The following is a 143386-nucleotide window of genomic DNA, read 5'->3' as shown; positions in this document are numbered from 1 at the left end:
AATGCTCCACGGGGAGCCACTGCTGGAAACCGCGTCCATAAGGGACCTTGGAGCTGGTGAAGGCGGTTATGTGGCCGACGCATTAGAGAGAACTATGCTGCTTCCCAATGACGTGGATGAGTTGAAGAAAATGAGGATGCAGGAGGTTTTCCTCAGTACGAAGAGGTACTTGGAAATGGTAAGGCTCTTGAAACCTAAAATTTTATTAACTCTTGCTCTCGGTTTGTCATTCACAATGTATTTACCTCACTTGACAGACTCTCCAGGCCACGTATAGAATGGAGGAGGAAGTTAACAGGCAGAGTAAGGCCGCTGAGAATGAACGCTCCAAACGCCTAGACGCCTCGCGGACTCTCAAAACTTCCGAGGATGACCTCACAAAGGCTAAGGAGGCCTTAAAGGAGGCTATTCGAGAAAGGGATAATGCCTCGGCGGGTTTAGATGGTGCTCAAAAACAGGCTGAGGAACAGACAAAACGTCTACTCAAAGCCGAGGGTCAGTTGCGAATAGCCAAGGAGCAAATTAGTGATTTAAAGAAAAGACTGATCTTGGCAGAGAATGCTAAAGGCGTGGCAGAATATGCCCGGGACGAAGCCATGAGGGCCAAGCAGAAGGCTGAGTTTGCTAGAAACGAGGCTGAGGCTGCCAGGGAAACGGCCGAGGATGAGGGTTACAACGCAGGGGTAGCTGAAACCCAAGCCTCCCTTAAAGCCCAAATTCCCGGAGTGTGCAGGCTATACTGCTCCTAGGTTTGGGAAGAGGCCTTAAAGCGAGCTGGGGTGGATGCTTCGTCTGATTTGTGGAAAGCAGAGAGCATATTTTACTCTACAGCCATCCGTGAGGCCGCCTCTGCCAGCTTCGAGGCTGTGAGCGATCAATATGAGGGAGGGGTCACTCAGTCAGAAGCTGCACAGGTCAGCGTCCCTCCTGGCAAGTTACTTAAAGGGGGAGAGCTCAATGATGTGATAGAAGCACCCGAAAGTATGGATCCCGAGGTGCCCAAAGAAGATGCCGAGCCTACGGTCAGCGCTCAGGTCCCTGATGCCGAAGAGCCAGCCATCCTTGCCCAACCCCTGCAGGCAATTCCCCTTACTGAGGTCCCCAAGAGTATCGACACCGATCCCGCTCAGCCTTCCCCAGAAGCGACTATCCTCCAGGGCGTCGAAGCTAGTCCTGTTTTCCCTTCCCAGGATGTGGCCGACACAGAACTGAAGAAATAGAAACTCCGGCCAGCCTTCGTATTTATTTTAAGTTCAATGATTAACTATTTTTTCTTTTATTTTGAAAACTTTGTAGTTTGCTTGTAGTTGAACCTGTTGAACACGCATATGAAATTCTTTTCTTCCTCTTTCCGTTTGATTACATGTTAGTTGCCCTCGTCGATGCTTACTATCGCTGATGATTTTTGAGCTAATTATCTTAACATGTATGAATGGTTGTACATATGACATGTTTAGGATCATGTTTTGGAATGCTAGCTCACCCGCACCCATAGGGTATTGAACTCATGTCTGAACCTATTTCAGTGGGGATATAAGCATCACCTGAAATGTCATATGTGTCGTTAGGACCAACTTGGTGTCCAAATTTCCTTTAAGTAGTTGGTTTCCCCATAGGTTTGAGTCCGAGGACCATGCAATACCTTGGTTTTGTCAAAAACTTGATTTTTTAAGTATTTGGTTTCCCCATAGGTTTGAGTCCGAGGACCATGCAATACCTTGGTTCTGTCCAAAACTTGATTTTTAAGTAGTTGGTTTCCCCATAGGTTTAAGTCCGAGGACCATGCAATACCTTGGTTCTGTCCAAAACTTGATTTTTAAGTAGTTGGTTTCCCCATAGGTTTGAGTCCGAGGACCATGCAATACATTGGTTCTGTCAAAAACTTGATTTTTAAGTAGTTGGTTTCCCCATAGGTTTGAGTCTGAGGACCATGCAATACCTTGGTTCTGTCCAAAACTTGATTTTTAAGTAGTTGGAGGAATTAACCCCTCGGCTATGGCGTGGGACCTTGGTTTAGGGGGATTAGCTCCTCGGCCAAGCCCCTAGAACCATCCGCGCTACTGACGCTACAAAGCGTAACCCCTATTGAAGAAACGTAGCCCCTAGTAGGACTTTATGCTAGGACGCTACAACTGGCTGTTGGAAATGATGGGGGGATTGTCTCAACCTACCGCCTGTGCCAAGATACAAGTCTTTCCCACAGACGGCGCCAATTGTAGGGACTCAATTCGTGACGACCCCAAGATGATATTGGGCTCGTACGTAAAAAGGGCCTAAATAATATCATTTGTAGAGCGTGGGTTTGGAGGGCTAGGCCTTGGTCACTGGTCGGTAGGTAACCATGTTGTTCATACAAAAGTAAGTCATGTTCGTTTCATGGAGTCTTTCTCCTCGAAACGGTTTGGGAGGCTCTGGTTCTTGGCCTTTTTTCCCAGCCCCCCCTTTTAGGCGCATCAACCTTCACATTATATAGCCCTTCTTGGTTGATCCTAGCCCTCCACTTGTTGATCAGGCAGGTGCCTACTTAAGTACCCGTCCCATCGGCTGCCTCCCCTTGCTTTTTGTTAGTTGCGATAACCGAAGCCACCCTGTTCAGGCGTCTTTTCTCATTAATATGGTTAGGACGTTTGCGGGCGCATTTAATGCGGAGGGGACGTATTTACCTTGAACTAACTCCACACCGTACCCCCGCGTGGGTCCCATTCTACTCGCCTCTTCTTCAGGGGGTTTTTTGGGGGCAGCCTTCATCGAGATGTTGCTCTTCCCTTTGAAATCTTGGAATGCCGAGGACAGGGTCATCCTTGGCTGTGCCCCCAGGCTATTCGGCCTTTCCTTATTCGTCCTCGGCAAATATCCTCCTCGGCACGGGCCCTGGGCCCTAGTAGAGCGTGAGCCGGATCATAAGTTCTCTGGCCCCACAGTATCTATTGTCAAAATTTTAGTATGAAAACTAAATTCATTCTTGGTTTTTTTATTTATAATGATTACATTAGTTGGTTTACATAATACACATGTTTTAAATTATACAAGAAATATTTTTAAAAAATTGCATATCAAACACCAGAAAACATTCTCAAACTCATTTTCAAGGTTGTTACCAAACACTGGTGTACGTGCCCAATTTGTTACGATCCTAAGACAGTATTGGGCTCGTACGAAAGGAGGCCCTCACAATATCATTTGTAGAGAGTGGGCTTCAAAGGTATGGCCTTGGGCATAGATAATCTGCTTGGTAGTAGTTCCTATGGGAAATACTGCATGGGCGGGTTTGATTTCCCTAGTTAAACCCCTTCCCTTTTTTTTAGCCCCCCCCCCTCCTCTAGAGCTTTATTTTCTTTTCCTTTTATACTGGTGCTCCATCCCCCTTTTTTGTATCCACGTGTTGATTTTACTTTTGGGGTGCAGGCCTGTCCAGTCGACCCATACCTAGAGTGGTTGGGAGTTGCTGGAAAGGCGCATGGGCATGGGTATGGGCCTGTCAGACGCCGAATTCCGTATTACTGTGTTGGCTGCTTTTTCCCTGGCCCTGCCCTTACACTCATTTTGTTCCTCTCTTTGGGCATTTAGTGAAGTGCCGAGGAGGAGGTCGTCCTCGGCAATGGCTCTCCTCGGCTTGGGCCGTGGACCTTAAGATAAACTGGGCCTGGGCTGGGGCTACACTTTCTTTGACCCCACAGAAGTGTTTGTTTTTAGACCCCTTAAAATACAACCAGATTAACCTAGTTTTTTAGCCAAGTAATTACTTAGTCAAATTATCAGATCTAGGTTAACACAAATATATCATATCAATGTAAAGTGTGGAAAATAAAAAACATAAAGATATGATGACCTAGGAAATCAAACCGATAAATAACTAGAGAGGATTTAACCTAGCTATCCTCAAGGTAAACCTGAATCCACTATGAAAGAATTGAAATTTACATAATAACGTTTTAAACCACTAATATCCTATTGCTACCTCGAGTAGGGAACTTACTACCACGACCACGTGACAACTCTGAGTCCACGAACTACTTCTTTCTTGGATTCCCAGCAAGTACAAGCACACCGGCTTGTGTATCTTTAAGCTTTTTTAATGCAGCAACTGAATGATCACCAAGTTCTTGACATAATCTTGAATCTTGGAAACCCTAAGTATGTGTGAAGGCAAACACCTTTAGATCTCACAAAAGATTCACACACACAGCATAAGGAGCAACCGAAAAAACGTGGCTAAGGTTTCCCTTTTATACCTAGGGTAAAACATAAAACCCTACACGTCATATGGGTTTAAGGCTAAGTTGGAAATTCTGCAGAAAAAACAATCTGCACGACTTTTGATCGATCGAGTCTAATTCTTGATCGATCGAGCCAGAAAAAATTGCACACTCAATTCTATAGTAACTCGATTCCAACTTTACATAAGAGGCCTATACTTTGAACCAATCTAAAACAAGACTAAACCTGTTTTGATCATGGTTTGCCAACATACAAAATGAAATTCTAATACATTAGTTCCTAATTACTTAGAACTTAACAAACTCCTCATTTGGCAATCTGTGACAAAACACAAACACAATGCTCAAAGTTACAAGGAAAACAGCCCTTTACAAACAATAAAGCCCATTACAAAAAATCCAACCTAACTACTATCCATCAGTTGCAAGTGTAGACAGCAACATGACTGAATCAACCTATATATTTCTTGAAACACTCAACAAACGCATAAACGCATGTGTGGAAAATACAAGTAAACAAAAAATAAATTCTTGATTTCACATAACACAAAATAAAGACATATATCATGAATAACTCATAAATATAAATCAATAAGCAATGTGAAACAAAGAAACATATACAAAATAATGTATCTCCCCCTATCATGAATAATTCAAACAAAAATACATTAAGAGCCAAAAAAGGTAAATACACAATGAAGCACCTAGATACAATCTATAGCTCCAACATACAAAAATCTCCCCCTAACTACAAAAACCCTCTACAAATGTCCAAATGTACTCCCCATTTTTGTGATGAAATGCCAAAGGGCAATCAGAATCCATCATTAAAAGGAGGTGATCATCTAAAATGCTCCAGATCTGCTCGCAAAGCACGAATCTCGTCAAGCAAGTCCACCAAAAGCTGACCATGAGCCATTTGAATGATCATGACAGTCTCTAACGTACGACGAATGTCAAAAACATCCGAAGTAGATGGTGGAGGAACAGCAATAGTAGCAAGATCAACAGACACCTTCGCCGAAGTATCACCTGTAGAAGTGGGAGGAGGGGGTAAAATATCAAAAGGCTCATCCCTAAGATGGTTAGACCCAGCTCTCATATGAGCAGCCCTCTGCCTAAGAAAGGTGGCACCTATGGGAGCTACTATGTGTACGGGCTCAAAAGCGATAAAGTCATCTAAACCTAAAAACAGCAAAATCCGATGAATGAAAACCGGATGGAAAAGAGCATGAGTGGTAGAAGAACTCCTATAAACCTCATTCATAGAACAAAGAAACAGATGAGGAAAACTGATAGGAGTATTAGTAACAAGAGCATGCAAAAATGCACAACGCTCCAAAGGAATAGTGTGTAGATGAGAGATAGGCCATAAAGAATGACAAGCTATCCTAAAAAAAAGATAGTGAATCTTAGTGAGCTAAGCAATAGTGATCCGAGGATCAAAACCCCACTGGATAGAAGACCCAGTGATATACGACATAATGTCGTCAAGGGTGGAGACTCTAAATAGGGATAGATAGGGTGTTGGACCAACGGTACCCCAAAAGCATCAGCTGCTACCCTAGGAGCAATGGTGTACTCTTCACCTCGTATCCAACACTTAACTTGAGTGTTGGAATCATAGACGTGGATAGAGTGGTTCTAGTAGAACTCTCTAATCAGGACAGCTGGGGGTGGATGATCAATATCCAACAGTGGCAACCAGCTCTTATGCTCAAAATTAGCCCTAATGGCTGGATCAAGCTCATCTAACAAAACCTTTCTCTCAGCCCAAATTTTTCTCTAAATGTTCAACATCTCATACAACTCTTGGTTTTTCACACTCTGAAACTTATCACTCTCAAAAGAAGGCTTAGACGAAGTGGAGGCTTTCCTATTGGCTCTAGTCTTCCTAGTCATGGTGCTAGGGTAAGGACAAAGACCCAAGAAAAAGAACCAAAAAGAAACAAAAAGAAAAACCAAGGGCAGACTGTAAGTTAGCACAAGAAAAATATATAGAAATAACAATCTATACGATGCATGAACAGTATAATGTTATGATGCATACTCTAATGTAGTGAGAATAAGTTCAATTTGAGTTTAGAATCACAAAATTGGCTTGAGCATAGAGTTTATAACAAAAATCCCAAAATTTTGAAAAAACCACTTCTTCAATTTGTAATAAATTGACCAATTGATCATTACACAAGTTAGAAAACAGTTTAGAATGATCGACTCAATCAACCCAACAAGCCAATTTCATCAATTAAGCTTAATTTGAAAAAAATCCCCAATTCAGGTATATTCAAGCCCTGGAATTTTCAATTTCTCACAAATCGCCAAATAGATCAAATTAAACCATCAAGAACAGTTATATAGCATCTTAGAACAAAAACCCATTGATCAATTTGAAGAAAACAATCTTAAATCATCAAAAAAAAAAACCCAAAAATTTCTAGGTTTGAAATTTCCCCAAAAAATGCATGAAACTTGAAAATAAATGCAAAAGGAAGGGTAAAAGAGTCTTGCTGGCCTTAGAGGAGAAAAGCCTTGCAAAAGAATTGGAGGAAAACGACAAAAAATTTGATTTGAGCCTTGACCGATCGAATAGAGAAAGAGTGTTTGAAAACTTTTTGAAAAGTAAGTTGAACACGTGAGAATCAGGTTTTAAAAAAAAACTCTCTATACAATTTTCGATTGATCGAAAATTAGGTTCGATCGATTGAAAATGCTTCGATTGATCCAGTATCAATCGAGCATCAATCGAAACAAACAGAGGCTAACCAAAGATTTTAATCGCAATTTCGATCGCTCGAAAAACAAGTTCGATCAATCGAAATTTTGGAAAACACAAATTTTTGAAAGACAATGCAACTTTATGCAGAAACTTCTCAAAACATTGAATTTTATGAATAAAATGCGTGAGTATAAGATGAAATATTTTTCAAAAACACAAGTTTTGAATCCATTAAGATTTTCAATCCATTCTCCTTAAATTCTCAAGCATCAAATATGTTTTGCATAATACTCAAGGAATTTTCAAACTTGGTTGGTCAAACCAAAGACACACAATAATATGTACAAAGTTTAGCAAAGAGTAATTTGTGTAGTGTGTGCAACTAGTAAAAGCTTGAGATACATGTGAGGTGATATGTGAATAGAAATCAAACACAAAGTCTACAAAATTCATCACATAGAATTTGAAAGAAACTATCACCTAAAGAGTTACATTATATAACTGCCACATCTCCTAAATCATAAGCTTGCAATCATGTAAGTTTCTTGATTTGCCTCATATTGTACACATCAATTTTAATTGAGCAAAAACTTATTAAAATAGTCGGGATAATGTATACGTCAATTTTATTTGATTGAATTAACTTTAAGTCCAATAATGTACATACCAATTTTAAGTATTTAAACCGAGGCTACACCTTATGTTCTTTTTGTGCATGTGCTACACTTTCTCGAGCACAAAATCTTACGATATGCACTAAGGTGTTTATGATTAACTAGTGAATATTGGTGAGATGGTTATTTATGCATTTCTCAAAAAGTTCAAGTCCGACAGTCAAAGACATGTGACTTCAAAATCAAAATAAAGTGATCAAAGAATATAAACATCTTCCCACACAACATGCATTTCAAAGTTTCAACTAGTAAAGTGTAATAAATAAGCTCATCAAAGCTAAACAAGGTACAAAGACATGTTATGTGAAAATAAATTGATCAACCTTGTTTTCAAAAACCAAGAAGATAATACAAAAACATAATTTGCTTTCTTTTTCCCTTTTTTTTTTTCCTTTTTTTTATTTTTTTTTTGCGAAAATACACTTTTGGCCCCTACATTTTGGACCTATTGTCAATTTGGTCCCTAAATTAATTTAGCTCCTAGGCCAATCCCTGATTTTTAAAAATCATTTTTAAAATAGTCCCTGCCGTCAACCCAGTGACAAAAAATGCTAAGGTGGCAAACGGAATGGACTGTTTGCTGACGTGACTAATAAAATAATAATAATAAAATATATTTAACATTTTTTAAATGACATGTCATCATTTTCTGAATTAAAAAAAGCCATGTTAGATTTTAAATTAAAAAAAACAAACTTTTAAATCTAATTTTATTATTATTATTATTATTATTGATTTCATTATTTTTCAGGAGGTAAGAACACAAGAACATGTTCTTCATGTTCTTCCCGAATCCAAGAACAACCCAGAACAAGAGCACAATCAAACCCAGAACAATACAAAATTTCGTACAAAATCCCTATCCTCCACCGAAACCTCCAGAACATGAAAAATCATCAAACCCACACCCACATGAGAAAACCAACCCAGAAAAATCATCAACCTTCAACCCAGAAAAATGTCAAACCCAGAAACCTCCAACCCAGAACATGAACTTCAATCTTCATGTTCTTCTCCAAATCAAGACAAACCCAATTGACTAACCCACTCAAAATCAATCTCAGCACAAAAAAATTCCAAAACAATCAACATTGAAACCTCTAGGAAATCAAACCCATAAATCTAGAAAAATATAAAAATCGTCATTAAAAAAAAAAAAAAAAAAAAACCAGAACAGTTTATTTCCTCGTCGATCCGGTTATCGACAAGGTTTTCGCCAGGCTCCTCCTCCATCCTATTCACGCTCAACAGAACTTCGTCGACTGTCCATCGGAGCCTTCTAGGAGCCAAAACGACGTCGCCGCTGCAAGTGAGGACAAAGTCTTGTCCTTCGCGAAGATTCTCATGCCGTCTGATGCCAACAACGACAGCGATTCACCGTACCGAGGTTCTGTGCCGACTCAATCAAATCAACGGCAGCAGACTCACAGGCAGATCACGCCGTCCGATGCCAACAACGGCAGCAGTCACCGACGTTCACGGCGTGATCTGCTTGTGAGATTGTGAGCTTCGGCGCCTGGTGGAGAAGCAGGCTGAGCTTGTGAGCTCAGTGGGGATAAAGAATGTAGGGAGAAGAGAGAGAGAGAGGGAGTTTGAGATTAGGTAGAGAGTGTAGAAGATTTTTTTTTTTTTTTTAAATTGATGAGGTTAACCAAAAACAAAAACAAAAAGAATTATGAATTTTTATTTTTTAAGAAATGATTTTAGTTTAAATTAGATTTAAGGTTTTTTTTTTTAAATTTAATTTACATTTTTTTTAAAAATTTCTTAGAGTTGGCTTTTTTTTATTAATTTAAATGCTGACATGGCATTTAAAAAATGTTAAATATATTTTTTATTATTATTTTATTAGTCATGTCAGCAAACAGTGCATTCCGTTTGTCACCTCAGGATTTTCTGTCACTGGGTTGACGGCAGGACTATTTTAAAAACAATTTTTAAAAATCAGGGATTCACCTAGGAACTAAATCAATTTAGGGACCAAATTGACAATAGGCCCAAATGTAGGGACCAAAAGTGCATTTTCGCCTTTTTTTTTTTATAAAAAAAAAAAAAAACAAAAACAACCTAGAATGAAATGCATGAATGTTATGTAATGTAAATCTTAGAAACAAAGAAAACAAAACCAAAAAAATAATGGTCACAGATAGTAGAGCAATGAAGTACAAGGACCATGTCAGAAAGACTCAATTTGATTGAGCCTTTTATATCCAAAACTTTTTAGATGCACCTCAAGCATTGGAGTTCTTATTCACATGAAAATGATTACCAACTCCAGGATTGGAATAAAGGTTTAGAGCCTTTACCAATTTACCAATAAGTACCATAGGATTTTGTGCTTGAGGCACAAGTACTTTTGGTTTGTTTGCTCGCTAAGCAGCTTGCAACTTGTAACAGTTTGGACGAATATGCCCAGACTTTCTACAAAAATGACAAACCCATGCAGGCTTATCATGCAACTTGCCCTTAGAAGGGTTAGGAGTCTTAGGTTTAGACTCTTGAAGATCAACCCTAATCTTCCTAAGAAGTGTAACTTCTATAGATTTAGCCTTACTCATAGAGGGTTTGAAACCTCACTCACAGGAGGTTCGGAAGAAGAAGGAAAAAAGTTTGTGGAATGGGGTGTAGGCACAAAGATGCTTTCTACAAAATCTAAGCCAGTTTTGTCAAATGGAGACTTTTGAACACTTAGGATGTGATCAAGTTTAGAGATTACAGACCTATCAGTTTATTCTCTAGTAACAGATAATTCGAGTTCTAAATTCTTAACTTTATCAAGTAAAAGCATGTTCTCAGTCTTCACATTATTCAACAATTCATTAGCATCAAACAGTTTCACAAGCAAATTTTTCTTTTCAAGTTCAAGAGATGCAATTTTCTTTAAGCCTAAACCAACACTCATAGCATCATTTGCAGCAACTTTGCAAAGTTTATTGTAGGTTTCTTGTAAATTTGCATCCTTAAAGAGTTCCCCATCAAAAAGGTTCTTCTCAACAGCAACACTTTCATCAACTACAGCAGTAGCAGTGAAAGCAATAAAGTTTCTATCATCATCACTACCAGACTCATTGTCAGAAATTTCATCATCACTAAGGGTTACAGCCATAGTCTTACCCTTAGACCTCAAGAATGTAGGACATTCAGATTTCACATGACCATACCCTTGACACCCAAAACATTATTGACCCGTAGTATTATTAGAAGGTTGACCTATAGTATTATTAGAAGGTTGACCTACTTTTCCTTTAGGTTTTTCAATGTTATTAACCTTAGTGAGATTATTCCTCCTAAAATTTCTAGGTTCAGCAATGTTCTTACCTCTTGCCCTTCTATTATTGTTCCTAAGAAAGTTTTTAAAGTTCTTGACAAGGTAAGCAATCTCTGTAGCAGAGAGCTCATCATCAAATCCACTCACATCAATATCATCAACAAACTTAAGAACCATTGATTTAGATTTGCTAGTCTTAGGTAGGTCCAACTAATAGGACTGAAGAGATCCTACAAGTTTATCAACAGGGATGGAGTCCACATCCTTACTTTTAGTGATGACAGTCACTTTGGGTCTAAAATTCTCAGTTAAAAATCTAAAAATTTTCCTAACAATTTTAGGTTGATCATAGATTTCACTGAGATTATATGAAAATTAACCATATCATTAAGCTTAGCATAGAATTCATCAAAAGATTCATCATCAGATATCCTAATGCTTTCAAATTTAATTATTAATTGCTACAACTTATTAATTTTAACTGCCTTTGTGCTTTCATGCACAGTTTGGAGGATATTCCAAGCAATATGAGCAACCTCAACATTAGAGATTCTCTTAAATTCCTCCATAAAAGCAGCATTAAAGATAGCATTCATAGTTTTGCTATTGAATGTGGCTGCTTCTTTTTGAGAAGTTTGCCACTCACTAATAAGAGTAATGGGCTTCTCCCATCCGTATTCAATGGAGTTTCAGACTCTCTCATCAATAGACTTCAGGAATGCTTTCATCCTTACTTTCCAATAAGCATAGTTATTCCTATCAAAGTGAGGTGGAATAACAAGAGAGTGTCCGTGTTTCATGACAACCGGGGTCAAGGATCAATTTAGAGATCAAAGGATCTGCAACAAGAGAGCAACCCGCTCTTATACCACTTATTTGTTTTTAGACCCCTTAAATACAACCAGATTAATCTAGTTATTTAGCCAAGTGATTACTTAGTCAAATTATCAGATCTAGGTTAACACAAATATATCATATCAATGTAAAGTGCAGAAAATAAAGAATACAAAGATATGATGACCTAGGAAATCAAACCGGTAAAAACCTGGAGAGGATTTAATCTAGCTATCCTCAAGGTAAACCTGAATCCACTATGAAAGAATTGAAATTTACATAATAGTGACTAAAACCACTAACATCCTATTGCTACATCGAGTAGGAAACTTACTACCACGACCACGTGACAACTCCGAGTCCACGAACTACTTCTTTTTTGGATTTTCAGCAAGTACAAGCACACCAACTTGTGTATCTTTAAGCTTCTTGAATGCAGCAACTGAATGATTACCAAGTTCTTGACATAATCTTGAATCTTGGAAACCCTAAGTATGTGTGAAGGCAAACACCTCTAGATCTCATAAAAGATTCACACACACAGTATAAGGAGCAACCTCAAAAACGTGGTTAGGGTTTCCCTTTTATACTTAGGGCAAAACATAAAACCCTACACTTCATATGGGCTTAGGGCTGAGTTGGAAATTCTGCAAAAAAAAACAATCTGCACGACTTTCGATCGATCGAGTCTAATTCTCGATCAATCGAGTCAAACAAAATTGCACACTCAATTTTGCAATAACTCGATTCCAACTTTATATAAAAGGCCTATACTTTGAGACAGTCTAAAACAAGACTAAACTTGTTTTGATCATAGTTTACCAACATACAAAATGAAGTTCTAATACATTAGTTCCTAATTACTTAGAACTTAACGGGAAGAATGAAGAATATGTAGGGAATTAACCCGAAATTTCCAACCTGTGAGAAGCAAAAAATAGAGAAAACCTCGCCAAAGAAAAACAATCACATGCACAAGACAATATTTACGTGTTCGGCAATTTGCCTATGTCCATGGAGTTGCAGAGATTTCACTATTATGAGGGAAAAAATACAAAGTGCGGCAGTAAAGTTTTTCTCTCTCTCAAAAAACTACATCAACGAACCCTAATCACCAAAACTGCATTTTCTACATCCTGTGCACAAGATTTACAATGGGTTACAAAACGAGCCAAAAAATTTTCCCGGGAGTACGGCTTAGGCTTGTCGGCCCAAGCCTTCGCTCTATGGACTAAACCTCAGAAAATCTCCCATTAAAAACCATGCAACATTATTTGGTCGGGTCAGGTCGTCAACCGGATTAAATATAACTAGGCTCCATAAAGCCCAACAAAATATATTTAAAGTAAAATAAAGTTGAGTTTAAGAATCTCACTAGAGGGAGGTTAAGATTTACTCTAGCAATAGACATGCGAACTTTCGATCAAAATTTTAATTCGATATTAAAGAGTTAACTCTAGTGAGATACATATAGAAAGTCTATTTTCTACCCAAAAAAAAAAACAAACATAAACAAACAAGAAACCAACAACGAAGTGACTTAAATTTGTTAATGTGTCCACAGCGAATAACAATCATATCAACAATCTAGAGTTTTTATTCCACCATAAGTGACCTTTCAAATGTATATTTTATTTGGAAAATCTTCATTGTGAGTCAATGCAAGAATAAAAGAAAAAGAAATCAATAGATCATAGAAATTTTATGTGTTTGAATATTTAATTAGTTCAGTTTCTAGTCATTCATTGAATATCTCCCCTCATGATCTTTGGTCAAGTATTTGGAACAATTGCTTTGTGCAAATATATAAGGTGCCAAGAGCGCATGATCATATGCATCAAAGCCAAGAACTCCTTTTTCTATCGTGCGGTTTGAAAAAAATAATTTACCACCTTGAAAATTTGAGCCAGAGCAAGATTATGGTGTATTATTATTTTATTTCACATGAGTATCGAATAATTTATGAAGCTTAATGCTCTCTCTTTATTAAATTATAGTTGGGTTTTCACTTCCTCATGACGTAGCTCTTCGTACGAATTGGTAGGGTAGTTGGTTTATGTGATTTAACACAAGTACATTATTAAGTCCCATCAAGCCTATTTGGTTTGGAGAATGGTTCCAACTTTTAACTCTCAATTGATTAAAGTCTTAGTAATATATGTGTTTAATTGTGAAGCTCATATTAAGCTTATTAACAATCTCATAAATAAGTTTAGACTCAATTTGTTTTATATCAAACCCTAATGTTCATAAGCCTATTATGATTTATGAATCTTTTTTTTTTTTTTTCTTGGGCTTAGCTTGTTTATTAAACAAGCCTAAAAAATGCTCAAGTTTGTCTTATTTATAAACAAGCAAATATGAACAAACTTTTATTAAATCAAGTTTGAAATGTTAATTTATAAACAGTTTGGTTCATTTATTTCTCTAGGAATTTATCTTCCAAGAAGTTTGAAAGAATTAATTTTCATTGATTTACCAGGCTTAAAAAAAGTCAAGTGTAATTAGAACTGTAATTGAAAAAAGAAAATCGTCAAAATTTTATATATAAGTTAAGTAAACTGAAAATAAACTATGACAAAATCTCAAGTCAAATTAAAAAGGATCCACGGTGCTTTCAAAGACTCCTTTTTAGTACCATAATTGGATTTTTGTTTCCAATTCTCTTAGTGAGACATAATTTACTACACATTTTAACACAATTTACACATTTGTCAACTTAATGATTAGATTACTTACTTACCTATGAGACCACAATTGTATTTTATGAAAAACAATTCAATCACCACTAAATATGACTATTAGTCTATCACTTGTACTCGGTGAATAACAATCCAATCACCACCATATATATGCACAAATTGGGGTAACATGTGACAAATGTGTGTCCATATACCTTTCTCTTGTTTTGTTTCAAAGACTAAAGTTCAATAATATTAGAATCACATACTTACACATACATTTTCTCACAATTGTCCGACATGACAAATAGTGAACGGAGGGAGAAAAAAATATGGGTTCATATAATAGTAACAGATAATCAATCGCAATCTACCATGTAAAACAATTATAGCAAAGTGTTTGTAAAAATGTGTGGTACTACCATTATTGTCTAGAATGAGTGGTTTTCATTTTTAAGCTCAGTCGTAATCGCCAACATCCCATCCCACGACTTGTAACAACCAATACCACTATCTCAATGACTGCAAGTAGTCATGTTCTTGGCCCAAACTCATTAAGTGGTGAGATGAGCCTCCCCAAACTTTGAGGAGCCAACCACATAATTTTGTCATTTTTTGGTAGAGAGAGAAAGAGAAAAAGGCATGGCCGCATGGGGGACATTTGAGAACAAAAGAGAATCATTAGATTCATTTGAAATACCAATTAACTTCTCTGGGATTTTATATATTTGTTAATGGACAAAGGGGTCCTCTTCCCTTTAGGGACATTCTGTGTGGGGTTTGAGAGGCTCTTGACCTTTCTTTTACTAGTAAACGTATTGAAAAGTTAGTGCGCCCACGGTCAAGATCACTTAACATTTTTAGTTTGTGCATCAAGATCTAAATCCTCTTTTAACTTACTTAATTGTTGATGTAATGTGATTTAAAGGAAGATTACGTAGTGTCTGGCTCAAAGAATCTCACATGTCCCTCATAATACCATACTACTATAGATTTGTTTAAACTTAATGCCTTAGTACCTTGAACATTCGAGAATTTAATTATGTTTATGTTATCAAGACTAGCTTTCAAATCTTTCACCTTACTATTCTAACTATTATATAAATAAGAATATATATATATATATATATAGAAATAAATATATAAAATCATATTTGATTTGTTAAAAAATTGATAAAATTCTCAAAAATATAAAATTGTATGTTTTGCTTTAAAATCAACAACAGCGTGACAAATATTAAATAAAAATATAGCAACAGTATCACATATATATATATAATTAAACTTATTCTAAAAAAAAAGACATATAAATATGTATATATATATATATATAAACTCAAATAAAAAAGAAGTTAAATCATAGTATGAAAATCTTTCATTTTGTTTTTGCAGAGAAATTTGAAATAAGTAAATCTTCCACCGTTCATATCTACGTACATAATGATAATAGTACCCCCCAAAAAATCAAGACTTAATTTGGGAACAATGAAGAGGTAGAAAAGGATTATGTGGAAAATGAAAGATTGACCTTTGTTAATTGGATATTAGATGAGGTTATTATTTTCAATTTATCAAAACTAAAATGCTCTTTAGTCATTGAAATATAGATGTGCAAATATTTTAAAGAGACCCACGTTATGCTATATGTGCACTTGGATTTACTTGATTAATTTGCAACCAAACAAATAATATGCATGAAAATTCATAATGGGTACGATAATTTTATAATACATGCGTGACAATAACTTATTAGTGAATAACTCATATATCACAATGAACTTAATAATTAATTAATGACGTGTTTGGATGAACTTGTTTTCATTAATTTATTAATTTATTTTTTACTTTGTTATGTAAAAATATATATAATTGTAACTTATTCTTTTTCCCTCATGATTTAGAATTTGGACCTACGCACCTATAAGCTAGGCCTTACCCGGTACTTAAACTTTAGCTCTACTATATGCATGCATGTATATACAGAGATCAATTCCAACTTGGTTACCATTTCTAAGCCGGCACCTCCGTTAATGTATGGTTCAATACTTGTGGAGCCCTAATCATGGCAACCAAGAAACATATTGAAGGGCAACCAAAACATTTCAAGACTATTAAGCTCATGATGAGCTCATAAAAATTAAAAGCCTCCTCTTAAAATCACACACACAAAAACACAGAGAGGGGTAGGTATTTACTAGGGATTTTATTTTCAACATTTTCCTTTCTCTTTTGCTAGTTTGTTTTTAGCCTTCTGAAGTGCCCAACAAAGAAACTCCTGTTTCGTTTTGAAGGGGTGCCTGAAAGGAAGGACTTTCAGTCAAAAAGAACCGCCACAAAAATCGTACTTTGATTCTTTCATCATTACCAACCGACGCAAATGGCCACTAGCAAGCAAAAACTAAATTATATATTGTACATGTAGAGCAAAAGTAATTTTATTATTATTATTGTTGTTGATATTGTATTTTTGTTATTATTGATGAACATACAATAATACATATTGTAAGCAACTAAACATACACATATCATGAGCTGAATCGTTCTAAAAGAAAGAGCATTTAAAAACATAAAGCCACTTTTTATTGTTAATGAAGGATACTAATTTGGTGTTCCCTATGATTATATGCATATAGAACCTTCCAACTTGCCAAATATACCTTAAGAAATCTATTTTTGGTTAGCTTATTAGTTACTTGTTTAAGAAATCTATTTTTGGCTAGCTTACTAGTTACTTAAACTTGCGTGTGTAAGGACAATTATTAAGGTGGCATTCTCAATGCAACCGAGTTAATTAAAGTAAAAAAAAAATTCTAAATTTTTATTAATTCTTACTATTTTTGTTGCTTCTCAATATAAGTAGAATTCGTTTTTTCTCTTAACAATTGTTCTAAATACATCCGTTAACACACCCGCTTGTTTAACAATACCTCATATTTCAGATTTTTAGTAAAAGAATATAAATTAAGTTGTATTTGTTTGAAGAATAAGTTCTTGTCTCATTTTTTTGCAAATAAGCTAGGACTTGGGAGATTCCAAACGCACATGACCATTTGGTTACATCTCTTTCAATTCCATAGAGATCTTTTCGTGCAAACAATTAAAGATAGGTGTAGTTGATCATGGTAGCACGTGAAATGTGACGCATTAAAGTGAACAGCTACAGAATTTTGAGCAAGATTCAAGGGCTAAACACTGAAGTAAAATGATGGATTCGCACCAGAAATTATGTCTTGTCATGCCTTGGCTAGTGGGTATAGTCGTATAGATGTTTCGCACTATTTTGATCTATTATAGTCCAGACATTAGTATTTTCTCAATGTAAGTTATATGTAGAGAAATGGAGAATAGTTGCATGGCACATGCACAATGGGGATCTAGATCCTCAAAACAACATAGAATATACTCATGTAGTCCCTTCCAAGAAAAAACTTGGCAAACATAATCATAGGAATCGTTTACAATGTACCAACTTAGAATTTCCAACATTTTAATTAGAAAATTTTATATTATATTAATATAATTCACAGCCGCATTACCCAACTCTCTAGGCCTATATATACCCTCGGATACAATAGCACTTGCATGCCAACCCTTCTTTCTCTCTCTCTCTCTCTCTCTCACACACACACACACACACTCACATTCTTGCTTAGTCAATTCAGAAACAAAATCATTCTTTTTAATAATCTCTCATGGCCACTTTCAAGCTCATTTACACAATTGCTTTCCTTCTTGCAATAGTCTTTTCTTATGGGATTATTGCCACTGAGGGAACTAGGCAGTTGAGGACACAGAACATTAAGAAATGTGATCAGAATCACGTAGCTATTTGTGAGAAAATTGTTCGGGAAATGAGAAATAGTCTCAATCACTTGCGCCGTGGCATTTTAGACCATGAAGCTGCAGGTACTGAATCTGCACCACCAGCTGGTAGTGGTCAAACTCATGTTGAAGAAAGCAGAACTGATGATTTCCGACCCACTGATCCAGGTCACAGTCCTGGTGCTGGTCACTCCAAAGGATCTCAAAGCGTGGATCCAAACGAGTAGACATATATTTACATGACTAATTATTAGGTATTGAGTACAGTAACATGGTGTTCCTCCTCTTATATTAATATAATAAGTTTCACTAATTATATTAATAGTGAGATTCACCATGCGTGAGAGGAGAGAGCATTACGTTTCTGTATTCTAAAAATATCTAATAATTTTTCTGTCTCAAAACTGCATGCATGATTACTATCAATTGTTCATAAGAATAAATCAGTTTATTGTTGTGAAATATTAAGAAATTTAGATTTGGTTTGGCTGATAATGATGCATATGTATTTCCTAGTCTCTTGTGTATTTGTATCATGCTAGAGATACAAACTTTTTTACAAAAAATTTTACAAACTGTTGATGTCGTGGGTGGTTATTGATAAATGAAAAAGTAATTAATAGTGGATTTAGATAAAAACCAATAAAAAGTTAGTCACATCAACAATTTGTAAAAATATTGTAAAATAGTTTGCGACTGTAGCATTACTCTTATATCATTGTATGTAATCCTATGGTATCAATCAATAAAATTGGACTTTGTTACTTTGTATCTGTTGTAATTGAAGCCTTAATTATACTAATTTAGTCTAAGATATCATTTGCTATTTCTGAGCCATCCAAGGTTGTATCATTGTATGTAATCCTAAGGTATCAGTCAATAAAATTGGACTTTGTTAATTACTTTGTATCCGTTGTAGTTGAAGCCTTAATTATACTAATTTAGTCTAAGATATCATTTGCTATTTCTGAGCTATCCAAGGTTGTATCATTGTATGTAATCCTATAGTATCAATCAATAAAATTGGACTTTGTCTTTGAATCTGTTGTAGTTGAAGCCTTAATTTAACTTAAAAAATACACTTTCATTCATGAAAAAAAAATTACATGGCAGAATTTTAAAAGATGAATTTAAAGAACAGCACCTAAGTACTGTACCTAAGTCTTGCTCTATTGATAAAAATATTGCAAATACAGTTTCAAGTTGATATCTTATGTTATATATAATTAGATAGATGGTGAGTTTAGCTTATATATAATATTGCAAGAACTGTGTTATTAAAAAAAAAAAACAAAAAAGAAGAAGAAGAAGAAGAAGAAGAAGGAAGATTTTATTTGCACAAGATTAACAGCCATCCCATATATTAACAACAAAAATAGTTATAGTGAAGAATACACAGAGTTCTTTCTAACCTTTTCTATAAAATAAAAAAAAGGGTATACTTGGAGTTCGGAATATAATTCGATATATATATGTATATATAATATTGAAAGAACTGTGTTAAAAAAAATAATAAAAAAAATAAAAAAAGGAAGAACAAGAAGAAGAAGGAAGATTGTATTTGTACAAGATTAACAGCCATCCTATATATTAACAACAAAAATAGTTAGAGTGAAGAACACACAGGGTTCTTTCTAATTAACCTTTTCTATAAAACAAATTTTTAAAAAAAAGTGTATACATGGAGTTCGGATATATATATTATGACTTGATTCACTTCCATCGGAACCTGTAATTTGAGCTTTACCAATCTGGCCACACATTGAAAGCAGCTGACGGTAATATTACACATACTAATTAAGAATGGAGCATTAATATTGATTATTAACTATCTGAATCATGAGGTTTCAAACAAAACAAAACCCTAAAAAAAAAACTTATCTGAATCATGAGAGCCAAATAATTTAATAGATTGTTCTAATGATTGACAATCAAAGTGAACTATCTCTTGACTTCCAAGTCTTCCATGATAAATAAGGTCATTCATTTAAATTATTATTAAAACCATAGGTGCTAATACCAACTAGTATATTATAACCAAATATATAATTTGATTAGCAATTTGATACTATTCATTGTCATCACTCCAAAAGCAAGAATGGAATAAATAAACTTTGTTGCACCATAGAGAGAGAGAGATGTCTGCCTTTTTAATAGACTAATGCCTTTCAATTGCCTGATGGCCCACACCAACTTATATTGGCAAGGAATTTTTGGGAATTTTCCTGAATGGGGAATCAAATCCTAGAGAAATTGACTTTCGACTGTTGTTGTCCCTTGATGAGTAGGCTTTCTTGAGTGATGGATGGACATTAAGGATAGCAACAGCTTTATGCAATTTTTTTCTTCCTTCTAAGTTTGTAGCTTTGACATGTTTATACATGTGAGTGGAAGTATTTTAGAAACAATTACAAATTACAAACAGATGTGGAAGTATTTTAGAAACAGTTACAAATTACAAACAGATGTGGAAGTATTTTAGGAACAGTTACAAATTACAAACAGATTCAATATTGCCAATTGATTCATGTAATAATGATATTATATTGAAAATTAGATTTATTACCCTAACACTTGGAGTCTTTTAATTTTACTGACGCTTCATGATATTTCGAATGTCCAGGACTTAAACCATCTTATTTGTCGATGTTATAGTGTAATTTTTATGGAGTGGTAAATAACTAAGGGTACGTTTTGTACACTGAATGAGGATTACTACAGGAATTGTAATCTTTATTACTAGTAATAAAGTATGTTGTAATGTAATAACTAAACCTATTTATTAGTTTGGTTGTGAGTTATAACATTAGAATGAAACTTAACATTTATTTTAGGAAATATCTTACTCATACAATTATATCTCCTTAAAAATTATTATTTTTAAATTTAAGAAAGACATGTGTTATTTTTTATAATTTTTTATTTTTATAATTGTCAGATTTATATGGAAAGTTTGTTTATTTAGAAATATATTAAGTTTTGAAATTATTGCACTTATTAAAGAATAGTTAATACAACCTTTTAAAGAGGAATGATTATTCCTCATTTTGAAGAATAACTATTCATAAGGAATAACTATTTCTTGTAATAAAAACATAACCAAAATAAAGAATAACTAAACCATAGGAATAACTATTACATTACAATGCCTATTAAAGTCTATCAAACATGCCCTAAATATTTAGAACATTTAGCAAAAGATTACGACTAGACTAGGGTTTGAAATAAGGCTAGTGAGAAAGGGGCTTTGCTAGGGTCTAGACACTGGAATAAGGAAAATATAATAATTTTGTAATTAAAATTTATAAGAATGAAGTCAATGGACAATTTTGTGTAAAATATTAAATTCCCATAAATAGGTAATATGAGATTACCATCATTTAATAAAGTAATGAGATTATCATAATTTATTATTTATGGTAAGAGCATTCACATTGGATTCTTTATATATAAAGCATTCTGCATTCCCATTATCACTTAAACAACACGTCCTATATCTCATTCTTTATTTTACACTAAATCATAATGAAGTAGCTTTTTTTTACACCATCTGCAACAATAGCAACAACCAAAAACAAACAAAATATGTTTTACACCGTGAGACAATAATATGTATATTTGCATAATACTTGTAGGGTCACAGTTCGAGGCCCAATCCCAAAATGTGTGGAGTCTTGATCTACTGAGCCCAATACAATGAATTTATAGAGAATGAGTCAAAGAACTAGGTCTTAATGAATTAGACAACGGCTAATATTGAATTGCATGGTGATCAGACACAAATAAAGGATGCTGATATCAATAAACTTTCAGTCCAAGGAGGTTAAATCTGTATATAGTGATCGCTCTAGAATATTAGAATGATTTGGATTGCTATACTCTTTTTTCTCTCCCCTTCCGATTCCTTTCTCATGGAGGGTCTCTTACATTATATAGTTTCTTTTGGATCATCTTGATCCTACACTTGTTGATCATTTGAGTCCCTACTTGAGTACTTGTCCCATCAAACACCTCTTTCAGCCTTCTGTGAGTTGTGCTAGCCAATACAACATTGTTCAGAGGTCTTCTCCACATAAATGAGGCCAGAAAAGTAGCTGCAATGCATTTAATGCGATGGTAGCAGTTTTTCCTTAGATATTTTGAGTTTCCTTCCTTCTTGTATGTTTATGTGGCACGTTTTTATCGTTAGAGCCTTTTGGAGAGTCACTTTAATTGCCAGAGTACACACTTAGACTACATTCGTTGTATCCGAGGAGGTATTCCTCCTCGAATCTTGTTCCATTCATCCCCCACTTATGAGACTTTAATTAGGAACACCTTAATAACTATTCGTTTCTCCCCGAACTTGTCTATGTCCTCGGACAAGGCCCAAGGCCCAATACACTATTTTGGGTCCTAGTCCCTACAATACTATAGCAATGTTTATTATTTACTACAGTAATTCATAAGCTAATCTTTAGGAGTTTTAATTACTACATGGAAATGCAAACTGGATTTTGAATTATTCGCTAAGAATGCTCTAATGTAACTTTTTTGGTAATCTTACACTACCCTGATGTTGTGTACAAATAAACAAATTAAAAACCAAAACACTTTATAGTAACGTGGTTGTAATATTTCGTTTTGTTTGTTTTGCTGTAAAATGTTTGTAGTGTTTTATTATATTTGTTTCATTGTAAAATTTGATTAAACCTAAAAATGTTTTCCATTAATCGTAAAACCCTTTATACAATTTTGTGAAATCTTTTTTTAAGGTAAAATCTTTTACAAAAATACACTGCTCCCCCTATCTAGTGGTGAATTAGGATATAATTAAATAAATGAAGGAAAAAGAAGTTGTTATAAATAATTAGGGTATGTTTGGTAACTGCTTTTTCCCTTTATTTTCTGTTTCCAAAAAAAATTTTATATTTTTGAGACTTAAAAACTTGTTTGGCAATCCAAAATAAACAAAAAACAAAAATTATTCTCAAAACTCAATTTGTGAAGGAAACTGAAAACATGTAAAAGGTTGTTTTCAATTTCTAATTTTCAAAAGTTAATGAAAATACATATTTATGCTCTGTTTGTTTCAGCATTAATATTTTCTGGAAAATTGTTCATTTTTCAAAGAGCATTTTCTACAAAACTATCTCATTTTCCAGTTGTGGGGCCAAAGAAAGTGTAGCCCCGGCCCAGGCTCAGTTTATCTTAAAGTCCGCGGCCCAAGTCGAGGAGAGCCATTGCCGAGGACGACCTCCTCCTCGGCACTTCACTAAATGCCCAAAGAGAGGAACAAAATGAGTGTAAGGGCAGGGCCAGGGAAAAAGCAGCCAACACAGTAATACGGAATTCGGCGTCTGACAGGCCCATACCCATGCCCATGCGCCTTTCCAGCAACTCCCAACCACTCTAGGTATGGGTCGACTGGACAGGCCTGCACCCCAAAAGTAAAATCAACACGTGGATACAAAAAAGGGGGATGGAGCACCAGTATAAAAGGAGAAGAAAATAAAGCTCTAGAGGAGGGGGGGCTAAAAAAAAGGGAAGGGGTTTAACTAGGGAAATCAAACCCGCCCATGCAGTATTTCCCATAGGAACTACTATCAAGCAGATTATCTATGCCCAAGGCCATACCTTTGAAACCCACTCTTTACAAATGATATTGTGAGGGCCTCCTTTTGTACGAGCCCAATACTGTCTTGGGATCGTAACAAATTGGGCACCTACAATTGGCGCCGTCTATGGGAAGGTTTGTGTCTTGGCATAGATGATGGTTTGAGACAATACCCGTGTTGTTTCTACCAGCCACTTACAGTGCTCTAGCGTAAAGCTTCGATAGGGGCTATGATCCTTAACTAGGGGCTACACTTATAGCGTCAGCCACGTAGATGGTTCAAGGGGCTCGGCCGAGGATTTCATTCCCTTAAAGTCAAGGCCCCACAAATGAGAAAAGCAAAAAGTACAAGTTTTGGACAGAACCAAGGCCTTGCATGGTCCTCGGACTCAAGCCTCTGGGGAAACCAACTACTTAGAAGAAAAATTACAAGTTTTGGACAGAACCAAGGCCTTGCATGGTCCTCGGACTCAAGCCTCTGGGGAAACCAACTACTTAAAAGCAAAATTACAAGTTTTGGACAGAACCAAGGCCTTGCATGGTCCTCGGACTCAAGCCTCTGGGGAAACCAACTACTTAGAAGAAAAATTACAAGTTTTGGACAGAACCAAGGCCTTGCATGGTCCTCAGACTCAAGCCTTTGGGGAAACCAACTACTTAGAAGAAAACTACTTTACAAGTTTTGGACAGAACCAAGGCCTTGCATGGTCCTCGGACTCAAGCCTCTGGGGAAACCAACTACTTAGAGCAAAAGTACAAGTTTTGGACAGAACCAAGGCCTTGCATGGTCCTCGGACTCAAGCCTCTGGGGAAACCAACTACTTAGAAGAAAAATTACAAGTTTTGGACAGAACCAAGGCCTTGCATGGTCCTCGACTCAAGCCTCTGGGGAAACCAACTACTTAAAAGCAAAATTACAAGTTTTGGACAGAACAAGGCCTTGCATGGTCCTCGAACTCAAGCCTCTGGGGAAACCAACTACTTAAAAGCAAAATTACAAGTTTTGGACAGAACCAAGGCCTTGTATGGTCCTCGGACTCAAGCCTCTGGGGAAACCAACTACTTAAGAGCAAAAGTACAAGTTTTGGACAGAACCAAGGTCTTGTATGGTCCTCGGACCCAAGCCTCTGGGGAAACCAACTACTTAAAAGAAAAATTACAAGTTTTGGACAGAACCAAGGCCTTACATGGTCCTCGGACTCAAGCCTCTGGGGAAACCAACTACTTAAAAGCAAAATTACAAGTTTTGGACAGAACCAAGGCCTTGTATGGTCCTCGGACTCAAGCCTATGGGGAAACCAAGTACTTAAAAGAAAAGCTACGTTACATGGGCCTTAGGAACTATCCGAGGAGAATTCCCCCATTAACAGTTGGGTTAATCCCTACACTGAATGGATTGCCCAGCCTACCCTCGGACCCTCAGTACCAAAGGGATTGACGCAATTTAGAGCAAAGTGCTACCAAAAGACACAATTGAGGTCCCTCACTGCTCGGCTACCCTCTCGGATGAATTATTTAGAGTTTATCGTTCTCGGACATTGGTCTAGCATGCATCGCGCAGCACTTAGCCGTTATCCCGGTTAGTTCCAAGAGTTTAATTTATTGAGGATTACCATTGTTATACTTGATAATGTCCGTAAGTTTGAACTAGTAGGAATCTGTGTTAAGGCATTTTTCTGCTCCGAGTATCATTAAAGGCAAGCTTATATTTAATATTCATGCACAAAGTAGTTGTTGCAGAAAAGAAAAGTATTTAGAAAGAAATAAACGCATCTTTTATTAAGACAAAGGAATAGTACAGTGTACAATGAAAAGCTGAAATAAGCTTACATTAAAGCTAACTACGTAAGTAAAAGAAAAATACAAGAGAGTAAAGATAAAGCCGAAGGAGAAGCACAGAGGAGAGGTTGGCTGCTGCGCCGAGATGTTGAGTAAGGGAACCATTCCTCAATACTTTTACATGCCCATAACTCAGGCAGCAAAAGAACCCGACGAGGGGCCTGCACCTTCGAAGAAAAGGTGCAGAGAGCACCTGGTTTTGGGCTAGCGCCGCTGAAGAAAAGGTGCAGGGAACCCAACTTGGGGCCTGCACCGTTGAAGAAAAGGTGCAGGGAGCCGGAAGTTGGGGAGTCCCCGCGAAAATTTGCCTGCGGCAAGGCAGACGGCGTTGATGGCGGAAATTCCTTCTTCTGACATGCCAAAAATCTGGCATGACCAGAACCTGCTTCGGATTTTGACTAAAAGAGAGAGGAAGACCATCTTCCCCCTGTCAAAGCGGAGGACCGGCTTGAACTTGTGCCATCCTTGTCCGTACCATATCACCTTGAGGATTCGGTGCCTCTGAAACGGGTAAAGACCCTTCATCCCCACCCATGCCTCAAGCATACTGCCCTGAGGCTAAATGACACTGAAAATGGAGACTGAGTATGGCGGATGGATTATGTTTCTGAAGGAAGCAGAAGGGTTTGTATGCAAGGGGAGTGACCCCCTATCCTATTTATACACAGAGCAGATCGGTGGCATTTAACTTGTGCAAATTTCCAAGGAACGCTACAGACAAAGCAGACTGGACTCAATTTCCAACCTCAACCTCAGCCGTAGGATCTGAAGATCCTCGTGAAGGCGCGCCTCGAGTACCGAAATATCAAAAGGCTCCGCGTGAATGAAAAATAAAGGCGCGTCCCTTGGTTTGACACGACTCCCGAGTAAATGGAAAAATGCAAATATTTATGGAGTGCAGAATCAGAACAGGCTATGATGTAGGCCCAACATTATCAAAACCCTCCTTCCCAACTAAAAGTCGGGCAGCAGGCTTTTGAGGGGCTATTGTAGGGCCAAAGAAAGTGTAGCCCCGGCCCAGGCCCAGTTTATCTTAAGGTCCGCGGCCCAAGCCGAGGAGAGCCATTGCCGAGGACGACCTCCTCCTCGGCACTTCACTAAATGCCCAAAGAGAGGAACAAAATGAGTGTAAGGGCAGGGCCAGGGAAAAAGCAGCCAACACAGTAATACGGAATTCGGCGTCTGACAGGCCCATACCCATGCCCATGCGCCTTTCCAGCAACTCCCAACCACTCTAGGTATGGGTCGATTGGACAGGCCTGCACCCCAAAAGTAAAATCAACACGTGGATACAAAAAAGGGGGATGGAGCACCAGTATAAAAGGAGAAGAAAATAAAGCTCTAGAGGAGGGGGGGGCTAAAAAAAAGGGAAGGGGTTTAACTAGGGAAATCAAACCCGCCCATGCAGTATTTCCCATAGGAACTACTATCAAGCAGATTATCTATACACAAGGCCATACCTTTGAAGCCCACTCTCTACAAATGATATTGTGAGGGCCTCCTTTCGTACGAGCCCAATACTGTCTTGGGATCGTAACAAATTGGGCACCTACAACTTCCATTATTCAAATTCAAGTAGGATCTCTCACAAATTAAAGTAGGATCTCTCACAAATTACAACCTACATATCTAAATATATAATATAGTATATATTTAGCCAACCTGAAGGATGTCGTCATGACATTTTAGGGTGCGTTTGTTTTGCCTGAAAAGCATTTCAAGAAATCATTTTACATCCTGCCATGTGTTTGGTTGCACATGAAAAATTTGGTCAAACAGAAAATCATTTCCGTTGAGTGTAAAATGTGGCTAGCTGAAGTGTAAAATTGATTATAGATCTATTTTACCTTCAAACCATTTCCAGAAAAAAAAAAGCACCGAACCAAGAGAGAGAGAGAGAGAGAGAGAGAGAGAGGTCACTTGAACTTGAGATAGACGGCACCACCATCTGGGCCGTGCCTCTCCCTCATCACCGATCGCCAGCCATCACTGATCCACTCCTCCCTCATCACTGATCCACAAACACCCAAGACCCACCTCTTTGATCGCCAGCCATGCACTGACGAAATAGGTTAAGCTCCGATCTTGACAACTGACCGCATGCCATGCATCGTGCCGCTGCTGAAGACTAATCTCTCTTTCCCGATCTATCTCTCTTTCCCTCAATCTCTCAATCTTTCTCTCTTTGATCTCTGATTTTTTTGTTGTTGTTGTGGTGGTGTTGGTGGTGGTGTTTTGGTGGTTTTTGTGTTGTGTGGTGGTGGGTTTTGTATGGATAGTGGTGGATTTTCTATGGGTGCTGGTGTTGGTGGATTTTCTTATATAAAATTTGTTTCGAAGCTGAGAAAATGGCTAAGAAAATGTGAAAATTTTGTAGAAAAATAGCATTTTCAGAATGTTACCAAACACTGGAAATCGTTTTCCGGAATATTTTCCATTGCACACCCAAGTGCCTGGATTTTAATTTCTTTACGGGAATTCATTTTCCCCTGCATTCATTTTACACTCGGAATTCGATTTACATCGAACCAAACGTAGCCCTAACCTCACTGTTATTGAGAATTGGATACCAATTGCATTGAGAAACCAATATAACTACACTACCACATAACATCTTGAAGACACGTAGGAAAGAAAAACACAAAAATGAGTCATTTCCATCAATCTGAACAATTTGTTCAGTTTACGAAAAATAGGAAGGGGTTCTTCTGCTATCACAAGAAAGAGAGGAATAATAAGAGTTTATGTTTTGGTTTGCTTTCTTGAAAATATTTTAAAAGCGGCTACTTTTATATATATATATATATATATATATATATATATTCGAACATACTTACATATATGGATAAATGTTTGTTTACAAGATAACAAATAACTATGCTATTGTATTTGGATTACATGATAATTCCTAAATAGTATCTGCTTTGGAGGTATTTGGATTACATTTTTTTATATATTGTTTTGGAGGTTCCAGTAACTAATCATTAACCTAAGCAATGTATGAAAAAGTTTGAGAAATTTTATTTTTATCTTTATATATGATATGTATATGATGAATGAGTATTAATAAAAACAGAGAGTAAAATTTAGAGAATTTTATAGAAATTAAATTGCTTAATTTAATTACAATTTTTTTTTAGAGAAGATCAAACCTATTTATTTAGAATTTTTTTGGTGTTAGGTTAGTTGATAAAAAAAAAAGGGCAAGCTAACTGGTTTGAAGTTTAAACTAATATAGTTTGACACTATTTGCAGCTCTAAAGCAAATTAAAAATTTATATTATAATGATGGCATGAAAAAATGTGGCTTTCAAAGTCTTATGCAGTAACATTAGAGGAAGGGAACAAAGATCCAAATTTTATTTTTTGGCTAAACTATGAATTACACTTGTGAAATGACTATCATTCTAAAAATGCGTGGTGGTTTTATACCCCTTTCTCTCTATCCTTGTCAATATATTCTTAAAAGAAAAATTGAGCTCTGACTGGGCCTCTCTTTTATTCCGATCTGTTGGCATTTACTGGGCTTGCCAGTATTTTAAGTTTTAATCCTCCTCCACGGGCCACCTTAATCCTATTTGGGCTTAGTAACCTCAGCAATCTTCACAGCCTAACCCGTCAAACCATCGCCGTTGTAGTTGACTTTCTATCCCACACGTTTTTTTTTTTTGATAAATACATTCTTCATGTTTCTTGTTTTTTGAACATGACATGATTCTCAAATCTGATTCTCCCCTATAAAATCTGTTTCAGACTTCCAGTAACCTCCAAAAACACAGTGATATTATTAGGCTAAAATATAAATTGTACCATCTAAATTTGATTAAAATTCATTTCAGTTTTCTAACCTTACTTTTATTCAATTGAATCGTCTAAATTTTAAATTAATTTAATTCAGGCATTTTGTCCAAATTTGTTTAAAAAAAAAAAATTTGCCATTAAGGATGCAATTAACTAATGAAAAAAAAAATTTGAATAAAAATTCTTACATAAAAAATTTATAAGATTTAAAAAAAATTAATTATATAGATTTTTTTTTTTCATGTGAAAATAATATTTTTCTAAGGACAATTGGACAAAAGGACTGAATTGAATAAATTTGAAACTTAAAAGATCTAATTAAATGAAAGTAAAGTTAAATAATAAAATAAATTTCAACCAAACTTAGATAATACAATTTACATTTTAATCGTAGAGTAATTCTTAAGGACTAAACATGTTAAATGATGCTTACTTTCTCATATTTATGATGAAGTTCACTCATTAAATTTATAATGAGTCCATCATAAATATGAGAAGAAAGAATATTATTGAGAGTATCTATAATAAGTATTTCCCTTATTATTTGGCACAATAATTTACCTTTTCATTAATAAAAAAGTAAACTTATTGTCCAAATTGGGCTCAAAGTCAAAAGTCAAGAATTCAATGAATACAAGTAGGTTGGGTATTCATTGAAGAAAAAGCCCGAGGCCACTCTTACGTGTCGTAGACGAACCGCCTCAACAACATTAACTTGGGTTTCAAACTTTGAATAAACCCAAAAAAAAAAAAAAAACAAAAAACAAAACATAAACCTTTCTTTCCTTCCCAATCTCCACAGATCCATGTAATTCTAAATTCTGACACGTCAATATCGTTATAAATAAACAATAATAATTTTTTTTAATTTTTCCTGTAAAAGAGAGGGGGTGGTTATAGGCAAGAGTTTGAAAAAAAAGAAAAGAAAAAAAAGAATATGCCATTGCAATGTGCCCATGTTCCTCAAAAACATTCTCAGATACCAAGTCGCTCTTTTACAACATTAGATAACATAGCGTACCGCAACCCCTTATTTCTTTCTTATAATAATTACATAAATTTCTGCTAGCACATGTTGTGTTATTATTCTCTTCCTTCACTCTCTGTATTCTCTCATCACCGCTCTCTCTTTCAGGTACAATCTCTTTCTCTTTCTTTCTTTGTAATTTTGCTTTTATGTTCTTGTGCTTTATAATTCTTCAATTAACTGTACGTGTCTCTCTCTGTGTTTGTGTTTGTGGCGGTTACTTCGCGGTTAAGAGTTGTGTTAGGGTTTGTACTTGTTTGATTTTTTTTTTTTTTTTTTTGTGTGACTGATTTGAATTCGTTATTTCAACGTAGAAGAACTGCGCAAATTTAGATAAAAATGACTATATATAATGTAAAATGTATGTGTGTGTATATATGTAAGTAGTTAGTATGTATGGTCTCTTTTGTGTTGTGGTGTGCTTTTTGATTTTAATTTGAAGTATTGTGGACATTGCATTTATTGTTTAATAATTGGTTTTAATAAGTTGGAGAACCATATTATGGAACTGGTGGTTTTTTGTTTTACTCGAGATAATTGTGAATTCCAATCAGTATTCACTGTTTGCTTAGACTTAATTTTTTTTGAATTGAAGTTGATGAGATTAATTGATGGAAATAATCACTAATGCTAATTCTTGAAAATTCATTTTGCGTCTAATGTTTTTTGTACTCATGACCTCACCGTCCAACCCATTGTTATGGGAGAAGGAAGTGCGAGTTGAGCTATAACTCGTTGGCAAGCACAGGATTTTTATCTTTTATTTTATTTTTAATTCAAAAAAAAAAAAATTGTTAGATCACAATGTTGAGGAAATGTTGGGTCTTAATGTTGGAGGGATGAGGGTCTGCTTTTACATGCTCGTATCTACCTCAACTAGGAGGGCCATCAGCCTGATTAGAATGTAGTGATTGATATGTCATTTTCTTTTACACATGCAATTTGCTGAACTTGTCTCCTGTCCTGTGTATTTATATGTGTGGCCTTGTCAATGAATGTAATCCATTCAAGTTATTTAATATATATATTTTTAATAATATGAATATGTGCTCAGGATTCTGGAACTTGTTTCTATGGTGGTTTTGGAAATCCCAGAGAGAGTTTTATTTGCAAGGCTTTGAATCAAGTGAAGTGATCCGAATAAGTGCAAGGCTGTTTAATGGGTTCTGATAAGCATTCTGTTGGTTTACTGGAGACACTCAAAATGGAGAGAGTTAGAACAATTTTTACTCCGGCATATCCGTACCCACATGAACATTCACGGCATGCTATAATTGCTGTTGTTATAGGTTGCCTGTTTTTTATCTCATCTGATAACATCCATACTCTTGTAGAGAAGTTGGACAACAATATTAAATGGTGGTCTATGTATGGCTGTTTGCTTGGTTTCTTCTATTTCTTTTCATCTCCATTTATAGGGAAGACTATTAAACCAAGCTATTCTAATTTCAGTCGGTGGTAAGTAGTTTGCTCCTCTCCTATGCTACTGAGTTTGCTTCTCATACTCAGATGCACACATGTGTTTAATATTTATGTATTTCTGTCACTTTTCTAGTACGGTGAACTATAAAATCTAGTGGTGTTAGTAATCTTTGGAAATTTACTTCTGCAGGTACATAGCCTGGATTTTAGTAGCAGCTGTGTATCATCTTCCTAGTTTTCAGTCAATGGGAGTGGATATGAGGATGAATCTGTCAATGTTTTTAACAATATTTGTCTCTTCTATTTTGTTTCTTATTGTATTCCATATTATCTTTTATGGTCTTTGGTACATTGGCCTTGTTTCACGTGTGGCTGGAAAGAGACCAGAGATCTTGACCATTCTTCAAAATTGTGCTGTAAGTTGTGATGATGCTTTTGGTACCTCTGTGTCACATTGCTGGTTATGCCATTACATATAAACCCTGAATATCATGTTTATGCCCTTACTTTTGGTTCAGGTTCTTAGTATAGCCTGCTGTGTTTTTTATAGTCATTGCGGCAACCGTGCTATTTTGAGAGAGAGACCGCTTGAACGGAAAAACTCTAATTGGTTTGCTTTTTGGAAAAAACAAGAGCGAAACACATGGCTTGCAAAGTTCCTCCGTATGAATGAGTTGAAAGACCAGGTCTGCTCATCTTGGTTTGCTCCAGTTGGTTCAGCAAGTGATTATCCACTTTTGTCCAAATGGGTTATCTATGGCGAGGTACATTTAGCATCCACTATAAGTTTTTATGCAAAACCTTTTCTCCCCATTTTTCGTTTGTAATTTTTTTCCCTTCCATTTCTCAGTTAGCTTGCAATGGCTCATGTGTGGGTTCATCGGATGGAATATCTCCCATATACTCACTATGGGCTACATTTATAGGTCTTTACATTGCCAATTATGTAGTGGAAAGGTCAACAGGGTGAGTAGCAAATGTGCAGTTGATTTTATTATTTTACTGTTGTTGGTTGTTCTCTCTTGACATCAGTAGGATTTCTTGTTTTAAAGTATAGGTTTTGATGTCAAGGGTTCTCTTCTGTCTCTATTTCTGCAATTGGATTCTCACTAATAGGAATGTATGAACTGAGTACTTTCTTTCTCTTCTTTTATGTTGTTAACCTTCTGTCCTAATTATCCAATGAAGGTTGTATATAGTTGATTAATGTGAAGGTATCATTGGCCTTTTGTTGTTTTGACGGGGAGGGACTATGTAAGTAATTGCTGTGTGAATTGATGTTATTGTGTTACTGGTCGTAGAGTGGATATCCAGCTACAATCTTGGCTTATAAAGTATTGTAGCTAGGTTTTGGGTAGCATGATAGATAAATTTTGTATCCTTCTTGAGTATCTTATTAAAGTGGGAATCAACCTCTCCAAAACAAATTGAGGGTAAGGCTACCTACCATGACATCTTCCAAACCCCACAAAAGTGGGAGCTTTGTGCACTAGGCACCCTTTTTTATTTTTTTATTTATTATTTTTTTAATATCTTATTATAGATTAAGATTGGCCTGTTGAGGATGAAGTAGAAGAGAGAAATTTTTATAATTATCCAAAGATAAGAGATGTAACACTTTAAGATGGTTTATCATGTTAAATCAATCCTTTTTCTGTTGTACAATCAGTTTAGATAATGCTTATGCTTGATACTTGCTTTTACATCTCTCTCTCATTTTTCCCTCCATTTCCGCTTCAATAATTCATTGATGTCTTACAATGAACAGGTGGGCTCTTGCTCATCCTGTGTCAGTTAAAGAATATGAGAAATTCAAGAAGAAGCAAATGAAGCCTGATTTTTTGGATATGGTTCCTTGGTATTCAGGGTAAGCACTCATTTTTTTCTTCTGCTGCCTCTGCATTGTGGGGGTGAAGGGCGGGGAGGGGTTTGCTGAAGCTGATTTTCAGTTTGTAGTTTTCACCATGCTGATGACTACATGTTGCAGGACATCAGCTGATTTATTCAAGACTGTTTTTGATCTCCTGGTATCAGTAACTGTCTTTCTTGGTCGTTTTGACATGCGTATGATGCAGGTATAAAACCTTATTTATTTATTATTTTATACATTAAGGTTCTGTAATATGTCTTTTTCTTAAGTTACACGTTTTCTTACTCAGTGAATATCCTCTTGAAGTTTGAAAATTCTTATCTATTTTAGGATATGATGTTATCAAATGAAGTACCCATAAGTAGTAATATCATTGTTAGAAATATGGTTAAGTGATTAAATTCCACATTTCCTAATAGTTTAAGTTGGACAATTGGTAATTTAACAATCATTATAATTTTTTATTATTTAAATTTAGAAGTTTATATATATATATATATATATTTTTTTTTTTTTAAATTTCCCATATTTAATTTTTATGAGATGGGGGAAAAATCAGTCATATGATATCATGTTAGAAACTTTGCATATTTGGCAAGTTCCTTTTTTAGTCAATTTCAGTACTTTTCCTGAGTGTTGAGTTGCAGAATAGCCATCTAGATTAGTCATATACTTGTTTTAATTAATTATTTGTAGTAGTTTTTTTTCACCAACCACATGCTAACCTTGTTTCAAGTTAACTCCTTCATATGAGATAATCAAGGAGTGGAGTTTAATTAATAATTATTCCATCTCAATGTTGGTCTTTATGTAATTATGTCTGTTATCCTTCCCTTTCTCTGGTCATTAGGCAGCAATGAGCAAGGTTCAAGATGGAGGAGAACAAGGCGATCTTCTATATGATCATTTAAGTGAAAAGGATGAGATGTGGTTTGACTTCATGGCTGATACTGGTGATGGTGGGAACTCATCGTATGCTGTGGCACGACTACTTGCTCAGCCTTCCATTCGTCTCACTAGAGGTGATTCTGTAGTTACCCTACCACGTGGAAACTTGCTACTTATTGGAGGAGATCTAGCGTGAGTTGAAAACTCTTACTTATGATTCATAACATGATGTGATTACATGTAATTATGCTTATTGGAAATTATAAATTGACACCTATTTATACTCATTAAAAAAAAGTTGACACCAATTTATATAATGCTTGCTGTTGATGTAACCTTTTTGGTCTTGATGATTTGTTAAAGTAAGCAATGAATATCAGAAAATTTGAATCCTATAGTCATTATTACTAAAAAAGAATACTGAAAATGAAAATTCCAAATGATTGTGATTGTTGAACTTTATTTTATTTTTAATTTTTAATTTCAAAATTGGATACCTTAATGTCTATGTTGGGAGCTGAATTGATCTTAAAGGTTGTGATTGGATGAAGAATTTGAGAAATTCTTAGAATTTCCAAATTGAAGGGATTCAAATTGATGGGAATTTTAATCCCATTAATCTAAATCTCTATTGTTTAGACAGTTACAATTAAGAATTTAGAAATTAGAGTAGTATAATCTTTTCAATGATGATGGTAATGATAGTGGCAATGATTTGGTGATGACGGTAGTATGGTGGTGGATGTTATGGCAAGTGGCGTAGGTAGCGACACATGATGGTGGTAGCATTGACAGTGGTGCTGATTGTATTGTTATTAGCAACAACAGTGGTAATGATGTGAAAAGCAATGGTGGGTTGTTTGAGATAATAATGGTGGTAGAAATTTGTACAATGACAGCTTCTTCCACGATTTTTTCTTTTGGGGCTTTGTACATTCCTCCATGGAATTTGAACTTGGGCTATGTATATTTGAAAACCAAGTTCACTCTATTGTTAAAGTAAACAAGGGAAATCAATGTTGGAAATTACAAAATTGCAACCGAGTAAAATCCTACATAAAAATCTCTCATGCAAACACAACATTATTGAAATTCCAACTCTGAAAGTAACTAGACCTAAAAGAACAATCTTCAACACCACTACCACCATTGTTACATGTTTCAACTCACCATAATAGTATCAGCCATACCACTCTGGCCCTATTGCCTTTATCATATGTCTGTACACCACCTCTTAACTGCCACATCAACTCCCTTTTGCCACCACTGCCTCTGCCTACTTTGTAGTGCCAACCACTTTGGCATCAATTTATAAGTGTGCTGGATTTAAGGTTTGTTCTCTTTAGAGCGCAACTCCATGCTGGCTGTTCCTGTTATGTTAGAATTTCTTGGAATGGACTCAATGGTTACTTGCTTAGCATGTTGCAGACCACATATTCTGGTAATTTTAGGATCACCCTTATTGTAACTTTGCTTTCAGCATTTGACATGTAAGTAGACAATTTATGACAATTGCTTCAAATTGATTTTTTTTTTTTTTGGGGGGGGGGGGGGGAAGGTGTTGCTTAAGAGCACTCTAATTTGTATTGGTGCTAAGTGTTTAATTGTCAATGATTGAGTTTGAAAAAAAGAAGGGGAAAAAAAAATCTATAGCAAGGGTAGGAGAAGAATTAATTATTATATGCTAAACTATTCACATTCACACTCAAGTATCTCTAAATGACATCTCCTTCCCTGTAGGGCATGTTCATTCCGTATTGTTGTGTGAGTTCTAATTATATAAAAAAAACAAAGTTGAATATCATATTGTCTGGTTCTATTATAGGTACCCTAATCCGTCAGCATTCACATATGAAAGGCGCTTCTTCCGTCCTTTTGAGTATGCTCTCCAGCCCCCTCTGTGGTATAAGCCAGAGCACGTAGCTGTAAACAAGCCTGAGGTACCTTGTGGGGTGTCTGAACTGAAGCAATATGATGGACCTCAGTGTTTTGTTATTCCTGGAAACCATGGTTTGTATAAATTCTAAGTCTGAGCCTTTTATGATTTACTTTTGTTCCTCCACAAAAGAGAAAAGTTTTTGGAACTGATTTTGTTGTTTTCATTTATGAATTTATTACTGCATTTATTTGATAACATGAACTAGTATCAGCTTTTTAGACCTTGATTTTCCTCATTGAGAAGCCCTTAAACTTTGTAACCATCTAGATTGTCACTATAGTGAAATAATTTTCTCTTTTTGAATGCAGATTGGTTTGATGGTCTTAATACCTTTATAAGGTATATATGTCATAAAAGCTGGTTGGGCGGGTGGTTTATGCCTCAAAAGAAGAGTTATTTTGCTTTGCAACTCCCTAAAAGGTGGTGGGTATTTGGTCTTGATCTAGCACTCCTTGGTGATATTGATGTATACCAATTCAAATTCTTTTCAGAAGTAGTAAAGAACAAGGTATTTCTTCTTTTCATTTTTTGCTATTTTAATACTTTTCTGAAAATATCACAAGTGGATGAGATTGGTGGTGCACCAGCAATCTAACCAGATGGATTCTTACTGCATGAGAGTTGTTTCCATGGTCCCCTTGTTATTGTCTCAATCTTGTTGGGTTGAATCTGATGCCTATAATAAATTTTTTAGAGATGGGCATATTATAACGTGTCCGTTACACATTTTGACAAGCACTATATGGAGTGCATATCGGACTTTTGTCATTGTGTCAAGACATGCCTGCTGTCACCCACTAACAGATTAACTATAGTGGATAGTGAAACACTTAATCTTGCAATGTGGGTCTAAATATATTTGCTTTGAGATGTCTATATTATTGGTCAACCACCCCCCCCCCCCCCCAATCCCTTTTGGGGCCAAAAATTATTAAAAAAGTAGAAGGATTACCGCCTTTTGGGTTTATATTCTTGAAATGGCTGCTTGTGTCAGACTACTCACCTTTACACTTTTGAAGTTAGTGTTTTTTTTATTTTTTTTTTATTTTTTTTTTTATAGGTAATCAGAAAACCTTTATAAATGATAGAAAAAAGAGGAATACAAGTTCATGATGATGAACAACTAGAAAAAAAGAAACAAACAACACAACAAACAGAGGGAAGTCAGGAAACTAAACTAAGGGAGGACAAAAACTCAGAGAGAGAAGAACAATCAATAAAACCCCAACACTGAGACCACTCCAAAAGACTACGGTGGCATAGAAGCTTTAACTCATCCAACGTCTTCTCTTTGTCCTCAAAGGATTGACGATTTTGTTCCAACCACACAATCCACATTAAGCACCCCGGAACCAAGTTCCAAATGTCCGAGTTATGCTTCCCAAGCCACTGGTGGTACCAAGATAACAAACCCGCCACCGATCCTAACATAACCCAAAGAATACCAAAGGTCTGAAGCATAAACGTCCATAGGGAATGGGTAAAAGGACAATGAAGAAGAAGGTGGTTAACCGACTCCCCATCACAGCAACACATACAACACCTATTAGCCAAAGGCCTACCCTTAAGCATTAGATTATCCAAAGTGAGGATCCGACCATGTGCAGCAGTCCACAGAAAGAACGCTACACATTTAGGAATCTTTGGTTTCCAAACACCCTTCCAAGGAAACATAGAGTTCAAAGCACCTCGGATCGCATGATAGTAAGATTGAGTGTCAAACTTACCATCCCCTTTAAGCCGCTAGTAAAGAGTATCTCTCCTATTACCCCGAGAAATACAGGTTTGGATAAGCTGAAGGAGAGAATATGATGCAGCCAACTCCCAATCTTCAAAAGCTCTATAAAACCTTAAATTCCACACTCTAATAGTACTCCCTTTTGGAATCCACAAAACCTCAGATATACAAGCATCTTTAACCGCTGAACACACATAGAGCTCAGGATAGAGATCTTTTAGAGTATTGTCACCAATCCACCTATCATGCTAGAAGCGAATATGAGTGCCTTTACCCATTGCAAACGACAGATGCTTAGGAAAGCTCTCCCACCCTTCATTAATGCTTCACCACACCCATGAGACAACCTGTAAACATTAGTCCTCCACCCCCCTTGACCCTCACCATATTTAGAGAAGATAGCTCGCCGCCAAAGATGGGAAACTTCAAGACCATATCTCCACAGCCATTTCCCTAAAAGAGCTTGATTAAAAGACACCACACTTCTTATCCCCAAACCACCCGTCTCAACGGGTAAAAACATCTTTTCGCAAGCCATCAAAGGATATTTGAAACACCCCTCAGAAGACCCTCAAAGGAAATTCCTTTGAATACTTTCCAATCTAGCCGCCACAGTTTTAGGAGTAGTAAAAAGAGATAAAAAGTACATTGGGAGGCTTGAGAGAGTACTCTTTAGTAACATGAGCCTACCACCCTTAGATAAATAGAGACGCTTCCACCCAGAAAGCTTGTTCTGCGTTTTTTCCAAAATAGGATTCCAAATCGAGGCTGTCTTAAAAGAAGTTCCCAATGACATCCCCAAATATTTCATAGGCAAACTGCCCACTTTATAATGGAGAATATTAGCCAGAGCATCTAGATTATTCACCTCTCCAACAGGGACAATCTCACTTTTCCCTACATTGACCTTCAAACCCGTAAAAGCCTGAAAACAAGACCACCAACCTTATGGACAACATCTGTTTCCTAGAGGCATTACAGAATAAGATAGTGTTATCAGCAAATAACAGATGGGAAATACTCACACCAACAGAGTTCCCAACTCCCACATGAAAACCTCGAATAAGATTACATTCCTTTGTCTTCTTTAAGAGTCTACTTAAAACCTCCATTACCGAAAGAAACAAAAGCGGGGATAGTGGGTCCCTTTGTCTCAACCCACAGAGCTACCAAAAAAACCTTTAGGGGAACCATTAACTAGGACTGAAAAACGGACAGACGAAATGCAAGCCTTAACCCACCCCTTCCATTTCAACCTAAAACCCATCCGGTCCAACAAATAAAACAAGGCCTCCCAGTTCACGTGGTCGTAAGCTTTTTCAATATCCAGCTTGCAAGCCACACTCAGAATTCTGCTCTTCAACTTGCTATCCAGGCATTCATTTGCAATAAGCACTGAATCCATAATCTGCCTTCCGCCAACAAACGAATTTTGAGTCTCAGAGATGAACTTATCCAAAACCACCCTCAACTTGTTAGCCAACACCTTGGACAGCAGCTTGTACACACTACCCACCAAACTAATGGGGCAAAAGTCCTTGATGTTAACGGCATTACACTTCTTAGGAATTAAAGTGAGGAAAGAAGCATTCATAGACTGCTTAAACACAAAGTGCTGATGAAAATTATCAAAAAAATCCATTACATCCTTTTCTACAACCCTCCAACATTTCTGAAAGAAAGCTATGGTGAAACCATCAGGATTCATGACTAGGGGCTTTATCACCCTCCATCTCCCTTAATACTTGGATGACTTCCTCCTTTGTGAACTCCTTCTCTAAGGATAACCGCTCATCCTCTTCAATACAATCAAAATCTAACCCATCCATAGTAGGACGCCCCACCTTGGTTTCCTTATACAACCCTTGATAAAAGAGAACTATCTGAGAGCGCACATCAGACTCATCCTCATAAAGAACACTATCCACCTCAATCCTTTTAATTTGATTAGCCTTTCTATGAGAGTTTGCTAATCTATGAAAAAACCGAGTATTATTATCGCCCTCCTTTACAAACAAGGCCTGAGACTTTTGCCTCTAGGAAGTCTCCTCAAGAGAAGCCAACTGTTCTATGTCTCCTTTGAGTTGAAGACGCCGAATCTGTTCCTCATTTGAAAGACCCACTAACTCCTTTCTTGCATCTAAACCCAGCAACTCAGTCAGCTTGTTCTTCTTTCTAAAAGCCAAATCACCAAACTCCTCCTTGTTCCACTTTTTTAAGTCTGCTTTCAGAGCCTTCAATTTTTGAGCCAAGATGAAACTTGGAGAGCCCTCAAATCTATAACCATCCCACCATTGCTTAACTCTATCAACAAAACCCTCAGTTTTCAACCACATGTTTTTAAATTTAAAGGCACTTCGACCACGACAAACAACTCCAGCTTCCAACAGAAGAGGGCATTGGTCTGAAAGAACACGAGGAAGCACCTGTTGGGATACATTCTCAAAGTGCTTCTCCCAATCAAGAGAAACCAAAGCTCTGTCAATTCTTGACATAGAGGGAAGACCAGAATCTTTAAACCAAGTGAAGGAGGCCCCCTCTAAAGGTAAATCAACTAAAGAATTATTCTCTATAAAATTCGAGAATGCAAACATAGTAGGGCTAAAAGACTCACAGCCAAGCCTCTCACTTGGGTATTTGATAATATTAAAATCACCTACTAGACACCATGCCATGGGCCACCTAGCATGCACCTAAGATAATTCCTCCCACAAAGTAGACCGCTGTCCATTGTCATTAGGGCCATACACACCTGTACAAACCCAAACAAAGTCATCTCCCACTCCTCTCAATAAACACTGACAGAAAATTGTCCAGCAATAACATCCAACTTGTCAAAAACCCTCTTATCCCAAATCAACAAGACCCCACCCGAAGACTACACGGCATCCAAAACAGCCCAATCAATGTAAGGACTACCCCATAAACTCCGAACGAAAGCAATGTCAATAGAAGATACTTTCATTTCTTGAAAACAAACAATATCACACTTCCACTCTTTTAAAAGATTCATACAAACCTCTCTCTTCCGGGGATTGTTAAGCACCCTTACATTCTAAGAAAGAAGTCGTAGAGTCATTTAAAACTACAAACAACCCCCAAATCAGTCGAAGAAGCTCTGCTCCTACTCTTAGAAGCGACACCATCATAATTAACAAAAGAAATAAGGCCCTTAAGCTCCCTTAGGCCTCGTGACCCTGAGTTTGCAGGTCGCTTAGACACCCCATCGTCATTCACTTTGAGACATTCCTGTTCCAGGATATGAAAAAGAGCCAAACATTGAGCTTCATGTTTCACAATAGGGAACCCACCATTTTACAGAATTTTTTCATCAACTTGGACACCCAAACCGAGGGTGGACCAGATTCAGTCACCTGTGTTCGCTCCTCGACAGAATCCTGAACCAGCAAACCCACACTGAGATCATTAGGTACCCACTGAGACAAAGGTTCACAATCCAACACACAATTATCTTTCTCTCCACTGCCACAACCACTGTCAAACACCCCACTGGACTCCCATGGTAGTATGAGAAGCCCAGAATTTGACTGATATTCCCCAACTGAATCCACCTCTTCTACATGAGCTTCCCCTTCCCCAAACTTAGCTTCTGTCCCATCACCCAAGTCTGAAAGAGGATACAATTTATTTAGCACCACTGGCTCACTCCCTGCCATTTCCAACCCAGAGTCCCGAGAACCAACACCTTGAGTCACCTCGACACTGGGGCTCGTGGACCCAGAAAAAGCCATGCTGGCGTCGAACTTAATATCTGAGCTACAACGGGACTCCAATTCTTTTCCGGTCACTGGGTCACCACAAACACTCATCGTCGTCGTCTCATCACCCCTTGAGCTTGCGCCCTCTTGTCCCTCTAACGGAAGTGGGACCTCCAATGGCTTCTGACCTTGAGACCCCAGTACTTGGGCATCGTGATCAGACTTCTCTGACAGTGGGCTGGGTTTACCAGCGTTGGGCTTTGGCGAGGCATCCAAACTGATTTAGGCTTAGCTGAAATAAAAGGGCTAGGGGGAATAAACTTAGGTCCACTGGGCTTTATAGGTTTTAAAGGTTTTGGGCCCACTTCATTAACCTCAGACCACACTATAGCCCATTTCCCATCTAACCCACGCTCCAAACGCAGAAAAAGATCCAAGGACAGCTCAGAACTCAACCCGTCACTTTCAATTTCTTAACGTTGATAAAATCTTCGCCCTGAGAAGCTCCCTCTGTCCTAGAGTACTTACCTTGCAGGAATCACAGTTATCTCGGTTGAGATCTGACAAAAGCTTCGCCCCAACCAATGCAGATTTCTTCTTTCCTTCATCTCCTCCGCCCCGGGTGTTTTTCCGTTTCCCCGTCACCACTGACGCATAGGAAGTTGAGGCTTCTCTTTTGGGAATACCTGTGGTTACTTTGCCTTTAATTTTTGCACCGCCGTGATTATGAGGTCTGTCAACCACCAGGCCTCAAACTGGTGCAGAGTCTCAATTGGTGCAGGCATTGGTATTTATGCACGACCAAATCCTTTTTCTCATTTTGAAATAGCTAATTTTATATATATCCGGAAGTCATGTAATTTTATGATGCTACTACTAACTAGTGTACATCCTTGTGTTTCCACTTTATCATAATATTTGAGCGACATGGGACAAAGCATAAGATTGTGACACAAAAATAGAATAACAGGAAAATAAAGGATAGATAACCTTGGAGTCAACACTTAGGTTTGCCTTGAATCAGCACAAAGCAAGAGAAAGCCTCTAGGAGTCAGCACTTAGGATTGGTTTGAGTGGGCTCCAGACCATTGGGAAAATTTCAATAGAAATTTTATTAATCAAAATAACCCCCTCCACCAAAGGAGTACAATACTTTGTTTATAAGACTACTAAACCCTAATTTTAATTGAAGTAGGAAATTCTAATACTAAATAACTTGGGATCTCTCAATTATTGAATTACAAAAAATAACTTTGACTTTAAACAAAATACTAATAAACCCAATCAACCACTAGGGCCTGGAATAAAATACAATTGATTTGCAAAATTAAATAAGTTTAAATTAAAATGAATCTTTGCTTGTGCTTCCTGCATCATTGAGTGTTCCAATGTTAATGCTCTTTCTGCTTGTGACTTTTCCCTTTTGAACTGTCCACCTTTGAAGTAATTTTATCATGGCCTGCTCCATATTTTCTTTCTGCATTTGCTTTCTGGCAGAAGGCAAGGCGCTTGTGATGCCTTATGTAATAAGGGACTTAACCAGAGCTTTTCAGTGGAAAGCACTTCTTTTACTAAATGGCGTAGATTGCTTCTATCCTCTGTGTGCACTCAATAGGCATTTACTTATCTGCTATGATGCCTTGGACAGTTTCATATTGAAATCTTGCTTGCTGGACATGGTGCTCATGTCAACCCCTGTTCAGGGTTTGCCTGGACAATAATAAATACTCAAGAAAAGTTTTAAGTGTTATGCAAAATTTTTAAGAAACTAATGCATGATCACTGTTCAAATTGCCGTACAAATGATTGTGCTTATGCACAGAAATTGGTAATCAAATATATGTGATTATACATGTTTATTATTATCAATGGTCAGAACACAGATACATAGCCTGGTCCATATGTTGAGATTTATATGGAAATTGTCATGTTCGACACAATCTTTTTTTAAAGATGACACTTGTGTCCATGTCCATATATTCTATGCTGATAATTTTTTTACTTATATAAACATTTTTCCTGGTTGACCCTAACATTGTTTACTCACCTTGTTTGATCAAGGTTGGTGATGAGGACTCTGTGATCATTATGACACATGAACCAAGTTGGCTTATTGATTGGTATTGGGATGATGTGTCTGGGAAGAATATCTCGCACCTGATATCTGATTATTTGAAAGGAAGGTGCAAGCTTCGAATGGCTGGGGACCTGCATCACTATATGCGCCATTCCTCTGTTAAATCAGATGGGCCAGTTCATGTGCCACACCTACTAGTAAATGGTTGTGGTGGGGCATTTCTGCATCCCACTCATGTTTTTAGTAAATTTAAAAAATTTCAAGGAGTTTCTTATGAGTGCAAGGCTGCATATCCTTCGTATGTCGATTCAAGCAGGGTAAATGTGGAACATATTTTTTTGTGCTTTCATTTCCTGGATAAGACCAAGTTCAAAATTTTATCATTCTCCTTTTAATTGTTGGTGCACTAATATATTTCTTATTTTTATGCAGATTGCACTGGGAAATATTTTGAAGTTTCGGAAGAAGAATTGGCAATTTGATTTTATTGGTGGCATTATATACTTTATATTGGTCTTTTCTATGTTCCCACAGGTGGGTTTCTGTTAAGTTCTGTGTGTATATTCATCTATGGTAGTTATCTAGATAGCATCTTTGAACAGAGATGAGTACGGAATTTTCTCCCCCCACACAATCTCTCTTGAAAGAGCTTGTACCTTGTTGGCTTTCTCGTCTCCCTCCTTGTGTGCAAGCAGTTAATTTAGTTGCTTATAACATGGCAAATTTTACTGTGTTACTGAGAGGTGACATTTTTTTTCTCTTTTTCTAGTGCAAGCTCGATCACATCTTGCAAGAGCGTTCATTTTCAGGTCACTTGAGGAGCTTCATTGGCACAGTGTGGAGTGCTTTTATATACATGCTGGAACATTCTTATGTATCTTTAGCAGGTGCTCTGCTATTGCTAATTGTAGCAATCACATTTGTACCCCCCAAAGTGTCTCGGAAGAAAAGGGTAATAATCGGAGTTCTTCATGTTTCTGCTCACTTGGCTTCAGCTTTAATTCTTATGTTGCTGTTGGAACTGGGTGTTGAGACGTGTGTCCAGCATAAACTACTAGCAACCTCAGGTGACTTTTTTTTTTCCTGTCATGTGTTACTTAGAAATTTGCTTGTTTCATATATATATTTTTTTGGTAAGGTCTAGAAGCATTTCCAGCTTATATTACAAGCAGCAGCAAAATTCATTATTAATTTTATATGTTCTGTATGGAGATGAGGAAAGTTTATTATATTAATATCATTATTAGTTTTCTTCTTAGTAATTTACACACCTACCTAGTGGGTCTTGAACCAATGACGGATGACCTTATCCTTCACCCATTCTTATGGTCAGAGGAGCTGCTGGTTAAGTTAGAGCTCATTGGCTTATCATTATTTGTATGATATGGATTCCTATGCATATGACAAGTTTGGAGCTTGACATTTGTGTCATGACTGCAAGAATCTAGATTTCAATTTTTTTTTACTCACTACATGTTTGGTCCTCCAACAATGGGGGTAGTTTCAATTTTGTTCCTCAACTTTCAAAACCAAGTCAATTTTATCGTTAGTCAACTTTTTGAGGATAAAATTGACTTGATTTTGAAGTTGAGCAATGAAATTGACAATTAATATTGAGAGACCTTTATAGAAAGTTGAAGGATGAAATTGAAACTCTTGACAAATTTAATGAAATAGAAATTTTAGTTTGGCTATTTAAATTTAATTATTGGTACAACAATAGTAACAAAAACAGTGTTATGATTGAGAATTACAGTGACTGATGTGGTTTAACGTGTTGATAATATCAAATTTTTTTTCATCCCAGGTTATCACACTTTATATCAGTGGTACCGCACGGTGGAAAGTGAGCACTTTCCAGATCCAACTGGCCTTCGAGCTCGTATAGAACAATGGACCTATGGCCTTTATCCAGCATGTATCAAGTATCTCATGTCTGCATTTGATATTCCAGAGGTAAGAGAATCTTTTGCGTGTTCCCGAAATGTGCTTCATATTCATCTATATTAATGGAGAAGTATAATTAGGTCATGGCTGTAACACGGAGCAACCTATGCAAGAATGGAATAGACTCACTCTCTCGAGCCGGTGCTTATGTATACTATGCTTCAGTCTTCCTTTACTTTTGGGTCTTCTCAACCCCTGTGGTTTCCTTGGTGTTTGGAAGCTACTTATACATCTGCATAAACTGGCTTCACATACACTTCGATGAAGCCTTCTCCTCTTTAAGAATTGCAAATTATAAAGCATTCACTCGTTTCCATATCAAGTCTGATGGTGATCTTGAAGTTTTCACCCTTGCTGTTGATAAGGTGAGTAAATCATTAAGTACCTTTGATGTGATGATTTTTTTCTCCACTGACTCGTTACTTTATTCCCCACTCCCTCCAATGAACTAGGATTGGAATTGCATTATATTCCAGATCACCAGCATTACAATGTTATTTTCTACTTGCTCTACCTGATGAAGTCTTTCTTACAGTCAGCCCTGTGCTTGATGTAGGAACCAAGGTCTAGAGCTAATAATTAGGTGATAATGGTTAGGGCTTTTCATCTAGTGTACCTGATTGTGGACCTTATAAGACCTGCCTCTCCCCTTTATTCTTATATTAATTTTCTTTTAATAAACTAAGCTACTATCCCGCTTTTTGTTATGATTAGCCCAAAAACTGTTCTTATTAAAGTAGAAGGATAGCTCTTGCAATTTATAAGCAAACTTCTTGTCTTCTATTTTAAAACAATGTTATGGCATTCATGTTTTGACTGAGTAAGATAATTATAATTGCCCTTAGAGCTTAGCATCTTACAGCAATCAGCAAGACATCCATTATCAGCATATTCTGTGATTTTAGAGAAATTAACCAATCAAGTGAATCAAAATGTGTCAAGTGATGTCAATGGATCTTAAACTAGAGAGTGGTTTCCTTTTAAAATTGTTTTGTAAGTCCCGGCCCCTGAGCATGAGCAGAAACTGCTTAGCCTGCAGGGATGATTGCCCTTGAATTACCTGACAACTGGTTCTAGTGGGTGGGGTCAATTGTTCGTAGGTTTTACTGGCTAGAAGCAAGTCCAAAGGGCTTTTTTTAGAAAGGTTCTCTACGTTAAAAAAAAATTGGTTTGTAAGACTTCCAAGCTGGACATATTTGTGATGATAATTGAGAAATTGAAGTTTGAAGAACACTTTGTAAAGAAACATTATATTACTGAATATTTTATAGTTCAATATTAATACTGTCGAATGCAACGACTACACATTCTCGGGAACACTTGGAAGTTGTCTAACCCTTATTACAAACGCTTTTTTGACAAGCAGGTCCCAAAGGAATGGAAGCTGGACCCTGATTGGGAAGCGGAGTCAAAAGAACCTCGGCAGTTTAGCCACCTTAATAAGTTCCCCAGCAAATGGAGTGCAGCTGCTACTCATCAAGACCCACTTCATACTGTTAAGATTGTTGATCAATTTGTTATACAGAAAACTGATAAATCTGATATTGGATCAAGTAATGGGTCAGTCAATCAGTGACCTGTGCTTCTCAATTGTAATATTAATGTAGTCCTAGGAAGCAATGGAAAAAAAAAAAAAAAAATCAAAAAAAGAGGAAAAAGAAAAATTTAATGTTATACTTCTTGAGGTTCTATTTTCCAGCTGTCTGCTGCCTATATATAGGGCGCTAAGTGCTATTAGATCTGTCTCACATGGACCCCAAGTGTTCTTAGGACTCAGATTAGGTGTCTAGCTAACTAGTATTTAGTATTTACTAAATAGGTTTCTTTCTAGATTGTTGTATAGTAAAATATGCGATGGTTATTAAGATCACAGGTTGCTTTTAAATTATTTTATTTTATTTTAAAAATTGGTCAGGACTTGGTATTGTGAATGCCCTTGAAGGCTAACATTGGAAAGATCTGGTTGCTTTCATATAAAATAGATGTCCGATATTTTCGTTTGCCACATAAATTGTATTCTACTTTTTCTATTCTACACAACCTTTAAAAAAAAAAGAAAAAACTTACATTAGATTACCTATTTTACATTTTATTTTATTTTATTTTATTTTAATAATCATTTTCATTCTTTTTTTATTATCATCTTCATAGAGAGAGAGAGCTTGGTGAGAAAAAGAGGTGTGAGAAAAAAAATTATAATAATGAAATACAAAGCTAATCATGTAAAAATTTATCTATCTTTAACTTGACTAATACTGGTGATTTCGAAGTTATTAGTGTAACATTGAGCATTTTTTCAGCCCCAAAAAGGAAAAAGTTTCAAATAATCATTCGTTTTTCCCAGCAATGGGTCACGGTGGTTCTAAAATTTTCTGCTGGAGAGTAATGCAAAATAATAGTAAGCCACATTCTGAATTCCTTGAGTTTCTTCACAAGGGAAAAAAAACTGATTCTTGCTGTGAATTGTCCATTAATTCCTCTGGTTTATCTACAAGTATGCTGCAAACGGACAAAATCTTGCAAATTTGCATTAACAAGATAAACATTCTAAAAAGAGGTACACCAATTAACAGAACCAAAAAGACTTTAGGATCTACAAGGTTCAGTGTGCTTTCTTGCTATAGCCAAAATTGTTTGTGATAAATAATGACAAACTTTGATTTGCCGAGTTGTAATCTACAAAATATCTAGTGCTGTTTGGAAGACTACCTACGTTAGTTTTCATAGAGGAATCTCTCATATGCTGTCCCTTCCAATGCTTCTCGGACAGCTTCCCAGTTTTGAATTTGCATCGACAAGGGGGCTGTGTGTATCTTAACTTGACTGCTCGAAAGCTCTCTGTATGGCAACCTTAGAAATTCTTGGACCTCCTTAAAGTTAAGGTTCTGCGCAGAGTGAAAGACATATATAGACATTACAATTTGACATAGGTAAAGGGAAGTGCCAATCATAAGTTTGCTCGTAAATAAGCTAACTATGCCGTCAATAGTGTTGTAGTTTAACTAACACTTTATGATATTTTCAACTTAGTCATTTAGGGTTCTCCTTCTGCCATATTGTTGAAACTATCAAATTATAAAAAATAAAAAATAAAAAATAAAAAATAAAAAGCTAACCGTGCGGTTGATAAGATCCTCGTAGTAGAGAACCATGTGGCGGGTTCTCTTAAAGAAATCTATAGTCTCGGCAGTTTCCTCTGCTTCTTGTCGTAGCTCGGATAAAAGTAATGTTGCATTGATTGTTGGCTTGTATTTTGCTAGTATACGAGCCTGCAATCCATATAACTGTGAGATTAATTATCACTTGAAAGGTGAAACTCACATCCATGTGTTTTGTTTATGTAGAAAGAGAGAGAGAGACCTCCATTCGCGAATAAACATGAGATTGGTGGGTTCCATTGAGTGACCTAGCATCTTTGTCATGGGAGTTTGCAAGCACAGAGATCATCCTGCGCAGTATATTCTTTCTAAAAAGGAATATTGATGAAATTCCTCTCTTCTTAAAGTACTTCAGTATTTGTCTGCGATGCCGGTAAAAACCCTGCCAAGTATTAAGCGAATTAGTAGATATATGCAACAAACAATTTGCCGCAATTGACTTTGACATTTTTCATTTCGGTTGATATGACTTGTTTTTTTAATAGCAACATCAATTTTACTCTAGTCTATTACAGACATGCACCCATCAAAAAAAAACTTTGTAAGCAATTGGAAATTTTTTTTTTTGAAAAATATTATCTTCCTAAACTTATTGAATAGGAAGAATTTAAGTCAATGTTTTGGCTTGTGATATAAGTGTTTTTTGCTGGAAATTACTTTAAAAATGACAAAACAAAAATAAAGAGATTAAGCTACAAAGAACTTATGTTATATTGAACAAAATATTTATACCCTAAGTACTTCAATCTGTAATCCAACTTCTACTATGCTATTCACCTGATTAATCATCCATTTGAACCCAACCGCAGCTGTGCACTCATTCTTGGAAGCACTATTGAACCAGTCAAGTCTATAAACTTTATTCATTGTCTTCACAATAGTAGTGATATTATTCCTTCTCTCTCTAGGTGTAAAAACTTCTCCATTGGAGGTTACATTAATATGACTATTTAATAATGTCTCAAACCAGCCACTCCCGGTTCTTTGCAATGACAAAATGGCAAAGAACCGGACCGGATTGCATGCACATTCCCCCCTGTAAAAGAATAAATCCAATAATATTATATATGTTTGACAAATCTAAATTGAAAAATTTACAATTATCGAAGATAAAGTGCATGTGTAACTTATCAATAATTAAAAAAAAAAGACTTTATGGGTACCTGTCATATGTTTTGGGTTTGGGATAATGCACATAGGGAATCTCAGATGGTTTAACATTTGTAGCATTACACTGCTGGTCCATCACTTTAATGTTTAGCAATTCGGCTATTTTATAGGTGCTTATTTGGATTGAATAGATTGAGCAAATGTAGACTCCACAAGCCATGCCAAAAAGGAGAATTACCATCATCCTCAATATCAATGGAGGTTTCTTAGGAGGCCTTATGACCTCTCTATCCTGTAATTTATGGATTACCAAGATGTTACTCAATAATAGATAGAGGTTACAACATAACAACAAGCTTATGAATTAGTAATTGGAAGAAAACAAGAAAACAAGAACAGATATGATATAGGTAACAAGAATCGTAGAAAACATTACACTTGGCAAGCTAGCTTACTGTGGCTTCCATCTAAAAATTTCCAGAAAAGGATAAAAAAAGATGAAAGAAAAGTATGATTTTAAATGGATTCTGGGTTTCATTCTATTTGCACACGCTGAGAAAAATAAGGCAAAAGAAATGACCAGAGTCGGGCTTTTGCTTGAAAAAATCAGATCAAGGCAAGCATATTCTTTTACTGATATTGGAAAAAAAGAAAAAAGAAATATGGTTGAGGCATCATTAAGTCTATAATCTAATTCGTGATGTTATACTGTTAGACTTCAAGTCTTTCGGATAATAAATATTGCTACAATATGAGTCTAAAGGCTTTTTAGCGAAATGAAGAGAGAAGTAAAATTTGACACGTACCTAATTGCTCAGAAAAATGGCACCCATGATTGCTAAATTTGCAAAAGAGAGGAGAAAGAAAATGGAATTGAAATTTGGCATCCATATTACAGAATTCAATTCCAATTCCCAAAGCTTCCCGAGCTTTAAAAAACTAGTTTCCAATGTTACCATTTTACTATTAGTTAACCGGTTAGTTAACGGGTTTTGATGTTTGATATCATTTTTATTGGAAATGAAAAAAGTTGTCAAAACATTAATTTTTTTTTCTATATAAACATTTTTTAAATGAATTATTAAGCATTACTTTAAGGGCATTTGTTAGCATTTCTCTTTATTTAAAAGATAAGTTTTTGTTTCTTTTAAAAACTAACATTAAAGCTAACATTAGAAACTAGTTCTCAAGAAAAGCTTTAGGAATTGGGATTGAATTCGGTAATGTGGCGAATTTCAACTTCTTTTTTTCTGTCTCCTGTATCCTATGCCAACATCTCTCTTCATTTAGCTGAAAGATTTAGCACAAAAAACATAAAGCCTATAAATTAATTCAGATTTTAACAATATTTACCTTAAAAACTCTCCTTTCTTCGCGGTTTATGTTTTGAGATGAGCCCAAAAGTAATAATCTTTGGAAAGTTGATAAATGCATGTAAAAGAATATATATATATATATATTTATATATTCCAGCGTGGAGTGTATGTAGCACCTAGCATTTTTTTTCCCCTTCAAATTCCTAGTTTAAAGAATTATCAACAAGCTATGTATATATCTTTTTTATTTTTATACAATATAAAAATTTTATTCTACCCTAATTTAAGGGTATATGTATGTAAACATTTTTCCTAAAAACTTGAATTCTGGTTTTTAACCTCATTTCACAAGAACTTTGTACTTGTAAAGGGACCATTAAACCAAAATAATTGGTGTCTGAAATATGGGTCAATAGGGTACCAAAATAATTTCTGTAATTAAACTAAATGTATACAAACTTACAAAGTTGTTAACTTCCAGCAATCTTCCTTGCCTCTCTTTATCTTCAATACGTCTCTTCATTTTCTTTTCTATTGATCACTCCTGATCTACATGCAGGTAACAGTGTTCTCTCTATCTCAAGAATTTCCTTTTGAACTTGTTGAGCCTGTATGTTCGTTAATCTGATTTGGTTGCTTTTTGATTCGAGCAATTAATGCTTCTGTCTACGTGATCTAGTTCCGATCTTCCATGTGATTTCATTATGTGAACCTTTTATAAATCAAACATGTATGCTTGTTTCTCTCTCTCTCAATTGTGGAATCCATTGTTATTTTCTTCGTTAAAAGAATTCTCATTGCTGTTATATATAGTATTTATTTATATTTAGTTAAATTGTACACTTGTCACTCAACATTTCACCTCTGTTCTAAAGTCATTTTTAGACTTTAAAATATTTAAAAGATGTACTAAATCTCATTTATAGGATTAAAAAAATGCTAAAATAGCAAAAGAAATCCATGAGAATATGTCCCCTAAAATAGCAAACGAAATCCATGAGATTATGTCACCTTAAAAAATAAAAAAAGACTATTTAATAATGTCTCAAACCAGCCACTCCCGGATCTTTGCATTGACAATATAGCAAAGAACCCAGACCGGATTGCATGCACATTTGACATGACTCCCTGTAAAAGAACAAAGCCAATATTATATATATATGCTTGACAAATCTAAATGAGAAATTTACAATTAACTAAGATGGCATGTGTAACATATCAATAAAAAAAATAAAAAAATAAAAAAAAAACTTTATTGGGTACCTGTTACATGTTTTGGGTTTTGGATAATGCACATATGGTGCTTATTTGACCGGCCCATCACTTTAATGTTTAGCAATTTGACTTTTTTATGGGTGCTTATTTGATTTAAATAGATTGAGCAAATATAGACTCCACAAACCATGACAAAAAGGAGAATTACCAATATCAATGGAGATTTCTTAGGAGGCTTTATGACTAGTGTGTCCTGTAATTTATGGATTACCAAGATGTTACTCAATAATAGATAGAGGTTCAACAAAAGAACAAGCTTTTGAATTAGTAATGGGAAGAAAACAAGAAGACATACGATATAGGTAACAAGAATTGTAGAAAACATTACTATAATGGCAATAGGAGCTTACCGTGACTTCCATCTAAAAGTTTCCAGAAAAGGAAAAAAAAATGAAAGAAAAGTACGATTTTTAAGGGGTTTTGGGTTTCATTCTATTTGTATATGCTAAGAAAAATAAGGCAAAAGAAATGGTCAGAGTCGGGCTTATATATGTGTAAACACAAAAAATTTTCAATTGCAGAAAATTAAACAATTGAAAAGAAATATGATTTGTAAATATAAATTTGTATTGATGAATAATGAGTACAATCTCTATTTCAATTTTTTTACAAAAGAATACCCTCTGATTCTATTTTTTTTGAACTTGACTCGAACAATAAATCTTTTTTATTTTAGTTGGAAGATGGATTGATCGGTCTTCACAATAAATCTCTAGTTTTGAACTTATTAGAGATCTATTGTCCTTCAAGTTCTTCAAGCCCTTCGAAAGTTCTTCAAGTTCCTCAAAGATTCTTCAGGTTCTTCAAAGATTCTTGAGATAGAATTTCCTCAGAGCTTAGGCCTCTTGAAAACTTGGTGTTCAAAATGAGTGGGGATGTCCTCTATCTATAGTGGTTTCAGAGGATAAACTCCACTTTGAATTGATATACTTGAAAAGATGTAGTAGACTCTTAATTGGCCCAAATTCTTCTTAGAGATAATTATCTCAATTTATCTATTTTAATAAAGATCATATTTTGATAAAGATAATAATCAACAAAGATAAATAATTATCTCTATTTAATTTATTTTAATAAAGATAATTATCTATCAATTTTGAATAAAAAATTTATCTTTATTTTTATTTATTTATTTTAATAAAGATAATTATCCATAAATTTTGAATAGGAAATTTATCTTTATCTTGTGGGCCAAATGACACATTATAAATTTTGATATGCCAATGTGATGTCAATTTGGATGACACATGTTGATAGGCCCAATAAATGCCATTGTCTAGACGAGCCCATCAAGTATCATTGTCCACCCAGACCCAGTATTGACTATGGTAGAAGAGCCATAAAAAGGAACATTCAATATCTCAGATGGTTACGAATTAGCCAAGAGGACCGTTGAGAGACCCATCATATCCCACATTGAATGAACCCAGAGGCGTTACAAAAGAGGCACTTATGCCACCATAAATAGGGTACAACATCTAGAAGAAAAAGGGATATATATATAGATACTGATGATGCAAAAAATCAATAGTTGAGCTCCTCGTCGTAGTGGATGGACGATGCTGTGAATGGGGTCATCTCTATAAGTGAGAATCCTACAAAATGAGTTGAGGGGAAGAGTTACACATCGGTGTGGCGTAAGCCAAACCGCCTTCGATGCTTAAGTCAGTAAGGGATAAAGATTTTAAAGAGAAAATGAGTTGAGAGTGATTTATGTGTACCTTTAACTTCTGTTGTCTTCTCTTTTATAGTTATGTGTCCCATTAATGGGCAATGATGTGCTGCATTTATGCTCAATGGCTAGTGCGTTATAGAATCTTTGTCTAGAGATTACAGCTCATTCTGTGACCGTTGATCCGTCTGTTACCTCTCGTCATCAATGTGCGTAATAAATGTGTAACATCTTCTCTAGGTGAATGAGGATCTATGGTAGTGACGACCGTAAATTTCTGGTTCATCAGTTACCCCCTTTGTTTGTTTTGTTGTTTGTTAGACAAGATACAAACAAATTCGTCTAACGCTTCGTATTCCGTGTATTGCACATTTATGATAGTTTTGATGTTTGAGCAGTTGAGTGCCACGTGTGCGGCTAGGATGCGTTCGTCATGCAGACATGTCTCGGTTTTCCTATGCGTGTTTTGGCCATTTGTTTTGCATTTTTCCCTCTTCTTTCCTTTCCTTTGTATTTTTTCCTTATTCAGTTTCTGTTTTAGGGTTTGTTTCTTCTTCGAGCTCCCTTTCTCTATCCTGAGTTTCCTGGTTAGTTCTTCATGCTCCTATTTCTTTTTTAGTTCTTCCATGGTAGATTATTCTGCTGTTAGGGTAGATGTCCTTCGGTGGCTTTCTTTTTTGCTCATTTATGTTGTTTACTCGAGTATATAGAGGGGGAGTGTCTTGAGAGAGTTAGTTTCTTCGTAAGGGAGAATTGTCCTTATACTTTCGTTCTTTCTTCGTTATTCCTTCTGGTTTCCCGTTCTGCTGGGGTAGCCAGGTTATTAAAGATGTTTGAAGTGAGGTCTAGTGATCTCGAGACGAGGTTATCTTCGTTTGGTGATCGTGTGATCTCAGAAGCCACTTCTGTTTCTTCCCCTAATAAAACTTGGGCTATCTCATGTTCTCTCACCGGGAAGGACGAGTAGCGGATCAAGAATAGATTTCAATTCCTTGATTCTATAAAAATTAGGATCCCGAGTGACGAGGAAAGGGCTTGTCACTCTTACGCCGATGAGGTTTGTTTTTACGAGGCCAATTTTAACAGTGGCCATCGTTTCCTTGTTCATCCCTTTGTTAGAGACCTTTTTTCCTATCTGCATCTTGCTCTGGCACAGTTAGTGCCTAACTCCGAGCAGATCCTTGTCTTTTGCATGGTGGTATGGATGTCCGCCAATGATGGAGATGTCATTAGGAGGGACGAGTTCCTCTATTTTTATCGTCTAAGAAAATCTAAGGACCCAACTATTATGAGTTTAAGCCATGGGATAGGGCTTCTAGGTTAATCCTTGATTACTCCTTGTCTCTCTGAAACTGGAAGCCAAATTTCTTTTTTATCTCTGGATGTGGTTGGGAGTTCGTCCTTGGTGAGGACTTGGACGAAGCCCCCAAATTTTTCCGTAGTTGGGGAGTTCCCGTGTCTGGTGCGCCTTTCTTGTCTTTTCAGTTGCTTTTCCCTTCCTTTATGAGTGACGATGACAAATGGCTTACTTATGTTCTTGTTTCATAGTTACCCAGCGTCCCCTTTTGAAGAAGAGGTACTAGTGTCGTGTTGAGAAAGTAAAGGAGTATCCCGAGTCTGTCAAGGATTTTACGAACTTGCTTCTCCTCAATCTTTGTTTTTACACTTTTTGGGTCTAGAACTGTCTACTAAGGTTCGAAAGAATTTGGAAGTTGTGAAAAAGAGTATGTGTTTCTGCCTTCTTCATTCTCTTCTAATTCTTTTTTATTTATTTATTTTAAAATTTTTTTTTTTAACTTTTGCCTCATCCTTTCAGGAATGACAACTAAATTTAGGAAGCAGAAGTTAGCTGAGGCCTAAGAGAAGAAGGCCAAGGGTGGCACTATTAGTGGTCTCTTGTCCAAGAAGAAGACTGGTGATGCTTCTAAGAAAGACCCTGTAACGACAATTCCTCGTGCTCACTCACCTGTTAAGTGCCCTGCCTTTCCTACTTCGTCACTGGAGATGATTGCCTCTGGTGGAGAGGAGATTAGGAAGAAGAAAAAGACTGGTGTTAAATCTTTCCTTCCTATCTTCTAGGATGACGTTGATGCAGCAGCTTTGAAGGTCCATAAGGCATTTTTTTGTGGATTATCTGAGCCTTCTGATGGCGAAGTCATCCAGTGAGGTGATGTCGTCTCACATCCAAAAGCCTGTGTAGGTATGTGTCGTTGGTCGTCTTTGCTTCTTCTTTTTCCTTTGCTTTACTTCTGTTGAGAGAAATTTTCCTTATAAGTTTTGGGGGAGTCCCTATTCGTCTCTAGGAAGCTCTTGGATTTAGAGAAGAAGGTGGCCACGTCTGAGCCTTTGGCCAAGTTTTTATCAGCTGAGAACGAGACGCTTAAAAACAAAGTTGCTATTTTCACTACAGAAGCTAAGAATGACAAGGAGTGCGTGGCAACTTTGGAGAAAAGCCTACAAGTGGAGAAGGACTTCTATAAGTTGAAGAACTTCTATAAGTTGAAGGACAAGCAGATTAGTGACCTGGAGCTGAAGCTGGAGAACGTTGGGGCCTACGGCGATACAAGATTTCAATGACTTTGACGAGTACTCTGATGAATTGTGCAAGTATTATGTGGAGGGCTTTGATCTTCTCGTGAAGTGGATGGCAAAGCACCACCTTGGCTTGGACCTTTCTGGCTTGGCTATGGACGACATCGAGAAAGAGCTCATGTCTTCTAACGCTACAATAGAGAATGTGATGGAGGAAGCCATAGACGTTGCTGAGGGAATGAAGGAGGCTACTGTTATAACCCCTGCAGACCCTGTCCCTGATGAGCAGTAATCTTTTATTGTTTCTTTTTTTCTTTTTTCTTTTTTTAATTTTTTAATTTCTTTGCAAGGCAAGAATAATATCTCTCTTTAGGCCTGTTTTTTTGGACAACTAAACAATTCCTTTGACGATGGTAGATGGGCTTATGGGTTTCCTGCTATTAGTTGTAGTAGACAACTCTTTTATGCTTGGACAACCCTTTGTGATGATGTTAGTTAAGAAAACCTTTTTGTTTAGCTTGCATTTGAGCAGCTTTTTCGTACTTAGCTTGTATATGAACAGCTTTTTACCTTCGGTTGTGTTGGACTGATTTTTTGTTGAGTCATATTCGAATGACGGTCTTAGTTGTGTTTGTATAACTTAGTATTTTTTAGCTGTATTTGAACAACTTTTTATTGAGTCATGTTTGAATGACAATCTTGGTTGTGTTTGAACAACTTAGTAATTTTTAGCCGTGTTTGAACAGATTTTTATCGAGTCATGTTTGAATGATGATCTTGGTTGTGTTTGAACAACTTAGTAATTTTTAGCCGTGTTTGAACAGCTTTTTATTGAGTCATGTTTGAATGACGATCTTGATTGTGTTTGAACAACTTAGTAATTTTTAGCCGTGTTTGAACAACTTTTTATCGAGTCATGTTTGAATGACGATCTTGGTTGTGTTTGAATAACTTAGTAATTTTTAACTGTGTTTGAACAGTTTTTTATCGAGTCATGTTTGAATGATGATCTTGGTTGTGTTTAAAAAAATTTTAGTTGTGTTTGAACAACTTTTTATTGAGTCATGTTTGAATGACGATGTTGCACTTTACTTGTGACTCAGAGCCGTGGTATTGGAGCATCTTTTAGGTTAACCATTTTTTTTTTTGACGATTATATTGGTTATGTTTGAACAACTTTGATTTAGTCGACTTTGGTAGTTGTGTATCAACAATTTTGATGGCTAAGATGTCATTGGCTGTGCGTGAATAGCTTTTGCTTTGAAATTTTAATGACAGAGGTCCTTGAGACATCTCCCAAGGACGACTCCTAAACGTTGCACACATTTTGATAGTGATAGATCATGGATAATCTTTGATAAATACGTATTGCACATGACAGATCATGGATAACTATTGATGAATACGCATGAATAATGCTTTCATGTATTATTGAAATGTAGAGCATTCCTTACTGGTAGTATTTCTTCAAGTGTTCTATGTTCCATGGTCAAGGTAGTTCCTAGTCATCTAAAGACTTCAGGTAGTAGGAGCCTTCTCTGGAATGACGAATTACCTTGTAGGGGCTTTCCCAGGCTGGTCCCAGTTTTCCTTGGGATGGGTCATTTGTTGCCTGTGACACCTTCCTAAGGACGAGGTCTCCTGTGTTGAACCTTCTCACTTTAACCTTTCTGTTATAGTATCTGGCCATTGTTTCCTTATACTTGGGCATTAGCTTCATAGCTTCTTCTCTGACTTCGTCAATTAGGTCCAGTTTGCTATTAAACTCCTGCTAATTCTTCTGGTCTTCATATGTTTTGACTCAGTAGCTCATCAATCCTACTTCCACTGGTATGACGGCCTCAGTGCCAAATGTCAGTCTGAATGGTGTTTCTCCTATTAGAACTCTTGTGGTCATCCTATATGCTCAAAGGACATTTTGTAGTTTTTCAGGCCATGCTCCCTTTTTGATAATTTTGAGCAAGCTTCTGTTCGTCACTTTTGTCTGGCCGTTGGCCTAAAAGTGTCTAGGATAAGAATAGTGATTCTTGACTCCTAAGTCTTGGCAAAATTTTTGAAACTTGGGGTTGTCAAATTGTTTTCCATTGTCTGATATTATGACATGTGGGACTCCAAACCTACAAATGATGTTTTTCCACACAAAACTTGTGACTTTAGCCTATGTTACCATTGTCACCGGCTCTACTTCAACCCATTTTGTGAAGTGATCAATTGCGACTATTAGAAATTTGAGTTGCTTCTTCCCTTGAGGGAATGGACCTATAATATCAATTCCCCATTGGGTGAAGGGCCATGGTGAGGAGATGGGTATCATCGTCTCTCCTAGTCTCGTCTGGACATTTGCGAAGCGTTGACACTTGTCGAATGTTCTGACGATGTTGTATGCATCTTTCTATAGGGTTGATCAGTAATATCCTACTCTAAGTGCCTTTCCTACAGCATGGTTTCTACAGGTTCCCTTATGTATCTCACGGAGCACATAATCTACTTTTTCTAAACTGGCGCATCTTAGATATGGGAGCGAATACCATCGCCTGTATAGCACGTTGTCAATAATGACAAATCGAGCTGCTCTGATTTGTATCTTCCTTGTTTCTGTCTTATCTTTAGGGAGCCATCCTTCTTTCAAGTAATGGATGATGGGAGTCATCTACTCGTCTTGTTCTTTTATCGTCAGGACTTGTTCACCTTCTGTACTTGGTTGCCCCCTTATCTCTACACTTAGCTTGGGCGTTACATTGTAATCGTCTGACGAGACCAATCTTGCCAGAAAATCAGCTTCCGCATTTTTGGCTTAAGGGATTTGCACAAAGTTTAAACTGTCAAAGTGCTGTGAGAGTCATTGGACGATCTTTAAGTAATTTTGCATCATTTCTTCTTTGGCTTCATAATCTCCCTTCAATTGTTCTATTATTAGTTGAGAGTTAGCTTGGACGATAAGACTCTTTGCTCCTAGAGCTTTTGCTGGGCTTAGTCTTGTCAGCAATGCCACGTACTCTGCCTCGTTGTTTGTTGCTAGGAACTGCAATCCGACTACATATTTCAACATTTCTCCTTCTGGAGGTATGAGAACTACTCCTGCTCCTCCCACTTTCTTTGTGGTTGACCCATCTATTTGGACCGTCCATTTTTCCATAGGGGATTCTTTTTCCTTACAGGGGTAAGTGAATTCTGCAATGAAGTCCGCTGGTACTTAGGCTTTGATTGCTGCTCGAGGTCTATATTCGATGTTAAACTGGCCTAATTCAATTGCCCATTGAATGAGTTGTCCCGCTGTATCTATCTTGTTCATCGTCTTTCTTATGGGCCGGTCTGTCATGACGACGATGAAGTGTGCTTGGAAGTAAGGACGGGCTCTTGAAAAGAGCTAATTGGTCCTTCCTTCAACCCATCAAACCATCTCATCACCACTGACCCCAGACTAGATGTGATTACCTTGCACATCAAGGCCTTATTCTTTGAGTAGACAACCATTCTCTTGTTAAAATGACTAACATGCTCCACTGGATCTATCCTACAATTATACATGGTAAACGTTGGCTGAGTGAACCGCTAAGAAAGTTTTCCACTTCAATCCACCATGTAAATGGTGATTTTAAAATTTGGCGTAAGGCCCTACTCATAGCATCATTCCCCAAACCCTTATGGGTTAGGATTCTGCTTCTTCGCCTATGATGGTGATCTTCGTTATAAAAGAAAGACTCGCTGGAAGGAGTTCTTGATCTATGTCTATAACTGTCATCATTGTCAGTCTAAGACCTCGAGCTTAAAGGAGTCTGTCTCCTTTGCTTACGGCGTAGCTTCCTTCGTAAATAATCTATCTCCAGCTGTAAGTTTTTGGTATCTTCTCCATAAGACACATGGTACCCACTTCTGGAATGACTCCTACTGGTATGAGTTGTGTGCACACTAATTTCACGGCCTCTCCTTCGTTAAAGATTAAGAAAATTATCTTGATGTTGGGATCCTACAGATTCCTTCACAGTTTGGTCCTGAACCCACCATGATTGAACAAGCTTAAGAATGTTTAATCTCCCCATAGACGACGCCAATTGTAAGGACATGTTTTGCTCTACAGCCCAAATGGTTTAGACAATGGCCCAATGAGCCCAAAACAATGAATTCGTTACAAAGTGGGTCTGATACTGAACGTTCAATGAGTTAGGATGATGTTGATCACAATAGGTTAGTTAGTATTGGAATGAACAAGACAAACAGTTTGAGCAAGAAAAGTTCTACTCAGTCAAGTCCAAGGAACGGTATATTCTTATATATTTCTCTCAGACTTATACAAAAAATTACATTTTTGGGTTACACAGTGATCTTTCTTTGGTTCCCCCCCCCCCCTTCCCCCCTGTTAATGGAGTTCTTCCTTTTTATATTCCCTTTCCCTTCTTTCATCTCAGCCCTCCACGTGTAGGTCAAATTGCAAATCTTCTTGATACTTATCCCATCAGCAACTTCCTAAAATCTTTGTGGGTAGTTGTAAGGTTGAAAATTATTGTTCAGATATCACTTCCACATTAATGCGGCTAGGGGGTTAGATGCAGAGCATTCAATGCGGTGGTAGCAGCTTTCTTTCCAGATTTTTCTCATATCTTTGTTGACTCATCTTTTTCTAAAGCTTATCCTCCCAAACACGGTTGCCTGTTGCCCAGTACTTAATGGGTGATTGAACTTTAGGCCTCCACTCTGTTGGCCGAGGAGGGATCGCTCCTCGAACAATGTCACTTGTCCATTATGATCTGACCTCTTCCACAGCCCAATGATCTATCTAGCTTTGCTAGTACTTATCTGTCCTCGGGCTACTTGACGTCCTCGGGTACGGCCCACGGCCCAATATCCTTACCTGGGCCTTTCATCCCTACAATAAGAAATATGAAAAGTTGTCAAATTTTTTTTTTTTTTTTTTTACTTCTCATAAAAAACTTTTAAAAATATTTTCTAAACCAATTTCTTAATACAACTATTAAGTTTTTCCTATATATTAAAAGTAGCTCAATTATAGTCTTTTTTGCAAAGTTCATAAATACATATAAAAGAATAATATATATATAAAGGACAGAAAGACTTGGTTGCCATTTGCCAATTTTAAAAAGAACATGGCAAAGTAAAGGTTCAAATAATTGGATACTACTTATTAATTATATCTATATGGGTTCGGGTAATATATACCTTTAGAGTACATATTAATCATCCATTTTAAATAAATTTTTATAAAAAATTGAAAAAATTGTCAAAAAAGTTAAGAACTTTTTTGCTTTTCCATACAAAATTTCTTAAAATAGTTTACTAACATAGGCCCTTAGGGCCTATGTTAGTAAAACCCTATATACATAGACCAATTTTAGCTTAAGGACCAAATTTTTTGTTGCATTACTAATCAAAATAAATAAAAGCAAAATGCCAAAATTCATAAAAGTCCATCATCCTCCGTCTAATGTCACAAAACAAACATTTTTTTTTTTTAAACCAAAAAGAAAGGAATGTTTCATGAGGACATCTTAGAAAGTCCATATAATAAACAACGGTAACTATATAAATGAATAAGTTAGTGTGGGGACCGGCCCAGAATAATAGGTTGGCTGGGCCCTAGGCCCGTCCGAGGACCATCCTGTCCGAGGAGGCGTTGCGGCCCAGAATCCTTGCTCAGGCCCACTAGAGCAAAGAGAACACGTCCGATGAGTAATTCCTCCTCGGACATTTCAAAATCCAGGTCAAAGGTGCATCCCAATTACTGTAGTCCTCCCTCCAAGCACGTAAAAAGAAAGGAGACCCAAAATATCCCAGTAAAGATTGTCACCACCACATTAAATGCACCACAGCTACTCTCTTGGCCGCATTAATGAAGAGAAGACCCCTGAACAGTGCTACCTTGGTTACTACAACTCACAAAGAACTGATAAGGGTGTCTGATGAGACAGATGCTCAAATAGGGGTTTGGATGATCAACAAGTGTAAGGCCCAGATGATAAAAGAGGGCTTATATAATATGTAAAAGTCCCCCAAGAGAGGGGGACGGAGGAAAAAAGGAGAGAAGGAACAGAGGACCAAAATTTCACTGTATGAATGTATGCCCATGAATAAAATTTCCCCCTTCACATCCACTTTCTTCATTCTTGTTTCTATATCTCCTGAGCTCATGCAACGAATCGTTTAAGCCAACTGGAACCAAGTTCTTTAGCCAACACTCTACAAAAATTCATTGTGAGGGACTCCTTGGGCCAAAGCCTGACCAACAAGGATCGGATCATTAAAATTGTGTTCCTACAATTTAATATATTGTTAAAGGGACCAAAATTTAAAGACAAAATTTGGCTACAAACTTAGTTGTAGCCTAAAACTATAACTCGCACTAAACAAATTAACATAGTTACATATTTTAAAATTTTAACTGTTGAATTGCATGTTTTTTATGTTCTTAAAATACATGTTAAATTTTATGTTAATTAGAGTTATCTACTATTTGATTTATAAACTTAAATTTTTTTATATGTAATTTTAGACTATAAGAATTCAAAATTTAAAGATTTGATCGATGACATAATTATTGATTTTTGATTTTTTTGAAATTTTGTAAATATGGAGAATATAAAAAGAAAATATAATTCAATAGTAAATTTGTCATAATTCACATTTAATAAAAAAATATTGAGTAGAGTTGTAGTCTTAGGGTCCGTTTGGATTGAGCTTATTTTTGCTGAAATTGAAAACACTGTAGCAAAATAATTTTTAAATGTGTAAATAGTGCTGTGGGACCCATTTTTAATGAAAAAGTTGTTAAAAAGTATAATTTGTGGGTCCATAAACAGTGCATCTGAGCACTATTCATGGAAAATCTGGTCAACAACTGTGGCTTGAAAAAAAAAAAAAAAAAACGCAGAAATAGTGAATGTGGACGCGCAAACGCGCAATCCAAACACAATCTTAGTCTTAGTCTTAGTCTAAAATCAAGTTTGTTGCTAGATTTGTCCAAAAATTATTTATGTTGACCCTAAAAAGTTTTGGGTGGTTGCAAATATTTTTTTAAAGGTAATAAAATCATAAATTTTTAAATTTTATATATAATAATTAATTTTTTATCAGGTCAAGGTACTCTTCTGACCATCTGAACTCCACGCGGAGCCGGCTTTGTGGACCGTAGAGTAAGAAAGTATGAAATATATAAATAAAAGATCATAAAAAGTTACCTTTTTCCTTTCTCGGCAAAAAAGTTACATTTTTTCCTTTTGTTTTTTACTTAAATTTTTGGCCGAGTATAATTATTTATCTATCATTTCTTTTCCATTCGTACTAACACCGACACTCCAGTCGAGATAATATTATTCACTTGTTTTCGCTTTCCTTTTCAACATGCAACTGTCTTCACTTCTGTCCTCTCCCAGTTCACCAACTATGTTTTTCTCTATTATCTTCTTCATCTGAGAGCCCGTGGGTTTTTTTTGTCTTTCTACCAGGAAGACGCCATTGTTAAACACTTATAAATTCCATGGTGGTTGCTTTCTACAAGGCTTCGACTCGGAAGATTGTAGAGAGATAAAGAGCCAGCAGGTACCTGTGTTCTCTCATGTTTTTACTTTAGACTATGGTAATATATAATAATTAACATTACCAGTTTTAAATATTTACCATTAAATGCTCATTATTCATCCGACTCATTATTAAATTCTGATTTCATTTGGGGAATATCATGCACTACTTTTCTTTTTTTCTTTTCTTTTTTTATTCCTAAGAAGAAAGAGATTACTACCTAATATTTTGATACCTCTGTTATTATGCAAAACCATCACGGTAATATTTTAAAAAAAGCTTTGAAATTATACAGATTTTTATCACACTTTCTCGGAATCCAAACAGGGCTCTGTCAGCTCACAATTTTTCGTCTTCTTCACCTCCTTTTAAGTTCTTTCACCCTCTCAGCTTCGTTTCCACTTTCACAAATCTCTCTTTTGGACTTCACATCATTTTTTTCAATCTATTTTACGCCACTACCACCACTTAGTCCAGTGGTACCGAACCCCAATCTCTCTCCGATCGTGATTTGGTTGTAAATATTACATAAAAAGTATTTCGATTTGGTTATAAATAATGGATTTAACTGTAAATAAACAGCTCTAGCTAGATCTACAAAAATCTTTTGTTCTCGTTCAAAATTGTCAATCAGCTTGGTTAATGATTCACTGGGCGCGTTTCTTTGCAATTTTAATTTATCTTAGTTTCTTTATTTGTAGAGATCTATTTGGTCGTTTGTGTTTGTTATCATAAGGCAACTCGTTGATTAGTTTTTTTTTTAATGAAAAATTGACCTTGAAGTTGACCATAAAACTTAGATACAGAAGTTATACGCTGTTTCTTAGTTGTTGCTGTTGTCGTTTTTTTTTTTTTTTTTTTTTTTAAAATTTTTTTAAAGGTCTATTTGGTTGAGGAATGGAAAAGATAAATTATGAAAAATTGGTGGCAAGATGGAAAAGTAAAAAGATGGGACTTATTGGCCACTCGTTGATTAGTTTTTTTTGATGAAAAATTGACCTTGAAGTTGACCATAAAACTTAGATATAGAATTTATACGCTGTTTTTATTTTTTATTTTTTTAAGGGTTTATTTGGTTGAGGACTGGAAAAGTGGAAAGATAGAAAATTAGTGCAAGGATGGAAAAGTAAAAAGATAGAAAATATTTAGTTTTCTCTTGATGTGTTTGGTTGGAAGGATAAAAAAGTGGAAGGGTGAAAAAGTTTTTTGCTTGAATGAAGAAAAATTTGAGGATAAAATAGTTTATATAAATTAACTTTTATATCTTTGTCAATATGTAAAAAAAAAAAAATTATTTGTACTCATTAAATAATATAAAAATTAACTCATTATACGTACTGTGGGGCCATAGAAATTGTGACCCTGGTCCAGTTCACCTTAGGACTCAAGGCCTGAGCCGAGGTGGGATATAGCCGAGGACACATAATAAAAGTCCAAGTAATCTTGAGACATAGCCAAGGATGACTTTGTCCTCGGCATCCCCAAGGCCCTCCTGAAAGAAAGGGCAAGAACGGTATATGAACAATTTTGGGAAAAACCTAAAATATCTGCGTTGATAGAAAAAGGACCCCTGGACACTATGGCGACAAAGGACGAAGGGAAAACTACCATTATTGCCATTGAATACTTTGCACCTGACAGAACCATGCTCTTCAGCTTTTACAATCACCCTCAACCACTTTAGGTATGGGCTGATAGGACAAGTATCAGTCCTGGAAAGTTGAACTTACACGTGAACGTAGGATAAGGGATACAGGCTAATATAAAAGGAGAAGCAAGCAATCCGGAAAAGGGGGCTGGAAAAAAATGCTAAGAACCAAAGCCTCCCAAGCCGTACAGAAGAGAAAGACTTCTCGAATGAATATAGTTTATTTCCGTATGAACACCACGACTAACCATCGTCCGGTGACCAAGGCCTAGCCTTTCAAGCCCACGCTCTACAAATTATATTGTTTGGGCCTTTTAACGTACAAACCCAATATCGTTTTGGGGCCGTCACGAATTGAGTCCTTACACATACAAATTTATATTATTTTTCTTTGTTACCAAACAACGCTTAATTTTTTGTAATCATTAAATAAGAAAATTACCATTTATTTAAAATAAGAAATACCTTAAAATCCCAATATCATTTTCTTAAATTTAACCACTTATTTGCATTAGTAACATAATTTTTTCATTCTACAACTACTTTGATTCTTAATTAAAAAAAATTAAAAATAAAAATAAAAATAAAAACTTGTTGGAGCTCAATAAAAAATAAGTAATTCTAGAACTACAAATTATTCTACAACTTTTTATCACAACTCTAATGTGACAGATTGTAATTGATTAACTATCACTTATATATGGACCCACGATTTTTTTTTACCAATCAAACTTTGCCACATTACAATTGTAGCAAGAAGTTGTGAAAAATTATGCGATCCTAATTTTTCCATAAAAAATAGTATACAATAAAACTAAAAATAAAATAAAAGGCCGGTAGGTCTCACAACCTCAGCTATATTATTTTCACTATAATTCCTTACCATTCTCTCTCATGAAATCATCTCTCAGATTCCTCTCCCATATTTTTTTTTTCTTTGTGACTTTCCCCTCATACTTTCACTTTCACATTTCTTACCTGACTTTCCTCTCATACTTTCACTTTCACATTTCTTACTTGCATGTCAAGGAATCTTAGATGCATTTTCAAAAAAAAAAAAAAAAAAAAAAAAAAACACATGAACTCAGGTGCTCACCGTAGTCCCAGGTATTTCCGTTTTCTTCTCTCTTTTTTTAATTTTTTAATTTTATTAAATTTATGAAAAGGCATTTTCATTTTCAATCGATGATACTTCAATCAAGTATTTTAAAAAAAAATTATTTTCTATGTTGAATAATAGTGAGTTGAAGTTATTGTTGAGAGAAGAAAGGAAACTGGGCAAATTTTTTTGAGTTAAACGCAAGTGGCTAAGAGAAGAAGGGTAGAAATGGTCATTTGCTTGCATGGTCACTTTTCTCCAGCATTTTCTCTCTAAATAGGAGAGATAGTGTTTTTGTGGGCTTAGGTGAAAAATGCTTGGCCCCACCTAAAATTTTCCTATTTTATTTTCAACTAAACATACTCTTAAAATTCAGTCACGTGGTTAGGACTGTCCAACCCAACTTGGAACTTGACCAAACCGAGTAACCCGCCCGAACCTAAACCGAAAATCACCCAAACTGACCACTCTGACGGTCGGTGGCGGGTCATCGCCCACAGAACCCGACGTCTTTTGGTCGGTTGGCGGGTTTCCTCTCCCAAAACTCGAGCAACCCGACCTGAGCATAGAGCCAAAAACTTCTAGCAATATTTGGAGTTCTTCGGCGAAAACATACAAAAATCGACGATACTTGGAGTTCTTCGGCAAAAATTTACTTGAAACCCATCAAATTGGACGAGATATGACGAGATCTAGTCTAGATTTGATGAGATCTGGTAAGATCATGTTGAGATCTCGTCATGATTTGGCCAGATCTCAACGGATCCGGCTAGAATGACAGCACTGATGATGAAACCCAAAACCAACCGGTACAACCCGAAACCCGACGCGACCCGAACTAGTCGATCCGACTAACATTCCGGGTCGATTGCGGGTTCCGTTTTCACCCACCAGATAGCTTCGGGTTGAGTTCAAGTCGGGCACAAACCCGACCCAGCTCGACTCGTGGACACCCCTACACGTGGCAGTGCTTCACTAAAAAAAAATATTGTAATGCTGGACTTAAATATTATCCTTAAAAAAGTGCTCCTTCTCAGGCTCGTAATTTTCAAGTGTCATTAATCATCATTTGTGACCCACCAATACCAAATACTTTTTTTTTTTTCCTTTTAACTTTAGAGTAATGTAATGCCCAGGACATAATTTTGAGTTTGGCGAGTTTTGAGTGCTAGAAATGTGTTTTCACATGGCTCATTATCACGAATTATTCACAATTTACTATGTGACAAGTTGTAATACAAAGTTATATCATAAGTTTTTTTTTAAAAGTTTCAATTTATAGTATTAACTTTTGATAATAATTTTTTATCATTAAATCAAGATATCAATCAGTTTTTGTGTAAATGGGGATTGAATCTCAAATTTCTTATACAATCATCAGAAACTTTACAAATTAAATTAATTGGAACCCATCACATTCTTAAAAAGAAAAAAAAGAAAAAGAAAAAGAAAAATGAAACCCACAGTAAGTATTAAACTTTAAGCTCAAGTGTAATTTCCATGGTATACTTTCTTCTTGTGGTGGGGAGTTTTGGACCATTTGTTTTCTATCTGGCAACAACATCCGAAGAGAAAGTAGGACCAAAAAGTTAAAAACCCATGTGACCACCTGCACATGGTTCAATGTATTTGTGTTTTCTCCTTTCACCTTTTCCAAAAAATTTCAAACCAATCCCACGGAAGCATTTGTTCTCCCTTTTTTTTTTTTTTTTAATGAAATCGTCTTTTATCAAAAAAAAAAAAAAAAGAAAAGCAATTGTTTAAGCATGCTTTTTTTTTTTGACCTTTTAATTTCCTTTGGATTTTGTCTTTTCAGGTACTTCTCATTCAGTTAGTTTTTTTTTTTTTTTTCCTTTTTTAAAAAAAAAAATTTCTTTCATTTGTTTTGCTTTATTTTAGTTCATCCTTTTTTTTTTTTTTTTTTTCCCTCCAATTTGTGTCAAAATTGGTAGACAAGACAAGTGCGTGGTTCTGAACTTACTACAACCAATTCCCTGTTTACACACTTTTTCATGCATGATGTAATTGTAATTGTAATTGTAATTAGACATGGGTTAGAATTTTCCGACCGGAAAAATACATGATATAAATCTGATTTTTTTGACCCAAAGTAAAAACGGGTTGACCTGTAACTTGACTCATTTTTTTTTTTTTTTGTGGGTCAACCCGAACCCGAACCATTTAAAATTTTTTTTTTGGGTAAAAAAATAGTAAAATTAAGATAATATTGGTTTAATTGTTTATTGTGAGTTTTAAGGAAACAATTGATGCATTTACATATCTGCATGCAAATTAATTGAAAGATAAATAGTTGAGCATTCTGTAATGAGTAAAAATTTTTAGATATAAAATAGTAAAGTACATGCCAAGATAATCTGGTTACAATAAAGTTAAAAACATAGATTTAAAATTGTAGACATGTGTGAGAAATATTCACAAGTGTGAAAATAGTGAAGCCAAAGTATCAAATTAACATAAATTATGAATGCTTAGACCTATTTTTTTTAACAATTTATGTCTAAAATAAACGACTTTTCAAAATAAATTATGATATTTCCTAAAGTGTGTGTTACTTAACAATGATATGATATTTATAAAAGAGACCATATATAAATAAGTAAGCAATCAAACTTTAATGTATATCTCAATTGAAATAGAGTGCCAACCACAATTGATAATAGATTATAAAATTGATTTTCAAGATTGTAAATTTCTTATATGTTTTTATTCTTTATCAAATAAGTTATCCAATAAGTCATTTATAATTTTGTTTTATATTTTGGAATGTTGATATTGTGTAGAAATAAAACTTGTGTATTTATGTTACTTATCTTTTTGTTATTTTGTTTTAGATAGTAATATTAGGATTTATATAATTTTAAAATTATTGAATAAGTATTAATAAGTTTAACTGAGTTCGTTCTTGATATAAGTGATGAATTCAAAATAATACATTTTACATCAAGTAATTTGTTATATAATTTTCCAAATGGCAAATACATGTTGTTTTCTTTATAAAAAAAAAAAAAAAAATTCATGCGAAAAATATGGGTCAACCCAACCCGACCCACAACCTGATTGACCTGAACTCGTTTTTAACCCGCTTAAAATCACTTGTTTTTGACCCGTGACCCGTTTGACCTGCAATTCAATTGACCTGACCCGACTCGTCCGTTTTGCCATGTCTAATTGTAATCAGTGAATTTAAGAATTGAAAAAAAAATAACTTTTAATCTTAATTATTAAATAAAAAATATTAAAAAAAAAGTAAAACAAGTTTAGTATAATTAAAAAGTTAATTTGGTTAAAAGTTTTGTGAGAATGAATTAGAACACTAGCATCAAGTGTGTTAAATACCATCAAATATTCTAAATGTTAAAAAATTTAATATTGATAAACAGTATAATTTCATATTTGGAACTAGACATAAAATCTTATGGGTCTGTCTGGTAGTGTATTTTGAACAACAATTTTCAATGTTTAAATAATATTATATATATTTTTACACACTTTTTTACCAATACATATTTTTAAAAAAATACAAACATCTAGAACAATATTATTTAATAGGTGCTAAACATGTTTTAGTGTTTTTTTTATTCCAATTTCTTTCTCCCAGGTCACATTTCAAGTCTTATCTCATTTTCTTTCTCTTTATCCCTCTCCTTGTCAATGGGGCCACAATAAATTTTTTTTTTTTTTTAATTTTTAATATGAATGAGGCTTGTTTTAAATTATTTTAATGTAATATAATCTTAAAATAGAAAATATGATATAAAGTCTACCTTTTTCTTATCACCTACCACACCACAACGATTTCCTTTGATTTTTGAGAAATAAATTTAAAAAGAAAAAGAAAAATGATTAATGACTGTGTTTGATAGCCGAGAAAATCAAATAGAAAAGCCACATCCAGTGTTTGGTAGCCAGGAAAACTATAAGGAAAAACCTCATCTTCTTCGCAAAGAAACCCAGAAAAACCCTGTGGCCTTAACCCAACCACACCGGCCAAGGTCCTAACAGACTTATTCCCTCTCTTAATTTGTATATTTCTCTCTCTTCTCTACCCCTCTACTTTCTACATCTACCCATCACTGGCAACAAGACTATCAACGCCAAAGGGGTGAGTTTGCTTCGATTCTGAAGAATTTTAGTTCGTTTCGATCATTTTTCTGCAAATTATGATGGCCCTATCGGAGAAGAAGGGGCAAAAGCAACAGTTTTCTTTGAAATATAAAAAAAAAAAGTTCATTTCTAATTTTGAATCCTTTTAAGTAGAAACCAAGGATATTTTATTAAGTATCACCCTTTAATAGATCCATATGGCATATGCGATTCATATAGAACCTATGAGGAATAATAGTTCAGATTGTTACGCCACATATGCTAGTCATTATCATGTTAGAAAGAAAATCTAGGTGCTTTTTCTCCTTTTTCTATCTGACAGCGATAGGCTCTGGCAGAAGAGGAAAAAGATATCAGATTGATAAAAAAAAGAAAGAAAAAGAGAACGAATAATAAGAGAAAATTGTGGTTTCTTTTTTTCTTTTTTAAAAATGATTGTTTTCTTATTTAAGCAATGCATTTGCGTTGTGTGCATTAATTTCATTTTTGGTTATATTCTATTATAATTATGATTGTCAAAATCGTGATCTAAGTTGTAGGATTATACGATCCTATGATCCCACATTACCAAAACAATTATGTCTGCAAATTTTGTAGAATCACACGTGTTAGAGTGCAAATTTTGTAGGATCATATGGTTTTTATTGATCCTACCAAAACATAAATTTTGATTTATGCTTCTTTAAGCCCAACTAAAGCCACAAGTCCAATATATTACTAGTGGCCCACAAGTATTGAAGTCTCAAATTTACCCATATCATCTGAAAATCTAAAAAAGAAACCACATTTGAAACTTAAAAAAGTGTCATCCGTATGTGTTGATAAATATTTTGGTACTTAGTTACTAATTAAATATTTATTGAACTTTTTGGATATATTGTATTCAAACTTAAGCATATTTGTTTTGTTAGTATAGATGTAAGGGTGTATGATATATAAATTACATTATATTGATGCAAATCTTTGTATTTTTATGGACGAATTCATAATTTGTGATTATTCAACACACAAAGTTACTACCAATTTATTTTTTGTTTTCAATATGAAAATAAGTAAGATCTTACAATTCTCGATCCCTTGTAGATTCTTGATCTTAATAACCTTATGTGTGATTCATTGATGTGAGCCTTTTAAATATGGAACAAATTTGCATGTCCCTTTCAATTTCCCTGGAAAATCCTTATTCTCTAAAAAAAAAAAAAAAAAAAAAAAACTGGTACGAATCTATTAATTCTTGTTCTCTATTTTTTTTTTAATTAATCATTTCTCAACTGTTGTACTTTGAGAAAGAGAAACACTTTTAATCTTTTTTTTACTAATAAAGACTTGGACAGTACAAGTATCTCTTGCTTACGGTGATACACAAGAGTAGACGCATAATCACAACCGCACTCTTGTACACACCACAGTTCTTACCTAGTCAGTAGTCACTCATACCAACTCTCATTTTATTGATTCTAGGTTCTTTATTTCCATGGCTTCACTTTCTTTATACTGCAATTTTTTTTTTTTTGGGTTGAAACGATAGTATAGTGCAACTTCTACCGTGGTAGATCTTTGTTTAGAAAATTTACCCGTGAATGTGAACGTTACAATTTTTGACTTATTATTTTAGGAGTCCAGTATTTTGAAGTACTTCTTTTATTAATGCCTAAACTTAATAGTACTCCTTCTACAGAAATCGGAAGCTTGCCTGGTACGGTGAATCAAGTAACGTGAACTACATTGTGCAACAGGTTCTAACAAGCAATTTGATGGAATCCTTCAAAGAGATTGGAAGGGATATAACTAGTTTTCTAAATGCCTCCATAACCGAGAAGATGGAGAGGGTTAGGGAAATCCTGAGGAAGTTTGGAATGCTAAATGACACATTCCCTTACCAACCTGAGCTCTCACGACATGCTGTAGTGGTTGCCCCACTGAGTTGCGTGTTCTTTCTCTTCTTCGACATTATGCATACTCTTAAGGATGACAACAGCATTGTTTGGTGGTCTGTGCATGTCGGTTTGCTTGGATTCTTCTATTTCTTTTTACAGCCATTGATAGGGGAACCGAGCTATTCCAATCTCTCAAAGTGGTAAAAGTTATTTTAAATCTGATGATAGTTCTGTTCACACTTCATTTTGAAAGACATGTATAAAACATACACGTACATACACTAGCAAGAGCCAGCTGCCTTTGCATTTACATTGCCCTTCTGCACGGCATTTCCTCTCTATTTGAAATGGATCTATTTTCTAAAAAAAAAAAAAAAAAACCTGATTCATTTTATGGTTATTAAATATTATAAATTTAAAGATATATTTAGTGTCATATCATTTAAAATTTTTGATAACATGACATTTTGTATATTGTCATTTCTAAAATAGTGATATATACAAATTTTACTACATAAAGTTACAAACTGAAATGTTACTATTCAGGAAAAAAAAAAAAAAAACTGATATGTTACCAATTACATGAAAACAACTCATATATTTATTTATTAGATAATTAAAATCCATTAATCCAATTAATTGACATATTAGTTTATAAATTTTATATTATAAAATTTGTAATAACTATAGCATTTTCCATTAGAAAAAAATTAAAAAAATTTGACCATGAAAAAAAAATGGACTTCATCCCTTTCAGGTGAAACGGAAAATATCATGTTCTCATGTGTATGTGTAGACTGTATAGGGACATAAAGATAAACAATGGGTATTTAGTAAATTTTGGGAATTTGCTTCTGCAGGTATGTATCCTGGCTCTTCGTTGCACTTGTGTATCATCTTCCAAGTTCTCAGTCAGTGGCAATATTAATAAGAATGAATTTGTCTTTATTTTTGACAATATTCATCTTTTCTATTGTTTGCCTTCTCGTCTTCCACTATATCTTTATTCTGGTCGAGTACAATTTTTCATATCAAAATCGAAAGTGGCCAGACACATGGACCATTCTCCAATTTTCTGCTGTAAGTCCTAAAATGACTTTTGGTAACTCTAGATTTGCCGAATCAGTTAGCTTCTCCCTTTTCCATGTAAACTCTGAATACTTGTTCATGCTTTGAACGTTGTCAGTATAGCCTGCTGTGTATTTCTGAGTCATTGTAGAGAGGAGCCGCTTGAACAAAGAAATTTGAAAGACAAAGTGTGTTCTTCACTTTTTTGCATGCGGAATGAAAATTGCGGGACAATATTCGATCTTTATGCCAAGGTATGCCTGCAACCTATTTTAAGCAGTGTGGATTTATCCAACAAAAATTTTCAATCCAATGTTCCATACTTTAATTTTTTTTATTTTTTTCCCTTTCAAACTTTGATTATTTTATATAAAAAGATCTGTAGCAAACTATGGTTGCTAGAGGATAAAAAGGGAACACTTGAGTGAAACAGGATTTTTATTAGTTTTATCCTACCAAGAAATAGTATATTATATTATATATAAAGAATGACGCTGTACCAAAATAAGAAAGAGATTGTAAAAATTACTTTCAATCTTTATGATAGTTCTGTTCATACTTCATTTTTAAAGACATGTATAATACATACATATGCATGCACGCGTTGGCAAGAGCTAGATGCCTTTACATTTACATGTCCTTTCCACATGCTCTATTTTCTCTCTATTTGAAGTGGTCCATAAATATTAAGATATATTTAATAATAAAATACAAATAAAGGTATTTAAATGGTAAACATTAACGAAATTTTACTGAAAATGTGCCTAAAAAATTTAAACAACTTGCAAATGAACTTTCACTATTTTTATAAGGTTAATAGAAAATAATAAAGCATAAACAAGTGTAAAAAATTTGTGTTTAGTAATCTTTCAAATAAAAATAAGTTTAAAATAAAATCATTTTCATCATAAATTAATAAATTGTATATTCACAAGTAAAAAGTATAATTTTTGAACCACTAATAAAATTATCAAATAATAATATATTGAGAGGGGGTAATATGATAAATAGAAAAACTATAACACAAACCACTCAAAATAAATAAAATAACGAGTGTCATCAAAGATTGACACATTAAAGGAGCTTAGCTTAGCTTAGCAGTTAGCGTGTCAGTATGGTTTTATTAAAACCTGGGGATCTTAGATTCTATCCCTCACCTTCACATATTTATAATTTAATTAACTCCTGTTGGCCGAGTTCAGTTCATACAATAGACAAAACGATAAAACCAAAGCCTTTTCAAATCTTGCTTTTCCATAATGTTTCATGATAATAGCATATCTCCTTTATTCTTAAATATCATGTTCATGAAATAAGTAATAATATCAATATGCTTAAATCATATACATGAGATTTCGAAAGCTCAAACATATATCTTTTTTGAAACACGACTGTATACAACATCTTTAGTCAAAATATTTTAATGCATAATTATATTTTTAAACAAACGTCATGCTTAACAAATGCCTATACCACATATCCTTTACCTGAAAGTAGAGTATGCAAGAGATTAGGATTAGAGAAGCTCAAGTGTCCACGTTCTCACCACCTAAACGAATGATCAAAGCTTATTACTTACAATTCTACCTTACCAAAAACTTACACATGAATGACAACCTAACTCTAAAAATAAAGAAAACTGTAAACCATATCAAAGAGGTTCCCAAAACCAACATACATACATCAAACAATTTAGTGAGCATAACCAAAGAGGGTCATTATAAGAAGGTACCAAAAATCTTTACGATGCAAGCATTGCTCAACAAGGGATACTGAAGTACATGTGTTTCTTTTAGGTATTAAACCATTGAATCAAGCCATAATAAATTTGCTCAAGTATTAAAACACATATCAATGGATAGTGACATCAAATGAAAATCTAATCTAATAAACCAAAACCAAGCTTTAAGTCTCTAATTTCTTATTGTTAGGATATATGTGTTTCACATGTTAAGAACATATGTTATGATTTTATGTAATTGGCTTATCCTTTGACAAAACGCACTTTACTTGTATTTAAGTAGATTTAGGATGTTTTAAATGCTTCAAGAAATCTTGTTTCAAGATCAAGTATTGAAACTTTCAAATCTGTTCAAGAAAACAAGTTCAGAGTGCAAAATCATTGAAACTCGACAGCTGCATCTATCGAGTTTAAGGAAGCTGTTCTTCATTCGGTGTGCTCGACACCTGCTATCTGTCGAGATTTAAGATTGTCAGAATTCTAATATGATTTTCTTGGGATCCGTGAATGTGTTTTTGGGCTTTCTTTTCTCCTAACCTTAGACATATAAAAGGATCAGTTTAAGAGCCGTCAAAGTGTTCATAAGTTGCACAAGCTTTGAGCAAACTCTGTTCAAACAATGTGATCGAAGACGAAATTCTTGCCCTAATTCATCTCTTTCTCTTGAAGAAGTTGCTGTGTATGTGCACCGTAGGGTTTTGTGACCAACCATCTTCTTGATCTTCATCGTGTGGATGAACTGAAGAACTTTGCAACCAACAATTTTCTTAATTGGTGATTGAAGTTGCGTACTGGAATCCGCACAATTGGTTAGTCACGTACTGGGAGTCGTGCATCTGAAATGAGACTTGTCATTACAGAACAAGTTCAATTGGGTATTGGAGTAAGGGTTCAACTGTAAGTTGGTAAGGTACTTGGATTCTTTTACTTGTAACCGCTTGTTGTGATAATAGTGGAGTTTCGGGAGTGGTGACCTGAAAATCATCCGGTGGGGTTTTTGCCATTAGGTTTTCTCCATTCGTAAACAAATCACCGTGTTATTTATTTTCCGCTGCATATTTAGTTTGTTGGTGATTTGTTTGTGCTACCATGCGTTTGCATGTTAAATTGATTAATTAATAACTTGGCTAATTAATTAATTAATTTCTATCACAAGGGGTCATTCAATTTGTGGCTTATTAAGTGGTATCAGAGAAGGCACACTCTGATTAGGGTTAATCTTTGTTGCGTTGATCCATTGACCTCTGTTTGTCATGGATAGAGGATAGTCATTAATCATACCACCTTTATTTGATGACACTATATGCATACTGGAAAGTATGCATGAGAGCTTTCTTGTAGTCTTTAGATGAGAAAGTGTGGTAAGCCGTAGAGATAGGCTGGACTAAGCCTATAGAAGCGCCAGCTGACTGGGATGATGCCAAGATTAAGGCGGCAAACTTCAACAGCAGAGCATTGAATGCATTATTCAGTGCTGTCACCAATGAGGAGTTCAAGAAGATATCCTCAACTGAAACTGCCAAGGAGGCTTGGACCATTCTCCAGACAACCTATGAGGGTACTAAGGCTGTCAAGGACTCAAAGTTTCAGAGGCTCACTACAAGTTTTGAAGAGATAAAGATGGAGGAGGATGAGTCTTTCGATGAGTTTTATGCCAAGCTAAAGGACATAGTGAAGTCAGCCTTCAATCTTGGGGAAACCATTCCTAAACCCAAGATTGTGAGGAAAGTGCTCAGATCTCTGCCTGAGAGATTTCATACCAAGATTACGACAATAGAGGAATCAAAGGATATTGACAAGATTCCTCTGATTGAGCTGGTTGGAAACTTGCAGACCTACGAGCTAGGGTTGACAAGAATAGGCAAGTCGGGTAAAAGCAAGAGTATGACACTAATGGCCAAGAGCAGTGAAACAGATGAATCTTCTGATGATGAAGATTCCAAGATGAAGTCTTACATTACTAGGCAGTTCAAGAAGTTTATGAAGAACATTAATGGAAAGGGTTTCGACAAGGACCGCAGGTAATCCAGTTCTTCTCAGTTTAAAGGCTAAGACAAAGGGAAGAAGGATGCTAAGGAAGGTGGTCAGTACACTGTTCCCTCAGGACCTAAGGGCTTTGGGTGTCAAAACTTCGGTCACATGAAGCATGAGTGTCTTACATATCTCAAGAGCATTGGGAAGAGCAAGGCACTTGCTGTTACCTTGAGCGACACTGAGTCTGAGGATGATTCCGACAATGAGGATAACAGAATCTTAAATGCCTTCACGGCCACGGTCAATCCTACTGATGGGATTGTTGAAGATGTGGTTGAAGAAGAGGAACTGGTGGAATCCAAATTTGAGAAGATGGATAATCAAGATGACATCCATATAGCCTATGAGAAACTGTACAAGCTTTTTGAGAAGCATGAGAAACTGTATAGGCTAACCACCAAGAAGCTTAGTGATGTGGAACCTGACCATGAGGAGCTTTCCACAAAGTTTGATGAGGCTAATCAAACTATTGGGGCGCTGAGATTTGAGAACAATTTCTTGGCTGAGAAGACCAAGAAGCTTGAAGCAAAACTATGTCAAGTTAAAGCTCAACTGGAAAGGATTTCAAGCGCAAAGCTGGATGAGATGCTAAGCATTCAGAAATTTGCTTCAAATCGAACAATTTCTGAATAATGAGATTAAAATTGAATTAGCTAGTGAAAACTTAGACAAGGGTAAATCTATCTTAGGAGCACCCCTTAAGTTTGAGAAGAAAGATGTTAAAAACTCTAGGGCTAAGAAGGTTAACTCTCAAAAGCCTAAACAAAAGAAGCAACATCTCTGTCATCATTGTAGAGCTGCTGGTCATACTCAACCAAATTGCTAAAAGTGGCTTGCCACTTAACAGAGCAACGGCATGATAGCATCTGGGAACCTGAATCAGCTTCAATCCTTTCTCGCTCCCCTTGGTGATCTTTTCAAAGCCCTCATGTTCCTTTCAAACTTGAACGGTTTTAATTCTTCCCCTTCACCGCCTGTTCAAGGGTTAGCTGACGAAAATATTCTTCTAAGGTGTGGAAGAAAAAAGACTCCAAGTGATTCTGTCACTTTTCTCTCTCTCTTCTTGTTTTTGTGTGTGCATTACTTATGTGTTTTGCTTTCATGTTTTTGAGTCAGTCTAGTTTTTATGCTCTGTTTGTTTAACATATTTTTCTTTGGTTATTTTTTGGTTTTTGCTTTATTTTGTTTTTCTTTATAAAAATAAAAAAGAAAAATTGAAAAATCAGAAAAATACAAAAACAGTGTGTGTTTTGTGTACTTTGGTACTTGTGTACTTTGAATGGCCATTGAAACAAAGTCTTCTAAACTTTGTATCATTTTGTAGTTTAGATGAGTATCTCTATGCACAACTAAGCAAGTGAGTTTTGTGGCTTGTATTTGTAATGAGTACGATTAAGTTGTCTCTAAACTTAACACTCAAATCACTCTTTTTGATGAGAAGGATTAAAAAATCCTGAGAGAAAGGCATAAATAACCATCTCACCACTGTTATCCGCCAATCATAATATGACACTTGTATGCTTCGACATAGTAAAAGTGCAGTGTCAATGACATTTGTGTGCTTAGGCATAGTAAAATTTAAATGTCAAATATCATTGGGTATTTCTTTTCTCTATTTTATAAAAGAAAAATATGCAAAGAAAAATCAAAAGTCAAAAGATCAAAAATGCTTTAAAAATGATTGCAAGTGTGTATTCTAAAAGATGTGAGAGTTATAGGATGTACCTCAAAGATGATAGTCTCCATCAAGCAGTTATGATTGTGTGTGAGTTAAAGTGATTTTCTCATATCTCAAATCGTCATAACATGCATATACTTATGTAATCTTGCGATGTTTTTCACACATAACACGCAATATTCTTTGTTATTCTTGATACATGTGCAGGTACAATGTGATTTGGCCATCACGAGGTTTTACATGCATTAATGTATGCTCACTAAACTGTCTAGACTTGTTTTTAAAATATAAAATTGGTTAGACTTGTTTAGTGTGTGTGTGTGTTTTTGGAGATTCATGTGCTTAAATTTTCATTTGAGAGATATTTTTGAAGAGCTTAATATGTTGATTGGATCGTTGGTTGAGTTACATGTTGGATTGCATTCATGTTTGTGTTTTTCACATCTCGAAAAACTGTTTTTAAAAGTTAGCTCGACACCTCCTCGATACCTAGCTATCTGTCGAGCTTCCTAAAGTTTTTTCTTATTGCAATCTCACCTGCACCTTAGTGGATCGATCAAGATTGGGTCTGTATGCTCGATAGCTTCTTGACACCTGGTGGATCGATCGAGCTTTTGTTTCTGATTCTGATTCTGACGAGTTAATCCTCGATACCTTCTTGACACCTCAACTGTCGACGAGCATTTCCTCGACACCTCCTCGACAGATAACTCGATACCTCTTGATACCTGCATTTGTCGAGATTTACTAGCTTTCCTATATAAGGCCTCTGCGCGATCTGATTCTCATTTCTATCGATCTCTCACTCGATACTTCTCTGTTTCTCTCCCCAAAACACTCAAATCTCACTCCAATCTTGGTTCTCAAGGATTTTACAAGGTTTTTCAAGTTTTTCTTCACTTGGTAAGCTTCTAATCCTTCTCATTCATGCATTTCATGTTTTGAAACCTAGGATTTGGGGTTTTTGAAAATTTTTGGAGTTTTTCAAAATTGATGAGCTTTCATTGAAATTTTGGGTTGGGTTTTCACTTAAATGTGTTTAAAACCTCATACATTGCATCACATTAGCATTATAATGATATTGTCATGCATTTAGATGTGTGTTATATGTTTGTACGCTGATAGGTTTGGATTGGGCTGAGCCCATGATGCAATTTCCTTTGCATGTCACATGTTCATACATTTTCCATGCATACGTACTTCTTTTCAATATATTTGATATATTTGAAAATGTTTGGGACTTTTCTGATTGTCATTCTTTGTCTCCCTCTCTGTTAGTTTACGTTAGTCATGTCTATGACACTTAAGCGTAAATCCATTCCAGCCCGGAACCCTCTTCGTTCCGGTGCTTCTTTGTTATCTGATCTTACTCTATCTCATATCTGGTTCCATGATGATGATGCCTTTAAGGCATTTTCGAAGAACTTTTCTAGAGGAGGCATTCATTCGGAACGCCAAGTCATCTTGACGGATTTTGCTGACACCGACCTTCTCTCTGTCATTCACAGTAAGGGATGGGAGTCACTGTGTGACGTCCCGGTCACCTGTCCTCTCGTGCTTATCCAGGAGTTTTACCCCAACATGCACAGGATTGATCGATCAGTACCTCTTTTCTTCACTCGCGTTCGCCGTATGTGCATTCCTATCACACCGCAGTTGGTTGCGGATGTGCTTCGAGTCCCTAGAATAGAGTTTCCTGACTATCCTAGTTGTGAGTGTCTGAGGACTGTGTCCAGGGATGAGCTCATGTCTGTTTTTTGTGAGTGCCCTTCTTCTTGGGGTGAGCATCTGTTTACACCATGTAGACCTTTTGCTAAAGGTCTTAGATTCATGAACATGGTGATGACTTTTGTTTTGCATCTCATTTCTTACTATAACTCCATCACAGAGCCTCGTGCTCGATTTTTGTTGTCTCTTCTTGAGCATTTTACCATAGACTTCCCTTCTCATTTCATTTTGTCTATTATAGATGTTCATCTAGATTCGGCGTCCTGTGATAAACTCATCTTTCCTTCCGCTATCACGAGGATTCTACGCCATTTTTCCGTTCCTTTTCCCTCTTCCGACCATTTTACCGTCATGTGTGCTATAGATTACGCTACCGTTAAACGTAGCGAGGCCCAGCTTCGGTCGCGGCAGTCAGATTTAGCAGTTCCTTCCTCCCGTTTGGCTCCATCCACATTGGCTCCTCCTTCTTCTTCGGGCGATGTGTCTCTAGGAGATATCATGGCGCAGCTGTAGCGCGTGGATGCTCGCCTCGATACACTCTTTATGGAGTTGTATCAGGTGAACGTCCGTGTCGGTCGTATTGCACGATAACAGGTGTCCATGAGTGGTTTTGCTCCTGAGGCTACTTCTTCACCACCTTCTCCCGTGGGTTTTGCTTCTGAGGATGAGGATGATAATGATGGTGATGACGATGATGCTTCGGATGGTGATGACGATGATGCTTCGGATGATACTGATGGAGATGCTAACACTGCCTATGAGATATCTACTTGACACTCTTACCTTTTGTTATTCGTGACAAAAAGGGAGAGTAGTTTTGGTATGAGAGTAGTCCATCTTAAGGGGAGAGTTAGTATAGGACCATTTTGTTAAGGGGAGTGTTGATACTTTGTGAGGGATGTAGTGAGGATAATATATATATTTTCTTTTCTTTCTTTTTAGATACATTACTCTTGTACATGAGGTCTTGTGACCATTTATAGACATACATTGTACTTATCTCTTTCTTTATATTGATGTATGTTTTTCTTTCACTTACTCCTTCATGTGTTGTTTCTCTTCTCCTTTTATACACATGTTTCTTATATTTGTATGCAATCTATTATTTCTGTTTCACACAAAGATACCTTGATGAGTTTTGTTTAAAGTATTTCAGAAATATAGGTTGTCAAAGTCTACTTGCCATAAACTCTCTTCTTGCAAAGTTTTTCAAGAGTTTGTGTTAGAATAGATTTTATTGTATTCAACAAGTGAATATGAGTTGAGTGATTTATGACTTCTCTCATATGTTCATTTGTTTGTTGTGATTTTGTCACGGATTGCCAAAGGGGGAGTTTGTTAGGACATATGTCATGATTTTATGTAATTGGCTTATTCTTTGATAAAATACACTTTACTTATATTTGGGTAGATTTAGGATGTTTTAAATACTTCAAGAAATCTTGTTTCAATATCAAGTATTGAAGCTTTTAAGTTTGTTCAAGAAAACAAGTTCAGAGTGCAAAATCATTAAAGCTCGACAACTGGCTCGATAGCTGCATCTATCTAGCTTAAGGAAGCTGTTCTTCATTCGGTATGCTCGACACCTGCTATCTCTCGAGATCTAAGATTGTCAGAATTCCAATCTGATTTTCTTGGGATCTGTGAATGTGTCTTTGGGTTTTCTTTTCTTCTAACCTTAGACATATAAAAGGATCAATTTAAGGGCCGTCAAAGTGTTCACAAGTTGCACAAGCTTTGAGCAAACTCTGTTCAAGTAAATTGTGACCGGAGACGAAGTTCTTGTCCTAGTTCATCTCTTTCTTTTGAAGAAGTTGCTGTATATGTGCACCGTAGGGTTTTGTGACCAAGTATCTTCTTAATCTTCATTGTGTGGATGAACTGAAGAACTTTGCAACCAACAATCTTCTTAGTTGGTGATTGAAGTTGCGTACTAGTATCCGCGCAATTGGTTAGTCACGTACTGGGAGTCGTGCATCTGAAATGGGACTTGTCACTATAGAACAAGTCCAATTGAGTATTGTGGTAGGGGTTCAATTGTAGGTTGGTAAGGTATTTGGATTCCTTTACTTGTAACCGTTTGTTGTGATAATAGTAGAATTTCGAGAGTGGTGACCTAAAAATCATCCGGTGGGGTTTTTGCCGTTAGGTTTTTCCCATTCGTAAACAAATCGCCGTGTTATTTATTTTTCGCTGCATATTTAGTTTGTTGGTGATTTGTTTGTGCTATCACACTTTTGCATGTTAAATTGGTTAATTAATAACTTGGCTAATTAATTAATTAATTTCTATCACAAGGGGTCATTCAGTTTGTGGCCTATCACTTATTATTTCATTACTCTTACAAATTCAAGTTAATACAAATCAGTCTGCTTGTGAACTTAATTTAACTTACTTAAAAGTCTCCAATTGGCATAAAACTTAATATGAACAACCTTCATACTCTATAAATTTCAGTTCAGTCTCATTTCTCAACGATTAATTAAAATTTAGAGTTAGAATGAAAAACTCATAAAATATTCAATACTAGTCCAATTTCTTTGATACTTGATTCATTTGAAACAAATGGATGTAATATTTCATTAAAATCAAACTAGGTCTCAAAATTCAGTCTATAGAAATTAACATAAATTTTTAATCACAAACTGTACATAATCTGTATAGGAAACAACAGTGCACGTAAGTCTTGTAAATTTGTAAAACATGTTCAAATGGAGTTCTTTCAACATGGAAATTGGTACACACACTACACTCATCATTGAATAATACCAAGTATAAGATCCACAAATTTTTAGTATATTAGACAACCAAATAGCATGCCCAATTGTGTTTAGAATAAGAAATAGAGCAAAAATATAGTTTTCCGTCAACATGCACAGACTTTTCTACTCAACCAACATGGCGTACAAGTTCTCAACTAGGAGAAACAACTTTTAAACAATTTACTTAACCAAAGAAATAAAAATGAAAACGTGCAAACTTAATACACTATGCTGAGATACAAGAAGATCATGCAAACTTTCAGATTTGTGTCTTACCTCTTGAATTATAATGGTTGGTATGCTTGGTTCTTGAGAAAGAGTGCAAGTGTGAGAGAAAGACTAAGAGGTTTAGAATACTGAAAATTTCTGTAGGAATTGCTGAACATAGGATTAGGTGGTGTGGGAGTAATATGGAGATGTCATGCAATTAGTAGCAAAGAGAAGATGAATCATGTTTTGAAGTAGATGTCTCATACTTCCTTCCTAAGTTGATGTGTCATGCTTCATATGTAAGTAGGCGTGTCATGCTTTCATATTTACGTAGGCGTGTCGTGCTTCATGCCAAGTAGGTGAGTCATGCTTCCATGCTTTTCAGTAAAATACATAAGCTACCACTATTTTGGAAATATGTAGGGACCTACCACTTTTTGGGTACTTGAGTTTGGAGAACTCGATAATGGAAAAACTTTGAAAATTTTTAATGGTACTTGAGTTCCATCAAAAAATTTTCGGCAAATTTGAAAGCTATTTTTTCAAAGAACTCGAGTTTATGGAATTTTAGTTATACGGCAAACTCGAGTTTCACAAACTCGAATTTCGAAAAGGGGATACATTACTAAATATTTCACAAAAAGTGGTATATTGTAAAATATTTTGCAAAATGGTGGTATTTGGCCATTTTGGCCAAAATACAAATGCACCCTTATAGTTCTTGTAAATCTTCATACTAAACATATGCACCCTAATAGTTCTTGTAAATTCTTGCGATAAGACTAAAGACTTAATTTGTTTTTGAATGCTTGAAAAGTTGCTAAAATTAGTTAGGAGGCATATTCAAAATTCGAGTTGTGTAGGTTTTCTCTTGACCAATACAAGAAGAAAATAAACAAATATGGCAAGAATGACATTAATATGAAGATCTTAGACAATACGATGCCTGCCATAGTATGAAGATTTAGGTATGGGATATCACATGTGGTTCCCTTCACATTGTCATTTTTAAAAGAGTTATGCCAGAGATAAACTACAAATTTTATTACGAATTGAAATGTCACTAATCATGTAAAAACGATCCAAACATTTATTTATTAGATGGTTGAAGTTTACTAATCACTTTCACTATCACATTAGTTTGTAACTTTTATATGGTAAATTTTGTAGTTGTATTTTCTACTTTGTAAAAGAATAAATTAAATTATAACTTTTTATCGCTTCCAACAAGTGTAATGGAAAGAATCATGATCTGATATCTATGGATATATAAAGAGTGACATAGAGAAAGATCCTTGTAATCAGTAATTTTTGGGAATTTACCTCTGCAAGTTTGTATCCAGGCTTTTTGTGGCACTTGTGTATCATTCTTCTGGTTCTCAGTTTTGCTAGAAAACTATCTATATAGATAGTTTTTCACATTTTTCAGTGTTTCGTAGCACAAAAAAAAAAAAAAAAAGTCAACGGAAAACTATCTTTAATCAATAGAAAACCCAAAGAAAAATAAGACTTATTTTCTATTGGATGTTTTCCAATTTTTTTTTTTTTTTTGGAAAACAATGTCTCTCTCTCACGCATTACATCTCATATAAATATTATCTTTTTCTTTACCCTCTGTAGCCACTGGAAACAACTTATTTTGACGTCTACTTTATCTCACTGTCTCATGGTAAGCTCTCAGTTTTCTCCCTTTTCTTTGCTTTTTCTCTCCTCTCATATTCTCACTGTCTCTTCTCTTTTCACAGATCTCTCTCTATCTATCTCTCACGGTCAACAACTCTTCCTTGCACTGGTAATATTTCATTATTCTCTAAAAAAACCCCAATTTTATAGTTTGCTTTCTGTGTCGCTAACGATATATATATATTTATATATATATATAGTAATTTCATGTTTTTATAAGTTTCTTGATTTCAATTACAATATTCACATGTTCGACGTTTTTTAATATTAAATTTTATAACCTTTGGCATTTGTTGTGGGCGGGGGGTAGTTTGAGTTGAAAATTTGTATGAGAACAAATAGACTATAGTTTAGGTGTTTTATATGGTTTTTGATGTTTGTATCTGATGATTTTGATAGTCAAGCATGTGGGCATGCTCAGACATCCATAATTCTAATTAATAGACTCAATGGATATTTTTTTAACATTATGAAGAAAGTTTGCTATTGAAGATTGTGCCGGATTTTGAGTTTGAATTTATGTACCAACTTACATGCTTATGGGCTAACTTTTGCTTTGATCTAGTGATTATTGTTATTTACTTGGTACATCAAGGTACGTTTTTTCTGCACACCGAATTTAGGATTGGTTTACGGGTTATTATTTGTAATAAAAATTTATAGAGAATTTTTTTGTGCATTCTGTTTTCCATGATACAATTTGTTGTTCTACCTACTCTATTCACAATTTAGTCTCCTAAGATTTGCATGGCTGGTTCTTGTTCGTGGGTGTTTCAGTATACTTGATTTTATTCTTCTCAGTTTGATGGATTCTTGTTTGGACTACTGTAGAATTTTGAGCTTGCTTTTATTTTTTATCACTGTGAATGCTTTCTTTAAGTACACATTTAATTCATACTTATCATTTTTTTTTGGAAATATGGATGGATAACCCATCACTTCCTGCTGCCATAATGGGGGCAGCTACATCTGTTATTGCTTTGGGTGTTGTTCTTTTGAAAGGACTAAGATCTAGGAGAGTTATGCCTAAAGAACCTCATGTCAATTGAGAGTATGAAAGAGAGACATATATGAATGATATTCTTTGTAGAGGTGATATGCGTTGTCTCCATGATATAAGGATGAGACCTATTGCTTTTTATGCGCTATGTAAAATTTTGAGCGAGAATAATCTACTTCAAGAGACCATTCATATGTCCATTAAAGAATAAGTGTTAATTTTTTTACACACTATTGGGCATGATGTGAGGTTTTGAGTTGTTGGTGTGAGATTTTATAGATTAGTTGAGATAGTACACTGATACTTTAGGCATGTCCTTAGAGCAGTTTTGCAATTATACAAACACATGATTAGAGATTCATTTTCATAGATATTGCCACTAACTGAGAACTAGGCAATATCTATGAAAATGATTCTGTCTTTATTTTTTACGAAGTGTGCTTATCTTTTAGCTTACTCCTGTGGAGTAAGCGGGTTGCTATCATAGTTATCAAAACCGTCTTTAAGGAATGATCCAGTTGAAAGATTGGTTCACTGGTTCAACCAAGAGTTTAATGGTTGGACCGTAAGTTTATTAATAATTAATTAAGTATATATAATTATAAAAATTAACTAAAATAAAGTAAAATTAACTAATAAAAATTTTAGTTTCATTGTTAAATCCAAGAACATACCAAAACAGATAAAAAAAAATATATCATCGTTTAGTAGGAAATGCAGTGATAATTCACTTCTACACGTGTTAAAGGCTAAGCTAATTGTTAGGTTTGAGTAATAGACCAAAAACAGCCAAAAAGGTCAAAAAGTGACATTATTTGTATCAAAATTGTGATAGCTAGCTTTTGTCATCAAATTGATTTTCTATTCCAGGTTGAGGTCTTTTAATTAACCACAGTTTAAACAATTTATAACTTGGTTTTTATGGTTTTCCGTGGGTTGATACGGTAGACTACTTAAATGGTACAAAACCGCATATCATTCCATCTAATGTCATGGAACACGGTTATTTTGGTTTAACCAGTGGTTCGGTACGAAATTAATAACACTACTTACCATTATTATTTGGTTTATTTGTTTTTAGAGAATTATTATCAGTTTTTTAATGCTGGATAAATGTTGTTATTATCACAAGGTATGGTTGTAATCACCATATTCCATTTTGTTTTCCATCTATCACCATTAGGAATGTATTTGATTTTTTTTTTTTCTATATTATTGAGTATACATGTGTGAATAAAATCCTAAACTGAATAATAATAAAAAAAGTGAATTGTAAATGTAAGGGCACGATTTGCTCCCAAAGCCCAAATGGATGGTCAATGGCTCAAAGAGTTCAAAACAATGAATTTGTTAGAGAGTGGGCTTGAAGATGAACTTTCAATGAGTTAAGTGGATGGTAGTCACAATAGGTTAGTTGTTGTTAGAAAGAATAAAACAAACAGTTTTGAGTATGAAAAGTTCTCCTCGGATAAGTCTGAGGATGGTTTGTTCTTATATATTTCTTTCAAACTTATACAAAATTACAGTTCTTGAGTATACAGTTATTTTCCTTTGATTTTCTGATGATCCCTTTGTAATGGGGTTTTTCTCCTTTGTATTCTCCTTCCTTCTTTCATCTCAGCCCTCCACGTGTAGATCAGATTGTTGGCTTTGATAATTGTCCCATCAGCACATTTCTAAAGTCTTTGGGGGTAGCTGTAAGGTTGAAGATTACTATTTAGGTTTCACCTCCACATTAATTCGGCGAGGGGGTTAGATGCAGAGCATTCAATGGAGTGGTAACAGCTTTCTTCTCAGATATTTCCCAACTCTCTTTTGTCTTATCTCTTTCTGATGTTTATCCTTACCAGCACGATTGTTTGTTGCCTTGTTCTTGACAAAGGGTTGGACTTTTGACTTCTACTCTGTTTAGTCGAGGAGGTAATTCTCCTTGGTCAACGTTTCCAGCTCCTTATAACCAGACTTCCTCCATGACCCATTAACTTGTATACCTTTATTAGTATTTACCTATCCTTGGGCTATCTGATGTCCTTGGGCATGGCCTATGGCCCAATACCTATATCTGGGCCCTTCATCTCTAAAGTAAATATTAAATTGTTAGGCCTAAATTTATAGGCTTAAGTTTTTGGGTTAAATAGTGTCATTATATGTTTATTTATTTATTTTATATTTCTCATTTAGAATCTCCCCACGTGTTAACTGCCAATATACACGAACACAAATCCTTAGGTCATACTTTTTCGTATTCTGTTTTTTATCCCACCTATTACAATAAAGAATGACAATAAACCAAAATAAGAAATTTATGTTTTTTTATGAGAAAATAAAAGATTAATATATTTGTATGAAAATTTAGCTCACATGCATTGCCATGTCATCTTCTTTTTCCTATACATGTTCCTTATTTTTTTTTTCTTTTCTCAGTTAGCTAGCACTAGCAGTAAGTCATCACCTACGAGACCATCAGACGAAATCTCTCTCATCTACTCGTGTTGGGTCACGTTTATAGGCCTGTACATTGCCAATTATGTAGCAGAGGGGTCATCAGAGTGAGTGCCAATGTACCATGCTTGATTTTAGAACGTGCAAAGCATTTTTTTTTTTTAATTTATTTTTATAGTTGACATTAATTAGGATGTAAAGGATGCCTTGCCAAGAGATGAGCTGCACTGAGTGCTTCTTGCGTTCTTATGGTCAGGTCAGGAGAAGAATACAAGAAGAATAAGAGGCAAACGAAGCCTGATTTTCTAGATATGGTTCCCTGGTATTCAGGGTATATTTCTGTAATCTCCTTATTTATTTATTTATTATCATTATTATTTAATTTTAAGTTTTCTGATCTTACAAACACCCCCTTAAGTTTTTTCTTTGGTTGTGGCTACGTGGTGCAGTACTTCAGCTGATCTATACAAGACTGTTTTTGACCTCATAATATCAGCAAAAGTCTTCCTAAGTCGCTTTGACCTGCGTATGTATCAGGTATAAGTGTATAACTAACTTTAACCTCCGTTTGTTTGAGGTAAATGATTTATTTTCTATTGTTTGATTGAGACTTTAGAAATTTTGTGTGTTTGATCACACTAAAAGCTTTTATGCTAAAATTGACAAAACTCAAATGTAGAAATAGACAATGGTGGTACTAATAGTACCGATTAGTACCGATGATGGCCGTTGGGGGACGTAAATGGAATGTAGAGTTTTTTAGTAAATTCAAGTTTAGAAAGTAAACAACGTTATTTCTTTGAATACTTCACTTTTGTTGCATGTGACAATACAGTAGTGAACGATCCTGGTGGCCATTTAGTTTTTTTATTTTTTATTTTTATTTTTAAATAATTCAATAATTGGGAAAGAATGGATTTGAACCTTAAATGTTTCACTTAAGAACAGTAGGAGTTACTAATCAATTGAGTTACAAAGTTCTTGATAATCCCTTATTTTTAATCCACATGTACTGTTAACAGGTAATATTTAAGTTACATCGACTTTCTAAAAAATTATAAATGTGCCTAATCACATGACATATTATTATATGTCCGGTTAGTGTGCATAACAAATTCGATCATTTTATAAATTTTAAGGATTGGATTGCCATTTTGAAACTCCAAGAACCAAACTAAAAAATTGGACAAGTTTAAGAACCAAAAATGCTATTTGTATAGGAGGGGCTATTTCATGAAGAAATTTATTTACAAATCTAAGATATATGTGATACCATATCATTTAAAATCTTCACTTTGATATTCTTACACGTGCAAATAGGCTTCTTTTTTTATTTTGTAGGGAAAAAAAAGGAATATGGATCTAATGATTTCTTTTATAACTTACCCTTTCTTCCATCTTCACTTATTACTCATCACTCATCAGACAGTAAGGAAGCAAAATTCGGAAGGGGAGACACAAAGGGACTATTTACATGATGATTTTAGTACAAAAGAAGAACTATGGTTCGACTTCATGGCAGATACTGGTGACGGTGGGAACTCAACTTATACTGTTGCACGGCCACTTGCTCAACGCAAAATTAAAATCGAATCGGATACCTTAAAACGCGGAGACTTACTCCTCATTGGGGGGGATCTTGCGTAAGTTGACAATACCTTTTTATGATTATAATATGATAATTTAATACATTTTAACCGGTTTCGAGCTTACTTTCATTTATATATATATATAAAGGTTTCGATCTTACTTTAAGACTGACTACTCATTGGGAGTGAGTGAAAATTGACAATTTTATTCATAATAAAAATTCTTATTTAGAATTCTACATCTTACTGTCATCAAGTTGTGGGTTTCAGTTAGTTCAACTAGTAAAATTTTTTGTTGGCCAATAAGAAATTTGTAACTTGATCCCCACCGATACTAAAAAATCAGTTGGTATCTGAGTTTGATAATAAAGGCAATTATTAGGAATAAATACCATAAGTTAAAGCTATCTCAAAAAAAAAAAAAAAATTATTGTTTACTAGGTCGAAATTGTCTTTTAGTAGTTGGCCTTTTCTTGATGGTCAAGCCAGGTGATAAACCTTTGTCTACTGATGCTCTAAAATAAGTTTCCACCAATTGGGCATTGATTAACTTCTCAAATCTCCTTATTGGTAAGAGCGACTGCCTCTACCACACTCTTCAACTTGGTTTTTGGATCTTTCATGCATTGCTTGTGCATGATTTTAGTTGAAACCTTAGAGCATTTTCCTTGCATCCAATTGTGTACGTGGGACAGGTTGTTAAGGGTGTTTTTTGATAGGTATTGTCAAACAACATTCCTAAGGCACTAAAAATGGTGCCATTATTTGTTAAGGTTTTATTCGGGCTTCTATTTGTCCTAGTTTTTTGTTCAGTGGTACAGCATTTGCTATAAAATTCTCCTTTTATAGCATTACTACTCTATGTATATACATGCATGTAGGTGCGGAGTCAGAAAGTTTTGTTTAGAGGGCCAAAACTAAATGATCATATTGATTCATAATATCTATGTATGAATGCCTAACACACTCATCACTACATTAATGAATTTTCAAACATCAATTTCAAGATTTGTGTCTCCAAATGTCAAACACAAAACAAATTTGTTAGCTTTGGCATGTGTATGAGATTTTTCAAATAAGATTTGTGTTACCATAAATTGGACTACGAAACTTTATCTTGTAATCTTGTACTAGTTGCATTTGTCATATATACCCAATCCAACTTGTATTTTAGTTCTTTGACAAGAAGTAGGTTTATTTATTTATTTATTTATTTATAATTTTTAAAGAAGACTTTGACTAGAAGCTAATATGAAATTTTAGATAAAAATAATGAATAAAGTCTACCAATTGGTTTATTAAATTAAAGGGAAAAAAAATCATAAACCATAAGATAAATAAATAAAAGGGTAAATTGCAAATTACATCCCTAAAGTTTTGAGGTGATTAGATTTTACACTCTAAAATTTTAGAATTTAGATTTTACCTCCTAAAGTTTGGGGTGCTTGAATTTTACACTCTAACATTTCAGAACTTGGATTTTACACTCAAATTCTGAAACTTTAGCATATAAAATTCAAACACCCCAATACTTTAGGGAGTAAAATTCAAAAACTTCTAAAATATAAGGGGTAAAATCCAAACTTTGAAATGTCAGGGTGTAAAATCCAAATATCCCCAAATTTCAGGTTGTAAAATTCAAATTCTGAAATTTCAGGGTATAAAATCCAATCACCCCATATTTTAGGGGTATAATTTGTAATTTATCCTAAATAAAATTTGAAGAAAAGTAAGATCTCTGAATGAGAATGTAGTATGTGAGAGACTTAATTAGGGCATGTTTGGTAGACTGTAATAAACATTATAATGTAATAGTTATTCCTATGGTTTAGTTATTCTTTAGTTTGGTTATATTTTTATTACAAGGAATAATTATTCCTAATGAATAGCTATTCTTCAAAATGAGGAATAACTATTCATCTTTAAAATGTTGTATTAGTTATTCCTTAGTAAGTGCAATAATTTCAAAATTTAATATATTTCTAAGTAAATAAAATTTCCATATACATCTAACAATTATAAAAATAAAACATCATAAAAAATAATACATATATCTCTTAAACTTAAAAATAACAATTTTCAAGGAAATATAATTGTATGAGTAAGAAATTTCCTAAAATAAATGTTAGGTTTCATTCTAATGTTATAACTCACAACCAAACTAATGAATAGGTTTAGTTATTACATTATAACACAGTTTATGCCTAGTAATAAAGAGTACAATTTCTGTTGTAATTCTCATTCAGTGTACCAAACGTACCCTTAGAGCATAGGATGAGAGACTATAGAGTAGACAAATTTAATTGAATTTATTGTGAGACCGTGAGAATACCTGATTGGACATTGAATTGGGTGGCTAGCAAGCAGAATATGAAAAATGCAAATTGAAAAGGTAAAAAAGAAGCTAGCAGTAACAGTTTGGCCTTTGTTTATGAATAAAATTTTTCAGTTTTTTTTTTTTTTTTTAAAGGAAGCTAGCAATAGAAGTTAATTAAATGGTAGGCTTGTGGCTAACATTTAGGGGGACTAGATCCAAAAAGGCTAAAAAAGTTTCAAGTAATTAAGCAAATTGAAAAGAACATGAATAGGTAGGGGGCCAATCAATTGCCCTGGAGGGGGTCAACTTTTCAAAATATGCATTGGAGTCTTAAGTCTTAACTCGTACGGTTTTACCTGCTACAATTTTTATTTTTATTTTACTCATTTTACTGTGAACATGGCTCCGCCCTTGCATGCATGAGAAAAATGTATCCAAGTTTCTTAAAAAAATGCAAGAGAAAAATGTTTATATATTATGTTTGACAATATGTTGTTTAAATTTTGAAAACTTTGCTTTTATTGTAGGTATCCTAATCCATCAAAGTTAACATATGAAAGGCGCATGTTTCGTCCTTTCAAGTATGCTCTTCAACAACCACCTTCTCCTGTCGACACGCATGCAGACTATGCAGTGCCTCGATGTTTTGCTATCCCTGGAAACCATGGTTGGTCTTAGTTTTTACATTTATGCTCTCTTTGTTTTGAAGCAAAATATTTTCAAACATAATATTTTTTAAATGTAAAAATTTTCAACCTAAGCACAAAAACCAGTGGCTCAACCACTGAAGCCATTGGTGCTGAAGGTTCGGTGATTAGACCACTGATATCGGCAGTTGGAATGGTGGTTTTGGTGACTGGTTAGCTGGAATGGGGTCTTCGGCTACCGAACCGGCGACCTAGCCACCAAATGAGGGGAAGGGGAGTCATTGTGTGTTTTTGTAAAATTTTTTACCAAGTTTTTAAAAGTAAAACATTTTACAAGTTTGACTATATTTTACATGGAAATACATACTTGAAAATGAGAAAAAAATTTATGAAAAATATTTTACTTTAAAAAAAATGGGGTGTTAAAACTCTTCTTAATTGGATTGTTTTGACCCATAAAAAGCAAATTTTATTTGTGTATATAGTTGGGACAACCCTCTCACATAGGGTGGACCTCACAAGTGTGGGACCAACCACATGTGAGATAGATGTTATAAATATAGGTTATCACCTACTTAAAAAGATGAGGTAATATGTTGAGTAGTGAGTGTGTATAAGAGCATTTACATCAGTTCGTGTATAATAGAAAAATGTGTAGAATTTATATAGTTTTACTTAAAAATTAATGATCCACATCAGCTCATGTATAATTGTATAAATTTAAAATTTTGCTACTACAATGATATTATTTATTTTGCATTTAGTTATTTATTCTTTTTTTATGTATCTCGAGGATGAAGGAAGAGAGTAGATGGAAGAGAAACAATTCAAAAATAAGAAAAATTAATATTTTAATTAAATGTAGTATAAAATAGATAATCTAATGTGGGGTCTTTTAAACAGTATGCATGTAAAATAGAAAAAGTAGATTCTTATACTAAAATAGACGAAATTTTTTGGATGAACTAATGCGAATGCTCTAAAGGAAAAAAGTTAGATCTAATATTATTTTTTAAAATGCTTTCAAATTGATGTGCTACTAGTCATCAAAAGGTAATTCAATATTTGTTATTATGTTATTGAAACAGCATTAGTTACATTCATTGTCACGTCAATTTGTAGGCATTTTATAGTAAAATTTGTAGTACTTTTAGTATTTTTCAATAAATAAATATTGGTGCTAGAGATTTTATACAAGTTTTTCAAATTGATGAAAGTAATTCAAATATTTATTTAATATATTGTTAAAATGTAGAACCAATTACATTTATTGTTAAGTGCTAATGTTATAAGTCTTGTCTTTACACTCCCTACTTCCCTATCCCCTGTGTCTTCTATCTATATTATCTAAAAAAAATTACATTTATTGTCACATTAATATATAAATATTTTGAAGTAAATTAAACATGTTTCCATAAATAAATGTATGAATTGTTTTTTTTTTATCATGTTAATGATTTCTCTCTAAGGCCTCGTTTGAGAGGAGGGAATGGAATGGAATGGAATGGAATGAAAATAAATGAAAAGAATAATTTTAAAGTATTCTTCCCTTCCCTTGTTTGGAATTTTTAATGGAGGGAATGGAAAGTCCATTATCTTATTTAGGTGTTTAAGTGGGAGGGAATAGAATGGGTAGAAGGGAATATTCATTTCTCTCTATTCTCTTAAAATCTCAAATTTTCATTCCCTCCCAAATTGGGAGGAATGAGAGGGAATGAAATTAGATTTAATGAATTTTTACTAAAATTTCAAAAATACCCCTATATATTCAACCCTTTATTTTAAAATATGGGGTCTAATAGTAATATTCTCATAAAATGATTCCATTTCATTCCCTCCATGTTACTCCCAAATAAGATTACTTACATTCCATTCATTTTCATTCATTTCCATTCCTTTATTCTAAAACATCCAATCAATGTTACTAAATTTCATTCCATTCTTTTCCATTCCTTTCTCTTACTTAAATACATTCCATTCCATTCCCTGATTATCATTCCGTTCCATTTCATTCCATTCCCCTATGAACTCCCAAATGAAGCCTAAGAGAATAGGTTAAGAAATAATAATTATAAAGTTAAGAGCTTCATTGCATTTTTAAATGAAAAGAAAAGTCTTTTTTAATCCAAAAAATATACTTGTATATAATTTATTGATTTGCATGCATATTGTAGTTATTTGTGTTTTTCTTGATCTTTGCACATAGTTTGAATTTTTTTTTTTAACATTGTATAAATACATCAATTAATAAAATATTAAATGTACCCTAATTTATGCTTCATTAACAAAATTCTCACTTCTTTGTAATTTATAATATATACATCAGTTTTTAAGAATAATGTAGTAAAATAATTTTTAGTATTTCCTACATTTGTAATTAATGTGTCACTTGTTTTCTTGGAAGACCATTCTTCATACTCCTTTAAAAACCCTTTAAAGTTTGTTTTCACTTAGATTGTCATTGTGGTAATATTTTGTTTTGGCTTGACAGATTGGTTTGATGGACTTGATACCTTTACAAAAAATATATGTCATGGGGATTGGTTGGGAGGGTGGTTCTTGCCTCAGAAGACAAGTTATTTTGCCCTGAAACTTCCTATGGGATGGTGGATATTCGGTCTTGATCTTGCACTCCATAGTGCTATCGATAACTACCAATTAGATTTTTTCTCCAAACTAGCTGAGGAAAAGGTATCTTTCCCATATTTGTATTTTCATTTTTTTTTTTACTTTCAATATGTTTATGAAAGCATTAAGTTCAATTATTTTTGTTTTAGTGGATTTTTTTTAAAATTTTTTGGTAAAATACTATTTTGGTCCCTAAATTTTACTAAAAGTTCTTTTTTCATCCTCACACTTTGTAAAGAGTTAAAAAAAAAAAAAAATTAGAGACAAAATAGGGATGAAAAAAAAAATTCAATAGTTTAGGAAGGTAAAATTTAAGGATAGAAAGTAAAACATTTTCAATAGTTTAAGGGCAAAAAAAGAAAAGAACCTATCAATTGTTTAGGGACCAAAAATAAACTTTTTAAAGTTTTGGAATGAAAATTAAATGTTTGATGAAGTTTAGGAACCAAAATAATATTTTACCTTTTTTTTTTATATATATTTTTCAATGTTGGATATACTTAGAAAAAGAAGAAGAATATTTTTATATCCAACAACAAAACAAGTTATTTTTAGCGTTTTCTACAATGTAACTGAATAAATCATCACAAATAAACTCCATACAAGCAAAAACAAAAACAAAAGCTCTCTCATGGTAACATTTATCACTGCCCTCTCCCTCTTTTCATAGACAGATTGTTGACCGCACAAATAGAACCAAAAAAGAAAATATCATTAATATTTGTTGGTGTAATACCCAAGGGGCATAAGGCGGCTGTAGGGGCACGATTTTTAACGACCCAAGAATAACGTTGGTCTCGTATATAAAAGGCCCGAACAATATAATTCATAGAGAGTGGGATAGAAAGGCTGGACCTTGGTCGTTGGACGGTGGTTTGGTCATGATTTATATGGAAGCCCATACGAAGGTGAGTTTGGCCTGTATAGCTAAGCTTTACACAGATGTGGTTTGAAAGGTTTGACTCCTCGGACTAAGTCCGAGGAGCGTCTCATTCTCACCATTCTCCTTTTTTCCTTTTTCTTTTTGTCTCAGCTCTCTTTCCCTTTTACACTAGTATTTCCTTCCCGTTCTTCACCTACGTGTCAGTTTTTCCTTGTTTGGGGTAGTTACTTGTCTTATCAATCCATACATCAGAGTGGTTGGGAAAAGCTGGATAGTATGGTATGAGTATGGGCTTGCCAGGTGCTGGGCTTCACATTATGGTGTGGACAGCTTTCTCCCTTGTAATGCTCTTGTACTGAGTTTGTCCTTTACTTCAGGCGTTTTGTAAGGTGTTGAGCGTGAGATCGTTCTCGGCCACCTCCTTGGGCCTTTAAGGGGCTTTCATCATACGCCCTTGGTAATGGGGCTCCTTGGCCTGGGCTTCGGGCCCTTAATACAAGTTGGGCTGGGACCGCAGATTTTGGACCCCATAATAGCCCCTCAAAATCTTACTGCCCGCACTTGTTGTTGGGGAGGAGGGTTTTGATGAGATAGGGCCCACATCATGGCTCACTCAAATTCTGTACTTCTTCCAATATTTGTGTTGTCCCATTTACATGTGAGACGTGCCAAATTAAGAGGTATTCCTTTATTCACTCACACGGAGCCCTTTGATGCTCCAGTATTCGAGGCGCACCTTCACGAGGATCTTCAGATCCTACGGCTGCGGATGAGGTTGGAAATTGAGCCAAGTCTGCCTTGTCCGTAGCATTCCTTGGAAACTTGCATGGATTAAATGCCACCGGTTTGCTCTCTGTATAAATAGGATAGGGGGTCACTCCCCTTACATATAAACTCTTTTGCTTCCTTCAGAATCATAATCCTTCCGCCATACCCACGATCTCCATCTCCAGTGCCATTCTGCCTCAGAGTGATATGTTTGAGGCGTGGGTGGGGATGAAAGGTCTTCACCCGCCTCAGAGGCATCGAATCCTTTCGATACTCAAGGTGGTGTGGTCCGGACAAGGGAGGCACAGATTCAAGACAGTCCTCCGTTTTGACAAGGGGGAGATGGTATTTCTCTCTCTTTCAGTCAAAATCCGAAGCAGGTACTGGTCGCACCAAATTCTTGGTGCGTCAGAAGCAAGGTTTTTCTCCATCAGCGCCGTCTGCTTTATCGCAGGCGTAATTACGTGGAGGCTCATCAACTTCCGGCTCCCGGCACCTTTTCTTCAACGGTGCTGGCTGCAAGATGGGTTCCCTGCACCTTTTCTTCAGCAGCGCTAGCCCGGAGTTGGGCTCTTTTGCTGCCTGAGTTATAGGCATGTAAAAGTATTGAGGAATGACTTCCTTAAACAAAATTTTGGAGTGGCAGCACGTCTCTTCTCTATATCTTTTCTTCGGCTTTTTCTTCATGCCCTTGTATCTTTTCTTTTCGCTTGTGTAGTTAGTTTCAGTATGAGCTTATTTAAGCTCTTTCAATGTACGCTGTACTGTTTCTTTGTCTTAATAAAAGAGGAATTTATTTCTTTTTTAAATATTTTCCCTTTCCGTAACAATTATTTTGTGCATGGGTGTGCTAAATGTGTGTTTCCCTTTAATGATACTTAGAGCAGGAAACCTTGAAACAGAACTTTACTAATTCTAATTTACCGACCTTACCAAGCGTAATAATGATAATTCCCAATAGATTAAACTCATAAAACTAACCGTGATAATAACTGAGCGCTTCGTAATGCATGCGAGGTGACCGTTCGAGGACGATAAACTTTAAATAATTCGTCTGATGGGGTAACCGAGCAGCGAGGGGCTTTGACTGTGCTTTTGACAACATGTGGCCCTATATTGCATCAATCCTCTTGGTATTGGGGATCCGAGGGCAGACTGAGGAATTCATTCGGTTTAGGGATTGGCCTAACTATCAATGGGGAGCTCTTCTTCGGGGTAGATTCTAAGGGCCATATAACGTCCAGGTCATGTCCATAGCTTGCAGTTTTTCTGTTGAGTAGTTGGTTTCCCCATAGGCTTGAGTACTTGGATTTTCTTTTGAGTACTTGGTTTCCCCATAGGCTTGAGTCTGAGGACCATGCAAGGTCTTGGTTCTGTCCAAAACTTGTAGTTTTTCTTTTGAGTACTTGGTTTCCCCATAGGCTTGAGTCCGAGGACCATGCAAGGCCTTGGTTCTGTCCAAAACTTGTAATTTTTCTTTTGAGTACTTGGTTTCCCCATAGGCTTGAGTCCGAGGACCATGCAAGGCCTTGGTTCTGTCCAAAACTTGTAATTTTTCTTCTGAGTACTTGGTTTCCCCATAGGCTTGAGTCCGAGGACCATGCAAGACCTTGGTTTTGTCCAAAACTTGTAGTTTTTCTTTTGAGTACTTGGTTTCCCCATAGGCTTGAGTCCGAGGACCATGCAAGGCCTTAGTTCTGTCCAAAACTTGTAGTTTTTCTTCTGAGTACTTGGTTTTCCTATAGGCTTGAGTCCGAGGACCATGCAAGGCCTTGGTTCTGTCCAAAACTTGTAGTTTTTCTTCTGAGTACTTGGTTTCCCCATAGGCTTGAGTCCGAGGACCATGCAAGGTCTTGGTTCTGTTGGTTTCCCCATAGGCTTGAGTCCGAGGACCATGCAAGACCTTGGTTCTGTCCAAAACTTGTAGTTTTTCTTCTGAGTACTTGGTTTCCCCATAGGCTTGAGTCCGAGGACCATGCAAGGCCTTGGTTTTGTTCAAAACTTGTAGTTTTTCTTTTGAGTACTTGGTTTCCCCATAGGCTTGAGTCCGAGGACCATGCAAGGCCTTGGTTCTGTCCAAAACTTGTAGTTTTTCTTTTGAGTACTTGGTTTCCCTATAGGCTTGAGTCCGTGGACCATGCAAGGCCTTGGTTCTGTCCAAGACTTATAGTTTTTCTTTTGAGTACCTGATTTCCCCATAAGCTTGAGTCCGAGGATCATGCAAGGCCTTGGTTCTGTCCAAAACTTGTAGTTTTTCTTCTGAGTAATTTTTCTCTGTATTTATTTATTTGTTTTTTGAAGGTTAGCCCCTAGACCAAGGTGGGAAGAGTTAGCTTGAGGTTGGAAGCTCCTAGAGCTGCCCATGCCATTGGCACTGCAAGGCGTAGCCCCTAGCGGAAGTTTATGTCATAGCAACAACTGCATGTCGTGGGAGATGGAGGGAACTTCGCGAACCTCTGCTTGATAGAGACTTGACTTCACCGCCACCTGCGCCAACGTGCAAACCTTCCCACAGACGGCGCCAATTGTAGGGGCACGATTTTTAACGACCCAAGAATAACGTTGGTCTCGTATATAAAAGGCCCGAACAATATAATTCATAGAGAGTGGGATAGAAAGGCTGGACCTTGGTTGTTGGACGGTGGTTTGGTCATGATTTACATGGAAGCCCATACGAAGGTGGGTTTGGCCTGTATAACTAAGCCTTACACGGATGTGGTTTGAAAGGTTTGACTCCTCGGACTTAGTCCAAGGAGCATCTCATTCTCACCATTCTCCTTTTTTCCTTTTTCTTTTTGTCTCAGCTCTCTTTCCCTTTTACACTAGTATTTCCTTCCCGTTCTTCACCTACGTGTCAGTTTTTCCTTATTTGGGATAGTTACTTGTCTTATCAATCCATACATCAGAGTGGTTGGGAAAAGCTGGATAGCATAGTATGAGTATGGGCTTGCCAGGTGCTGGGCTCCACATTATGGTGTGGACAGCTTTCTCCCTTGTAATGCTCTTGTACTGAGTTTGTCCTTTACTTCAGGCGTTTTCTAAGGTGTTGAGCGTGAGATCGTTCTTGGCCACCTCCTTGGGCCTTTAAGGGACTTTCATCATACGCCCTTGGTAGTGGGGCTCCTCGGCCTGGGCTTCGGGCCCTTAATACAAGTTGAGTTGGGACCGCAGATTTTGGGCCCCACAGCGGCCATAACTGATTCCTGGGTGAAGTGTTCTTCAATGTGATTCTTCAATATTTATCTAAACACTAAAAACTAATAATTAGTTATAAGTTTTTCATGTATTTGAGTACTCAAATATATGAATGAAAAATGTGTTTTGACTTGGATTTGTCAACACTAACAAAACTTAACCCTAACATATTTTTAAAAAAAATAGTCATTTCTCTTCAAAACAAACGGATCACATGATTCACTCATTCATTTATAGCATGAAGTGTGTCCTTGTAAAGTGCATTGCAAATGACTTACTAATCAACAATTTTTTTCCTTTTTTGAGAAGAATACTAATCTGTACTTAAATAATTGTATATAATTGGTGAGTCATGTGTAATTGTACATGTCATATTCTTATTATTGATTTTGTAGTCAAACTTTATCCGTATAGTCATATGTAGCATGTATTGTTTGGCAAATTCTCCTTTTGATAAGTATAGAAAGAAAGGAAAAAAAAAAAAAAACTGCCATGTATTATACTACAGTTGTTTGTCTTGTTTTAGTGGCTCATTTCTTTTACATGCTACATTTTCTGAGTAACTGGAACAATTATATTAAATGATTGGATTTATTATTTATTAACAATGTAAAATTTTGGAATAATAGATAATTATCATGATATCACAACCTAAATTGTAATACAGAAACTTGTTGCTTGTTTGTTTTCCCTAAAACTTTCTGTTATTTGACTCTACTTTCCTTGTCTGATTGTGTAAGGTTGAAAAGAAAGACTCTGTGATCATCATGACACACCAACCGGATTGGCTTGTTGATTGGTATGAGAATGGTGATTCTAGAAATAATGGCTCAGACTACCAATCAAAAGAAAAAAATGTCTTAGATCTTATCTATGACATTTTAAAAGAAAGGTGTAAACTTCGAATTGCTGGTGACATACATCACTATATGCACCACTCAATTGATACATCGAGAGAGTCAAATTCAGTTTATCCGCAACATCTGCTAGTAAATGGTTGTGGCGGAGCATTTACACATCCCACCCATGTGTTTCGTGATTTTAACAAATCTCGTGGAGTTTTCTATGAGTGCAAAGCCGATTATCCTTCTTTCAAGACATCAAGAAGGGTAATTAATTGTGACTCTGTTGTTTCATTTCCTATTATTTACCAACTTCACATATTGTATCATTTTCTTCTGCTTCCTGTTTAAATAATACATCTTATTTGCTTTTAATTTGCAGCTTGCATTAAGAAATATCTGGAATTTCCGAAAGGAAAATTGGCGATTTGATATTGTTGGTGGCATCATATACTTTATGTTGGTCTATTCTCTGTTCCCACAGGTGAATTTGTGTTCTTCTAGTGATTTTTCCAATTTATAGTAGTTATTGTGACAATTATGATGTCTTTCTTCTTTCTTCCTGTCTTGAATTGAAATATGTTAAACAGGCCTATCAATTTGATTTTTTCTCTCTTTTCATGTTCCTTTCTAGTGTGAGCTTGACCACATTTTTGAAGTAGATTCAATTTCCGGTTTCTTAAGGGCTTTCTTCGGCACAGTTTGGAATGCTTTTATGTACGTGGTGGACTACTCTTATGTGTCTCTAATAGCTACTTTGCTATTTCTAATTCTGGCGGTTGCATTTGCACCTTCCAAACTGTCATTGAAGAAAAGGATAATGATTGGAATTCTTCATGTTTTTGCACATCTGGCCGTAGCTCTAATTCTTATGTTGGTGTTGGAAGTGGGCATTGAGACGTTTGTCAGGTTTAATCTAGTAGCTACTACAGGTCAGTTTTCCCTTTCGGTTATGCGTGACATCCCATGAATGTTTTCCCTTTCTGTTTTTCATTCACATACTTCATAACATATAAAAGAGATGTAAGCAACTCTTCGATGAACAGCATATATAAGCAATAGAGTATGATGGCAGAATGCCAATGGATTCACAGTTCAGTGCACCTACGTACTTGCCATTCAACTTGTCACTAGCTCAATGAGTAATATTACGTCCATAATATTTTTACAACAAATAACCTTAAGTGTCAAGTTGTTATTCGTTATAATCTATGCTCACGCTCACCACTAACATTACTATTTTACCAACCGATAACAATTTGCCACTTAATATTTATAGTAAATTTTTTGTAAAAATATAGTGAACATAACACTACTGTTTTACTATATAATTTTTACAAACTAATATGTCACTAATTATAAAAAATAAAAATATAAAAGGTTTTGTAGCTCAATGATTAGAAATTCTACTCTCTCTTACTTGGAGAATCAATGTTTGAATTCCTCCCAACATTGTTGTACTTGTAACTATTGAATTATCCAACAAAAAAAAAAAAAAATCCCAAAAAATTGCTTGACAAGTATATTTATTATGTGTTTAAAATCCAACAATCGCATTCATTACCACATTAATTTGTAGATGTTTTGTAGTAAATTTGTAAATTTTTTAATATTTTTCCTAAATAAATATATGAATTACTTTTTGCTCATTTGTGATACATTAATTTATGAGACTTAAGTAATAAAATTTGTTACATCCTTATCATCACTCAAATAAAAAGGTTAAATTGCTTTCTAGTTTGTATGTTCATGGATTAATAATGTGATATCTAAGATAGTATGTATCATGTTGAGGATCTCAATATATATATATAAAAAATGTTTTTAGCCTCCCAAAAAATTAAAGCACACTCTTTTATTGTTCAGACTATCATTCTTTATATCGGTGGCACCAATCTATGTTGCATAAACACCTTCCAGTTCTGATTGGCATTCAAAATAGACTAAAACAGTGGACTTTTGGGCTTTATCCAGCATGTATCAAGTATCTAATGTCTGGATTTGATGTACCAGAGGTGAGAACTGGATTCCCTTTGGCTCCACAAACATGCTTCTTTACTTATCTATTTTCATAAATTTCATATGAAATGTACTATCAGCTCATGGCGGTGGCACGGAGCAATATTTGCAAGAATGGGATGGAGTCTCTCTCTCGAAGGGGTTCCGCCATTTATTATGCTTCCACCTTCCTTTATTTTTGGGTATTGTCAACCCCTGCAGTTGCCTTAGTATTTGGAAACTACTTGCACATCTGCATCAACTGGTTCAACTTACACTATGATGAAGCCTTCTCCTCACTTAGGATAGCTGATTACAAGGCATTCACACAATTTCACATCAACCATGAGGGTGATCTTGAAGTTTATACCCTTGCAGTTGATAAGGTAAGAAATCAATATTAGTGGTTCATTTTGTGATGGTAATTCTAGGATGGTTTAATTGCTTAAAACTATAATATGGGCATTTCTGAGGAGGCTTGAACTATTTCTTCTTGTTATTTTTTTTTATTTTATTATTATTTTTTTAATTTGATAATTGTGGAAGACTTGAACCTTGGACGTATTTGTCGAAAACATTAATTAATGTCACTTGAGTTGCAAGACTTGATGGCTTGAACTAGTATTAAATTCTTATCTTTGTAGTTGCTAATTACCCATGTTGACATATAGGTACCAAAGGAATGGGAGCTGGATCCTGAATGGAAGGGGCCGAATTCGGATGAGTTGAGCCACCTTAGAGAGAATCCCAGCCAATGGAAGGCTGCTGCGTCGGATGAGGAACCGTTAAAGACTGTCAAGATTATTGACAAATTCGTTATTCCACGTACGAGAGAAGATAGTCCTGACGATACCAGTGGAACTGCAACAGAGTAATTAATCTGATCTCTTGGTCACATACTAGCTGACTAGGGTAGATGTGGCAAATCAGTCGGGTCAAAAAGGGGTTGCAAATTGATTGGGTCAATCCTATGAAATGGGTTGAGAGTGGACCCGTAATTTTTCACATGAAAAATTAAAAAAAAAAAAAAAAATTGAAAACTTGTTTTTGATTTTTGATTGCTTGGACTGTTGAAGTTCATACAGTTTACATGTTAGTTACTTGGGTGTTTTTCTGTACTCGTGCACAGGGTCCCTGGCACTGAGCAAAATTCCTTGGATGAGAAAAAACAGAAGGAGAAGGAGACAACTCTGGAGACTGAAGGGAAAACTAATGTGGATCAAACTGTTGCAGCTGAGGAAATTCAGGAGGTAGAGGAGAGACAAAGCGAAGCCAAGTAATCTCAATTGAGAAACTTTTTTCAAATGGTTTGGTTATTGAGGAGCTAGCAATGGGCAAACCAGATGGCAAAAGAGCTTCTCCTGGAAATTAAGAAGGTTATTATTTGTTAACTTCTCATGTGGTCAGGTTCCCCATTTAAGCCTTGGTCCTCAGCTTCTCACATAAAATAGAGATTATGTTACGAAGGGAACCAATTATATTACCTTTTAGTCTATTGACTTTTGAATGTTTCCTCATATTTAAGATTGTTTGTTGGAGTTATAATGGCCTCTTGGGCTATAATTGCTAAGACACTTTTCTTTCTTTGAAAAGAATTGCTAAGAAACTTTATGAGCTGAGGAGTTAAGAATGAATTAAAGGGCTTTAGCCATTCTATTGTTTGGCTCCAGTCAGTAACACACCATGCTATAAAAAAGAATAAATTATGTGATGTAATTGGGCCTCTGTTGCATCTGGGTTTTATTTCCCTGGCTGTTGTATTCTTGGATTATCCAATGCATATACTTTGCCCCAAGTAAACAATCAGTTTTGTCTGAATTTTATTAAATGGGTCGAATCAGGGTCAACCGGATTGACCTGACCCAAAATGGGGTCGGTCACAGTCAATTTGATTTTACTTCGAATCAAAAAATTTGGGTTTGCTTATCAAAAAAAATAAAAATAAAAATTTGGGTTTGTATTCAATTTTACCACGTTTAAGTAATAAAAAATAAACAAATTTACAAAAAGACACGAAAGATCAACCCCCACAAGCCTGGCCCATACCCAATTTATATGCCTACCAATTCCATCTTAGATAGTTGATTGTTTGATTATGACAGCAAAGCGTTTAAATTTTGACCAGATTTTTTGAATTAATAACCACTTAACAAAAATAAAAAGAAAAAAAAGAAAGAAAAGGTGTTTTGACTTTTGAGTTCAGGGGGAATGGTGGGTTTGCCTCTGTAACATTAATTTGGGCTTTGTTTAGTTGGTCCTACAGATATGGAGTCCTGTAAAAGTGCAAATCACAAGCAAAAAATCTGGTTATCCAAAAGAAAAGTTTTTTTTTTTTTTTTTTTAAAGCAAAAAAGGAATTTTTGTGTGTGAAAATGAGGGATTAGCCTTTTATAGAGTGCTTCATGCCTATTCATGAAGGGTTATCTAAGCAACTCTTCTTGAAGAGTAGCATTGCTTCACCAAGTGTCTTGCTTGAAAAGTTGCCACTTACCACTCATTCCCCTGGGGGAGAGAGAGAGATCAAGTGTGAAGGGGTGTGCCAATATTGTTATGGTGTGGTCACCCCTACAAACACTAATAGCTTAATTAGTAGCGGGGTCATGGCTCATGGTCATGACAATATTGGGGTGGCGTGGGTGCTTGGTGGAAGAAAATAGAAGATTATTATTATTTTTTTTTTAAACAGAAGAAATTAAATTTTTTTTTTATTCTTTCCATCCAGTCTAGCTAACGAAAGTGTGGTAGAATGACCAATTTGACCATTTTCCTAACCTTATGGACTTTTAACTTCAAATTAGAACAACAAATGATCAATTTGATTTGTACAAAGTTCAAAATGTGTTTTTGCAATTTGTTTTTCTATGTTTACTTAGAAAACAAATCAAACAAAAGAACAACATTAGACTCGATTATTAAGCAAAATAAACTCAAACATAATAATTTATCAATGAACAGGCTTTTGAAGAGTATAAAGTGTATATATATATATATATATAGCAGGGGTGGACCCACTAAGAAGGTTGGGGGCCATCTCCCCCCCCCCCCCCAACTTTTCTAATTTTATAAAATTACCCCTAAATTTTCCTAAACTTTTCAAAAAATATATGGTGGGCCCCTTCAAACTTTTCAACTATTATATTTTTACTCCTTAAATTTACCTAAAACTTTCAAAAGAAATATAGTTATCCCCCCAAACTCTTCATATTTCTTGTATGAGACTATTAATTAAATTGGTTCAATTTTATTTTTGTTATTATTCCCCCCCCCCCCTCATTCATAAAATTCTAGTTCTGCCTCTAATATATAGGCTTGAGATTCGATTGTCTATGGTTGAAAATAAGTGATAAGATGTTCAATTATCATTCTTTTATATAAATGACCCATTCATAATAAAAATGTATACAATTTCTAAAAATGCTAACTTGGTTCATAAATCTGATTTTTATGCTCATAATTAATTTAATTTAATTAATTCAGATAATATAATCTAAAATATAGTTATTAGCAATTTAGCACAAGCTTGTGAAGGAAAAGAAATTTTGGTTGTGGTTAAAATTAATCAAGTAATTCCTAAACAAATTTGTGTTGGTTAAAAGAAAAAAACTAAGTCTAAATATATAAACTAGTTTGGTGATGAATTTATATTTAGATGTCCACATTTGGCAAAAATCTTTTCGGCTTTTTTTTTAATTATTATTTAAAATTAACAAAACTAGCTTCTAAGAAAATAAGCTAATTAATTGTTATCTTTTTGTCACACATTTAGCGTGAATACTACCAAAAATTATATCTTTTATCCCATATTAAGCAGACAAACAATCAAAAACTACACAATACCAAATGGACATTTGAAATAAAATTAAATAAACTAATTCTGAGATTTTAATATTTGACTTGATCATCACTCAATTACAGCCCGTAAGCCCTATGCATGCATGTCAATTGGATAGAAAAGACATGTTACAACTTACAAGTAATTTTTCAAAGAAATAATGGGAAAATGACTTATATATTTTTTCACTTTTACAAATATTTGTAAGGTACAAGTATATTTTATCACATTTTCAGAGAGAGAGAGAGAGAGAGAGAAAAAAGCCATTCCCAAATGAATACTTAATGACCATTTGGGAACAGTTTATGTCGCTTTTTACTGATTTTTTTTTTTTTTGGCTAAAAATGTACTAAATTATACTTGTACATTAAATTGTTTTGAAAAAGTAAGAAAATGTGAAGTTTTAAAATGTTGTATATAAAAGCTAAAAGCTAAAAACTGAAACTGATGCCAAACAGACTCTTAATATAATGCCTCTTTTCACATGCCCCTTATCTTATGCAATTCAATCTGGTCAACTTCAGGATAGTTAATTAATTTCAGCACATTCAATTCTTTGTGAATGAGCCAGTTGTACTAGCATTTGGGGCTTGATCAAAATGAAGCAAGACAGTTTACTTTCTTCTCTGCCATCTGTTGTGTTGTGAGAATTATGGTGGAACCAATTGATGTTAATTCGAAGGTATCAACATTTATTCTATCAGAATGGCAAGAAGAATTAATCATATGTAATTCTCCCAAGTAGCAACTTGGACAGAGCCAACCCCTTCGGTTGAGAAGAAGACGTGAACTTGGATGCTACAATCAAGCGAATGGGGTTTTCAGAAACAATTTGCAGAGATTCATTGGGTAGATTTTGTGATGCATGGACGGGCTTGGAAGTCTCGGGTTACCATTTACGTGCGTACAGAAGCAAAAGCAATGCTCCTGGTAATGGAAGAAGTAACTAAGGCATGCCTGAACTGAAGTATATTTTGTTTGAAGGAGATTCTCAGCTTGCTATTTCAGCATTCTCACATCAAGAATCACAAATGGATTAGAAAATTAGAAATATCATTTCAGATGTTTAAAGCTAGAATAAATTCTTTTGATTCCTGGATTTGTGAATATTTTGGCCCATAAGCTGTGACATCTATTCTGATTACTCTTATCTTATTTCTCTTTGGGCTAGGTCCTTTATTTATTTATTGTTTTTTGAAAGCGAAATCAGATATCATTCATTAATTAAAACAACGAGAGTCGAAATACAATACAAAGCCTCTAAGTCTAAGGCTTTGTATTTGTTAAATGAATTTCATTATTCAGAAACCATAACAAAATCGTTTTAGTGTTTTGTAAGAAATATGCATATATACTGCATGCCATTTAGACAAAAGTATGCTCCAAGTCGTTTAGACACAAGGTACACCGTTTGGTAACATGCACTCTTTAATTTTCACTTTTTTCTAAGTACAACCTTTTCATCAAGTGTACCTCTTTGTTGAAGAAATTTTTTTATTTGACTAAATTTAGGGATTAATATGGATTTTTTTTAAGAAAGAGATTAATATGGATTCTAGTCTTCTGGACACTATATCTGCACGTGTCAAGTGACTACTCTCTATTTGTGCTAAGTTTTAAAAAAATTTAAATTACTTCTCTAATTAAAAATTGACTACCGAAAATATTTTAGAAAATTCAAAAGAATTAGCGAATTATTAGTCTAATTAAAAGTCAGTTACCAAAAATAGTAAGTAATTCATAAAAGTTCCAACTAATCATTTTAAATTATTTTAATTATTCACTTTTTTTTTTTGGTTCTAATAATTAAATTTGGGTACTCTATTCCTTGTTTGATCAACTTGCGGACATCTCTACAAAGTCATATAGTTCAAGTTGTTTTCACAATTTTGTATCTAAATTCAAGCTAATTTTCAATAATTCATTAAAATTTGGAGGGACTGCTAGAATATAAGACCAAGCTTTAACTTATAGGTAGTCCATTTTTAATGTATTGGTAAGTCTAGTATGGTTAAATAATCTATCGTCCTATACTGTTTATACTCTCATATTGTTAAAACAGCTCAATATGCCTACATATAGCACTGTTGTATAATTTAATAGGCAAATTTTTTTTTTTTTTAGTAGTAAGGAAAAATAAATGTACTGTACACAAACATTAAATAATGGATTATATTTAAGAAAACCATAAAATTACAAAGACTTCCCCATAGGTGTTTGATCATTGATGATGTAGTTGGGGAAGGTCAGCAATAGTTAGGGCATGTTTGGTAGACTGTAATAAGTGTTGTAATGTAATAGTTATTCTTATGGTTTAGTTATTCTTTAGTTTGATTATGTTTTTATTACAAGGAATAATCATTCCTTATGAATAGCTATTCTTCAAAATGAGGAATAACTATTCCTCTTTAAAATGTTGTATTAGCTATTTCTTAGTAAGTGCAATAATTTCAAAACTTAATATATTTCCAAGCAAACAAACTTTCCATATACATCTAACAATTATAAAAATAAAAAATCATAAAAAATAACACATATCTTTCTTAAATTTAAAAATAACAATTTTTAAGGAAATATAATTGTATGAGTAAGAAATTTCCAAAAATAAATGTTAAGTTTTATTCTAATGTTATAACTCACAACCAAACTAATAAATATGTTTAGTTATTACAATACAACACATTTTATTCCTAGTAATAAATATTACAATTCCTGTCGTAATTCCTATTCAGTTTACTAAACATACCCTTAAAGTGAAAGTGCAATTTATTGGATCCCACTTATTAATTATACACAAACCAATTTTGGCATAATTACGACATATTTTTGCCTCAGTTAATGAATAAAAATAAAAAAAAAATAAAAAAAGAAGCAAAATGCCAAAATTCATTAATTAATCCACCTTCCCTTTCTAATGTAATATGAATATATAACCACTACAACTATATTAATAACTTCAAATAAGTGTTATTCCCATTAACGTTGGTTCCTAAAACTGCCTTCTAGAAGTCATATGAAAAATGTAATCGAGGGTCTAGATCGATTCCTTCACACAGAGAGAGAGAGAGAGAGAGAGAGAGAGAGAGAGAGAGAGAGAGAGAGAGAGAGAGAGAGAGAGAGAGAGAGAGAGAGAGAGAGAGAGAGAGAGAGAGAGAGAGAGAGAGAGAGAGAGAGAGAGAGAACGTCTAGATTCTAGATTGATGTATGTGACTAGTCCACAAATACAAGTCATCAAGGTTTCGCGTGAATTAAAAGATAGGATAATTGCATGTTGGACCCTTTCAAATCTGTACTTATTTTTTAATTGGGTCCAAAACAAAATTTTAAACATTTATTTAATAAAAAAAATACTCTCAATTGATTCATTTCTTACTCCAAATTAAATAAAATCTACTATGTATCTAATTTCATATCAATTTAAAAAAATTAAATAATATATGAACGTCTAGATTCTAGATTGATGTATGTGACTAGTCCACAAATACAAGTCATCAAGGTTTCGCGTGAATTAAAAGATAGGATAATTGCATGTTGGACCCTTTCAAATCTGTACTTATTTTTTAATTGGGTCCAAAACAAAATTTTAAACATTTATTTAATAAAAAAAATACTCTCAATTGATTCATTTCTTACTCCAAATTAAATAAAATCTACTATGTATCTAATTTCATATCAATTTAAAAAAATTAAATAATATATGTAAAGGTCCAATTAACGAGTATCTTTAGAGTATTTATTTATTTATATATTTTTTATTTTTTATTTTATTTTTTATATTTTTTATTTTATTTTTTTTAGAGTATTTATTAACATACTATTTTATCAACATACTATTTTAAAAATGATTTAATATCACTTTAATGTGATATATAAAAAAATTGTCAAAAAATAAATTATTTTTTTCCTTTTCAATAATTTTTTTTAAAATATTTTATATATCAATTAAAATTTAAATCTTGAAAAGTCATCATCAAATTCAGAAAACAGGTTACACCAGACATTCGTGGAGTGTCGTTTTCCGTTAGCAACTACCTAACCTTGTTTTGTTCTGTTCTGTTCTGTATAGCATGAAATGAAATTCCCAAACGTCTAAAAAATTAATAAAGGTCAATAGGTCACCGAAAATGATTTGCGCGTAAACTCGTAGACGTGTACGAACTACGAAGTTGTAAACTTAGAGCAATATTCCATGGCACTCTTTAACGGTCGGTTTGGATAGAATTTATTTTATTAAAATTAAAAATTAAAAATTAAAAACATGATAATAAAATAATTTTTAAATGTGTGAATAGTATCGTTGGACTTATTTTTAATAAAAAAGTTGTTAAAAAGTGAGATTTGTGGGTCTTATAAACAGTGCACAAAACTCATTGATACACTGAAAAGGGTTGAAAAATTAAATAGTGCGGCTACTGTACATAAACAAAACAGTAACCATTTGTCTCCTGAAACGTGTGGAAAAAAAAAAAAAAAAAACGCAAGACTCAAAATGCCAGATGCAAGACATGTATCCAGACCCGAACTAAGGGTCCGTTTAGATATAGCTGAAAACTGAAAAACACTATAACAAAATAATTTTTAAATATATGAATAGTACCGTGGGACCCATTTTTAATAAAAAATTACTGAAAAGTGAAGTTTGTAGATCCTTTGAACAATACACAGAATCCACTGATGTGGGTGAAAATTGTTTGACAAGTTAAATATTATGGTTACCGTTTATAAACAGTAGTTGTAACTGTAAAACTTGTCCCTAAAACGTGTGAAAAAAAAAAAAAAAAAAAAACCAACGTAGATGCTTTCAGCCGAATCCAAATGTAAGTCTTTAATCTTTGAGGAAGCCGTAAACTTGGAATATGGGTTTTGACCAGAATATGCCATTGTTAGCAAATGCCAATTCCACGGTGGTTGGAGGCAAGTGTTGCTTCCACCAAGGTTCGGCGAATGGTAGAGAGTACGGAGTGAAGAAGAGCGACACTGGTAGAATATTCCATTGTTGATTTTTCAAGCTCGTTGAAATGTTCTCACATGGAGGCCCAAGTGGATTAAGTTTTTTAGATATATATATACAGAGTTTCCTCGGTCTATAACACTGATCTCTTCATTTTCTTTCCTATCGATCGCCGCTGATCTACCTGCAGGTACTTGTACTACTCTCTCTATTTCATGAACTTCCTTTCGAACTTTTGAAACTGTGTCTGATTGGTTACTTTTTGATTCAAACAATTCAAGCTGCTTCTATACTGTTTCCCGCGTGATCTTACTAGTTTTGTTCTGCCATATTGTGATTTCATTATATAATGTGAGCTTTTTGATACATAGAACTTGCATGCTTTTTCCTTTCTTTCTAGCTTTTAATTGAGGAATCCCAGAATCGTTATTAAAATATGCAATTGTTATGTTTTTTTCGTTGACATATTCTCACATGGCCAAGTCAGATAAGTTCATATATATATATATATATATATATATTACGAATTTCTTTTTGAATCTTTGAAGCTGTGTATTGCTTGCTTTCAGATTTAAGCAATGCATTTGTGCTGTTTCGTGCAAAAATTTCGGGTCCTGTTGGTGTGATTTCATTTATATATTGTAAGCATTTTATATATAGAACAAGTTTGCTTTCACATGTGTGACCCCATCTCAAGTATAACTAACATCATTCAAAAACACTTGCACATACCCCCTTCTTACTTATAGACGGAGGTACTCATACTAAGGGTCTATTTGGATAAAACTTATTTTGCTGAAACTGAAAACACTGTAGCAAAATAATTTTTAAATGTGTGAATAGTACCGTGGGACCAATTTTTAATGAAAAAGTTACTGAAAAGTATAATTTGTGGGTCCGTGAACAGTCCACATATATACTGTTCACGGTCAAAAGTTGCGGCTACTGTTCATAACAGTGATGAACAGTAGCGTTTTAGCGTTAAAAAAAAAAAAAAAAAAGCTGAAACGTAAACGTAAACGTAAACGCAACAGCTTCTCAGTGGATCCAAACACACACTAACCCTGTCTCTTGCTTCATATGCAAGGAGGGGACTTCTCTTTGTTTAATTCTTCCAAGTGTGGTCAAGCCCCAACTTTGAAACTTCAAGCTAGTTTATAGTGCAGCTTCTAGGTAGCTAAAAATTGTGGTTGAGGTTTAATTGAAAGGTAGTAGGAGAAATAGATATATTTTAAAAAAACTTAGGAAGCGTTTGGTATATGTGTTTAAACACATATTTTCAATTTTTAAACAACATTACACACATTTTTACATACATTTTTACCTATACGTATTTTCAAAAAATACAAATAACATTACTAGAACAACATTACCAAATGGCTCCTAAAACGTGCATGAGTATATTGTTTGACTTTATATATGTTCAAATGTAGAAATTTTCAAATCAATTGTGAATATAAATGGAAAAAAAAAATAGATATAAATTATATTTTCTCATTATTTTAAGTATTTATTTGAAGAAACGATTTATTAAGTAAAAGCTAAGTATGATTGTACCTTAAAAGATAGTACTTTAAAATATATATATATATATATATTTTTTTTTTTTTCTGTACTTTAAAATACTATACATTATATTTTGAGGTAAAAGTAAGCTCATTAAGCTTAAAAGTCTATTAGTATTTTGAGGTTTTTTTTTTTTTTAATGACAATACTTGTAGTAGTCCTCTCACAGAATTCAAAAGCTTGCCTGGTAACGTGACCTACATCGTGCAAGATTACGAGAAGGCTCTGACAAGCAATTTGGAGGAAGCCCTCAAAAATGATGGGGAGGGTTATGGCTCATCTGTTGGAAAAGGTTAAGAGTACTGGTTTTCTAAATCCCTTCAAATTCAAAACCGAGAAGATGGAGAGGGTTAGAGAAATCCTGATGAGGTTTGGCTTTCTAAAGGACACGTACCCTTACCAACCTGAGCTTTCACGTCATGTCGTATTGGTTGCACTACTGAGTTGCGTGTTTTTTAGCTGCTTCGACATTATGCAGACTCTTAAGGATGACAACAGCATTGTGTGGTGGACTGTACATGTCTGTTTGTTTGCATTCTTCTATTTCTTTTTACAGCCTTGGATCCGATTCTTTTCCCAGCCATTGATAGGGAAACCAAGCTATTCCAATCTTTATAAATGGTAAATATTACTCCCAATCTTATAATTTTGTTCATACTTTAATGTGAAGGACATATATAGATTTATAATTCATTGATACATGCATATATACATGTGCAAAAGGCAGTTGACTTCACATGTACATGCTCTTCCTTATGTATTTGTGTAGGAAAAATGATCTTATCCATTCAATAGATCTATTTCATGCCTTAGATTAAATATAAGTCAAAAAATATATCTAATATTACATTGTTGAAATTTGTAAATAACATAACACGTCCTTCTCAAAAAAATAAAAATAAAAATAACACGTTGTACACTGATAGATATCCTAATCATGAAATGTACACTTGAAGGGATCGAATACTATTCCATGTGTATTGAGAGAGATAGAAATTTTGCCCCCCCCCCCCCCCCCCCTCTCCTAACATCAAATTCCTGGCTGCCACTGTGAACGGGTATGTATCTTGGCTTTTGGTAGCGGCTGTGTATCATCTTCCCAGTTCTCACTCAGTGGCAATGTCTATGAGAATGAATGTGTCTTTATTTTTGACAACTTTTGCCTCTTCTATATTCTGTCTTCTCGCCTTCCACTGTATTTTTAAGGGCATCCAGTACATTTTTCAATGTGATGAGACTCGACAGCTGCCAGATATATGGACCATTCTCCAATTTTCTGCTGTAAGTCCTGATGAAGACCCTTTTGGTACCTCTATTATATACTATCATGTTATAGGTCTTTTCATTTGCCGTGCAAATGAACTCTGAATAATTTTTCCATGCTTTGAAGGTTGTAAGCATAGCCTGCTGTACTTTTCTGAGTCACTGTAAAGAGAGACCGCTTGAACAAAGTTATTTGATAGACAAAGTCTGCTCATCTTGGCTTGCTCCGTTTGAGTCTGCGAGGTACTATTATTATCATCCGGCTGTTATCTTGTGGGGCAGCGATGGGATAATATACGTTCCACTTTTTCCCATGTGGGGCAATCAAGGGATAATATTCGTTCTTTATGCCAAGGTACTGCTGCAACCTATTCTAAGTGAGCTAGTTTTAGTGTTTTAAGTGTTTTACACTACTGAGAAATACGAATTGATCTATGAACTATGAAGAATGGAAATACAGCAAAATAAGAAATTTATACATGTGTATGAGAATTTAGCAGCTGCCACATAAATTTATTGCCTAGTCTGCAAGTCATATTAGAAGTTGCTAGTTAAACCGAGTATTTATTTAGTCAAGATCCAATACAAATTTAATCATAGATAAACTTTAAAGCAAATATATTTCAAATACATGTACACATGTAGTGTTCAACATATGAAAATAGAGTGAAAACCAATAGGTAAAAACACTCCCAGGCCAAGCCCAAATCATCAAATCTTCTATGAAGGTTGTTACGATACAAATGATACTCACACGACTTCCTGCTGGATGCATAGTCAGAGTAAGTACTCGAGCTCCCCACTTCTGCTAACAACTGCAGGCTCCTACTGCATTCCTTCACAATAACTTGATGCTGCAAGCCTGCAAGTTTATCGGTTGACTGCAAATTCGATCTCTCAGTTACTCCTAAGTTTCTTAAGGATTAGATCATGTCTATGTGATTTGAATCTCAGATTTTCCATAATAAGGTCTCGGTTGACCAAGTGTCTACTGAGAGTTACCGTCCTATCTTGCATGATCGAGCCTTGATCTTGCTTGACTATAGTTGACTATAGTCTTCACTGTTTCACAATGAACAAAAGTTTCAACCTTTAGTCCTCTTTACCCCAATTCAAATTATAATTACAAAATAAAAAATTACTAGTAAATTTGACATCGCATATTCAAAACTAAAAATCCTAACAGAGTAAAAACTAAATTTTTAAGAATTCTTAATACAAATAGCATTTTCAATTTTTTTATGTCGTCTTGTATTATCCTATATGTATATTTTGGATTTTTCAGTTCTTTTATGTACTTACTCTATCATATGCATACTCTTTTTTTTTTTTTTTTTTTCTTTTTTTTCTTTTCTCAGTCAGCTAGCACTAGCAGTGAGTCATCACCTGTGAGCTCTTCAGACGAAATCTATCACATCTACTCATGTTGGATCACATTTATGGGCCTGTACATTGCCAATTATGTAGCAGAGAGGTCATTTGAGTGAGTACCATATATACTTGATCTCCTAACGTGCAAAGCGTTTTTAATAATTTCTATAAACTTATAGTTGACATGAATTAGGACGTAGAGATGCCTTACCCTAGAGATGAGCTGTATTGAGTTGTTCTTAATTAATTCTTATGTTCTTATGGTCAGACCAGGTGAAAAATACAAGAAGAATAAGCAAACGAAGCCTGATTTTTTAGATATGGTTCCCTGGTATTCAGGGTATATTTCTATCATCTTTTATTTATTTAATTTTAAGTATTTTTTTCTCTTCCAAACACCCCTTCAGTTGTTTTTGCTCTGGTGGTGGCTATGTGTTGCAGTACATCAGCTGATCTATACAAGACTGTTTTTGACCTCATGGTATCAGTAATTGTATTCCTAGGTCGTTTTGACATGCGTATATTGCAGGTATAGGTGTATACTTAGCACACATCATTTAAAATCTCATCTTTTATATTCTTACATATGACAATAAATTCCTTATTATTCTTTTAAATTTGTTAGGGGAAAAAAAACTGAATATAGATCATAATTAAGTAACTTCTTTTATCTCCTCCTTCCTTCCATCTTAGGCAGCAATGAATCAAATTCAAGTTGTGCCAAAAAATAAGGAGGCTCAAGCTGGAATTCAACAAGGAGATTATTTATATGATCATTTTAGTAAAGAAAAAGAACTATGGTTCGACTTCATAGCTGACACCGGTGATGGTGGGAACTCAACTTATACTGTGGCACGACTACTTGCTCAGCCGCATATTAAAACCAATTCTGGAATCTTAAAACGTGGAGACTTATTACTCATTGGTGGGGATCTCGCGTAAGTTGGCAATACATATTATGATTCATAACAGGATAATTTGACATTGTCTTTATGTAGTTAGCCTTCTAATTTTTTTGTTTTGAGGCAAAAAAATTTACTATTTTTTTTTTAAATAATTATTGAGGTGACATACGTGATTGTTGTTAAATTTTCATTTGCTATACTTTTCTACTTCTTTTTGTTGAGTGCTATACTATTCTACTTCAATTGTGTTACTACTATGTTTATATATTACTTGCTGTCACATATGTTGTTTAATTTTGAACATTTGCTTTTAGGATTTAATTTTGATTGTTTCACATCCAAGAGTATTCATACTTGTTCACATCATGTCAACACTCTTTCATATCAGGTAGAAATGTGGATATCAGTTATAAAAGTGTGGGTACTATTATGTGAAACAATCATTGCTTTTATGATTATAGGTATCCCAATCCCTCAGAGTTTACATATGAAAGGCGCCTCTTTCGTCCTTTTAAGTATGCACTTCAGCCACCACCCTGTCATGAACAGGGACGTATGGGTGTCAAGAAGCTTGATGAGATGCCTCCCTGTTATGAACAACAACGTATGGCTGTCAACAAGTCTGCAATCCCTCCTGGGATGACTGAACAGAAGCAAGACAAAAAAAGCACCAAAAAACGAAGACAATCATTGTCATATAATGGACCTCGGTGTTTTGCTATTCCTGGAAACCATGGTTGGTCTTAGATTTCATATAGCTTCATCATCTTCTTAATTACTTTTTTTGAATAAAAAAAAAAGAGGGAATATCTTTTATATATAAAGGTAAAAAATAGTATTAATTTTATTACAAAAATAACTTATAAAATATAAATTGATGTCTCGATAAATATATGTGGTTTCACTTTACTATATTCACGATACACTAATAGTATCCTATAGAAAAAAAGTATTAGGATCATCTTCAATTCATTGGAAATCTTTTTACTATATATTTTCGATGAAAATTGCCATTCATGTATCACTTTTTTTTTTTTTGGTTTTGGAGAAGAACATTCTTTATACTCCTTTAAAAACACTTGCATCTAGATTGTCACTGTTTTGTGGTAATATTTTGTTTTTGCTTGACAGATTGGTTTGATGGACTTCACACCTTTACGAGAAATATATGTCATAGGAGCTGGTTGGGTGGGTGGTTCATGCCTCAAAAGAAGAGTCATTTTGCCTTGCAACTCCCTATGGGATGGTGGATATTTGGTCTTGATCTTGCACTCGATGGTGATATTGATGTCTACCAATTCGAATTCTTCTCTAAATTAGCTACCAAAATGGTATATACATACATACATACATACGTTTACTTACTCATAGCATTAAATTAGTGGATGAGAGTAATTAATTGCCTATGCATGCACATGCATTTTATACCATGAAGTATATAAATATGTATTATTATTATATGGATGATCTTAATGTTAATTGACTTTACCTTGCTTGTGTATAACTGTGTAATTAAGGTGAGAAGGACAAACTCAGTAATCATCATGACACACCAACCAGATTGGCTTCTTGATTGGTATGAGAATGGTGATTCTCGAAAAGATGCTTCAGACTACAAATCAAATGGAAATAATGTCTCAGACCTGATATGTAACATTTTAAAAGAAAAGTGTAAACTTCGAATTGCTGGTGATATACATCACTATATGCGCCACTCAGTTGTTAGATCAGATGAGTTAGATAATTCTCAGCCAAAAAGAAAGAATGGACCAATTTATCCCCAACATCTACTTGTAAATGGTTGTGGTGGTGCATTTGCACATCCCACCCATGTCTTTAGCGATTTCAATGAATCTCATGGAGTTTCCTATAAGTGCAAACATGCTTATCCTCCTTATAAAATTTCAAGAAGGGTAATAGTGAAATTTTATTTTTTGTTCTTCCGTTTCCATTAATTACCAACTTCACATTTTATAACATTTTTCTTCTGCTTCTTGCTTAATACATCTTATTGATTTTTAATTTGCAGCTTGCATTAAGAAATATTTGGAATTTCAGAAAGGAAAATTGGCAGTTTGACTTTATTGGTGGCATTATTTACTTTATGCTGGTCTTTTCTATGTTCCCACAGTTGAATTTCTTTTCTACTCCTAGTAGACTACTCAAATTTATAATGGTTTCTCTCTCAGATTTAAATCTCTCCGTAGGAAACATTAGGAAGTCATTGGAAAATTTATATTAGTAGACAGTATCAAGTTGATTTTTACTACTATTTTTTTCCTTTTTCATGTTCTTCTCCAGTGTGAGCTTGATCACATTTTCAAGGAAGATTCAATTTCTGGTTTCTCGAGGAGTTTCTTTGGCTCAGTGTGGAATGCTTTTATATACATGATGGATCTCTCTTATGTGTCTCTGGGAGGTCCTACGCTATTGCTAATTCTGGCAGTTGCATTTGTACCTTCCAAAGTGTCATGTAAGACACGGGTTATGATTGGAGTTCTTCATGTTTCTGCTCATCTGGCCGCAGCTCTAATTCTAATGCTGGTGCTGGAATTGGGTATTGAGACCTTTGTCCGGCATAAACTTGTAGCAACTTCAGGTCAGTTTTTCCTTTCTGTTATGTGACATTTCATGAATTTTTTCTTGCTTCAAATTGTTTGAAAGAGTACGGTAATGTTTTCTGTTATATGTTGATTGATTTATGTACATCTAAGATAGTAAAGAAACAACTAAAATAAGACCTAACACTTACATGCTAACAAATTCAACCACGATTTTTTTTTTCTTGTTCAGGCTATCACTCTTTATATCGGTGGCACCAAACTATGTTCCATAGGCACCTCCCAGTTCCAATTGCCATTCAAGATAGTATAAAACGATGGACTTTTGGGCTTTATCCGGCATGTATCAAGTATCTCATGTCTGCATTTGATCTACCAGAGGTGAGAACAATAGGTATAGGGACCCAAAAAATAATAATAATAATAATTCAATGACTAAAGTAACATATTGTGATTGGAGCAAAAGTTTTTACACACTATTGTGTATACACACGTCTAAAAGAACAATAAAATCATGAGTTAATTCACGTTTTCAATTTTGAAATCGTGAGTTAGACTTACGATTTTAGTGTTACTACCACACAAGTGCATGTGAAATAAACACTACTCTTGTGATTTATGTCAATAAAAATGATATCAGTTGTAAGCTTATGTAAAAGTAATGTTTCTTTGATCACAAATTCACAATTTATTACGTGAGAAATGCTCTTTCTTAGTTACTCCACAAACATGCTTCTTCTTCCTCTTCTTTACTGAACAATATTCATATGTAATGTGCAATCAGCTCATGGCTGTGACACGAAGCAATATTTGCAAGAATGGGATGGAGTCTATCTCTCGATGGGGTGCAATCATTTATCATGCTTCCATCTTCCTTTATTTCTGGGTCTTGTCAACCCCTGCAGTTTCCCTTGTATTTGGAAGCTACCTATACATTTGCATCAATTGGTTTAACTTACACTACGATGAAGCCTTCTCCTCACTTAGGATTGCTGATTACAAGGCATTCACGCGATTTCAAATCAAACATAATGGTGATCTTGAAGTTTTCACCCTTGCAGTTGATAAGGTAAGAAATTAACCCTTACAGGTGGAATTATATATAAATAAATAACATTCAAATAAATTTATAGACAAGCAATTAATTTAAATTAGTAAAGCCAAAATGTTTATTTTTGTGCTTGAATTTGAATGGTGGACTCTAGTATATACATGAACAAAAATAGAGCATCTATCTTTTATAGGAGGAAAAAAGTTTTTAATTTTAATTTTTCATATTTTTATAACTTGTTGTATCAAATCCTTGAACCTAATGAATATGGGATCTGGATCATTGACATTTAGGTACCAGAGGATTGGGAGCTGGATCCTAAATGGGAGGGGCCGAATTCAAATCAGTTGAGCCACCTTAGAGAGAATCCCAGCCAATGGAAAGCTGCTGATTCGGATCAAGAGCCGTTAAACACAGTTAGAATTATTGACAAATTCGTTATTCCACGAAAACATGGTCCTGAATCTCCTTAATGATACCAGGGGAAGTGAAACAGAATAATAAATCCGATTTCTTGGTCAAATACTCACTGCCTAGGGCTGATGATAGCAACAAATAATGTTTTGTAAAGCAGTGCTACACATGATCAATTGTACAATAATTCATTCTTTTTCATGCGGTGCTGCTCATCTAGGATTTTAAATAAGCCAAGCTATGAATGTAAAGGTTCAGTTAGGCAATTGTGTACATTTATTTATGGGGAAAATGTAAAATTTTAAATGAAATAAAAAAAGGCCAAAATCAAATTGACCTTAATCTCTTAGTTTAAAATTGTAATCCAGTACAATGTAAATGTAAATGTAAATGTAACATTGTACCCTGCAAAGAAAAAGCAGCACAACACTTAGTTTACCTAATTGCTTGATTAAATCATACAAATTTCATTGACATTACTGAACACAAATTTCACCACCAGCATAAAGTATAAACAACTATATTAGCACTAGCCAACCCATGTAGAGCTAAACATAGCAGTACTGCAAATTACACCCAATAAAAATAAAAATAAAAATAAAATCTCATAAGATTTTTGTCACGCCCAAGTTCAGCCAGTGTAGCATCTCTGCTGGTCCTTTCTAGCTTCTAGGGTTATACCATCCTCAGCCTTTTGGCTAAGATCGAGGGTAGCTTCTACGGTTATAATCCAGGTACAAATAGTGTTCTCACATGACTATGCCACTAATATCTCGAGACATGGACATCAGCCTTAAGAATGAACAACATAGAAATTATAAAACTCATTGCAAACAATGATAAACGAGAGGAAAACAAAAGAGCAAAAGAAAGTGTATATCAAGAGAATGTCAGGAACGAGGCCAATGGACTTTGGGAAAATTAACATCTCCAGCCATATAAGAAAATGGTGGTTGGTGACAAGGCCACAACTCGATCCATAGGACCCAAACCAAAAAGACTGATTTGAGTTGGTTTGGTTCAATTCTCTAAGTTAGAGAATTGTGTTACCTGACCCAACCCGAACTATATATATATTACGTACAAATCTTAATATTATACATTGCTGCAATATAAAATTACAGATACATCATCAAATAGTGTGTACTATCCCTTTTCTTTGGTCCTCTACATCTGTTTCTACTCTTTAATATACTAGTCCATTTTGTTTTTAAGAGAAAAGAGACCCATGGAACCAAACTGAGCCAATCCAGAAAAAGATATTTGGTTTGGGTTGGTTCATTTCTATAGCTAATTCCGTTTGGTTTTGGGTTGAATTTGGTTGTTTTGATTGTTAATTTTCCCAGAATCAAACCACTACCAACCCAAACCACATTGCACCTCCAAAAAGGGGTGTGTATGTTTCTTAGTAGAGAGAGAGAGAGAGAACAAAAGGAAGTTGTGCCCAAGGTGAAAATCCCATCTGCAACACCTACAACAAGTGTGTGAGGTAGCAATGGTGTAGTGGCAGAAACGCAGTGGTTACCAGCAAAAACACAACCTTGTTTCAAGGGGATTTCAAAATTGAGGTCAATTAGTAATAGATAATATCATTTTATTTTTAGAATAAGATTATCAACCCATTACATGTTTAGTTCAAAACAATAGGCAATTCTTTCCATATTCCATCAGATAAAATATTGTTAACAATTTTCAAAAGGCTTGTAACTGAACTTACTGGTCAACATCAGGTAGTAGGTCTCATAGTAATACATAATACAATTTTAATTTTAGAATAAAAATAGATCATCAACCCATAACATGGTTTGTTCTTCAAACAATAGGAAATTTCTTTCCATAGTCCATCAGATAAAATATTGTTAACAATTTTCAAAAGGTTTGTAACTTTACTTACGGGTCAACATCAGGTAGTATGCTTGAATATCATAAAGAATGAACTTAGTAGTCTACATGGCACTAAAACACTATAAGACTAAAAGGGAAACTTCAAAAACCCAGAGCATACCAGGAGTCATTCAGAGGAAGCTTTGCTTTACTTTGGGAGAAAAGAACTGAGATCCAGCCACCTGCACATCAGTCATCCAGTCCAATAGGACTTTTTGATAGGATAACTTAGTAAAGGGATCAGAGTTATCAAAAAAGAAAAAACTTAATAAAATGATCAAGCTAACTAAAAAAGCTTCAAGGTAATAGAGCATGAGGAAAGTCATTGAAATGATTTTCAGCATATCTGTTCAATTTAATAATGAACAAACAAAAAAGAACTGCAGCTTCACCTCTTGACAAACATTCAGAATTGTAATTTGAGATGACTTCATAAAATGATCAAGCGGACAATCTGCCCCAGGAAACGAAATGCCTTTGTTGCTTCTTTTAGGCATCTGTTTTTCTCATCACGACACCAGTGCTACATCAAAGAATTTCAAACATCCAACAGATAAGTATTAGAGATCTCCCAACTTCAAACTAATGCAAATCAATTAGACATGGCAGGCACATGTATTAACCTCTCCAAGCACGTTGAGCTTCTCACGAACATCTTTTATCAACTCTGCAACATTGCCCTCCCATCTGAAGAACTCCAACTCCCTTCCTTCTAGGAGCTTCTCAGAAACCTAAAGACAACATATCAACAAGAAAGTGCTGTATTGATAGTTTGATACACATGCTTGAAAGAAATATAAACATTTGAAGAGCTTTAATTTTTCTTGATGGGTCCAAATAGGGAAAAGTTTTATACAAGCCATCAACCATCAACCCATCCAGGGACATGCAGTGAAAGAATAACCATACATTGTCCAAATTATTGAAAGTTCTTAGGGCTCAATAAATGAGTGTTGCTTAAAATTTGTGATAAATGTAAAATGAAAATAACACAGAAATCACACAAATACACACAAGTGAATCTATGTGTCTGTGCCATGTCTATAAAAAAACCAACTTCATTTCAACTTTAAACTTGAATCATCTACAAATACATGTTGGAGTGTCACCCAGAGGCTAAGGCTTGATTGTTATTGTTGTTGTTGTATCGTTTCCAAATACTCAATAAATTATTGTAAAAAAATATTTTCCAATCATGACACACCGATACAGCATCAAATTGCTGAAGCAGCATGGACAAGAATATAAAATCACGCATACCTGTCTTGCTATCACTTGACCTCCTGCTATATGCGAAAAATATATATTGTAGAAATGGCACATGAACAATGGGGCACTCTTCTCTGAAAGTTCCCCCAAATACTTGGCATAAGAAATTCCCGGACCGCTAGGTTCAGGAATCACAAAGCCCTGCTGCCCAAGCCACTCTAAATCTTTTTCAAGAGCTTCTGATCGTTCCAATCCAGTTTTTCTAAAATAGGCATCTGCAATAAAATAATAAAATCCCACACATTAGAATCTCAAAAAAACACCGACTCTTATTTTCTTGCATCAACATTTTCCTACAAATTTTTTTTTTTTTCATCAATGGGCTTAAATACACAATTGGTTCCTAAAGTTTAGCTCATAAGCAATTTTATTGCATTAATGACGTGGACAAACTAAAAACTGACACATCATCATTATATTAGACACATTAGAGACTAAAAATGATCAGTTAAAAAATTTGTTAAGAACTAAAATTAGTCAATTTAAGTTTTTTAGGGACTAAAAGCGATTTCTTTAATGCTCTGTTTGTTTTGTAGCAATTTCTGTATTATCCAGTGTTTGGACAGTCCCAATAAAGTGGAAAATGTTTTCCGCGCGAATAACGTTTTCCAAAACTACACATGCTTAAGAAACCACCATAAATAAACTACCAGCCACAAATGATTTCCAGCTCATTTTCAAGGTCACAACCAAACACAAGAAAAGTGAGTTAGTTTTCAAGAAAATGTTTTCCCTGAAAATGAGTCATTTTCAAGAAAACATTTTCCGTTTGAAACAAAAATTGCATCACAGATTGTCAGGACAAAAATAAAAATTAAACTCAGTCACTCACAGGCAACGTGACTGGATTCATCGACAATGCGCTCCACAGTGTTGAAGACGATCTTGCTATCAACCAAATAATTGAGGAAACCTTCCATGCTGGGCTGCCACGTCACTCCATCATCACCATCATTATCATTATCATTATCTGAAGCTAAATTATCGTCTTTTTCTTCGTCTTCACCGAGTGAATCTTTAGTGTATTTTTTGCCTTTAACGTTTCGCAGTCTCATAGCAACGAACCTCATCTCTTCAGTGATTCCTATGCTCTCTCCTGGATACTGCCTCCTATACCTCTTCCTCCGCTTTATAATTGGCGGAGCACTGGTTGTTGTTGTTGTTGAAATCGACGGAGATGGTGAATACGACGACGTGTTGGAACCAGAACAACATAGAATTAGGGCTCTTCTGTTACTCGTACTCTTCTTCTTCTGATTCATCGTCATCGTGTTCGTTGAAATGAAGGAAGAAGAATGCATTGGCATTGAGTGTTGTTGTAGTAGAAGAGGTTGCTGCACCGTCGTCTTCCATAACGACATCGTTTTGGAACTCCAACAGGAGGGTGAGAGAGAGAGAGAGACAACGGTGGTTCTGAACTTCTGATTACTGATATTTTCTTGTATTACAGCATTTGGGCTTCAAGTTAATGGGCTCCATAGCTGTTATTGGGCTTTTTGGCCTCACAGGCTGTGATTACAGTGGATTTTTTTTTTTTTGAAACTTGATTACAGTGGAAATATTGGGTCCCAATTACAAGTTTATATTTAAACATGTTGTAAAATTTAGCAAAAACTTATTCCTTACTCATACAATACACAAAAACTTGCAAAATATGTTTAGCGAATGGTAATGGTAATGTAGATTTGTATTGATTTTTCTTTTTGTTTCTTTTAAGTACATGTACATACAACACCTTTGTAAACCTAACCTAAATGGAGGCTTATCCACAATGTACAAAGAATAAAAAATGGTTACAATGATGATGTACAGTTAGGAGGAGAAGAAATTGATATCGAGGATATTAAAAGACAAAAAGAATGTGAGAAAAAATCTCTGTGCAGTTTAGGCCCAATTATTAGGTCCATGGTCCTCCTCCGATGTCATCTCAACAGATCAGCAAGCATTCTTATATACAGGCTGCCAGACTTGCAGATGAATTGTGCTCGCAACCGTCTGCTATATTTCCTCCACAGCTCCTATCTTGGTAACCAGTGGAGCCCAGCTCCAGACTTTCTAGTGATTAATTGCACAAATTCAGTGGGCAAAACTGAGTAAGGCCGTCACCTATAACGCTCTATCAGCTTCTGCAAAAATTCTAATGTCCGAGTATACGAAGGATCTGAACGGCTAATTGGTTTACATGAATTAATATGATCTGTTGACTCTAGTACCTGTTAAGAAAAGTAAAATATGTAAGTCTGAAGAATAGGAAGAATGATAAGCAATACGCATGAGCTAGAAGATCATGCATTCATTTGAAGTTGTCATCATTTAAAACGGCAAGGCTATGAGGCCAGGTTCCTAGAACTATATAAGCCGCAAAGTAAATCCATTTCAGAGAAAATGAAAGGCCTGACATCTGTCCAAATTGATCCTCTAACTGATCACCTCACAATATATTCAGTTGATCCCTCACCATGTGCATCCTATCAATCTTTTCAGCCTACAAATGTGAGATCAATATCATTCCCTAACTGCTCAAATCTAAGAATTAACATCTTAAAGGTCTCCCATCTGCTGCTGAAAATAACACATGTTCTTAAACACTGTCGACCAATACTTTGATAAAACAACAGGCCCAAGACATACTCATGTTTGACAAAAACATATGTAAAAAGGTTGGATGCCACAGTTTCCAAGAACCAATCTATGAAATCGTTGAAATGTACAAGAATACCCAATCAAAAGATTTTGCATTTTTCTAATGCTTACCTGTTAACTAATTATAAATAACATATATAGCACGTCACTAATTTAATCAGAAAAGATTATCTCCTCTACAAGATGCAGACTAGACTCAAACCAATATGCAGTGATGTATCAGCATGTCATGAAAACAAATGGAGGACTAGTAACTGACAAACACTTCCAAGAAAATTGATGGCTCATGGCAAAGTCTAAACAAGCTTTTAAAGCTTTTCCTGCTAATAAAGAAAAAAGTTAAAAACTAATTTGCAAGGCATGAAGGGTATGTTCATGTTCAACAGCCAACACTACATATGCAATGACACTCTAAAGTCATTTCAACCAATTTTTTAAAACCTAACTACTTAGGCAAAAGACCTCTTTGTCTTCTTCAGCCTAAGTGTCATATGTTTATCAAAGTCATACTTACAACAAGTTCGCCAAATCCAGGATATGCTGATTCGATTGATACTATTTCCATTCGGAAGGCCCATCCTCCGTAACCTTCAACAAGGGGAGTTACCTTGGTCTGCAAAACAGTTACCAGCTACCTCTTAAGCTCAGAAAAAGATACACGGGAAGAGATACATTATTTTAACCAAACTGTGGACTACCTCACAGAAACTGAGGACATCAAGCACCCCTTTCTTATGAAGGTCTCGGATATAGTCGTTAAGCTCTACTAGTCTCGGCGACCCACTCCTTAGCTCCCCTATCTAAGAACAGCATGAATTAAATGCTATTAACATCTACTTGTACAACGATTATTTTAACTACAAGATAATGTAGAAACCAACAATCACGTGTTATTGGGGGTGGGGGGATAATAACCCAGCTTAGTTTATAAAGATCATATACTCACAGTTGGGGCAGGGCGAAACACCAGGCCCATTCGCCAAGGCATGTCTGCTAGTTTGCTGCCAAAATGTGGGCAGCTATAGAACACCTGAAACCAGGTTAAGACACAAGCATCATAAAGAATTGATAATTGAAAGTTAATCAAAGGATCAGCAATGTAAGAAAATATTTAATTATTGATTGAAGCATACAACTCCAGCAGTGTTGTTCACAAGGTTATCTATATTTTCTGCCTTAGCTTTATGTAGCATCTGCTTTACAACCAAGCCTCCCATGCTGCAAAAAGCAAAAGTAAATACATTAAATAAGATGATACACACGCACAGAGAGAGACCAAATGCTACATGCTGTGAAACAACAGAAACAGACTCATCATGTTGCTCTAGGAGTCCTACAATGTCTACCAATAATGGAATTAGTTTCTTTTTCCATCTTATACCAATTGGCTGATAATTTTATTAGATGCGAAATTGCAAATAGAAGCAATATATTAGAAACAAGATATGGTAGTCAAAATTCCCTGACCATTAGGATGAGTTATCATCTATTCACTAAATCAAACCAAACCTACTGACATAAGGACTCTTATTTACAGGGACATAAATCATCAGTGAAATACTTGAGGACCACGGTTAAGCTAATGAGTGCCTATTTGGAAGCAAATATCAATTTTAGATGTCAAACTTGGCAAAAATATGTTATGTTAGTTACAGCATTGAAAATAAAGGAAAATCAGTGAAACCTTTAGAGGAAAAAAATCTTTGTGTGTGAGTGTGTCACTTTCCTAATGCGCATCAAATACAAAAAGATTCTCTGTTATTGCTAAGAAACCACACAATCTCCTCCCTAAGACCACTATAAAAACCTGTGAGTCACAAACACCACCGGTCGATTCCCAATGCCTGCAGCAACAAGCTTCTCCAATAGCATGGAGCTTACTTCCTGCACATTTCCAGCAGAAGCAGGAAAAGACAAGCATCAGTAGAAATCAAATTATATATAAGCCAACCAGCAAAGAAGGAACTGTGAGAACAGCAGATTCCATAAAGAGATAGTTGAATGAAGCAAATGCTACAATTTTGAAGTCACAAAAGAATGAAAAGATCAAAACTAGGTCAAGTAACGTTATAGCTTTTTCCATATGAAGGAAATCTGAAGATCATCTTCTACTCATCAATAGAAGTACCACCTAGGATTGGCCTAGACTGACTAGCATGAAATCCATTAAAGATATACATTCAAATTATGCAAACATTATCCTCCATGGGTTCCCATAAATAACAAGGTGTGAGAACTGTGCATCTTATACCCATGTCAACCATTGGTGCTCACCAACCATAGAAGTGCAAAATAATATGAGCTAAAATTTCGAAAGGAAAGTTCCCATTCCCCCATAACTCATGCTTCCTAAAAAGAATCTCAAAGTAACCTGTATGTATACAACAAACATCTTGCGTGTGAATAACATTCTCAGATCTTTGATGATTCAAATTCCTAGTAACATAACATGATGGGTGTTAACAACTCAAATGACATATAAAGCTGCTTCTTGACTGTCAAACAAAACATACAAACCTGAAGGGGCAAGCTAGCTCCAGACCATTGTGTGAGATTTGTCTGTATAAAACATGCAACTCTGGATTAGATGCTGAACATGGAGACCTCAAGATCACCTCCATAAACCAACTAGTCATCAAGGAATTAAGGACAAAATTTCCAAGAGACTTATCAAAAAAAATTTCCAAGAGGTAGCAGATACCAGAAAGATCTTTTAGAAAAACAAGAACCTTTTAAATTTAGTACCAGAGTCAAAACAAACCTTGTATTTGAGAGTAAACATGCGAACTTGAGGAATGTCAGATGAAAGCCATTCACCTGGCCAAAATGTTCCTAGCTTCCCTGCTTCCTCATCAATCTTTTCTACCAAGCCAGACGTAGTTGAGGTCTTGTCCTCAGCTATGCGCCAAGACCTATAAGCCCCACCACGGATCCCATGGACAAAAACAACATCCAAAAGAGGCAGTTCTGATTGTGAGCCAGCATAATCAACAGAACTAGAAAAGCTACCATCATTTCGGGGTGTGTTTACAGGCGTACCCTCACTGGCTACAGTAGTAGCCAGAGTCGAAGATTTATCCCTTCGAACATTGTCCTGATCTACTTGTTCAGGACACTTCCAGTGGGGAAGTTCGGGATTGATTAAAAATACCATATCTTTATATCGAGGACAATTGTTATCTCTGTTTGAAACACCAGTATCAGGAAGATTCTTATTTACATGGTCTTTATCAATTTGGTGATTGCAAAATATATTTAGAAGTGTTGCCCTAGCATAACTTTGTATCTTAGGGTCGCTGCAACCTGGACTCTTCCCATTAGCACAATCCTCAAGCCATTTACACCAAGTTTCATCTGCCATAATAACCTTCTGGGCTTTTGGAAGGAGTGAAAGGATAGCTAACAGCCGAGCTGCATGCTTGCGAATGTGGGCTGTAGCTGGAACACGAACACTAGATGAATCATTAGTATCAGAAATAGGTGATTCCCTATGACCATTTGGAACTCGATCCTGAGCCTCAAGTGTTCTGGATGCATCATACGCTTCAATTGCAGCAAGTTTCTCATAATCATCACATAACAGAAAACGTCTCAACAGACACAAAACCCCAAAATCGGTTATTTTTTCCTGAAATTGAGGCTCTTCAGCACAAATTTCAGTCAGTGCTTTGATCCCCTTCAGGGTTGCTGATGCAGAATCTGCAGCATCAAACTTAGCCAGGCTATCTTTCTTTAGATTTTTCAGTGGTCCTGCAAAAGGTTCCAGAGAAAGAAGATCTGCCAGAGGGAATGTATCCACAGAACCAGTGGCTGTTCCCAGCTGCTTCACTGCCAGATTAACAACAGCAACTGCTAATTGATTAGCAATTTGTGAAGCAGAAAGAATGTTTGACTGATCGATTTTAGTCTGCAAAAGTGAGTAAACTTCATGAATACTAACAGAGAAAGAGCACTGATAGAGAAGAAGAATTATCTATTAAAAAAAAACAATTTAATGATAGTCCAAGAAATTATAACTGAAGTATAACCAGATAAAATTTCTTTCTGCAACACATTTCAATGTTAAATAGCAATGAGATAGAAAATTTCTTCAAACCTTCACTTTGTCATTTTTAGGTTGAGTGTTTCCTTTAGCTGATGTCTTGGCAGAACCCAGGATTTCAGTTAGCAGAATAGCCAACCATCCTTGAGAAATTGGTACAGAAGATGGTCCATAATCTTCAAGAATGTGAGAAAGGATCTTTTTGGCTGAAGATCGTACGGTGTCTGAGGAATTTTTCCCAAAAATCCAAGGAAGCAATATACCAGACCACTTTTGACTCTCTTCAAGGGATAAGTGCATGTTCCCAGTACAAATTAATTCTAGTGCTTTTGCTAGTGCATCTTGCACATGCTTATGCTTTGTCAATCGTTTAGCAGTGTCCCTCATTAGATGTAGGCCCTTCTCCATCACTATCTTTTTGGCCTCAGGGCTTCTCTCAACAGAAACCTGAAAGGCAGACAATGCCACCAGAGCCAAAGAAATGTCCTCATTTTTACTTGCCTGTGAAATAGTAGAAAGAAGACTAGAACTCCAATCAGAAACAGAATCATTTAAGGGCAGATTACGGTCCTCTAGTAGCAACCGCGCCACCAAACTCCCATGCCATTTCACAGATCTCTCTGGTGCCACTAAAGCAGTCATGACAGCATGGCCATCTTGATCCAGTTCTTGAATATGAGACCTATTCACCTCTGATGCCGTTGCCCAATTTGCTAATGCCCATGCAGCAAAAGGTACAGAAACATGTTCACAATGCAAATCATCCCAAAGACCAGGAACAACAGCAGAAGACAAATTATTAGCTTGCATTAGTGAACCATCGTGCTTATTTTGTAGGAAGAAAGCTTTAGGTGTATGCCTAGCTGATTGTACATGATTGGTTTCACCAATCCCTAATTCCATAAGCTCACTTGTTCTTGAAAGCCCCAATACTGTAGTTCCTCCAAAAATTTTCATTCCAATCCCTTTTATTCCATTCCCACCATCTTCATCATCTTGATTGGCATTTGATTCATCCAAGTGAATGCCACCTTCCTCAAGAACTTGAATGGCAGCAGCAATATCTCCAGTTTCAGCATGCCTTGGTAGGGATGGCTGAAATGATACGTTGTCTGAACTATCACAGCTGGAAGTAACAATATCCATAATGGCAGCCACAAGCATGCTCCTACCTTTCAAAGAATCAGAAACATCGAATGAACTACGTCTTGATTGCTGCTCCCACAAAGATGCAATATATCAATGGCAAAACAAAAACTAAAAGCATCAAAAGATCAGGGTCTGTGACAGTTTTAATAATTAGTGAAAAATCAAAGAACTGTAACAATGATCAAGCTATTTCATATATTTGTTAGGGCAAGACTTAGATATAGTACTTAAGTGCTGTTCATTAGGTTCTTCTCTTAGGATTTTGCCATGTGCATTTTTTTTCATGGGATGGAGGTGTATTTTTTAATTAAGTATTCACATGGCTGAATTTTAAAGAGAGAAACCTAAAGAACAGCACCTAAGGTACTATACCTAAGTTTTGTTCTATTTGATATTGATATTCCATATTACTTATTAAACAAAAAACAAAAATAAAATTAGATGATTTGCTATTTATTGATATTGTCCAATACAAACAGGTCAGTCTCAGGTTCCTTTCATATGCCAATTCACATTATATTAACTGTTTCTTAAAGACATTGCCTGTCCACCTTTGAGATTTACACCTGAATTTAACAACCAAATTAGGTTTTTTCCTCTTCTAGTTTTACGTACACAAACCCGACATCTTACTTTTAACTTGTTTATGCAAATGGAAGAAATTCAGCATTAAAATTTTTGGGTGGTTGCAAATTAAATTAGTATTTGATGTGGTGGACATTTGTCCAAGATTTCCTGAACCAAATTAATGTGTATTTGATGCTCAGCATTAAAATTTTTGGGTGGTTGCAAATTCCGAACAAATTAGTATTTGATGTGGACTTTTTTTTTTTTTTTTTTTTTTTTTTTTTAAATGGAGTCCAAAATGAAAATTAAAACAAAACTGTCAAAAGTTATGAGTTCCAAGTCATAAACAAGGATCTAGGGCCATCAACTAACTAGCCTTATTCTACTCAAGAAAAAAGATAATGCTTATTAGTATTGGCGTTGTCCTGTTTGATTTTACATTTGATGCTGGTATTTCTAACAGTAATCTATAAAGCGAATGCTATATTTACCAGTCCATACTACCCTATAATAAATCATGATCAACCATATATTGAATTCCTAGAATACAATTCAGAATTCATTGGATGTGGTTACAAGTGAATGCAATCATTATAGATTAAACTCAAGAATAAGAACAGGAAAGACCTTCAAACCAAAGTCCAAACTCAGATTAAGCTATTTAAATGAATCAACTTTATTGATCAAACCAATCCAAAGCTACTTTCCGAGACTTAGATAATTGAAAAATCCAACATTTCAAGCTATTTAACTAAATCAACTATCACACACAAATGGCATTGATTCGTCAACTGTTCAAACTAATCCAAAGCTACTTTCTAATACTTGAATACATCAAAATCTAACATTTCTATCAAATAAATAACAAAAATTAGAAAACGTATAGATTAAGCTAATGGCATTGATTCTTCAATTGTTCAAACTAATCCAAAGCTACTTTCCAATACTTCAATTCATGAAAATCTAACATTTATATATCTAATTAATATAAAAAAAAAAATTGATGGAAATTCACCTTCTTCGACCGCTGAGGGTGACATGAGAAAATGAACCTGAGAAGCTTGGGAATAGCATGAGGCCTCCCAAGCACGGAGGAGGAGACATTAGGATCGGCGATCAAGTACGCGAGCGCCCTCGCCGACTCAGCCTGAGTCCCAAACCCGTCCCTGGGGACCGCCACGGACTCAAGCAACCAATCGACGACGGCGCCACCTCCAGCGCCAACGATCGCGGCCCTGCGACTGGCATTGGCAGCGGAAATGTCGGCGAGGAGCGCCGCGACCCTAAGTTCGAAGCCGGAGCGGACCTCATGGTTGGCGGAGGACAAGACGGAGCTGAGAGACTGCCAGAGAACGGAGGCGGCGACGCCGGTTTGCTTGGCGTGGTGGAAGATTCTGTTGACGGAGTCGGAGGATTTCTTGACGGCGCGTTCGATTCCGGTGTACAAGGGATTAGTAGAAGTGGAGGAGGAGGAGGAGTTGTGTTCGTCTGAGGTGGAGAGGATAGCGTAGTAGGAGGCGATTGAAGCGGAGAGGAGTGTAGCGGAGAGAGCGAGAACGGAATTGCGAGAGAGAGAGGCTGTGGCAGAGGTGGCGGTGGCGGTGGTGGTAGTAGTGAGAGGGTGATGAATGGAAGAAGAAGGCGGCGGCGGTGGCGGCGGCGGAGGGGCTTTTTGGGAAATTTTGAGATTGTTTGAGGGTTCGATTGGGTTTTGCGAAGAGGAAAATTGAAGGCGAGAGTGATTGGAGAGAGGGAAACGGAGAGAGCGTCGGGTTCTGAAGCAGAGCCGAAGCATAGTTTGTTTAGAAAGCATAGTTTGTTTAGAAAGAAAGGGAAGGGAAGGGAAGGGAAGAGAAGAGAAGAGAGAAGGGAAACTTGTTATTTATTGAGGTCTTGATTGGGTCTTGGTTTTGTGTAATGTTTTTCTACTTCTTTGTTTCTTTTGTTTTTGATTGTGTGGGAGAGTGAAGAAGGAGGCGTGTATGGCGGGAGCAAAAAACGCGATTTGTATTGTACGTGTAATAGGAGGGAATTTCCCCCCAGAATGGTGATAGATGGTGAATAATGTCTACAATAAGAGGGAATTTCCCCCCAGAATATGCGAACCTTGTAGCTGTAGGAGACATTCTTTTTCTGTCTATTTTTGTTTTTCTTAAAAAAAAAATAAAAAATAAAAAATAAACACACACAAATAATGGAGAAAGAATGAAGTTTGCAGGAAAAACAGACCATAAACTTCACTCTGAAAAAACTAAAATAAGGTTCGTTCTTATAATATAAGTAATAATCTTACAAGTAATATATGTAACATATAACTTTTTGATAGGTGAATGTAGAATAAAAACCTTTTCAAAAAGTAGAAAAATTCGAATATGAAGTTCTTCCGTTGGTGGAATCAATTTTAAAATAAGTAATAATCATACAAGTTTATATGTAACATATAACTTTTTGATAGGTGAATGTAGAATAAAAGCCTTTTCAAAAAGTAGAAAAATTCGAATATGAAGTTCCTCCGTTGGTGGAATCAATTTTAAAATAAGGGAAAAATTAACGGATTTTTTAAAAGAACTATTTTAGAAACTTTTTATAAGAAGAAAAAAAAATTTAAGCATTTTATATTTTCCAAGATAGTGTTATTAAAACTTTCTTAAAATTATGTATTAATAAATACTCTAAAAACACTCATTAAATGACCTTTAAAATCTTTTTTTTTTTTTTGAAAAGAAAATCAATTATATATATATATATATAAATAACTTAAAGGACAAAATTTAATTACAAAATTAGTTGTAGTCTAAAGTTACAACCTTACTCAATAAAATAAATATTACTACATATTTTGAAAATCTAACTGTTGAATTGCATATTCTTTACATTCTTAATACACATATCAAATTTTCTGTCAATCGGATATTATTTATTATATGATCTATAAGCTTATATTTTAAGGATAATTTTTAACTACAAAAACCAACAATTAAAACAATTTATTGATAGTATAGTTATTGATCTTTATTTTTATTTTTTTTGAAATTTTGCAAGCACGGAAGATATAAGAAGAAGACGTAATCTAATAGTGGAATTCTCAAAATTCACATCCAATGAAAAAATATTGAGTAAGGTTGTAGACTTAGGCTACAACCAATTTTGTAACTAAACTTTGTCCTAAATTAAATCATGTACACTATATATACACAAATAAATAATCCATGAGCATTCCATCCCATTCTTTATATCATTTTTGTTACTCAAATTGTGATTAATCATGCACAAAATTACTCAACAAAAAAAAAAAAAAATACACATTTGTTTTTGTATCTCACTAGTTTCCAATCTCTCTCTCTCTCTCTCTCAAATGCTACAATTATTGCACTATAAATGAGTCACGGAAACTTCTTCATTTGATTGTTTAATACTTTTTCTTCTCTCTACTCATCTATTCTTCTCTTTCAGTCTTTCTCTCTTCACTTTGCACAATCACATCTCCTTAATAGGACATATGGTTTGAACATCATTGTTGTGGGTGGCTTTGATGGATGTTGTTATCGATGGTGTGTGGTCATTTTGCAAGTATATGCTACATGATCATTGAAGAGGGAGAAGTCGAGCAAGGTTTCATTCATGGTTGGAGAAAGTGTAACCAAGAATGACAAAGGGTTGATCAAGTCATAAGAGGTACATGAAGGTCACAACTCACAAAGGCAAAGAGGGAGAGAAGAGAAGGAAAAATAGATAGTGGATGGGAGAGAAGTTAGAAAGTGAGGCTGAGGGCAATAAACGACATAGTTTGCATGGGTGGTTATGAGTAGCACATTTTTTCTGAAGGTTTCATGGAGGTTGGTAGCAATGGTGTGTTGTCATTGTGAGTGGTAGAAACTATTTTAATAGAATGACATATTATATTTAAATGGAGACAAGTATATTTAAATGGAGGTGCGGAAATAATTAAGAGGGTGATGTAGATTTCATATTCCATATTCCATAATAATAATAACTAGTCGCTAACTCGTGCAATGCACGGAAAAACTTTGCATAAATCTATAATGTATCATGTATAAGATTCAAAACTGAAATTATTAAAGCATAATGAAAATATTTGATCATACATTAGAGAAATATAAGAGAAAAATGTGGCTACCGTCAAAAGACTAATCCAAGGCTATATAGTTGACAAATTCAGTTATAGCAAAAAATAAACCCAAAAATTCAAATGTTAAAACTTTCAAAAAGCTAAAAAAATTAAAGAATCTAAATATTCAGAGCCTAAAAATTATTGAAAAAAAACAAAATATATAAATGTCTGTGTGATTACCCAACAAAGAAATATAGAGAAATATGAGTTACCTTCAAAAGAATAATTTGTGGATATAGTTGTTAAAATCTGTTAGACAATTTCAGATTTTGCAAAAAAAAAAAAAAAAAAAAAAAGAAATCAAAACAAAAGAATATATGACTTCACAATAGAGAAATATAACAAAAAAGAAACATAACAAAAAGATTGGTTACCCTTGGTGAAAATAGCTATATATAGCAATAGTGGAGCCATTAGTGAAAACCTTACAACACTACAATATTTAGAAATTAGATGTACATAGACAAACAGTTAACCTTATACTAAAAAAAAAAATCAGAAATTTATTTTAGGGGTGAACGAAAAAAAAGATCTAACAAAAATATTTGCCAAGTAAGAAAAAAATTCTAACCAAAAAAACAAAAATCGACAATATATAGAAGCATATATTACAAATAAGGAATTTGTAAGTGAGGCTATAATACCTCTGCCACTATGTGCTTCCCAAAATGCAGAATATCTTATTTTTGGTCAAAGCTTCATGCTACAGTGTATAAACATGTTACCTGGACGTACAAACATGAAACATGAAACCTGAACAACGCAAATATGGAAGGAAGGCGATGGTTTAGCTTCATGCTACAGTGTATAAACATGTTACCTGGACGTACAAACATGAAACATGAAACCTGAACAATGCAAATATGGAAGGAATTAAGGCGATGGTTTCAGCTTTTGAGTGAGAGAGAGATAATGGGGATTAGATGTTGTTTCACTTTTAATAGGATTAGTAGTGTTTCAATAGGATAGATGTTGTTTTCACTTTTTAATAGGATTAGTAGTGTTTCAGTAGGATAGGTAACAAAGTTGCAAAAATATAAACTGTTTAAATAATGTATAGATTTTATGTTTTTTTTTTACTGATTTTTTTTTATTTAAATAATGTTGATGTGGAAAATTGTGGAGAGGTCAGAGGCTTCGGTTTTATATATATATATATATATATATAGATAATAATAGAGATAATAATATTTATCAATAATAATAATAATAATAATAATAGGTAGTGTGGGGACGAGGATCCCAAATCTAATTTAAACAGGCAGTCAAGGTTATTTCTGAGGATGCACCTCAGATCTTGAGGATGAGCACTAGTTATGTGAGGAACATAAAGTTAAAACATCAAAAAGGAAAGGGAGCAAACTTGGCATGAAATACGAGAAGGATGAAGAAAGAAGAGTATAGAAGTTATCCCTTCCACATTAAATACAAGGCAACCATTCTTCTGGCCGTATTAATGAAGAAATGACCATGAATAGTGGTGGCACAGCTAAGATTGTAGGGCAAAACTTGCTAGTATATTCTGGAGGGGACTAGAGTTCTAGGAGGGCAATCTCAGCCCTCCAAGTGTAAGATCCTGATAAGTTGTAGCTGGATATAAAAGCAAGAGGAAGATCCAGATGCAAGGGGAGAAAAAAAAAAGAAAAAAAAAATGAGAAAAAAGAAAGAAAAGAATCTATGCATTTGTAAACCCAACCTCAGACTAAACCTGAGAACCAACACTTGTATTTTTTTTTTTTTTTTTTCTTAACGAATTCTTAGACTGTGAATTAATAGAAGTGGCACCCTTTCTTATTCAACTCTATGATATAAACATTCTGATTTCGTGCATAGGATATCATAATAAGATTTGACTTCCATCTCTAAACAAATTTATTGTGATTGCAAGCAGTAAAACCTTCATTTATTTCCATTTGTTGACTAACTGCTTTTTTGCTGTTACAGGTAGTATTACTATTTTCTATTCTATTAGTTCATATTTGGATGAAAACTTATTAGGTTTAGTTTTATGCATTTAGGATTTTTTTTTTTTTTTTTTTAAATATTGGTTGATAAAGGAGTTTAATTTAATATTGTAGATGAATGGCTCAACGAGCCTTTGGTTAGGTTTGGTAAACTATTCTTTAATAATAGTGAATTAGTTTGGAGTAATAATTTCCTAACCTAACAAGGCTGGGTTATATTAAAAATACTTATAACCTAAACCATCCCCATGGTAGTCCAAATGCTCATTAGAGTCTGTTTGAGAATAGTTTATTTAGCTGAAACTGAAAATTTTTTGTTGAAAATATAGGGAGAAAAAAGGTTGAAAAATAAGCTGAATAGTACAATGGGACCCATGAATAGTATCAAAAAGTGCAGTGAAATTATGAATAGTAGAAAAAATAAACTAAAATTACAAATAAGTTGAAAATTTCAGCCCTTCCCAAATGAACACTAAGTGTGCGCTTGGATACCGTTTATTTTGCTGAAAACTAAAAACTGAAAACAATAAAAAATCATTTTCCGATTACTGTTCACTTTTAAAATTACTGTTCACATGCCTATTTGCACTGTTCATGTCCTATGAATAGTGCAAGAGGCGCTGAGCTGAAAATAAATAAATAAATGCAAACGCAGGAGAATCCAAACGAAGCTTAAAAGTGTGTCTTTAGCTCCAAATTAAAAAGCCAACTTATTTTACTATTCAGCTTATTTTTGCTACTATTCATAGGCTCCACTACACTTTTTTGTACTATTCATGGGTCCCACAGTACTATTTCAGCTAACTTTTACTTTTATCTATAATACTTTTAGCAAAAAATTTTCAATTTTAGTAAAATAAGCAGATCCCAAACAGACCCTTAATAACTATTTTCAAATTTTGAATGCTAAATTAAGGGAGATGGACCGAATAAGACCAAAGTGGACTGAAAAGGATCGAAGTGGACAAAATGGACTGAATAAGATCAATATGGACTGAATAAAACCGAATAGACCGAATAGGACCAAATAGGACGGAAGTAGATGTGATGGACCGAACTGGACCAATGTGGACCGAATAAGACTAAAATGGACCTTAAAGGACCAAAGTGAATAGAATGGACTAAATAGGATAGAAGTGGACCAAATAAGACCGAATTAGACCGAGGTGGACATGATGGGTTGAATTGGAGCTAATAAGACCAAAATGGACCGAAAATGACTGAAGTAGACATAATGGACCGAATAGTACGAATGTGGACCAAATAGGATCAAAGCGGACTAAATAGAATCAAAGTGGACCAAATAAGACCAAAGTGAACTGAAAATGACTGAAGTTGACATAATGGACCGAATTAGACCGAATAGGACTAAAGTGGATAGATTAAGACCGAATAGAACATAAGTGGACATGATGGACCGAATTGGACCAATGGGGACCGAGTAAGATGAAAGTGGACCGAAAAAGACTGAAGTGGACAAAATGGACCAAATAGGATCGAAGTGGACTGAATAGGACTAAATTGGACCGCATAAGACCGAATAGGACCAAAGTGGAGTGAATAAGACTGAATTGGACTGAATAGAATCAAAGTGGACAGATTAAGATTGAATAGACCGAATAGAACTAAAGTGGACCAGATTGGACCCAATATGACCAAATAGACCGAGTAGGATCAAATAGGATTGAATAGGACCGAATAAGACTAAATAGAAGCAAAGTGAACCGAATAGGACCAATGTGTACCAAATAGGACTGAAGTGGACCGCATAGAACCAAAGTGGACCGAATAGGACCGAATAAAGGTGTAACGGGGAAGTAAAAAAGGTGATTGATGGTGACTAGGTCTACAAGAGGAGGGAATTTCCCCCCAAAATATGCGAACCTTGTAGGAGAAATGGAGGTTCATTCTTTTTCTTTCTTTTTATTTATTTCTTATATTTATTTTTAAAAAACAAACACATATAAAAGAGAAGGAACGAGGTTCAATAGAGTTCATTCATCTAATATAAGTAAGGAAAGAGAATAAGGTTCGTTTAAGTAATAATTATACAATTAATTTACGTAACATATAACATTCTGATAAGAACCTTCTCCCCCGCCCTCCCCCCCCCCCCCCCCAAAAAAAAAAAAAAAAGAAACTCCGAATAAGAAGTTCTTCTATTTGTGAAATCAAATTTAAAATAACTAAATAATAATAAAAAAAGTATTGAATTAAATCGCATGATATTCATGGGGGAACAATACATATACATACACGTGTATTATATTAGGAAAAATATTACTTGTGATTAATCATGCACAAAATTTAAAAAAAAAAAAAAAAAAATTCTACTACTCTCTCTCTCTCTCTCAATTGCTACAATAGATCAACATTATAAATGAGTCACAGAAACTTCTTCACTTGATTGTTTAATACTTTTTCTTCTCTCTCTCTTTGTTCTATATTGTTAGGTTCTAAAAGTTTAGAACAATTGGCAAACTGTGAACATAAATTTGTCTAGGTGTAGATACAATGCTCAAAGTGTTGCAAGTTAGAATACAAGAAAAAGGAAGCTGCAGGTTTAGGAAATTCGAAACATGCTAGGTTCGACCGATCGAGATGCGTTTTTGCAGAATTTAATTAAATCCCAACAACCCATTAAGCCTATTAAGTGATTAAGATTTCAAATCTAATTCTTCTAGTATTTAAAGGAAACCTTAAGGCACGTTTTGGAAAGACTTTGGAGGTGTTCTTGTGAGATCTAAAAGGTATTATGCCTTCTCCTTTCAAAGTCACTACCGGAATTCCATCTACACATCATTAGAACCGGTAGATTTGAAGTTGCTGCAACAGGATCATATATAGCTGATGATTTAAAGTTTTGAGTGGGATCTTAGAGTCATAAACGTGGGTGTTTTTGTTCAACAAATTCAGATAAAAGAGTCTATGGATTCGGAATTACATGTGGTCTCGTGAGTAAATATTACAAGAGGTAGCATTACATTTAGGGAAAAATCTATTGTAAAACTTCTATTATATTTAGTGAATTTGTTGTCTTGAGGATAGTTTAGGTTAAATCCTCCTCGGGTTTTTTTACCTTGAAACTGGACAGTTTCGTTGGTTTTCCTAGATCATCATATTGCTTGTTTTCTTTACTTTTCCGCACTTAGTGATATGATTGTTTGTGCTTAACTTAGATTTGAATAA

The 143386-nt window shown here is 35.0% G+C and overlaps 8 protein-coding genes and 1 long non-coding RNA gene across 18 annotated transcripts; 5 read left to right on the top strand and 4 right to left on the bottom strand.

Annotated features, from left to right (window-relative positions):
* Nucleotides 1-18085: 18085 nt before the first annotated feature.
* On the top strand, nucleotides 18086-18442 carry LOC115958019 (precursor of CEP9-like). The gene has a single exon (XM_031076383.1). It carries the CDS (start codon nucleotides 18086-18088, stop codon nucleotides 18440-18442), a length of 357 nt encoding a protein of 118 aa, XP_030932243.1.
* An 11789-nt stretch (nucleotides 18443-30231) lies between these two features.
* LOC115974224 lies at nucleotides 30232-47966 on the top strand. 2 transcript variants are annotated; one of them, XM_031094468.1, is made up of 16 exons: nucleotides 30232-30586; nucleotides 31533-31936; nucleotides 32091-32316; nucleotides 32419-32664; nucleotides 32751-32866; nucleotides 33669-33767; nucleotides 33888-33975; nucleotides 34621-34850; nucleotides 36484-36668; nucleotides 36906-37105; nucleotides 44116-44448; nucleotides 44564-44665; nucleotides 44901-45198; nucleotides 45939-46087; nucleotides 46159-46443; nucleotides 47445-47966. In XM_031094468.1, the coding sequence occupies exons 2-16, from the start codon at nucleotides 31638-31640 to the stop codon at nucleotides 47652-47654; spliced, it is 3066 nt and encodes a 1021-aa protein (XP_030950328.1). In that variant the 5' UTR covers nucleotides 30232-30586; nucleotides 31533-31637; the 3' UTR covers nucleotides 47655-47966. The 2 variants fall into 2 exon arrangements, with proteins under 2 accessions (XP_030950328.1, XP_030950329.1); XM_031094469.1 differs by lacking the exon at nucleotides 31533-31936 and having other exon boundaries at nucleotides 30233-30586.
* Nucleotides 47967-48752: 786 nt separating this feature from the next.
* On the bottom strand, nucleotides 48753-52342 carry LOC115973795 (nodulation protein H-like). Its single transcript, XM_031094034.1, has 6 exons — nucleotides 52126-52342; nucleotides 50400-50638; nucleotides 50014-50272; nucleotides 49439-49618; nucleotides 49195-49347; nucleotides 48753-48963 (listed from the first exon to the last, which is right to left on the bottom strand). Exons 1-6 carry the CDS (start codon nucleotides 52183-52185, stop codon nucleotides 48793-48795), a joined length of 1062 nt encoding a protein of 353 aa, XP_030949894.1. The 5' UTR covers nucleotides 52186-52342; the 3' UTR covers nucleotides 48753-48792.
* Nucleotides 52343-64446: 12104 nt separating this feature from the next.
* Nucleotides 64447-74997, top strand: LOC115974222. Of its 2 annotated transcripts, XM_031094466.1 has the most exons (4): nucleotides 64447-64692; nucleotides 73222-73620; nucleotides 74281-74500; nucleotides 74599-74997. In XM_031094466.1, the coding sequence occupies exons 2-4, from the start codon at nucleotides 73298-73300 to the stop codon at nucleotides 74914-74916; spliced, it is 861 nt and encodes a 286-aa protein (XP_030950326.1). In that variant the 5' UTR covers nucleotides 64447-64692; nucleotides 73222-73297; the 3' UTR covers nucleotides 74917-74997. The 2 variants fall into 2 exon arrangements, with proteins under 2 accessions (XP_030950326.1, XP_030950327.1); XM_031094467.1 differs by having other exon boundaries at nucleotides 64453-64692; nucleotides 74281-74611.
* LOC115974223 lies at nucleotides 74092-84947 on the bottom strand. The gene is made up of 3 exons (XR_004087867.1): nucleotides 84708-84947; nucleotides 75976-76037; nucleotides 74092-74755 (listed from the first exon to the last, which is right to left on the bottom strand). It is a non-coding gene; the product is annotated as an uncharacterized LOC115974223 (long non-coding RNA).
* Nucleotides 84948-86265: 1318 nt separating this feature from the next.
* Nucleotides 86266-106309, top strand: LOC115974221. The gene is made up of 15 exons (XM_031094465.1): nucleotides 86266-86310; nucleotides 86387-86433; nucleotides 89749-89873; nucleotides 90023-90097; nucleotides 90216-90303; nucleotides 91192-91409; nucleotides 94200-94339; nucleotides 96811-97010; nucleotides 102534-102902; nucleotides 103018-103119; nucleotides 103270-103567; nucleotides 104502-104650; nucleotides 104735-105019; nucleotides 105305-105504; nucleotides 105763-106309. Exons 4-15 carry the CDS (start codon nucleotides 90078-90080, stop codon nucleotides 105911-105913), a joined length of 2220 nt encoding a protein of 739 aa, XP_030950325.1. The 5' UTR covers nucleotides 86266-86310; nucleotides 86387-86433; nucleotides 89749-89873; nucleotides 90023-90077; the 3' UTR covers nucleotides 105914-106309.
* An 8825-nt stretch (nucleotides 106310-115134) lies between these two features.
* On the top strand, nucleotides 115135-122714 carry LOC115974219. Of its 2 annotated transcripts, XM_031094462.1 has the most exons (15): nucleotides 115135-115603; nucleotides 116041-116263; nucleotides 116373-116600; nucleotides 117604-117728; nucleotides 117885-117956; nucleotides 118058-118145; nucleotides 118310-118554; nucleotides 118983-119257; nucleotides 119653-119852; nucleotides 120039-120434; nucleotides 120551-120648; nucleotides 120819-121120; nucleotides 121315-121463; nucleotides 121867-122151; nucleotides 122427-122714. In XM_031094462.1, the coding sequence occupies exons 1-15, from the start codon at nucleotides 115239-115241 to the stop codon at nucleotides 122604-122606; spliced, it is 3231 nt and encodes a 1076-aa protein (XP_030950322.1). In that variant the 5' UTR covers nucleotides 115135-115238; the 3' UTR covers nucleotides 122607-122714. The 2 variants fall into 2 exon arrangements, with proteins under 2 accessions (XP_030950322.1, XP_030950321.1); XM_031094461.1 differs by lacking the exons at nucleotides 120039-120434; nucleotides 120551-120648 and having other exon boundaries at nucleotides 115556-115603; nucleotides 116189-116263; nucleotides 120823-121120.
* A 139-nt stretch (nucleotides 122715-122853) lies between these two features.
* Nucleotides 122854-127132, bottom strand: LOC115974220 (probable inactive heme oxygenase 2, chloroplastic). 6 transcript variants are annotated; one of them, XR_004087862.1, is made up of 6 exons: nucleotides 126533-127132; nucleotides 125692-125915; nucleotides 125055-125162; nucleotides 124824-124954; nucleotides 124553-124642; nucleotides 122854-122952 (listed from the first exon to the last, which is right to left on the bottom strand). XR_004087862.1 is itself a non-coding variant. In XM_031094463.1 (5 exons), the coding sequence occupies exons 1-4, from the start codon at nucleotides 127059-127061 to the stop codon at nucleotides 124862-124864; spliced, it is 954 nt and encodes a 317-aa protein (XP_030950323.1). In that variant the 5' UTR covers nucleotides 127062-127132; the 3' UTR covers nucleotides 123720-124642; nucleotides 124824-124861. The 6 variants fall into 6 exon arrangements, 2 of the variants coding, with proteins under 2 accessions (XP_030950323.1, XP_030950324.1); XR_004087865.1 differs by having other exon boundaries at nucleotides 124553-124613; XR_004087861.1 differs by lacking the exon at nucleotides 122854-122952 and adding an exon at nucleotides 122965-123339.
* A 231-nt stretch (nucleotides 127133-127363) lies between these two features.
* Nucleotides 127364-136185, bottom strand: LOC115974218. Of its 2 annotated transcripts, none has more exons than XM_031094459.1 (10): nucleotides 135117-136185; nucleotides 132440-133600; nucleotides 131105-132250; nucleotides 130861-130902; nucleotides 130151-130227; nucleotides 129477-129561; nucleotides 129290-129373; nucleotides 129042-129143; nucleotides 128858-128956; nucleotides 127364-127913 (listed from the first exon to the last, which is right to left on the bottom strand). In XM_031094459.1, the coding sequence occupies exons 1-10, from the start codon at nucleotides 135912-135914 to the stop codon at nucleotides 127803-127805; spliced, it is 3705 nt and encodes a 1234-aa protein (XP_030950319.1). In that variant the 5' UTR covers nucleotides 135915-136185; the 3' UTR covers nucleotides 127364-127802. The 2 variants fall into 2 exon arrangements, with proteins under 2 accessions (XP_030950319.1, XP_030950320.1); XM_031094460.1 differs by having other exon boundaries at nucleotides 132440-133557; nucleotides 135117-135237.
* Between the last annotated feature and the right edge of the window lie 7201 nt (nucleotides 136186-143386).

Source organism: Quercus lobata, chromosome 2, assembly GCF_001633185.2.
Source record: "Quercus lobata isolate SW786 chromosome 2, ValleyOak3.0 Primary Assembly, whole genome shotgun sequence".
NCBI classification, from domain to species: Eukaryota; Viridiplantae; Streptophyta; class Magnoliopsida; order Fagales; family Fagaceae; genus Quercus; species Quercus lobata.
The sequence above is the reverse complement of the archived record's forward strand: the minus strand, read 5'-3'. Positions and strand labels throughout refer to the sequence as shown.

What these genes read in the sequence shown, in the direction of transcription:
- LOC115958019 (XM_031076383.1), top strand. Translation starts at nt 18,086, where the DNA reads ATGGCCACTTTCAAGCTCATTTACACAATTGCTTTCCTTCTTGCAATA.
- LOC115974224 (XM_031094468.1), top strand. Translation starts at nt 31,638, where the DNA reads ATGGGTTCTGATAAGCATTCTGTTGGTTTACTGGAGACACTCAAAATG. An exon ending in CCATTCTTCAAAATTGTGCT is followed by an intron (nt 32,317 to 32,418) that starts GTAAGTTGTGAT and finishes CTTTTGGTTCAG; the next exon opens with GTTCTTAGTATAGCCTGCTG. An exon ending in CGTATGTCGATTCAAGCAGG is followed by an intron (nt 44,449 to 44,563) that starts GTAAATGTGGAA and finishes ATTTTTATGCAG; the next exon opens with ATTGCACTGGGAAATATTTT.
- LOC115973795 (XM_031094034.1), bottom strand. Translation starts at nt 52,185, where the DNA reads ATGAAGAGACGTATTGAAGATAAAGAGAGGCAAGGAAGATTGCTGGAA. An exon ending in TCAAATGGATGATTAATCAG is followed by an intron (nt 49,619 to 50,013) that starts GTGAATAGCATA and finishes AATACTTGGCAG; the next exon opens with GGTTTTTACCGGCATCGCAG. An exon ending in ATGTTTATTCGCGAATGGAG is followed by an intron (nt 49,348 to 49,438) that starts GTCTCTCTCTCT and finishes TATGGATTGCAG; the next exon opens with GCTCGTATACTAGCAAAATA.
- LOC115974222 (XM_031094466.1), top strand. Translation starts at nt 73,298, where the DNA reads ATGGAATCCTTCAAAGAGATTGGAAGGGATATAACTAGTTTTCTAAAT. An exon ending in TATTCCAATCTCTCAAAGTG is followed by an intron (nt 73,621 to 74,280) that starts GTAAAAGTTATT and finishes TTGCTTCTGCAG; the next exon opens with GTATGTATCCTGGCTCTTCG. An exon ending in CCATTCTCCAATTTTCTGCT is followed by an intron (nt 74,501 to 74,598) that starts GTAAGTCCTAAA and finishes CATGCTTTGAAC; the next exon opens with GTTGTCAGTATAGCCTGCTG.
- LOC115974221 (XM_031094465.1), top strand. Translation starts at nt 90,078, where the DNA reads ATGGTTCCCTGGTATTCAGG. An exon ending in CTCATTGGGGGGGATCTTGC is followed by an intron (nt 91,410 to 94,199) that starts GTAAGTTGACAA and finishes CTTTTATTGTAG; the next exon opens with GTATCCTAATCCATCAAAGT. An exon ending in CCAAACTAGCTGAGGAAAAG is followed by an intron (nt 97,011 to 102,533) that starts GTATCTTTCCCA and finishes TGATTGTGTAAG; the next exon opens with GTTGAAAAGAAAGACTCTGT.
- LOC115974219 (XM_031094462.1), top strand. Translation starts at nt 115,239, where the DNA reads ATGATGGGGAGGGTTATGGCTCATCTGTTGGAAAAGGTTAAGAGTACT. An exon ending in TTGACATGCGTATATTGCAG is followed by an intron (nt 118,146 to 118,309) that starts GTATAGGTGTAT and finishes CTTCCATCTTAG; the next exon opens with GCAGCAATGAATCAAATTCA. An exon ending in CTCATTGGTGGGGATCTCGC is followed by an intron (nt 118,555 to 118,982) that starts GTAAGTTGGCAA and finishes TTATGATTATAG; the next exon opens with GTATCCCAATCCCTCAGAGT.
- LOC115974220 (XM_031094463.1), bottom strand. Translation starts at nt 127,061, where the DNA reads ATGTCGTTATGGAAGACGACGGTGCAGCAACCTCTTCTACTACAACAA. An exon ending in TGAATCCAGTCACGTTGCCT is followed by an intron (nt 125,916 to 126,532) that starts GTGAGTGACTGA and finishes ATTTTATTGCAG; the next exon opens with ATGCCTATTTTAGAAAAACT. An exon ending in AGCTCAACGTGCTTGGAGAG is followed by an intron (nt 124,955 to 125,054) that starts GTTAATACATGT and finishes TCTTTGATGTAG; the next exon opens with CACTGGTGTCGTGATGAGAA.
- LOC115974218 (XM_031094459.1), bottom strand. Translation starts at nt 135,914, where the DNA reads ATGCTTTCTAAACAAACTATGCTTCGGCTCTGCTTCAGAACCCGACGC. An exon ending in TGAACAACACTGCTGGAGTT is followed by an intron (nt 129,374 to 129,476) that starts GTATGCTTCAAT and finishes ACCTGGTTTCAG; the next exon opens with GTGTTCTATAGCTGCCCACA. An exon ending in ATGTCCTCAGTTTCTGTGAG is followed by an intron (nt 128,957 to 129,041) that starts GTAGTCCACAGT and finishes ACTGTTTTGCAG; the next exon opens with ACCAAGGTAACTCCCCTTGT.